We start from the raw sequence: 144179 nt of genomic DNA, 5'->3' as shown, positions 1-144179 counted from the left end.
CAGTGTGACAAAGACACCCAGCTTATATACAGCTGATGAAGCACACATGCCACATGCGTACAGCCTGATGACCTCCGACCGCGGCGCCCTCTGGTGTCTTGTGACTCCCAGGCATTAATACATAAGAGTATATCTTGCAAATTCTATTCATGCATTTCAATCTAGCGTTGCAATTCTGTAATACAACAGTTGAAGATGTTCACGTTTGTTCAGCCACATAAGGCAGTGGGACCACACGTAAATTTTAGTGTCTTAAAGGAGGCAGAGAGTTTACATAATAACATGCTTATGTCACTTGGCACCTCGAGCCTGCACTGCCATTCAATAAAATCATGGCTGGTCTGATCTTGGTATCAACACTTTCCTGCCTGTTCCCCATAACCCTTGACTGCCCTATTGTTCAAAAATCTATCTATCTCCACCTTAAATGTACTCAATGAAACAGCCTCCACACACACACACTCACACAGTACTGAGGGAGAGCCGCACTGTCGGAGTGGCAGTACTGAGGGAGCGCCGCACTGTCAGAGGGGCAGTACTGAAGGATTGCTGCACTGTCAGAGGGGCAGTACTGAGGGATTGCTGCACTGTCAGAGGGGCAGTACTGAGGGATTGCTGCACTGTCGGAGGTGCCATCTTTCAGATGAAATGCTAGACCGTCTGCTCTCTTAGTTGAACGTAAAAGATCTCAGGATGCTATTTCGAAGAAGAGGAGGGGGTGTTCTCTCCGGTGTCCTTGACAATATTTATCCCGCAACCAAAACAGATTCTCTGGTCATTAACACATTGCTGAACTTGATTGGTTGTAGAAAGCTTTGAGACATCCTGAGGCCATGAAAGGGCTATATAAATGGAATTCTTTCTTCTTTCTAAGAGGATAAACGTTCCCAAGGCTGCCACAATGAAGTCCAGGTGCAAGGAGAAATTCTTTCTTTTAGGACTGCAGTCCATTTCATTGCTTGTAAAATGTCATGGTAACATAACAAGAACTCAAAATCCCACGGTCCGTGCCACATTCTAGCTCCTGTGTGTACTTGGAAGTAATGGAGTATCTGAGCACTTGCGCTTGTCACATTCCTCACACGCACTGTCCATTCTCCTGATCCGCTGCCGGTTGCGTTGCAGACTCACTGCTCTGTCTTTGGATGTTGCATCCACAGATACCTGCAAATTACCTACCCACTGAACCGCACAGAGCTATTAAAAAGACACTGACTCGCACACAACGGAAGATTCAATTAACCTGGGCAAGAGGCCGTCAACAAGGCTGGCTAGCGGGCATTCGAGGTGGTCGTTCAGCTCGACTGCCCGCCTCTCTTCCGTGGCTACGTTCGCGCCTGGGTGTCCCTGGAGATGGAGCATAAGGTGTCCATCAGCAAGCTCGCGGCCTTCCGTGACAGGAGGGACGGGAGTGCATCATCACCTTGGGTAGAGAATTTTAATTTAATTTGTTAAGTTTCCTTAACCTGTTTTGTGATTGGTTGTGCCCCTTTAAAAAGGGGCCCATTCTTGACTTTAAATTGACAAAAAGAAGAGTCAGCCAATGATGCTCATTCTTCAAAGTTCATGACTGGCTCTGGGAGTCATGGCCCATCCTCCCATTACTTGATTGGTGCTCTGACAGAGTCTGCAACTTGTGATTGGGTATTGAGGAATGTCACTCACAGCTTGACTGTCCCGCCCTGGATTATCCAGCAGTATAAAGACAAGAGTTTGAAATTGGTTAACTCTCAGTTTCTTGCTTCAAGAAGGCTTAGATGTTTGGAAAAGCAAATTAGGATGGTTCGCAAGTCCCTCAGAACTACCACAAGGACTGTGAGGCTGCTGTCAACATGGAGCTCTGTTCCTCATATGTTTATCTCTCCATGGTGAGTTTTGTATTTCTGAGCACTTCACAATGCACCTGCTGCAATGTCAATTTATTAGATTCTGTGCTGTATCTGGCCCAGCCTACAATGATGCACAGTGAATTCATTTGTTAAAGCTATACTATAATAGAAGTCGGGAAGCAACTTTTCACGTGTGGTGGAAGTCTGGAACATATTCTCTCTCTCCTAGCTTCCCACATTCCACCCACCCAAGGCTGTGGCTGCCTGGGCAAGGTTTTTGTTGGGTAAGTGTATCAAGGGATTAGAACATAAGCAATAGAAGTAGGCCATTTGGCTGATCTTCTCCCTCAATTCCACCTTCCCGCACTATCCCCATGGGCCATAATTTCTTTACTTTCCAAAAATGTATTGACCTGTCTTGAATATACTGAAAGACTGAGCATCCACAGCCCTCAAACATCTAAGCCTTCTTGAAGCAAGAAGTAGAGAGTTCCATAAATTCATCACCCTCAGTTGAGAAATTTCAACTCCTCTCAGTCTTTTAATGGCCAACCCCTTATTCTCAGACTGTGACCCCTTGGTTCTATATTTCCCCAGTTAGGGTGAACATTATTTCTGTATTAACCCTGTCAAGCCCCTTAAGAATTTTGTTGAATTAGATTTGCACCTCATTCTACTAAACTCTAGAACATTGGCCTAGTCTTCACAATCTTTCCACATAAGATGATCTCTTTATTTCAGGAACCAGTCTAGTTCCACCTCTAATTCAAGTATGTCCTTTTGTTTGATGAGACCAGAACTGTACACAATACTTTTGAGGACACCCTGAATGTCCTATATAATTATAGCTAGACTTTTACATAAACTCCAATCCCTTTGTAACAAAAGCTCACATACCATTTGCTTTCCTGATTACTTGCTGGATAAATGGAGTTAAGCTGCAGATCTGACCAAATTGAATGGTGGAACTGGTTTGAGGGGCTGAATGGCCTACTCCTGTTCCTAATGTGCTTGAACTCCTCGCTTTAGTTACCTGTTTTTGTCCTTGTGTTTTTTTTTTTCTCGAACTCCCTTTTGCTTTATTGGTGGTAAAGCCTTCAGCCATTTCCCCCCACCCCCCCTACTCATTAGAACCCTACCTTGACCTTCATTGATGACCTCAAGCTGAGGGGTGGTATCTGGTTGTCCACTGGAATGCCTTGATGTTTAGTTTTGAAGGTGCCAAATGAATGCTGCTTAGTTTTGGTTCCATGGGATGAATGTAGCCAGTAACACTTGGGCCAGATATACGATGTGAATTGTGTGCTGTGACTAGATCTCTACTTTAAGGGCTTTGCTTCTAGTTCCAGTCGTGCCCCTTGCATAGCCTGTACAAAATGGACCTTGGTCAATAAACTGTGATTGGAGTGGTACTGTTAATAATAATCATTCACTAATTTCTAAACCTACACTTGAGCATTGGGTGCCAAGATTAAGGTTATAGTTTTGAGCATGTTCTATCAAAGTTAATTGGTAACTGTCGAGGAAATATTTAGCTTAAATTAACTCAGGCGGAGACTTTCAGAAGTTGCTTCGAGAGAAGTTTATTACTAAAGCTAGCAAGATATCTTTGAGAGCTTGCTTGGACCGTACCAAGGCAGAACTCTATCGTACAAGCAAATTGCACTTGTCTTTAAACAGAAATTGAATACAGAAATAGAAAAGGAATCTTCTTTAGTCCCGCGAGTACAAAAGTTGTCTCGGGAGGTACACACACTATCTGTCCTTGCATAGTTTTTCTCTGTTCACAGTCTAATAAGCAGAATCAAAGGAGACTCCCTTTTAATACCAGATAGTCATTTAATTGCATCTGTAAGTTTCAAGGCTAAAAAGCGTGGCTATTTTCTAGTCTTATTATTTCTTTAAGCATAGCTAATAAGAATTTAACACCTTCCCTCTTTCATAAGCCATGGATTCATAGATTCTTTCTTCCACAGTAACCATGGGATGATGCAACACTGAAGGAGGCCATTTAGCCCATCCTGCCTATGCTGACTGTTGGGTGGAGCTATCCAACTAGTCCCACTCCCTGGCTCCATCCCATAGCCCTGCAAATTTGTCTAATGTCTATTTTTTGTTTAAGCTGTTGCCATTTAATTTACTTCCACCATCCTTTCAATCAGCCCATGCATTTATTAAAAAAAAAAAGTTGTCTCTTGTTGCTTGTGGTCCTTTTGCCCATCAGTTTTGATTTTCCATTATCCAGCTTCCCTATTGCTAGGGGATTATCCACTCTCTACCACATTTGTGAAGTCAGTCGGCTGGTGCTAGCTTGTGTAACATTGTACATGGAAATTCAGGGAGACATTGAACCCTTTTGAAGGAAGCAAAATTGAGTATGTATAATACCCACAATAATGGATCTGCCATGTGATACCCAACTACTCTGATCCCTCTGCAGTCCTTCTACTTTGACCGGGATGATGTTCCCCTGTCACTTTGCTGAGTTCTTCAAGGAGCAGTCACATGAACGAGAGCATGCTGAGAAACTGATGGAATTCCAGAATCGGCGTGGGGGCTGAATCATCATGGCGGACATCAAGGTTTGGCTCCATAAACTAGGGGCCTTCTGTCTCATTCCCCTTAGAATGATTGTTCCCAATACATTTTAAAGCAGTTGGTTCCAATTTTCAGCACAGAACCAGCCATTTGGACAAACTGGTCTATGCTGGTGATCAGGCTCCAGATATCTCCTCCCACCTTGCTTTATCTAGCAACATATCCTTCTATTTCTTTTTCCCTAATGTACTTATTTAGCTTCCCCTTAAATACATCTATGCTACTCACCTGATCAATTTGACTCCAGTGGTTGATGGCTTAATGCAGTAATTCTATATTCTAACACATTGGTTCATGGCATCCTTGACTTATGATTGTGTTTTTTTTTTTTTTTTCCATCCCTAATTCCTTCAATACTTGTTTGCTTAATCCATTGTAAAGGAATTGTGACGTTCCTCTTCAGAAACCAGAGCAGGATGAGTGGAGCAATGGTCTGGAGGCGATGCAGAGAGCTCTGCAGATGGAGAAGAATGTGAACCAGAGTCTGCTCGATCTGCACAAACACTCCACTAGGAGCACTGACCCTCATGTAAGTTCCTCATGTGGGGTTCTGGGTCAGTTGGAGGTGGTGGAACCTTGAGCCTATTACAAAAATCTCTGTCCAATAGCTTCTTGTTGGTGGTTTTTTGGTGGGTGGGGGGTTAGTGGCGGTGGTAGGGACAGGAGGCTGGCCTATTGTGGTTACTGATGAGTAAATGTATTCCAGCAACTATCGTGCAGCAAGTTTAATCTAAATGATGCAGTAATTCCATTGATTTCAATTGCACCACTTGACTATCCTCCAGTTCAAGAGGATTAAAATCCGAAATCTCAATGGGTGAGCTCTGATGTTCCTTGATATCTGCTCCTGATCATAACTAGTTTCCTCTTCTCCTTCAGTTGTGTGACTTCCTGGAGATCCACTACTTGGATGAACAAGTAAAGATGATCAAGAAGCTTGGAAATCACATCACCAACCTGAAGAGACTAGGAGCCCCTGAGAATGGCCTGGGAGAGTACCTGTTTTACAAGCACACCCTGGTGGAGAGCAATTAAACTGACTGCAAGGAACAAGCTTATTGTGTTCAGTATGAGTGTTTATATAATAAGATTCTGTCCTGTTGAGAATGACAGCCTGTGACTTTATACATGATGTGAGACTTGGCCTTGTGATGTGAATTGTAAATAAATTGTTCAGAATAGGATGGGATTTTGTTCTTTGTAAAGTTGAGTGAGTAGTTGCTTATTTTCAGACTAATGTCAGCCCAGAATTACACTGGGCTATGTAATCACTTTATTGTTCCCCTTTCCTTCTGGTGTATGTCTGATTTGTTGAGCTGCATCATCAGGGTCTTGTGTTGAAGATGTCACTCTAATTCTGTGTATCCATTTGAGCAAATTATTGGTGCATTTCAGTGATTGTTGCAAAGCTATAATCCAACAACTTGCATTGATGTAGTACCTGTAAAATGTCCTGAACCACACAAATGGGACAGATAACCAGAAGCCAAGTCCAAGAGGTAAGTTCTTTGGGAGTTGATGATTATGGGGAGCATGCAGGAAAGTGAATTTGAGGCCAAGATCAGATCAGCAGTGATCTTACTGAATAGTGCAGCAGGCTCGAGGGGCTAAATGGCCAACTCTTGCTCCTATTAAGTAGGTAGAGTTTAGGGAGGGGATTCTACAGCAGGGGTCCAAGGCAGCTGAATATAAGTAACTGCTCCCACTAGTGATGAATATTCTCTCTGCTCTTTGCATCAATGGTAACAATTTAACCCATCACTATAACAAAATGTTCATTGCACTGAGAGTTTTCCAATCTATTAGCATTTGACCATTTCATTCCAAACAAATGCTCCCAATTTAGGTATTTAATTAAAGTAAGCTACCAATGTCACTCAATTACTCCTGTATGCTACACTATAGGTTGTTCACTCAACCAGACTCATCGTTGCTGTTATTGACTTTGTCAAAGTAGCACCGAATGCTGATCTCTACACTCAATATCTGAGCTTTGAGTGAGTCATGGTACTAGGGGGTAAGGGAAGTACAATTGGGTGACTGGGAAATCTACCCTTAACTTCACATTTACACGAATTAATTTTAGAAAATTAGTTCAGCACAGCAGTAAGTGCAAAAAAATTGCTGTTCATTTGCTGCATCTAGAAGTTTCCAGTCACTATATATCGAATGGCAATATCTGGTGCCTACTGCCGTGGCCATTGAATGTGACCATGTGATGTCCAGCAGTTTGCTCGAAGCCCTTTGTCACTGCAGGACATTTTACTGCATAGAAAATAGGTGCAGGAGTAGGCCATTCGAGCCTGCACCATCATTCAATAAGATCATAACTGATCATTCACCTCCGTACCCCTTTCCTACTTTCTCTCCATACCCCTTGATCCCATTATCTGTAAATGCCACAACTAAGTCCCTCTTGAATATATCCAATGAACTGGTGTCAACCACTCTCTGTGGTAGTGAATTCCACAGGTTAACAATTCTCAAGAAGTTTCTCCTCATCTCAGTCCTAAATGGCTCATCCCTTATCTTTAAACTGCCCAATCCCCTCAGAACTTTATATGTTACTATGAGATCCCCACTCATCCTAAACTCCAGGGAATACAGGCCTAGTCGATCCAGTTTCTCCTCATATGTCAGTCCTGTTATCGCGGGAATCAGTCTGGTGAACCTTCGCTGCATCCCCTCAACAGCAAGAACATCCTTCCTCAGATTAGGAGAACAAAACTGAACAGAATATTCCAGGTGAGGCCTCACTAAGGCCCTGTATAATTGCAGTACGACCTCCCTGCTCCTTCGATCAATACAACTGGAAATACACAGACACGTGTTTGATTCAGGTGGGTCAACTGTGCTCATTGGTGGCATTTAACCCGAAAGGGCAGTGCCTGTGGTGATTGTTGGCTCCGGATCTGAATCACTGCCGTCCCCTCTGCCAAATCTAAAGCAGAGTTTTAATCCAAGGGAACACCTCTTCACAGCTAATCCACGACTGAACCACTTCTGCACTGAAACCAGACGTTACGGCTTTGGATCTCCGAGAAACACCAACATGAAAGGCCAATGACCAGAGGGGAGAGATGAGGACGATTATTTTTATGCAGCCAGTTGTTGCGATCCGGAATGCACTGCCTGAAAGGGCAGTGGAATCAGATTCAACAGTAACTTTGAAGAGGGAATTGCATATATACTTGACAAAAGTTGCAGGGCTATGGGGAAGGAGTTGAGGAGTGGGACTAATTGGATCGCTCTTTCAAAGTGCCTGCACAGGCACGATGGGCCGAATGGCCTCTTTCTGTGCTGATAGAATCTATGATGAGCCAGACAGTTAGAGTATATCTGAGCCTCATCATTTCAATGAGATTTAAATATTCTTTTGCCTCACTGAAAGCCAACTGTAAAAGGACGCGTCCATCACACCAAAATGAAGGGCAGGAAAAGAGGAGCTGGTCCATCAAGCCTGCCCCAAAACACGCCGGAGCAAATCATAGAATCATAGAATGGTTACAGCACAGAGGGAGGTCATTCGGCCCGTCAAGCCCGTGCCGGCTCTCTTCAAGAGCACTTCAGCTAGTCCCACTCACCTGCCCTTTCCCCACAGCCCTGCTATTAATTTTTCCTTCAGGTACTTATCCAATTCCCTTTTGAAAGCCACGATTGAGTCTACCTCCACCACCCTCTCGGGCATTGCATTCCAGATCCCAACCACTCGCTGTGTAAACATGTCGCCTTTGGTTCTTTTGCCAGTCACTTTAAATCTGTGTCCTCTGGTTCTCGACCCTTCCGCCAATGGGAACAGTTCCTGTCTATCGACTCTGTCCAGACACCTCATGATTTTGAATCCCACTATCAAATGGAGACGTGTCTGTGGGTGACAATGTGTTCAGTAATGTTCACTCCCTCTCATTCTCGCTCACTATATTGAATTTTACCAGGCATCATTCCATGAGAATAAAAATGACAGATCATTGATGCCCCCATGTAGCCAATCCTCAGACACGTGCCCATTCTCTATATTCGAACTGGGGGCAGTTCACACCATCACAGGATGGAATTCCCATTCCACTGGCCAATGGTTGGTTTGTAAATGCACCAAGACGACTTGATTGCTTTGAATATTGTCTCAGTGCCACAGAAACTTGCAAGTAACAAACTTCGCCAGATTATGAAAAATCCCTTCGTCAAAAGTCGAAAATTATCATTTCATTCAAGTGAGAGCGTTAAACAACGGCATACTTTCAGATTTGAAGACGTTCAAGGAACGCAAAGGCAGTGACATCACCAAGACTGATCTCCCCCAGCCACCTCCCCCAAACCCCCTCTCCTCTATTGGTGCCTCAATTCAGGGAAGATTCCTGATTGGCTCTCAGGGATTGTCAATCATCATTGGTGATGTCATACCCTGTTTGAATGCAGCTGTTCCAATAGTATAAATACAGGAGCTTGTGCAAGACAGAGTGAGTTCTAGAACTGTGTAGGTGACAGTGAAATATAGATAGTGAAGATGGCTTCGCAAGTGTGTCAGAACTACCACAAGGACTGTGAGGCTGCTGTCAACAAGCAGATCAACATGGAGCTCTGTTCCTCCTATGTTTACCTCTCCATGGTGAGTTGTGTATTGCTTGTTGCTGCAATCTGAAAAGTTGTTAATTCTCCAGTTCAATGAACTGGCTTTAAGTTGTTTTTCTCTGGACTTCCTTCCCTGGGGGAGCAGAGTCTTTAGGCAGTGAGGACTTCAGGTGTGTAATACAGGGGCATCTTGTTGAGTTCATGGACTGCTCCCTATAGCAGCTGCCTTCTATTGAGGTTTAATATCTGAAACCAGCTCAGCTGCTGCCTGAGTGTGTGACAAGAGCACAAGCCTGGTCAGGGGCCTGTTGGTCAGTTTCAGTGGGGGGACTGTAGTGAGTGAAATGTGGGCAGGTCCTCACTAGTGTTCTTATTGCAGGTGAAGTACTGAGAATTCTGGTGTTGGAGCCCTGCTCACTGCTGATATCTTGCTATTACACTATTGCTGTGTAAACTACTGGAGTGGAGGGTTTTTCTCACTCCATACCCAAACTTGGACTAGAATGGAAGAATAATAATTTCTATAATGCCTTTCACTACCTTGGCAAGAAAGCACTTTGGGACATTCCAATGTCAGAGTTAAGTGTAGTTACCAGTTATGTGGGTCATGCAGCAGCCAATTAGTGCACAGTATGCTCCTACAAACTGCAATGAGATCATGATCAGATCATATGTTTTGGTGGTGTTGGTTGAGGGATAAATATTGGCCAGGACACTGCAGAGAGCTCCCTGCAATAGTACCTAGCACATAGAGCAGGCTTGAGGGGCCAATGGCCTATTCCTGTTCAATAAGATCATTGCTGATTGTGTACCTCAACTCCACTTTCTGCACTGTCCCCATATCTGTTGGTATCCAAAAATCTATCATGTGTGTTCTCTCTTGAATATACTCAATAACTGAGCCTCTGCAGCTCCTGGGGTACAGAATGCCAAAGAGTTCCACCCTGAGTGAAGAAATTCCTCATCTGTGTCCTCAATGACTGACCCCTGGTTCTAGACTCCAGCAAGGGGAACCATCCTCCCTGCATCTAATCCTTCAAGCCCTGTAAAAAATGTTGTATGTTTCTAATGAGATCACCTCTAATCCTTCTAAACACTAGAATAGAGGTCTAGTCTACTCCATCTCTCCTCCTCCTTTGATCTTTCACATCCACCTGATGACTGACACACTCTTGTGTGAATGACAAAAAGTAGAGGAGGTATTGCTTATCCATGAGTAGAATTTAGTTTAACTGGACATGAAATATTATCCTGAACTTTAGGTTTATAGGTTCAGCCAGCAAAGAAAAACTTTCATTGTGCTATAGGAAGGTGAGGCTCAACTCTGATTGATGAAGTCAATGGTATTTTTCTAATTTACAAATGGTGTCTATTTTTGAAGGATTAAGAATTCATTAATTAGAGGAAAAATAACTCTGCATTGTATATGAAGATCAAGGTCTAAAGAAGCTGTTTTATATTCTCTCTGCAGTCCTTCTACTTTGACCGGGATGATGTTGCCCTGTGTCACTTTTCTCAGTTCTTCAAGCAGCAGTCACATGAGGAACGTGAGCATGCTGAGAAACTGATGGAATTCCAGAATCACCGTGGAGGACGGATCATCTTGTCTGACATCAAGGTTTGGTTCAATAAACTTGTGGCTGCCTGTCTGGATACCCTGGGACCTAATTGTTTCAAATACCTCCTGAAGCAATTGGTTCTATGATTTTGGTGGTGGAATGCAGTAATTCTATATTCTTATGACACATTGTTTACAGTAATATGGATGTCTCGTTGCTTTTTATGACTATTTTCCTTGTACTGTCTCATGTATTTTGTTTGTTCCATTGTAAGTGTACTGCCTGTGACTTTCCTCTTCAGAAACCAGAGCAGGATGAGTGGAGCAATGGTCTGGAGGCAATGCAGAGAGCTCTGCAGATGGAGATGAATGTCAACCAGAGTCTGCTGGATCTGCACAAACTCTCCACTGGGAGCACTGACCCTCATGTAAGTTCCTCATGTGGGTTTCTGGGTAAGTTTGGAGGTGGTGGAACCTTGCTGTCCTTGAGCTGATTCAAAAGATCTCTGAACAATAGCTTTATTTTTGGGGAGGGTCTCCTGGGTTCTTCAGGGTGTGAGGAGAGGACTGGGAAGTTGGCCTACTGTGGACATTGAGAAGGAAATGTGTCACAATGTTTCCAGGATCTAAGCTCGCATTGTACAGGAGTTACTGGATCATTAGTGCAAATGTATGTCAATCTCAATTGCCTGACCTGACACTTCACCTCTCCTCGAATTAAAATTCTAACTTGAGGGGATGCTCTGATGATCCTTGATATCTGCTCCTGGTCATAACTCGTTTCCCTCTTCTTTTTTTTTCTCTTTTCAGTTGTGTGACTTCCTGGAGACCCACTACTTGGATGAACAAGTGAAGATGATCAAGAAGCTTGGTGATCACATTAGCAACCTGAAGAGACTGGGAGCCCCTGAGAATGGCATGGGAGTATACCTTTTTGACAAGCACACTCTGGGGGAGAGTGACTGATGGGATCAAGCTTCTTGTGTTTATATAATCAGGCTCCTGTCCTGTAGGGAATGAAGGCTTGTGACTTTGCACAAAGAGCTGAAACCTATAACTGTAAATAAAGTGTTCAACATTGGACTGTGTTTTGTCACCTTGTAAGTTTGAGTGGTTACTTATTTTTCATTTTGCATAACTTGATTTCCATCGAACACTGAACTGTGCAATTCTTGTAACAGTTATATGGGATTCAGTCTGATGAAATGTGTTTATCCTCTAGTGTAATGTCTATGTATTGAGTGAGATATTCTGGCACCTGTTGTAAGATCTAAAATGTTCAAGGGTGCGTTTGGACAACTGACAGCCCCAAGGGATATTGGTGCAGTGACCAAAAGCCTGGTCAGAGGTATGTATTAAGGAGGTACAGACATGTTTAGGGAGGCATTTCTAGAGCTTGGGACTTTTAAGCTGTATAAAATTACCTGTTTTAACTATCTGTCTTTGTACAAATGACACTTCAATCCAACAATATAACATCTGTTGAACACGGCCAATTTGCCAGTAATTCATTCTTGCACTATTTCAGTCCAGTGAAGGAAAAAGTCCTGGATTAGTTTCCAATTTAGTGTATCTGCCTTGTGAAAAGCTGGTTGTATTCAATAGCTGCAACAGATCCTGTTCAGTAACTGGACTCATAACAGAATGCCTATAGCAGCAAGGAAGCTTTGTAGGCAGACAAGCAATGTCTCAGCACACTGAACTCTGGGCACTTGCTGTCACAGCTTCATTGGTTAGTGTGGATATACTAGTGCCTGTGGTTCTGGGACTGCTTCTCTTCTGCTCCATCATGGTTGAATAACTTGCCAACACAACCTCCATTCACATTGTAGTGTCCTTACAACTTACTATAGAATTACACGAAGCATATACTGCAGACAAAGTCACTGTGACCTGAACCTTTATTTCCAGGGCCAAGAAGTGCTGACTCTGCGTGGGACATCCCTTTATGTACCTGGATGACCAGGTGCAGAGTGTCTCCCACAAGTTCACCCACTGTGGTCAAGGTGTGCATTTCTCAGATGGATATAGTGTGGTTACATGAAGGTTACAGTTGTGTGCAGGTTACAAACATGACATCACCCCCCCTTCTTTCCCCCCCCCCCCCCCCCCCCCCAACGTCTTTGAGTCAAAGATTGAGTCTTTCCGGCGGTCGACGCTCTCTCGTGGAGCGCTGCAGTTGAGGCTCTGGTGGTTGAGCCTTGGCATGCGTCTCTGTCGCCTGAGGTGATTCCGGGCTGGCCGCAGGGACTGTGCATGCTGGTGAATGTCCTTGTTGCTCGTTCACTGGTAGTGGTGTTGGTAACATCTCATGATTTTTCATATTCCTCAGTGTACATGTTGAACCTTTTCTTTACTTGGTCCAGATGTTTGTGACATATCTGCCCATTGTTAAGTCTGACCACTATGACCCTATTCCCCTCTTTGCCAATTACGGTACCCTCAAGCCACTTGGGTCACAAAGCATAATTGAGAATGAATACAGGGTCATCGATTTCTGTGCATTTCCCCACTGAGTTGCGATCATGGCACTCGATTTACGACTGGCGCTTGTCCTCAACAATGTCTGACAGGACTGGATGAATGAGGGACAGCTGCGTCTTAAGCGTGCGTTTCATTAGTAGTACCGCGGGCGGGACTCCCGTGAGCGAATGCAATCGGGACCTATAAGACCAGCAGGAGGCGCGATAGGCGCTACTGAAGGGAGGATCCTTGAATCGTGAGCATTCCCTGTTTTATGATTTGAACCGCAATTTCTGCCTGGCCATTGGAAGCCGGCTTGAACGGTGCTGTCCTGACGTGTTTGATACCATTACCCGACATAAACTCCTTGAATTCATAGCTAGTGAAACACGGGCCATTGTCGCTAACCAGGATGTCCGGCAAGCCGTGGGTCACAAAGACCGTACGCAGGCTGTCCACAGTGGTGGATGTCGTGCACGAATTCAATATGATGCACTCGATCCATTTCGGGTATGCATCGACAACAATCAGGAACATTTTTCCCATGAACGGGCCTGGGTAGTCTACGTGAATGCGTGACCATGGCCTGGTGGGCCAGGGCCATGGGCTGAGTGGGGCCTCCCTGGGGGCATTTCCCAGCTGAGCACACATCGTGCACCTGCGAACACAGTGTTCCAGGTCTGAGTCAATTCCCGGCCACCATACATGTGACCAGGAAATGGCCTTCATTAACACAATGCCTGCGTGCTCGCTGTGAAGTTCCCTGATGAATGCTTCCCTTCCTTTCTGGGGCATGACTACCCGGCTGCCCCATAGGAGGCAGTCGGTTTGGATGGAGAGCTCATCCATCTGTCTGTGAAACAGTCTGAATTCCTTGTGCGGACGCCCAATCCCCAGTCAGGACACATTTCTTTATCAGGGATAGGAGGGGATCTCTGTTGGTCCAGATTTTGATCTGGCGGGCTGTGATGGGGGAGCCTGCGGTGTCGAAAGCCTCAATGGCCATGACCATCTCTGCGCTTTGCTCCGACCCCCATCAGTGGTCACCAGTGGAAGCCTGATGAGCACGTCAGCGCAATTTTCGATGCCTGGCTGGTACCGTATGGTGTGGTCATATGCAGCCAGCGTGAGGGCCCACCGCTGTATGCGAGCTGACGCATTGGCATTGACAGCCTTGCTGTCGGACAACAGGGATGTTAATGGCTTGTGGTCCATTTCTAACTCGAACCTTCTGCAGAAAAGATACTGGTGCATCTTTTTCACCCCGTAGACACATGCGAGTGCTTTCTTTTCAACCATCCCATATCCCTGTTCTGCCTGGGAGAGCGACCTGGAGGCATAAGCTACAGGTTGGAGTTAGCCCTCATCATTACTCTGTTGCAACACGCACCCAACCCCGTAGGATGATGCATCACACGTTAAAACCAGTTTCTTACAGGGGTTGTACAAGGTCAACAGCTTGTTAGAACAAAGCAAGTTCTGCGCCCGATTGAAAGCCCGTTCTTGACAGTCCCCCCAAAACCATTCGCAACCCTTACGCAGGAGCACGTGTAGCGGCTCCAACAATGTGCTTATAGAAACATAGAAACATAGAAAATAGGTGCAGGAGCACGCCATTCAGCCCTTCTAGCCTGCACCGCCATTCAATGAGTTCATGGCTGAACATGAAACTTCAGTACCCCCTTCCTGCTTTCTCGCCATAACCCTTGATTCCCCCGAGTAGTAAGGACTTCATCTAACTCCCTTTTGAATATATTTAGTTAATTGGCCTCAACTACTTTCTGTGGTAGAGAATTCCACAGGTTCACCACTCTCTGAATGAAGAATTTTCTCCTCATCTCGGTCCTAAATGGCTTACCCCTTATCCTCAGACTGTGACCCCTGGTTCTGGACTTCCCCAACATTGGGAACATTCTTCCTGCATCTAACCTGTCTAAACCCGTCAGAATTTTAAACGTTTCTATGAGGTCCCCTCTCATTCTTCAGAACTCCAGTGAATACAAGCCCAGTTGATCCAGTCTTTCTTGATAGGTCAGTCCCGCCATCCCGGGAATCAGTCTGGTGAATCTTCGCTGCACTCCCTCAATAGCAAGAATGTCCTTCCTCAAGTTAGGAGACCAAAACTGTACACAATACTCCAGGTGTGGCCTCACCAAGGCCCTGTACAACTGTAGCAACACCTCCCTGCCCCTGTATTCAAATCCCCTCGCTATGAAGGCCAACATGCCATTTGCTTTCTTAACCGCCTGCTGTACCTGCATGCTAACCTTCAATGACTGATGTACCATGACACCCAGGTCTCATTGCACCTTCCCTTTTCCTAATCTGTCACCATTCAGATAATAGTCTGTCTCTCTGTTTTTACCACAAAAGTGAATAACCTCACATTTATCCACATTATACTTCATCTGCCATGCATTTGCCCACTCACCTAACCTATCCAAGTCACTCTGCAGCCTAATAGCATCCTCCTCGCAGCTCACACTGCCACCCAACTTAGTGTCATCCGCAAATTTGGAGATACTGCATTTAATCCCCTCGTCTAAATCATTAGTGTACAATGTAAACAGCTGGGCCCCCAGCACAGAACCATGCGGTACCCCACTAGTCACTGCCTGCCATTCTGAAAAGTACCCGTTTACTCCTACTCTTTGCTTCCTGTCTGACAACCAGTTCTCAATCCACGTCAGCACACTACCCCCAATCCCATGTGCTTTAACTTTGCACATTAATCTCTTGTGTGGGACCTTGTCGAAAGCCTTCTGAAAGTCCAAATATACCACATCAACTGGTTCTCCTTTGTCCACTTTACTGGAAACATCCTCAAAAAATTCCAGAAGATTTGTCAAGCATGATTTCCCTTTCACAAATCCATGCTGACTTGGACCTATCATGTCACCATTTTCCAGATGCACTGCTATGACATCCTTAATAATTGATTCCATCATTTTACCCACTACTGAGGTCAGGCTGACCGGTCTATAATTCCCTGTTTTCTCTCTCCCTCCTTTTTTAAAAAGTGGGGTTACATTGGCTACCCTCCACTCCATAGGAACTGATCCAGAGTCAATGGAATGTTGGAAAATGACTGTCAATGCATCCGCTATTTCCAAGGCCACCTCCTTAAGTACTCTGGGATGCAGTCCATCAGGCCCTGGGGATCTATCGGCCTTCAATCCCATCAATTTCCCCAACACAATTTCCCGACTAATAAAGATTTCCCTCAGTTCCCCCTCCTTACTAGACCCTCTGACCCCTTTTATATCCGGAAGGTTGTTTGTATCCTCCTTAGTGAATACCGAACCAAAGTACTTGTTCAATTGGTCTGCCATTTCTTTGTTCCCCGTTATGACTTCCCCTGATTCTGACTGCAGGGGACCTACATTTGTCTTTACTAACCTTTTTCTCTTTACATACCTATAGAAACTTTTGCAATCCGCCTTAATGTTCCCTGCAAGCTTCTTCTCGTACTCCATTTTCTCTGCCCTAATCAAACCCTTTGTCCTCCTCTGCTGAGTTCCAAATTTCTCCCAGTCCCCAGATTAGCTGCTACTTCTGGCCAATTTGTATGCCACTTCCTTGGCTTTAATACTATCCCTGATTTCCCTAGATAGCCACGGTTGAGCCACCTTCCCTTTTTTATTTTTACGCCAGACAGGAATGTACAATTGTTGTAATTTATCCATGTGGTCTCTAAATGTCTGCCATTGCCCATCCACAGTCAACCCCCTAAGTATCATTCGCCAATCTATCCTAGCCAATTCACGCCTCATACCTTCAAAGTTACCCTTCTTTAAGTTCTGGACCATGGTCTCTGAATTTACTGTTTCATTCTCCATCCTAATGCAGAATTCCACCATATTATGGTCACTCTTCCCCAAGGGGCCTCGCACAATGAGATTGCTAATTAATCCTCTCTCATTACACAACACCCAGTCTAAGATGGCCTCCCCCCTAGTTGGTTCCTCAACATATTGGTCTAGAAAACCATCCCTTATGCACTCCAGGAAATCCTCCTCCACTGTATTGCTTCCAGTTTGGTTAGCCCAATCTATATGCATATTAAAGTCACCCATGATAACTGCTGTACCTTTATTGCATGCACCCCTAATTTCCTGTTTGATGCCCTCCCCAAAATCCCTATTATTGTTTGGAGGTCTGTACACAACTCCTACTAACGTTTTTTGCCCTTTGGTGTTCTGCAGCTCTACCCATATAGATTCCACATCATCCAAGCTAATGTCTTTCCTAACTATTGCATTAATCTCCTCTTTAACCAGCAATGCTACCCCACCTCCTTTTCCTTTTATTCTATCCTTCCTGAATGTTGAATACCCCTGAATGTTGAGTTCCCAGCCCTGATCATCCTGGAGCCACGTCTCCGTAATCCCAATCACATCATATTTGTTAACATCTATTTGCACAATTAATTCATCCACCTTATTGCGGATACTCCTTGCATTAAGACACAAAGCCTGCAGGCTTGTTTTTTTAACAGCCTTTGTCCTTTTAGAATTTTGCTGTACAGTGGCCCTTTTTGTTCTTTGCCTTGGGTTTCTCTGCCCTCCACTTTTCCTCATCTCCTTTCTGTCTTTTGCTTTTCCCTCCTTTTTGTTTCCCTCTGTCTCCCTGCATTGGTTCCCATCCCCCTGCCATATTAGTTTAAATCCTCCCCAACAGCACTAGCAAACACTCCCCCTCGGACATTGGTTCCAGTCCTGCCCAGGTGCAGACCGTCCGGTTTGTACTGGTCCCACCTCCCCCAGAACCGGTCCCAATGCCCCAGGAATTTGAATCCCTCCCTGCTGCACTACTGCTCAAGCCACGTATTCATCTGCGCTATCCTGCGATTCCTACTCTGACTATCACGTGGCACTGGTAGCAATCCCGAGATTACTACTTTTGAGGTCCTACTTTTTAGTTTAGCTCCTAGCTCCTTAAATTCGTTTCGTAGGACCTCATCCCTTTTTTTACCTATGTCGTTGGTACCAATGTGCACCATGACAACTGGCTGTTCTCCCTCCCATTTCAGAATGTCCTGCACCCGCTCCGAGACATCCTTGACCCTTGCACCAGGGAGGCAACATACCATCCTGGAGTCTCGGTCGCGGCCGCAGAAACGCCTATCTATTCCCGTCACCATTGAATCCCCTATCACTATTGCTCTCCCACTCTTTTTCTTGCCCTCCTGTGCAGCAGAGCCAGCCACGGTGCCATGAACTTGGCTGCTGCTGCCCTCCCCTGATGAGTCATTCCCCTCAACAGTACTCAAAATGGTGTATCTGTTTTGCAGGGGGATGACCACAGGGGACCCCTGGCCATGTTGGGGAGTTTGTGTTGCTAACAGTTTCTCGAAGATACCTTTTTCCACTAGTCCCTTTACTATTTCTACAACTGCTGTTCTGGCTTCGGGTCTTATAGGGTATTGCCGGTGTGGTTTATGAGATGGTCTAGGGAACTTAATAGGGTCCATGTCCACCTTTGCAGTATCCAATTTTGTCTGTGCCCAAACCCCGGGCACAGAGGCACAAATGCCGCCACATCCTCCAGTCTCGGTATTCCAGTTGGTTTTTGTGGCTGTTGCTACACCTAAACTTTCCATATAGTGAGCTATCTGTCCTACATCTCCCTTACTGCCATCTGCCTTTGGCCATGTTAATTTTCCCTTGCCACAATCAATCAGGGACTAAAATTTCTTCATTACGTCATTCCCCAATATTGTTCCCTCACGATTCTTGCATACGTAAAATCTCATGGGTATACATAAATTATCAATTTCCACCACTTGGGTGGTGCTCAGGTAGGCCGGTGTTGGCCGTCCATCTATTCCGTTTATTCAAGCCTTTTTGTCGGTTACGGGAAGGGGTAGATTGGTAATGGATATTGAGGCTCCAGTGTCCACTAGCATCTCACACTGTCGGCCCCCTACTAGTGCAGACACATATATCCGTACCTCCTTTTTCCTTTGTACAGGGGCCGCCGGGCATCACAGGGTGGCTTTGTACTCCTGCCACTGCAGGTATTCCTGTTCTGACAGGGTCCTTGCCTTATTAGGATAGCCATTTTTACTATAGCAGGTCGCATCTAAATGTCCCTTTTTGCCGCAATATGTGCATTGTTTTTCCATGCGGTTCCCCTTACATTCTTTGGCAAAGTGACCCACCTTCCCGCAGTTATGGCATGTCCCCTTTTTCTGTCCTCCCCCCGTCCCTGCTGCAAAAACCCTTTCTTGTTTTATCTTTGTTTGGGATTTTTCATTGCCCCCTCCCTGGACGCCACCAGCCCACTCGACCAGTTCATCATAATCCTGGGTTACAATTACTCCCATTTTTATAATGGTCTGGTGTGTAACGGATAGTCCGTCCTTAAATGCCTGGATAAATGCTCAGTCGCCGCGGCCCAGGTTTCCCTGTCCAGAGCATTCTTGATATATCTGGAATAATCGTCCCCCATACTCTGAGGCTCCTTCCCCCTTTTGTTGTTTGATTGTAGTAATTTTACTCCAATTAGTAGGGGCATTACCTAAAATCCGTTGGATCTCGGTTTTAAAAGGGCCAAAGGCCGCCTGCTGACCATCTACTTCGGTGGTTAAAGGTACCACATGTGTCCAACATCCCCCTGAAAAGTCGGCATTGGCTGCTACCGCGGCTCCTCCTGGTACTACTCTCCACCAATCTGCCGGGCAAGCCGCTCGGACTAGTTGGTGGATATCTCTGAGGTGTAGTTGGTGGCCCACCCAAACTGTATCCAGCTCTGCCCAAAATTTGGTATTCGCACACCGGGGTTGTAATTTACCCAGGGATGCCATTATCTGCTATCTCTCGCCGGGGGTAAATGGTTTATATGTTGCAGTGGGATTCGCTGCAGTTCCTCCCCTGGCGACTGGCGCCGCCGGGAAGGTTTCTCGATTTTCCTGACCGGGCCTGTTGCCTCACCTTGGTAATCTTTGTAAGGGGGCAGTGAGGCTGTTTCTCCCCCCCATTGGGAATGGTTCTGAATCTGTTGTTCTAACGCCAGGCATTTCTTTTCCCATTCCCTACATTTTCCTTGTGCCTGACTTAATTGTTTACTTTTCTCTTCCCTTTTCTCTCTAACGTCCTTTACTTGCTCAATTAGTCCTGCTAACTGATGTACTAGTAATACTCCGGCCTTTTTGGTTTTATCTTTCTTTTGTTTTGCCATTCAATTTCGTTGTTGTTCTAATGTCTGGGATACATCCCAGCCGTCTTTCTGCATTTTTTTAAATTAAGACTTGTCGATCGGTCATGTAAGAGTTAATTAGGGATCCGGACGGTCCACATTTTACTTCCGTTTCCTTACCTACCATTGAAGATGTTTACTCTATGTTCCTATATTCCCCTCTAGTTTATGGAATTTCCGAACTTAAATACTCATGGCCACTATTCACCTCGCAGAGACCTCTTGTCTTGCTCACGGAGATTAACATGTTTCCTTACCACCAGAGTCTGGCTCTTGGTTGGAGTGATCAGCTCCCTTCCGCATCGATTTCTATATCACCTTCTATGAACATTGGACTAAAATAATCAACCCCCGCATCACTAATTACTTTACTTTCAGTCTGCGTTGTACCATAGTCTGAATTTCTTAACTCTTATCACATACTATCACATACTATCAAGTTATGTCTCTTTACTTACTTAATCTATTTTATTCATTTGATACCACTTTGCCGGCTAGCCACTTCCCCCAGTATAATTTCTGGGTGATCAGAAATTGACTACTGTCCCATTCTACTGGGTCATACGACTATCCAGCTCTGTGGTATCCTGTTCGTGATGCCAATTTGTTAGTGAAAAAAAATTCACATCGACTCTGGTAAGGTAAGAGAGACAACTTTATTGCTAACAGAGCTCTGGGAGAAGAGTTGAGATCCCGTGACCTGCAAAGCACCTTCTCCCCGAGTGCCTGGTGCCGCGGGGTTATAAGCAGTTTACAGAGGGTGGAATACAATCATTTAAATTCATTTACATACAACCAATCAATCCATATGGCAACGCAATTCATTTACATACAACCAATCAATCCATATGGCAACGCAATTCATTTACATACAACCAATCATATTGTTGCACAACTTTTTAGTCCGAGTGAAACCTGATAGCATGGCGCAAGTTTGGGGGCCCTTCCTCGTTATCTTCTTTTGTGCTTAGTTATTCTGTTGCAAAGCTTTCTATAAAACAGTGGCATGCACCTGGCCATGAGTCACTTGTTGCTGCAGAGTTCATATCAGTGGACAGCAGATAGGCTTCTTGGTACAAAGTTCATTTAGTGGCAAGGCAGATAGTTGGCTTACCCCATCATGCTTTGCTATGTCCGAAAATCCACTCCAACAACAGGAACGATGGGGCTTGCCCAGTCACTGAATTCAACAGGCGAAATTATGCCCTCTCTGAGCAGCCTGTCCAACTCACTCTCAATCCTCTCATGCATCACATACGGCACGGCTCTGGCTTTGTGGTGCATTGGCCTGGCGTCCAGGGTGATGCGTATCACTACTTTGGTGCCCTTAAAAGTCCCGACACCTGGTTGAAAAAGTGACTCAAATTTCTGTAGAACCTGTGAGCATGAACTTCGCTCCACAGATGAAATGGCGTGCACATCCTCCCATTTCCAGTTCATCTCAGCCAACCAGCTCCTCCCCAAGAGCGCGGGACCATTCCCCGGGGCAATCCAGAGTGGCAGCCGGTTCTCCGATCCATTGTGTGTGACCACCAAGTTTGCACTCCCTAGCACTGAGATGATCTCTCTGGTGTACGTCCGTAACTGCGTGTCAATTTGTTCCAGTTTGGGCCTGTTAGCTTTGAGTGGCCATAGTTTTTCAAATTGTTGGGCACTCATAAGTGACTGGCTGGCTCCTGTGTCCAGCTCCATGTGTACCGGGATGCCATTTAATAGTACTTTCATCATCACAGGTGGTGTTTTGGTATACGAGCTGTGGATGTCTGCCACATGAACCCGCTGGACTTCAGCATCCATAACTTTGCCCCAAGCATCAACCTGCCTTGCAGACCCCTCGTCTGGTTCCTCTGCCTCGTAAACTAGACTCTCTATGGGCTTTCTGCACATTCTGGCTAAATGTCCACTGAAATTACAGTTTCTACAGATAAATTGTTGAAACCTACAGGTTTTCGCAGCATGTCTGCCACCGCACCTCCAGCATGAGCTGAGATTGTTGTGAACAAAGGAACTGTTACCAGGCATTCCTCTCTAATTGTCTCTTTGATTACTCCTGAGCACTCTGTTGGTGAGTGTCAATGGTCCCATCCCAGGACACATTGTCCCTTGTGTTGGCGTGAATTGCCGATCCCCCTGCCATTGTCTCGGTTGCTGGCCCACCCTAGAGTCTGTTGCTGCCTGGGCGGTGTTGAATTGCCCTTGCCTGTCTGAGGGGTTCTGAGTCTCATTTACAATGTTAACTCCCTGGTCCAACGCCACTTTGGAACCAGGACTGCGCGCGTAAATTATCTTGGTCTCCTCTTCCCCTGCCATGAAGGTCTGAGCTATCAACACTGCCCTTTCCAATGTCAAGTCCGTGGTCTCAATAAGCTTCATGAAAAACCCCACCTTGACCAATGCCTTCAATGAAGAAATGCCTGAACATCTCCCCCCTGCAGGCGTCTGTGAACTAACAGAGGCTGGCCAATCGCCGAAGGTCCGCAATGAAGTCCAATATGCTTTGTCCCTCCCGACGCCGGTGTGTATAGAACCGGTGCTGGGCCATGTGTATACTGCTCGCCGGTTTGAGGTGCTCACCGATCAGTGTGCTGAGCTCTTCAAAGGACTTGTCCGCCGGCTTCTCAGCGCATACGTCTTGGATCCGCAGCTGGTCAGCCACTTCCTCTTCCAGCCAGTCCTTTGTGACAAAGCTCTGCTGGAGCTTCTCAATGAAATCGTCCCAGTCCTCACCAACACAGTACCGTTCCTCTGTGCTACCAGTGGCCATCCTCGTGGGTCGCTGATTCCCGTTTCACGTTGCCAAATGTAGTGTCCTTACACCTTGCTATAGAATCACAAGAGGCATGTACTACAGACAAAGTCACTACGTGACCTGAACCTTTATTCCCAGGACCAAGAAGTACTGACCCTGCATGAGACCTCCCTTTACATATCTGGATAACCAGCTGAGGAGTGTCTCCTACAAGTTCACCCCCTGTGGTCAAGGTGTGCATTTCTCAGGTGTATACAGTGTACAGTGTTGTTACATAAAGGTTACAGTTATGTGAAGGTTACAAACATGACACACATGAACAAGGGATTGGGCGAGGTATTGAAAGACTAACTATACTCTAACAAAATTTAATACTTCTGGAAGGAGTAAATGTATTTAATTCAACAAAGCAAAAGACACAAGATGTTAAACCCATTTTTACCCTGCCCTGGCCACAATGCCAAAACACTCAATTTATAAGCCTACTATCAGTTTTTTTTGTTAGTACCATTGTGAATTTCATTACTATCACCCTGGGTTAGATCTCCATTTCTCTCCTTCGTGGCGATGAATGGATTCAAATGGTATTGCTGCAATTCCAATAATCCAGTGTTTACAAGTTATTTTTAGGAATTTAGCGCAGAACTGTGTTGAGTGCAATTAAATTGCCATGTACAGACATTCCACGTTTATGTCTTAGCAACACTCAAGCACCTTTGCGATATCGATGTTACAAAATTTCATATATTGATGAGCCACAGTTCCATGATTCTGGGTTTGCGTGCTAATGGGTTTGATGGCTTCATGTATCAACAAAATCTCCAGCTCACTCGATGTGAAACTTTACAGGTGCTCGTGTTTTAAGAATTACTTACAATTTACAGCACAGAAAAAGACCATTCAGGCCAACTGGCCCATGCTGTGGTTTATGCTCCATGTGAGTCTTCTCCCACCCCACTTCATCTGGACTTATTAGCAGATCCTTCTATTCCTTTCTCCCTTGTGTTTATCTAGCTTTCCCTTAAATGCATCTATGCCCTTTGCATTCAGAGTTATTACTGCGGGTAGCTCAGTAAACGCACCGCTGCTGCTGTGGATTTTCTGTTAAGCTGTGTGGGTAAAGAAGTGAGTAACAGCTATAGAGACCCGCAATGTTTGAGCTCAAGGACAGCATTTATTGCGATCACTAATTGCCTTTGACAAGGTGCTGGTCAGCCATCTTCTGGAACCGCTGCAGTCTTGTGGTGAAGGTACTCCCACAGTGCTTTTAGGGAGGAAGTTCCTGGATTTTGCCGCAGTGACGAAAAAGGAATGGTGATATATTTCCAAGTCAGGTTGGTGTATAACGTGGAGGTGAACTTGCAGGTGATAGTGATCCCAAACTTCTGCTGCCGTTGTCCTTCTAATTGCAAGAGCTCGTGGGACGGCTTGTGCTGCTGAAAAAGCCTTGGCAAGTTGCTGCAGTGCATCTTGTCGATGGTACACACTGCAGCCATGGTGCACCGGTGGTGGAAGCAATGAATGTGGAAGGTGGTGGATGGGATGCCGATCAAGCAGCCTGCTTTGTCCTGGATGGTGTCGAGCTTCTTGATGATTGCTGAAGCCACACTCATCCAGTCAAGTGGAGAGTATTCCACCACACTCCTGACTTGTGCCTTGTCGATGCTGGAAAGACGTTAGGTGTCAGGAGGTGAGACACTCACCACAAAATACCCAGCCTCTGGCCCGCTCTTATTACCAGAGTATTTATGCGACTGGGCTAGTTCAGTTTCTGATCAGCGGTGAGTGGTTAATGCTATGGAATTCAGCGACAGTGAATGTTAAGGGAAGGTCGTTAGACTCTCGCTTTTTGCAGATAGTCATTGCCTGGCACTTGTGTGGTGCCATTGTTACTTGCCCATTATCAGCTGCACACTGAATGTCATCCAGGTCTTGCTGCATGTGAGCATGGACTGCTTCATTTTCTGATGTCTTGCAAATGAAACAGAACACTGTGTAATCATCAGCGAACATCCCCACTTCTGGCCTTTTTGATAGAGGGAAGATCATTGATGAAGCATCTTAAGATAGTTGGGCCAAGGAGACTGCCCTGAAGAATTACTGCAGCGAGGTCCTGGCGCTCAGATGATTGACCTCCAACAACCACGTCCTTTGTGCTAGATATGAGTCCAGCTCGTTGAGTTTTCTATACTCGCATTGACTTCAATTTTACTCGGGATACTTGATGCCGCACTCCGTCAGATGCTGCCTTGCTGTGAAAGGCAGTCACTCTCACCTCACCTGGAATTCAACTCCTTTGTACATATTTGGACCAAGGCTGCAATGAGATCAGGAGCTGAGTGGTCCTGGCACAACCCAAACTGGGCATCGGTGAGCAGATTATTGTCGACAAAATCTTCCCTCACTTTGCTGATGATTGAGAGTAGACTGATGGGGAGGTAATTGGCCTGAATGGATTTGTCCTGCTTTTTCTGGACAGGACGTACCTGGTCAGTTTTTCACATTGTGGGGTAGCTGCCAATGTCTGTACTGGAACAGCTTGGCTAGAGGTGTGGCCAAGAATTTGCAGATTTGGTGCAATATAATTCTGCAGTTGCTGATGACCCACAATCCCTCTTGGATGCTCAGTTTTTGAGCTGCTAGATCTATTTTGAATCTATTCCATTTAACACTGTGGTCAAGCCACTCAGGGTGGCTGGAAGGAGGGTGTTCTCAGTGTGAAGACAAGACTTTGTCTCCACAAGGAATGTGTGGTGGTCACTGCTACCTGTGATGTATGTAGCACTCAAATCACTGACTCCACACAGTCTGGCGTTGCAGTAACTGCTGTGACCTTAGTCCTTTATTGTGTAACTCCAGAGTGCCCCACAGGTGTGGTGGGCAGCCTTTTATACTCTGTCTTGCAGGTACTTTCGGGTCTCCCACCACAGTGCCCCTTGTGGCGCACCATTGTAACTATACATTTAATGTACCTGGACAATACATAACATCTCACTCCTCCCCAGCCCCCAGTTCCAAAAACACATTGAGCACTGAACTGTTATTTAATCCCAGCTCCACTGGGTGAGGTATGGTGGCGGCATACTGCCCCTTTTTGCCCAAGGTAATGGGCTGCACTGAGACAGGTTATCGCAACAAGTGCGCTGCCTCTGTTCTCAGAAAATAGTTGCCTTTGTGGCTTGTCTGCAGCCGCTGAACCATTGCATAAATCATATAAAATCAGAAATCACATTAATCCATTAGTCATGTTAGTCACAGGTCCATTAACCCTTTTAACTGTGCATTGTGATATTAACTCTTTTCACCAATCATATCAATCATTTTAATCACAGTAATCATTTTAGCATCAAAATATTAACTCTTGTCATAAATCACGTTATCATACAAATCACAGCAATCATTTTGACTCGCTCTTGCCCTTACAAAAGTCTCTTTGTGGGGACCGTCAATGGTGTAAGGCCTCTTTAAGACTCTCGGGTACATTTCCCTTTTAAGACGCCATTTTGTTTTTTCCACAAGGTTTCTGCTGGGCGCCGCCATTTTAGGTGCTCTGCTGGTGCCTGCCTGCCTCTCCCTGCAGAACTCTGCTGCCACGAGACTCGCCGCCATCTTGAACTCGCTGTGCTGCTGCCTGCTCTCCCTCTCTCTCGAGATCCGCCACACTCTGACCGCACCCAGGAAACGCCACGCACCGGCCCCCGCACCGCCACATACTCTGGAGCACCCCACACAGCTGACCTTTTGGCCCGAGAGCTGCCACACACACACACACACACACACACACACACACACACACACGTCCTCCGGAGCCGACCTCCTCACTGCCGCAGCCGGTCCTGTACGAGCCCCGCTCCTCGGAGCATCGGCCCTCACGACGTCGCCGAGCGAGTCCCACTCCCAAAACTGCCGATTCACCGCTCCTCCCGCTGCAAGCCCCGCGAACGGCTGCCTCTGCCTGTGGGCCGACGGTGCCTGCTGGAGCAGCCCGTCGAAGCCCTTCTCTCTTCTCCAGCGCGATCGGCCTGCTGCTGGTTCCAGCGCCTCTTTCTCACTCTCAGACTTTGCAGGGGAGAGTCGACGGTCGCCGCTGCTGTGCCCAACCCCACACATGCTTCCTTCGCTGCCATCCGATCCGAAGGTGGAGGCCTGCTCTGCCAGTGAACAGGGGGACAGTGGTCTGTGGAGGAATGTTACCTTCCCAGCTCCCACGGACCTTCCCCATCCATCTCCTGCTGAGTAGCATCGGTCCATCGCCTACAATGATCCACAAAGGTAAACCGTGTGTCTCACCACCGTGAGATACCTGCACATCCGCTCTGCCAAGAACAGGTATCAGTTCCTTGGTATGGGTGCACAGCTTCGCCGTGACCGGGACCAGCTTGGGTCGTGCAGCTGGGTTGATCCACAGTTTATCAAAAGTTTCCTGACTCATCAGCGACTGACCTGACCCCATGTCCACTTCCATACCCACTGGGACTCTGTTAATCTTGGCTTCCATAATCACTGGGGCCGAATCGTCGGTACAAGTATACAGTCCAAACACATCACCTTCTTCTGCCTGGGGCCGGGATGCCCGTCGAGCCAAACTCTAATGCTCCTCGCTGGACAGCAGACCATCTAGCATCTCCTCAGCCACATGGTGAGTCGTGTTTCTTTTGCATATATGCTGAAGGTGGCCTTTTGTTTGGCAGGTATTGCACGTATACTCCGCAAACTTGCACCTGTGAACCCCATGGCTTCCTCCGCAGCGCCAGCATGGTGCTACTCGATTAGCCCTCGGCGGACTCTGAGTTCCAGGACCCTGAGGTAACTGCTCTCTGCCCTGGGCAGAGCTACTGGACAGAGCAGTTTTGTCCGTGACAGGTGCTATCCTGTGAATAGTACCTGCCGGGTTCGAGACCGTGTGGATCATCTGCTTGGTGCCGCAAGTCGAGGTCATCAATGCCCGGCTGATGTTGATGGCTTGCTGCAGGCTGATTGTAGGTTCAGTGGATAGCAGCTTGTGAAGGAGACCCTCATGGCCAATCCCCATAACAAAGACGTCTCGGAATGCCTCGTTAAGGTGTGTGTTTTAAAATCGCACGGCGCCGCAAGTCTCCTGATGTCCGCAGCATATTTTGTGACATCGTGGCCCTCTGGTCTGCAGTGGTGGTAGAATTTGTACCTGGCCGTGAGGATGCTCTCCTTCGGTTTCAGTTGATTATGAATGAGTTCAATCAGCTGCTCATATGACTTGTCCTTGGCACTCGCGGGTGCCAGCAAATCCCTGACGAGACGGTAAACCTCATCGCCACAACTGGACAGCAATATCGCCTTACGCTTCTCTATCAGTGCGTTCATGTTCCCTGTCAGGTTGTTTGCTATAAAGTAGTACTCGAGCCTTTCCGTAAAGGCATCTAAGTCATTACTCTCTGTGAAATCCATTTTCGTGCCCAAAGTAGCCATGGTTGCGTGAAGAGCTTGTCCGTGTCCTCGTTGTCAATTTGTGATGTATGTAGCACTCAAATCATTGACTCCACACAGTATGGTGTTGTAGTAACTGCTGTGACCTTAGTCCTTTATTGTGTAACTCCAGAGTGCACCTCAGGTGTGATGGGCAGCCTTTTATACTCTGTCTTGCAGGTACTTTCGGGTCTCACACCACAGTGCCCCTTGTGGCGCCATTGTAATTATACATTTAACAGACCTGGACAATACATAACACTACCAATACTGTCATGGACAGATGAATCAGTGACAGGTAGATTGGTGAGGACAAGGTCAGCAGGTTTTGCCCTTGTGTTGATTCTCTCACCATCTCTTGCAAGCCCAATCTGGCAACTATGTCCTTCAGGACTCAGCCCGCTTGATCAGTGCAACCGAGCCACTCTGGGTGATGGACATTGAAGCCCATTGCTACTATCAGTGCTTCTTCCAAGTGGCCTTCAACAGCTGAGGGAGGATGGTAGATGGTAGGTGGTAATCAGCAGGAGGCTTCCATGCCCATGCTTGACCTGAACCCATGGGACTTGATCGGGACCAGAGTAAATTTTGAGGACTCCTACCACTACCCCCAACTGTATACTACTGTTTCACCACCTCTGGTGGGTCTGCCCTTCTGGTGGGACAGGACATACGCAGGGATGGAGGAATCTGGGACATTGGCTGAAAGGTATGATTCTGTGATTAAGACTATGTCGGGCTGTTGCTTGACTAACCTGTAGGACAGCTGTCCCCATTTTGGCACAAGACACCAGATGTTAGTGAGGAGGACTTTGCAGGGTCGACTGGGCAGGGCGTACCATTGTCATGTCAGAAGCTGGTGCTGAGGTCGATGCCGGGTTGTCCATCCTGTTTTATTCTTATTATTGTTTCTCGTAGCGGTTTGTTACAACTCAGTGGCTTGCTAGGTCATTTCAGAGGGCAGTTAAGACTCAACCACAGTGCTGTGGGTTTGGAGTCGCATATAGGCCAGGCCAGGTAAGGACGGCAGATTTCCATCCCTAAGGACATGAGTGAACCAGATAGGTTTTTATGACAATCCGCGAGCTCCCTGGGCAACATTACTGATACTAGATTTTTATTCCAGATTTTAATTTAATAAACTCAATTTAAATTCCCCAGCTAGTGTGGTGGGAATTTGGATCATGAGTATAGGCCTCTGGATTACTCGTCCAGTAACATAACCACTATGTCACCAAACTCTTTGTGAAGCTTTCACTATAAAGGATGAAACTGAGTACTGTGAACAATGAGCAAGTGTAACTTTAGCTGCTTTAATAAGACTCCAGAGTGCAGGTACATCAGGGTGGCCTGCTTATATACCGTGCTCCCAAGGAATGCTGGGGTCCCTTTAGAATGTTTAACTCGCTATCGAATGGAATAGTTGAGACAAAAAGCATAGATGCGTTTAAGGGGAAGCTGGATAAACACATGAGGGAGGAAGGATTGGAAGGATATGCTGATAGGGTTCAATGAAGTTGGGAGGAGGCTCAGTGTGTGAAGTCAAGTCCTCTAAGTACTTCGCTCTCCATGCTCATGATTGAAAGACTATTGAATCGATCTTGTCCAATTCAGGTTCTCACCTCATCCTTGATGTGTTTTACGTTTGAGACGTCCCGCTCACCACTGCAATTTGCCAGGCTGAATGGCCTTTTTCTGTGTTGTAAATTCGATGTAATTCTTAAAAGACGGACACCTGTAAGGTTTTTCACATGGAGTGAGGCCCTCTAGTGGTGATGTAATACAGGGTGCAAGGGGTTAAATACATAACATTTTGCATCTCTCAATGGCACTTTAGGAGTATCGATGTCACCACAATTCATACATTGATGAGTCACAATTCTACAATTCAGGTTGGTTTTGCGTGCTGATGAGTTTGACGGCTTCATGTTTCAGACAAAGCAAATTTTTCAGCTCACTCGAAGTGAAAAACTTTACAGGTGTCCGTGTTTTAAGAATTACATCGAATTTACAGCACAGAAAAAGGCCATTCAGCCTGGCAAATTGCAGTGGTGAGCGGGACGTCTCAAACGTAAAACGCATCTAGGATGAGGTGAGGAACCGAATGGGACAAGATCGATTCAATTGTCTTTCAATCATGAGCATGGAGAGCGAAGTACTGAGAGGACTTGACTTCACACACTGAGCCTCCTCCCAACTTCATTTAACCCTATCAGCATATCCTTCCAATCCTTCCTCCCTCATGTGTTCATCCAGCTTCCCCTTAACCGCGTCTATGCTTTTTGTCTCAACTATTCCATTCGATAGCGAGTTAAACATTCTAAACACTCTCTGAGTGAAGAAGTTTCTTTTGAAGTCTCTCTTAGATTATTAATTCTAACATTCTATATAATTCTATGGAGATCAGAACTGTGCACAATACTGCAAGTGTTGTCTAGCCAAGGTTTTATATAAACTTAACATGCTGCACAGGGATGTGGTTCAGTTCACCTCAACCATCTTGTCCCTGTGGCCGAGGAGCTCCTCCCGGAGTCACAGTGCGGATTTCGTCCCCTACGGGGAACAACGGACATGATCTTTGCAGCACGACAACTGCAGGATAAATGCAGGGAGCAACGTCAGCCCTTACACATGGCATTTTTCGATTTTACAAAGGCCTTTGACACTGTCGGCCGTGAGGGCTTAAGGAGCGTCCTCCTCCGTTTTGGATGCCCCCAAATGTTTGTCGACATTCTTCGCCTGCTCCACGATGACATGCGGATTTATTACAGACCCATTCCACGTCTGAAGTGGGATCAAACAGGGCTGCGTCATCGCTCCAACGCTTTTCCCAATCTTCCTCGCTGCCACGCTCTACCTCACTGTCAACAAGCTCTCTGCTGGTGTGGAACTAAACTACAGAACCAGTGGGAAGCAGTTTAACCTACGCCGTCTCCAGACCAGGTCCAAGATCAAAGAAACCTCTGTCGGTGACCTGCAGTATGCGGACGACGCCTGCGTCTACACACATTCTGAGGCTAAACTCCAGGATATAGTCGATGCATTCACCGAGGCATATGAAATCATAGGTCTTACGCTTTACATCCGTAAGACAAAGGTCCTCCACCAGCCTGTCCTCGCCGCACCGCCCTGTCCCCGAGAAATCAAGATTCACGGCGCGGCCCTCGACAACGTGGACCACTTCCCATATCGCTGGAGCCTCCTGTCAACAAAGGCAGACATTGAAGCGGAGATTCAACATCGCTCCAGTGCACCAGTGTAGCTTTCGCCTGCCTGAGGGAAAGAGTGTTCGAAGACCAGGCCCTCAAACCTACCACCAAACGCACGGTCTACAGGGCTGTAGTAATACCCACCTTCCTGTATGGATCAGAGGCATGGGCGACTTACAGAAGCCACATCAAGTCGCTAGAGCTATAACACTAAAGATGTCTCTGCAAGATCCTTCAAATCCCCTGGGAGGACAGATGCACCGACATCAGTGTCCTCGCCCAGGCGAACATCCCCAGCATTGAAATACTAACCAAAATCGATCAGCTTCGCTGGGCAGGCCACTTCGCCCACATGCCAGACATGAGACTCCCTAAGCAACTGCTCCATGCGGAACTCCTTCATGGCAAATGAGCCAAAGGTGGGCAGCGGAAGGGCACCTTCAAAGTCTCCCTGATGAAGTGCGACAGCACCACTGATGCCTGGGAGACCCTGGCCAAAGACAGCCTTAGGTGGAGAAAGTGCATCCGGGAGGGCGTTGAGCTCTTCGAGTCTCAATGCTGCGAGCGTGAAGAGTTCAGGCAGCGGAAGGAAGGTGTGGTAAATCAGTGCCACCCACCCGCTTCCCCCGACGAATATCTGTCCCATCTGTGACAGGTTCTGTGGCTTTCATTTTAGACTGTTCAGCCACCAAAGAACTCACTATAAGAGTGAAAGTAAGTCTTCCTCGATGCCGAGCGATTGCCTATGATGATGGGTTCAGCTGCAGGTATTCCTCATTCTGAGCTCAGAACTGCGCTAATGGATAACCCACATCTGTGCCTTTTTATCTCTAGAATTGACTATTTCAATGCTCTCCTGCTAGCCTTACATGCTCCATAAACTTAAGCTTATCCAAAACTCTGCTGCCCGTATCCTAACACACACCGAGTCCCACTCACCCATAACCCGTGTGCTTGTGGACCATCATTGGCTCCCGGTCTGACAGCGCCTCAAATTCAAGATTCTTATCCTCGTATTAAAATCCCACCATGGCCCTTCCCTCACCTCTTTTTCCAGCACATTGATAACATCGGTGCCATTTCCTGCTCTCGCAATAAACTGGAAAATTTAATTCACTATGTTTCCAATTTCCACCCTTCACTCACATTCACATGGTCCATCTCTGTCACTTCACTTCCCTTCCTCGACTTCTCTGTCTCTATTTCTAGACACAGTCTATCAACAAATATCCAATGAGTTGTTTGGATGTTGCTTCAAACCCTCAGATACCTGCAAATGACCAACCCACTGAACAATCCAGAACTATTAAAAAGACACTGACTCGCAAACAACAGAGGATTCAATGAATCTTTCAAGGTGGCCATTAACTGGTCCAGGCAGAGCACGGTCGATGGGGTGTTCTCTCCGTCTGCCTGCCTCTCTTCGCGCCTATATCCGTGCCTGGGTATCCCTGGAGAGGGAGCACGCGGTGTCTGCCGGTATGCTTGAGGCTTTCTATGACCGCTGGGCACCAGAGGGACTGGAGTGCAGCATGAATACAGGGAAATAATGTAACATTTTTAAAGTTTTTATGTTATTTTTTCATAATGTGGATCTTACAGTTTATTCCCCCTTATAAAGGGGACACTTGTGGTTTAAGTGTTTCCGATAGATGATTTAATCATTCCAATTAATTATCCCAAAGAATAGAGGATCCAATGATACAATTAATATGATACAATTTATTTTCCTGTGTATTCAGTAACAAACTCTCTGTTCCTTGCAGCAGCTGTATCATATTCTGATTATGTTGATTTTTTTCCTGGGATCTTGAGCTTGATGAAGTTCATTTGGAATAAATTCTAAACTCAATGCAAGGAATTCAGAATTTATATCCTCGTTCTAAATCACTCCATGGACTTTCCTTACATTGCTGGTTCAATGGGTGATGTCATAAAAATACAGCTGGGCCATTTAGGAGGGAAGTCAGGAAGTATTCTTTCCCACCAGTGTGGTGGAAATCTGAAACACTTTCTTTCCCAGCCATCCCTCACCTCCACAGGGGGAGGATGGGAAGAAAGTGTTACAAATATTTCTGCTTCCCTCCTGTTTCTAGTGTTTCTAACCTTTTAATTTTAAGTATCAGATTGTATGCTTCTGTCTTTCCTCTAACTTACCACCAATAAAGCAAAAAAAGTCAATCATCAATTGTCTGTACTCAGTGGACTCTCCCTTAATCCATGTGACCTTCACCAAGCACCTCAAATTCTGAGGGGTTCTCATAACTTTTATTCTGTGGTCTCTGGTTCTCCTCTACAATGCTTTGATTTGTGTAGACTGTGCCAAATTAATACTGCTTGTGGTAGTTTTATTTCCTTGGCATGAATGTAGCCAGTAAAACTCAGCTAGTTTTTCTCTTTTTTTGTACATTATGAATTCTGCACTGTGACTTGCTCTGTACTATACTTTAAGGGTGTTGCTTTGATTTCCAATTCTGCCCGTCAACTAGCCTGTACAAAATATATTTTGGGTCAATAAACAATGATTATTGGAGTGTGCTACTGGTGACCACGGTATAAATCTTGTGGCAATTCCTTCACTAATTTCCAGAGCTACAATGAATATTGGGTGCCAAGATTCATTGGGTGCCAGTTTTGAGCATGTTCAATCAAAGCTGAATTGGTGATTGTGGAATGATGCAGCACAGGAGGCCATTCAGTCCATTGTGCCTCGCTGACTATTGGGTGGAGCGATACAACTCCGTGTTCCCATAACCTGCAAATTTTTGCAAATCACCAAAGAGGATGAGACTGGTGAGTTTGTAATGGGGACCATGGAGATGGCAAAAAATCTGAACAAATATTTTGTATCAGTCTTTACGGGAGAGGACAGTAACAATATTCCAATGGTGGATAGTCAAGGGGCTATAGGGGGGAGGAACTTAATGCAATCACAATCACCGAAGGAGGTAGTACTCAGTAAGATAATGGGGCTAAAGGCAGATAAATGGACCTGATGGCTTGCATCCTAGGGTCTTAAGATGTAGCGGCAGGAACCGGTACGCTCGCGGCCTTCCGCGAGAGGTGGGCACCAGAGGGACTGGAGTGCATCATCACCCCTGACAACCAAATTTTAATTTGATTTTATGTTTTAAAGTTTAATTTGTTCTAAATGCCGGTTTTAGTGCCCCCCTCCCCTTTTATAGGGGGGCACTTGTAAATTATGGTTTTAGAGCCGCAAAAAAACACAAAAAATGACAAAAATACAAAAAAAAACAACAACAAAAAAGAGAAAAAAACAAAAAAAAAGGGCCTTGCAAAATATTTGGAGTGTCCCCCAGATCGGGGGGCACTTGACCTCATGTTTATTTGGTTACTCTAAAAGAGTTGTAGCGGCAGGGATTGTGGATGCATTGGTTGTAATTAACTGAAATTCCCTGGATTCTGGGGAGTTCCCAGCAGATTGGAAAGCTACAAATATAATGCCTCTATTTTTAAAAAAAGGAGGCAAACAAAAAGCTGACAACTAAACATTAGACTAGTTGGCCTAATGTGTGATTGGGAAAATGTTCGAGTCCATTATTAAACAAGCAGGACATTTGGAAAAGCAAAATTTGATCAGGCAGAGTCGGCATGGATTTATGAAGGGGAAGTCGTGTTTGACAAATTTGCTGGAATTCTTTCAGGATGTAACAAACAGGGTGGATAAAGGTGAACCAGTGGCTGTTGTGTATTTAGACTTCCAGAAGGCAGTGGACAAGGTGCCACATAAGATTACTGCACAAGATAAAAGTTCATATATTAGCATGGAGAGAGGATTGGCTAAAGAACCGAGTCGGGATAAATGATTCATTCTCTGGTTGGTATCTAGTAGAGTGCCGCAGGGATCAGTGCTGGTACCCCAACTCTTTACAATCTATATTACATTCAGACCCTTCTTCCAAGTCGGCAATGTAGCCTAGTTTGCTGTTCCTCACATCTTTTGTATTGTCAGTAATGTGTGAGGAGGGGACACAATTCTGCAAAAGGACATTGGCAGGCTAAGTGAGTGGGCAAAAATTTGTGTGGTGGAAAGTGAGGTCATGCACTTTGGCAGAAAAAAAAATGAGCAAAGTTTTATTTAAATGGAGCAAGAGTGCAAAGTACCACAGTACAGTGGGTGGTGGTGGGGGGGGGGGGGGGGGGGCGTGTGCTCTACTAATCGGCATTCAGAAGAATGAGAGGTGATCTTATTGAAATGTGGAAGATTGAGGGGGCTTGACGGGGTGGATGCAGAGAGGATGTTTCCACTGATGGGGGAGACTAGAACTAGAGGGCATTATCTTAGAATAAGGGACTGCCCATTGAAACCTGAGATGAGAAATTTCTTCTAAGGGTTGTCAATCTGTGGAATTTGCTGTCTCAGCTTTTCACAGCTGAGATATTGCATAAATTTAAGACTGTAATGCAGTTTCTTAAACACTAAGGGGTTATGGGGGAGTGGGTGGGGAAGTGGAGATGAGTCCATGATCAGATCAGCCATGATCTTGAATGGCAGAGCAGGTTCGAGGGGCCGTATGGCCTACTCCTGTTCCTATTTCTCATGTTCTTGTGAAGTTTCCATTTGCCAGTTTCCCTATTGCTGCAGCTGAGATTATCCAATGTCTTTGCCAGGTTAGTTGAGTAGGTGCTAGTTTCCATAACTATGTACATACAAGTTCAGTGAGACTGAGCCTTTGAAAGCAAGAAAAATAAGTTTGGCTTCATGTACAGTGCCCATGATAATGGGTTTGCCATGCAATAATTATTAATTCCTGACCCTGCAGTACAGACTTACACGAGGCACATGCTGAAGTCAAGGTCGCTCTGGACCTGCACCTTTATTTCACAGCTCTCGAGTGCCACACTTGCCTGAGACCTGCCTTTATGTACCTGTGTGGAACAGGTATGCAGTGTCTCCTGCAGGTGCACCCCTTAAGGTAAAGTATGCTTGTGGTTACAAGTCATATCTAGTTACAGTCATGTATAGCATGGTAAGATACAGCAGTGTGAGATACATGACAATAATCAACTACTCTTCCGATCCCTCCACAGTCCTCCTACTTTGACCGGGATGATGTTGCCCTGCGTCACTTTGCTGAGTTCTTCAAGGAGCAGTCACATGAGGAACATGAGCATGCTGAGAAACTGATGGAATTCCAGAATTGGCGTGGAGGCCGAATCATCTTGGCGGACATCAAGGTTTGGCTCAATAAACAAGTGTCTTTCTGTCTGGCTCCCCTTAAACTGATTGTTCCCAATACATTTTAAAGCAGTTGGTTCCAATTTACAGCACAGGAACCAGACATTCAGACAAACTGGTCTATGCTGGTGATCAGGCTCCAGATGTCTCCGCCCACCTTGCTTTATCCAGCAACATATCCTTCTATTTCTTTTTCCCTCATGTACTTATTTAGCTTCCCCTTAAATACATATGTGCTATTCACCTCCAATTTGACACCAGTGGTTGAAGGCTTAATGCAGTAATTCAATATTCTAACATTGGTACATGGTAACCTGAACTTCTGATTGCATTTTTTTTCATCCTAATTTCATTCAATGCTGTCCTATTTTCTGGTTGTACTATTACATATGTGCCACCAGAGGGCACTGCAGTCAGAAACTTGGAGCTTACCTGTACAGCTGTGCCAGGCCAAGTAGAAAAGGCAGGCCTCGAGGTGTGATCCTCACTCTGAAGTTACCTTAAATGGACTAAGGTCAATACAGTTGAAGTATAATACATTGCCTTGTGGAGTCATTATCAGAGCATCTAAAGACATTAAAAAATACTTGCTTGTTTAATCCATTGTAAGTGAACAAGACTTTCCTGTCCAGAAACCAGTGCAGGATGAGTGGAGCAATGGTCTGGAGGTGATGCAGAGAGCTCTGCAGATGGAGATGAATGTGAACCAGAGTCTGCTGGATCTGCACAAACTCTCCACTGGGAGCACTGACCCTCATGTAAATTCCTAATGCTTCAATGTCGGCTTTTGGATAAGTTGCTGTCCTTGACCATTTAAAAAGATCTCCATGCCCAATAGCTTTGTGTTGGGTCTATTTTTTGGGGTAGATATTGTACATGTGTCTGATCCCAGCACCTTTTTGTACAGCAAGCTTTCATCTAAATTATGCAGCAATTCCATCAATTTCAATTGCACCACTTTACTATCCTCCCAGTCCAAGAGGATTAAAATCCAAACTCTCGAGCAGTAAGCTCCAATGTTTCTTGATATCTGCTACTGGCCATAACTTGTTTCCATTTTCTCCATCAGTTGTGTGACTTCCTGGAGACCCACTACTTGGATGAACAAGTGAAGATGATCAAGAAGCTTGGCGATCACATCATCAACCTGAAGAGACTGGGAGCCCCTGAGAATGGCCTGGGAGAGTACCTGTTTGACAAGCATATGCTGGGAGAGAGTGACTGAAGCTTCTGATCAGTACTCATGTTTATACAATGTGTGTGAGACTCTGTCCTACATAGAATGGTGGCTTTGTACAGGCTGAGACCTGGGCTCTTGATGTGAAATGTAATTAACTGTAAATAAACGGTTCAATTTTGGACTGGGTGTTATCTCCTTGCAAGTTTGACTGGTTGCTTATTTTCTGTTTACCATAACTTGTTTGCAGCACAAGTATTGCACTAGGCTATGCAACAGTCATACATTGTTTACAGCACAGGAGGCCATTCAGCCCATTGACCCCGTGCCAGCTCTCCACGAGCACTTCAGCTAGTCCCACTCCCTTGCATTTTCCCTGTAGCCCTGCAATTTGTTTTTCCTTCACGTACTTGTCCAATTCCATGATTGAATCTGTCTCCACCACCCTCTCAGGCAGTGCAGTCCAGATACTAACCACTCACTGCATAAAAGTTTTTCCTCATGACAGCTGTGGTTCATCTGCCAATTGATTTAAATTTGTGTCTGCTGGTTCTTGACCCTTCTGCCAGTGCGAACAGTCCTATAATTTTTCTCTTTTTGCTGGGGTAATTTCAATATATTGACATGTATATTCATAAAAACATAAATCGGAGCAGTAGCAGCCCATTTGGCCCTTTGAAGACTGCACCGCCATTCAATATGATCATAACTGATCCTTTAACACCACCATGTTCATGCTTTTACCCCATAGCCCTTGATGCGTCTTGATACAAGATATCTATCTCCTTCTTAAATATATTCAGTGATTGGGCTCCACTGCCTTCTGTGGTCCACAGTTCCCCAGCTTCCCCATCCTGAGTGAAAACATTTCTCATCTCAGTGCTAAATTTGCTGTCCCATATCCTGAGCCTGTGACCCTTTATCCTCAACTTCCCAGCCAGGGGGAACTTCCTCCCGACATCTAATCTATCCAACCTAGTCAGAATGTGATGTTTCAAAAAGATCCCCTTTCACTCTTCTAGTGAATACAGGCCTGGCCAACTCAATCTCTATTCATATGACAATCTTTCCATCCAAGGAGTCACTCTGGTGGGACTTCACTGTGCACTTTTTGGTTAAGGAGACCCAAAACTGTACACAATACACCAGGTGTGGTTTCACCTCGGCCCTAAATAATTGTATTAAAACATACTTGCTCCTGTACTGAGGAAAAATTGGAAATATTACATTTGGTTTCCTCCTCCAAATCTATTTACATATGTAACTAGCTGGGGCCCAAGCACTGATCCCTGTGGTATATCACTAGTCATTGTCCACCACCCAGGAAAAGACCCTTTTATTCCTGCTCTCTGTTGCCTTAAAATTAACCAATTTTCAATCCTTGGCAGTATATTACCCCCAATCCTATGGACTTTAATTTTGCACACTAACCTCTGGTGGGACTTTATTAAAGGCCTTCTGAAAATCCAAATACACTACATCCACTGATTCTCCCTCATCTAATCTCATTTAGATCCTCAAAAAAAACTCCAATAGGTTTGTCAAACAATTTTCTTTTCATAAATCCATATTGACTTTGTCTAATCCTGTTGATATTTGTGAAGTGTCCTTTTATCACACTCTACTAATGTTAGGCTAACCAGGCTGTAGTTACCTGTTTTCTTTCTCCTTTCATTTTTAAATAGTGTGGTTACATATGCCACCCTCCAATCTGCAGCAACTGTTCCATAATCTAAACAATTTTGGAAGAAGATAACCAATGCATCCACTATTTCCATGGCTACCACTTTTAATACTCTGGGATGCAGATTATCAGGCCTTGGGGATTTCTCAGCTTTCAGTCCCATTAATTTCTCCAGCACTATTTTATTACTAATCATTCCCTTTAATTTCTCTTGCTCATTAGACCCTTAGTTCGCTACCATTTCTGGGATGTTATTTGTGTCCTCTTCTGTGAAGACAGAACCAAAGTATTAATTTAATTGTTCTGCTATTTCCTTGTTCCCCATTATAAATTATCCTGTTTGTGACTGTAAAGGACCTACATTTGTCTTCACTAATCTTTTTCTTTTTACATACTTGGAAAAACATTTACAGTCGGTTTTTATGAGCCTTGCAAGTTTAGTCTCATACACTATTTTCCCCTTCTTAATCAATCTCTTGGTCCTTTTTTGCTGAATTCTAAACTGCTCCCAATCCTCAGGCTTGCTACTTTTTCTGGCAACTTTGTATGACTCCTCTTTGGATCCAATACTATCCTTAATTTCTTTTGTAAACCATGGTTGGGCCACTTTTCCTTTTGTGTTTTTGCATCAAAGGAAAGTATAACTGTTGCAATTCATGCATTCGTTTCTTAAATGTTAGTCGTTGACTATCCATCGTCATGCCTTTTTATCACTCTTCCCAATCTATCATAGCCATTCCTCATATCTTTGTAGTTTCCTTTGTTTAGATTTAGGACCTAGTTTTGGATTGGACAACTTCACTTTCAATCTTCATGAAGAATTCAATCATGTTATGATCATTCTTCCTTGAAGAACCCCGCACAACAAGACGATAAATTAATCCCTTCTCATTGCACAATATCCAATCTATGATAGCCATTCAGACATGTTGAAGACCTAATTTCAATTGTACATATACATAATGACTCAAAAGTCTGGTTACTGTAAACTCACTCAGGTGCAACCTGATCCATCTTTATTCCAGCCCAAGAGTGCCAGTGTGACAAAGACACCCAGCTTATATACAGGTGACCAAGTACACATGCCACATGTGTACAGCCCGATGACCTCTGAACGCGGCGCCCTCTGGTATCTTGCAAATTCTATTCATGCATTTCAATCTAGCGTTGCAATGTTGCAATACAACAGTTGAAAATGTTCACATTTGTTCAGCCACATAAGGCAGTGGGACCACAGGTACATTTTAGTCTCTTAAAGGAGGCAGAGAGGTTTACATAATAACATGCATATGCCATTTGGCACCTCAAACGTGCTCCACCATTCAATAAGATCATGGCTGGTCTGATCTTGGTCTCAACACTTTCCTGCCTGTTCCCCATAACCCTTGATTCACCTATTGTTCAAAAATCTATCCACCTCCACCTTAAATATATTCTATGACCCTGCCACCACACACACACACTCACACAGTACTGAGGGAGCGCGGCATTGTCGGAGGGGCAGTACTGAGGGAGTGCTGCAGTGTTGGTGGGGAAGTACTGAGGGAGCATTGAACTGTCAGAGGGGCAGTAGTGACAGGGTTCTGCACTGTCGGAGGGGCAGTACTGAGAGATTGCTGCACTGTCTGAGGGGCAGTACTGAGGGAGTGCTGCCCTGTCTGAGGGGCAGTACTGAGGGAGTGTTGCACTGTCAGTGGGGCAGGGCTGAGGGATTGCTGCACTGTCGGAGGTGCCGTCTTTCAGATGATATGCTAGACCGTCTGCTCTCTTAGGTGGACGTAAAAGATCTCGGGATGCTATTTCGAAGAAGCGCAGGGAGAGTCTCTCCGCTGCCCTTGACAATATTTATCGCTCAACCAAAACAGATTATCTGGTCATTAACACACTGCTGAACTTGATTGGTTGTAAAAAGCTTTTACATCCTGAGGCCATGAAAGGCGCCATATAAATGTAATTCTTACTTCTTTCTGAGAGGATAAACGTTCCCAAGGCTGCCACAATGAAGTCCAGGAGCAAGGAGATATTCAGATGCAAATCTTTCTTTCTCTTTGGACTGCAGTACATTTCATTGCTTGTAAAATGTCATGGTAACATAACAAGAACTCAAAATCCCATGGTCCGTGCCACATTCGAGCTCCTGTGTGTACAGGTGCTCACTTAACTTGGAAGTGATGGAGTATCTGAGCACTTGCGCTTGTCAAATTCCTCACACACACTGACCATTCACCTGACCTGCTGTCGGTTGCTTTGCAGACTCACTGCTGTCTTTGGATCTTGCATCCACAGATACCTGAAAATGACCAACCCACTGAACCGCGCAGAACAATGAAAAAGACACTGACTCGCACACAACGGGAGATTCAATTAACCCAGGCAAGAGGCCGTCAACAGGGCTGGCCAGTGATCATTCGATGTGGTAATTCGGCCCGACTGCCCGCCTCTCTTCCATGGCTACATTCGCGCCCAGGTGGCCCTTGGAGATGGAGCATGCAGTGTCCATCGACACGCTCACGGCCTTCAATAAGAGGAGGGACTGGAGTGCATCATCACCCTGGGTATAGAATTTTAATTTAATTTGTTAAGTTTCCTTTAACATCTTTTGTGAAGTTGCAGTCTTTATTGGTTGTGCCTCTTTAAAAAGGGGTCCATGCTTGACTTTAAATTGACAATTGCCGCTGGCAAAAGAAGAGTCAGCCAATGATGCTCATTCTTCAAAGTTCATGACTGGCTCTGGGAGTCGTGGCCCCTCCTCCCTTTACTTGATTGGTGCTCTGTCAGTGGCTGCAACTTGTGATTGGGTCTTGAGGAATGTCACTCACAGCTAGACTCTCCCGCCCTGGATTATCCAGCAGTACAAAGACAGGAGTTTGAAATTGGGTAAGGGTATCAAGGGATTAGAACATAAGCAATAGGAGTAGGCCATTTGGCTGATCTCTTCCCTCACTATCCACAAGGGCCATAATTTGTTTAGTTTCCAAAAATTTATTGGCCTCTGTGTTGAATATACTGAATGACTGGGCATCCACAGCCCTCTGGGGTAGAGGGGGTAGAGAGTTCCATAAATTAATTACCCTCTGAGTGAAGACATTTCAACTTCTCTCAGTCTTTAATGGCCGACTCCTTTATTCTTAGACTGTGACCCCCTGGTTCTAGATTTTCCCAGTTAGTTTAATGCAGAAATAATGTTTACCCTATCAAGCCCCTTAAGAATTTTGTTTAATTAGACTAGCACCTCATTCTACTAAACTCTAGAACATTGGCCTAGTCTACTCAATTTTTCCACGTAAGGCAATTTCCTCATTCCAGGAACCAGTCTAGTGAACCTTTGTTTTTCCAACTCTAATTCAAGTGTGTCCTTTGTTTGGTAAGGAGACCAGAACTGTACACAATACTTCAAGTGCGTCCTCACCAATGTCCTGTATAATTATAGCAAGACTTCTTTTACTCTCTAACTCTAATCCCTTTGTAACAAAAGCTTACATACCGTTTGCTTTCCGAATGACTTGCTGGATAAATGGAGTTAAGCTGCAGATCTGACCAAATTGAATGGTGGAACAGGTTTGAGGGGCTGAATGGCCTACTCCTGTTCCTAATGATCTTGAACTCCTCGCTTTAGTTACCAGTTTTTGCCCTTCTGTCTTTTTTCTCTAACTCCCCTTGCTTTATTGGTGGTAAAGTCGTCAGCCATTTCCCACCCTCCCCCCACACTCGGTGGAACTCTCCCTTAACCCCTCTGCTTCCCTACCTTGACCTTTATCGATGACCTCAAACTGAGGGGTGGTATCTGGTTGTCCACTGGAATGCCTTGTTGTTTAGTTTTGAAGGTGCCAAATGAATGCTGCTTAGTTTTGGTTCCATGGGATGAATGTTGCCAGTAACACTTGGGCCAGATGTACTATGTGAATTGTGTGCTGTGACTAGATCTCTACTTTAAGGGGTTTGCTTCTAATTCCAGTAGTGCCCCTTGCATAGCCTGTACAAAACGGATCTTGGCCAATAAACCATGGTTGGAGTGGTACTGTTAATAATAATCACTCACTAATTTCTAAACCTATACTTGAGCATTGGGTGCCAAGATTAAGGTTATAGTTTTGAGCATGTTCTATCAAAGCTGAATTGGTAACCATGGGAAGATGCAGCACTGAAGGAGGCCATTCGGCGCATGCTGACAGTTGGTTGTAGCTATCCAACTAGTCCCACTCCCCTGCTCCATCCCATAGCCCTGCAAATTTTTCCGTATTATGCCTTTGTTTTTAAGCTGTTGCCATTTAATTTACTTCCACCATCCTTTCAAGCACCCCATGCATTTATAAAAAATAAAGTTGTCTCTTGTTGCCTCCAGTCCTTTCGCCAATCACTTTTGCTTTTCCATTATCCAGCTTCCCTATTGCTTGGGGATTATCCACTCTCTACCACATTCGTGAAGTCAGTCGGCTGGTGCGAGCTTGTGTAACATTGTCCATGGAAATTCAGGGAGACATTGAACCCTTTGCAAGAAACAAAATTGAGTTTTTGTACAATACCCACAATAATGGATCTGCCATGTGATACCCAACTCCTCTTCTGATCTCTTTGCAGTCCTTCTACTTTGACTGGGATGATGTTGCCCTATGTCACTTTGCTGAGTTCTTCAAGGAGCAGTCACATGAGGAAACTTGAACATGCTGAGAAATTGATGGAATTCCAGAATCGGCGTGGGGGCCGCATCATCTTGGCAGACATCAAGGTTTGGCTCAATAAACTAGGGGCCCTCTGTCTGGCTTCCCTTAGACTGATTGCTCCCAATACATTTTCAAGCAGTTGGTTCCAATTTTCAGCACAGAAACCAGCCATTTGGACAAACTGGTCTATGCTGGTGATCAGGCTCCAGATGTCTCCTCCCACCTTGCTTTATCTAGCAACATATCCTTCTATTTCTTTTTCTCTCATGTACTTATTTAGCTCCCCCTTAAATACATCTATGCTATTAACCTGATCAATTTGACTCCAGTGGTTGATGGCTTAATGCAGTAATTCTATATTCTAACACATTGGTTCATGGTATCCTTGACTTCTGATTGTTTGTTTGTTTGTTTGTTTGTTTTTTTTCATCCCTAATTCCTTCAATACTTGTTTGCTTAATCCATTGGAAAGGAAATGTGACTTTCCTCTTCAGAAACCAGAACAGGATGAGTGGAGCAATGGTCTGGTCGCGATGCAGAGAGCTCTGCAGATGGAGAAGAATGTGAACCAGAGTCTGCTGGATCTGCACAAACTCTCCACTGGGAGCACTGACCCTCATGTAAGTGTCTCATGTGGGGTTCTGGGTAAATTGGAGGCGGTGGAACATTGCTGTCCTTGAACCTATTACAAAAATCTCTGCCCAATAGCTTTATTTGGGTGTGTTTTTTTTTGGTGGTGGGTGGGGTGGGGTAGGGTTGGTGGTGGTGGCGAGGTAGGAAGAGACAGGAGGCTGGCCTACTGTGGACATTGACCAGTAAATGTATCCCAGCAACTCTCATGCAGCAAGTTTAATCTAAATGATGCAGTAATTCCATTGATTTCATTTGCACCACTTAACTATTCTCCAGTTCAAGAAAATTAAAATCCAAACTCTCAATGGGTAAGCTCCGATGTTCCTTGATATCTGCTCCTGTTCACAACTAGTTTCCCTCTTCTCCTTCAGTTGTGTGACTTCCTGGGGACCCACTACTTGGATGAACAAGTGAAGATGATCAAGAAGCTTCGAGATCACATCAACCTAAAGAGACTAGGAGCCCCTGAAAATGGCCTGGGAGAGTACCTGTTTGACAAGCACACCCTGGGGGAGAGTGACCAAACTGATTGCCAGGAACAAGCTTATTGTGTTCAGTACGAGTGTTTATATAATTGTGTGTGAGACTCTGTCCTGTAGAGAATGACAACCTGTGACTTTATGCAGGCTGTGAGACTTGGCCTCATGATATGAAATGTAAATAAATTGTTCAGAAAAGGATGGGATTTTGTCTCATTGTAATTTGAGTGAGTGGTTGCTTATTTTCAGATTAACGTCAGCCCAGAATTAAACTGGGCTGTGTAACCACTTTATTGTTCCTCTTTCCGTCTGGTGTACATCTCATTTGTTGAGCTGTAGCGTCAGGGTCTCTTGTTGAAGTCATTCCAATTCTGTGTATCCATTGAGAGTAAATTGTTTGGTGCATTTCAGTGATTGTTGCAATGCTGTAATCCAACAACTTGCATTGATGTAGTATCTGTAAATGTCCTGGGACAGATACCCAGAAGCATAGTCCAAGAGATAAGCTCTTTGGGAGTCGATGATTATGGGGAGCATGCAGGAAAGTGAAGTTGAGGCCAAGATCAGATCAGCTGTGATCTTACTGAATAGTGCAGCAGGCTCGAGGGGCCAAATGGCCAACTCCTGCTCCTATTTCTTACGTAGTGAGGGGACCAAGGCAGCTGAATACAAGTAACCGTTCTCACTAGTGATCAATATTCTCTCTGCCCTTTGCATCAATGGCAACAATTTAACCCCTCAATACAACAAAATGTCAACGGCTGTAATGTTCAATGCAGGAACAGTTTTCCAGTCCATTAGTGTTTAACCATTTCATTCCAAATGAACACTTCCAGTTTAGGTATTTATTTAAAGTAAGCTACCAATGCCGCTCTGAGTTACTCCTGTAGAATACACTGCAGGTCGCTCACTTAACCAAACTCGTCGTTGCTGCTATCGACTTTCTGGTCAGCTTTGTCAGCAAGGTAGCACAGAATGCTGATCTCCCCACTAAATGTCTGATCTCATTGAGTGAGCCATGCTACTAGGGGGCAAGGGAAGTAAAATTCGGTGACTGGGAAATCCACACTCAACTTCACTTTCACTGAAACTAATTTTAGAAAATTAGTTCAGAACTGCAGTGAGTGCAATGAAATTTCTGTTGTCATTCCATGTATTTGCATCACAAAGAAGTTTCCAGTCACCATAGATCGAATGGCAGTATCTGCTGGTGCCTACCTGCGTGGTCACTGAATGTGACCATGTGATGTCCATCAGTTTCTTCGAAGCCCTTTGTGACTGCAGGACATTCACTGCATAGAAACATAGAAAATAGGTGCAGGAGTAGGCCATTCGGTCCTTCGAGCCTGCACCATCATTCAATAAGATCATGGCTGATCATTCACCTCAGTTACCCCTTTCCAGCTTTCTCTCCATACCCCTTGATCCCTTTAGCCAGAAAGGCCATATCCAAGTCCCTCTTGAATATATCCAATGAACTGGCATCAACAACTCTCTGCGGTAGGGAATTCCACAGATTAACAACTCTCTGTGAAGAAGTTTCTCCTCATCTCAGTCCTAAATGGCTTACTTCTTATCCTTTGAATATGTGCCCTGATTCTGGACTTCTCCCAACATTGTGAACATTCTACCTGCATCTAATCTGTCCAGTCCCGTCAGAATTTTATATGTTTCTGAGATCCCCTCTCATCTTTCTTAACTCCAGTGAATACAGGCCTAGCCGAACCAGTCTCTCCTCAGATGTCAGTCCTGCTATTGCGGGAATCAATCTGGTGAACCTTCGCTGCACTCCATAAACAGCAAGAACATACTTCCTCAGACTAGAAGACCAAAACTGAACACAATATTCAAGGTGAGGCCTCACTGAGGCCCTGTACAACTGCAGAAAGACCTCCCTGCTCCTTCGATCAATACAGGTGTAAACACACAGACACATGTTTGATTCAAGTGGGTCAACTGTGCTCATTGATGGCATCTCCCCGCAAAGTGCAGTGCCTGTGGTGTGATTGATGGCTCCAGATCTGAATCACTGCCACCCCCCTCTGCCCCATCTAAAGCAGAGTTTTAATCCAAGGGAACACCTCTCATCAGCAAATCCAGGACTGAACCACTTCTGCACTGAAACCAGACGTCACGGCTTTGGATCTCCAAGAAACACCATCATGAAAGGCCAATGACCAGAGCGGAGAGATGAGGACAATTATTTTTATGCAGCGAGTTGTTGTGATTTGGAACGCGCTGCCTGAAAGGGCGGTGGAATCAGATTCAACAGTAACTTTGAAGAGGGAATTGCATATATACTTGACAAAAGTTGCAGGGCTATGGGGAAGGGGCTGAATAGTGGGACTAATTGGATCGCTCTTTCAAAGTGCCTGCACAGGCACGATGGGCCGAATGGCCTCTTTCTATGCTGATAGAATCTATGATGAGCCAGACAGTTAGAGCATAGCTAAGCCTCATCATTTCAATCAGATTTAAATATTCTTTTGCCTCACTGAAAGCCAACTGTAAAAGGACGCATCCAACATACCAAATTGAGGGGCATGAAAAGATCAGCTGGTCCATCAAGCCTGCCCCAAAACACGCCGGAGCAAATCATAGAATCATAGAATGGTTACAGCACAGAGGGAGGCCATTTAGCCTGTCGAGCCCGTGCCGGCTCTCTGCAAGAACACTTCAGCTAGTCCCACTCCCCTGTCCTTTCCCCGCTGCCCTGCTATTAATTTTTCCTTCAGGTACTTATCCAATTCCCTTTTGAAAGCCACGATTGAGTCTACCTCCACCACTCTCTCGGGCATTGCATTCCAGATCCCAACCACTCGCTGCGTAAACATATCGCCTTTGGTTCTTTTGCCAGTCACTTTAAATCTGTGTCGTCTGGTTCTTGACCCTTCCACCAATGGGAACAGTTCCTGTCTATCGACTCTGTCCAGACACCTCATGATTTTGAATCCCACTATCAAATGGAGACGTGTCTGTGGGTGACAATGTGTTCAGTAATGTTCACTCCCTCTCATTCTCACTCACTATATTGAATTTTACCAGGCATCATTCCATGAGAATAAAAATGACACATTGTTGATGCCCCCAAGTAGCCGATCCTCAGACACATGCCCATTCTCGATATTCGAACTGGGGGCAGTTCACACCATCCACAGGATGGAATTCTCATTCCACTGGCCAATTGTTGGTTTGTAAATGCACCAAGATGACTTGATCGCTTTGAATATTGTCTCAGTGCCACAGAAACTTGCAAACTTTGCTAGATTATGGAAATCCCCTTTGGCGAAAGTAAAAAATTATCATTTCATTCAAGTGAGAGTGTTAAACAACGGCATACTTTCAATTTGAAGACGTTCAAGGAACCCAAAGGCAGTGACATCACCGAGACTGATCTCCCCCAGCCCCCTCCCCCAAACCCTCCTTCCTTTGTTAATTGGTGCCTCAATTCAGGGAAGATTCCTAATTGGCTCTCAGGGATTGTCAATCATCATTGGTGATGTCATACCCTGCTTGAATGCAGCTGTTCCAATAGTATAAATGCAGGAGCTTGTGCAGGACAGAGTGAGTTCTGGAACTGTGTAGGTGATAGTGAAGATGGCCTCCCAAGTGCGTCAGAACTACCACAAGGACTGTGAGGCTGCTGTCAACAAGCAAATCAACATGGAGCTCTGTTCCTCCTATGTTTACCTCTCCATGGTGAGTTGTGTATTCCTTGTTGCTGCAATGTGAAAAGTTATATTTCTCTGGACTTCCTTCCCTGGGGGAGCAGAGTCTTTGAGCAGTGAGGACTTCAGGTGTGTAATACAAGGGGATATTGTTGAGTTCATGGACTGCTCCTTGTAGCAGCTGCCCTCTGTTGAAGTTTCACACCTGAAACCTGCTCAGCTGCTGCCTGAGTGTGACAGAAGAGCCCAAATGTGGTCAGGGACCTGTTCAGTTTCAGTGGGGGGACTGTAGTGAGTGAAATGTGGGCAGGTCCTCACTCGTGTTCTTTATTGGAGGTGAAGTACTGAGAATCCTGGTGTTGGAGCCTTGCTCACTACTGAGATCTCTATTACACTATTGCTGTGTAAACTACTAGAGTGGAGGATTTTTCTCACTCCATGACCAAACTTGGAGTAGAATGGAAAAATAATTTCTATAATGCCTTTTGCTACCTTGGCTACAAAGCACTTTGGGACATTCCAATGAAGGAGTTAAGTGTAGTTACTTGTTATGTGAGAAATGCAGCAGCCAATTAGTGTACAGTAAGCTCTCAAACTGCAATGAGATAATGATCTGATCATCTGTTTTGGTGGTGTTGGTTGAGTGATAAATATTGGCCAGAACACTGCAGAGAGCTCCCTGCAATACTACCTAGCAGAGAACAGGTGAGAGGCCAATGGCCTATTGCTGTTATTCAATAAGATCATTGCTGATCTTGTACCTTAACTCCACCTCCAGCACTGTCCCCATGTCCCTTGGCATCCAAAAGTCTATCAATTGCTCTCTCTCTCGAATATACTCAATAACTGAGCCTCTGCAGCTCCTGGGGTAGAGAATGCCAAAGAGTCCCACCCTGAGTGAAGAAATTCCTCCTCATCTGTGTCCTCAATGACTGACCCCTGATTCTAGTCTCTCCAGCAAGGGGAACCATCCTCCCTGCATCTAATCTTTCAAGCCCTGTAAGAATGTTGTACATTTCTAATGAGATCACCTCTCATCCTTCTAACCTCTAGAATAGAGGCTCAGTCTGCTCAATCTCCTCCTTGATCTTTCACATCCACCTGATGACTGACACACTCTCGTGTCAATGACAAAAAGTAGAGGAGGTATTGCTTATCCATGAGGAGAATTGAGTTTGACTGGACATGAAATATAATCCTGAACTTTAGGTTTATAGGTTAAACCTGCAAAGAAAAACTGTCATTGTGCTTTTGGGAGGTGAGGCTCAACTCTGATTGAAGTCAATGGCATTTTGCTAGTTTACAAATGGTGTTTATTTTTGAAGGATTAAGAATTCACTAACTAGGGGAAAAATAACTGCATTGTATATGAAATGGCCTACTCCTGCACCTATTTTCTATGTTTCTATATGAAGATCAAGGTCAAAAGAAGCTGTTTTAAATTTTCTCTGCAGTCCTTCTACTTTGACCGGGATGATGTTGCCCTGTGTCACTTTGCTGAGTTCTTCAAGGAGCAGTCACATGAGGAACGTGAGCATGCTGAGAAACTGATGCAATTCCAGAATCACCGTGGAGGACGGATCATCTTGTCTGACATCAAGGTTTGGTTCAATAAACTAGTGGCCTTCTGTCTGGGAACCCTAAAACCTGATTGTTTCAAATACTTCATGAAGCAATTGGTTCCATGGTTGTGGTAATTGAATGCAGTAATTCTATTTTCCTATGACACTTTATTTGTTTATGGTAATCTGGTTGCTTTTTCACCCCTATTTTCCTTGTACTGTCTCATGTATTTAGTTTGTTCCATTGTAAGTGAACTGCCTGTGATTTTCCTCTTCAGAAACCAGAGCAGGATGAGTGGAGCAATGGTCTGGAGGTGATGCAGAGAGCTCTGCAGATGGAGAAGAATGTGAACCAGAGTCTGCTGGATCTGCACAAACTCTCCACTGGGAGCACTGACCCTCAAGTAAGTTCCTCATGTGGGTTTCTGGGTAAGTTGGAGGTGGTGGAACATTGCTGTCCTTGAGCTGTTTCAAAAGATCTCTGAACAATAGCTTTATTTTTTTTGGGGGGGTGGTCTTTCCTGGGTTCTTCAGGAGGTGGGGAGAGGACCAGAAAGTTGGCCGACTGTGGACATTGAGAAGTAAATGTGTCCCAATGTTTCCAGGATTTAAACTCTCATTCTACAGGAGTTACTGGATCATTAGAGCAAATGTACATCCATTTCAATTGTCCTACCTGACATTTCTCCATCTTGGAGAATTAAAATTGTAACTTTAGGGGATGCTCTGATATTGATATCTGCTTTCCCTCCTCCTTCAGTTGTGTGACTTCCTGGAGACCCACTACTTGGATGAACAAGTGAAGATGATCAAGAAGCTTGGCAATCACATCACCAACCTGAAGAGACTGGGAGCCCCTGACAATGGCATGGGAGTGTACCTTTTCGACAAGCACACGCTGGGGGAGAGTGACTAAACTGACTGATGGGATCAAGCTTATTGTGTTTAGTACTTGTATTTTTATAATCAGACTCTTGTCTTGTAGGGAATGATGGCTTGTGACTTTGTACGAAGAGCTGAAACCCATAACTAATTAAATGGTTCAACATTGGGCTGTGTTTTGTCACCTGGTAAGTTTGAGTGGTTACTTATTTTTCATTTAACATAATTTGGTTTCCCTCCAAGAATTATGCTGTGCTGTGCAACAGTTATATGGGATTCAGACCTATAAAATGTGTTTTCCTCTTGTGTAATGTCTCTGTATTGACTGGAGCTTTCAGGCACCTGTTATAAGATCTATTATGTTTGGACAACTGACAGCTCCATGGGATATTGGTCAGTGACCAAAAGCCTGGTCAGAGGTATGTATTAAGAAGGTAGAGATGTTTCGTGAGACATCTCTAGAGCTTGGGACTTAGAAGCTGTAAACAATTAACTCTTCCAACTATCTGTCTTTGTACAAATGACAATTCAATCCAACAAGATGTGACATCTGATAAACACCAGGCCAATTTGCTAGTAATTCATTGTTGCACCATTTCAGTCCAGTGAAGAAAAAGTCCTGGATTAGCTTCCTATTTAGTGTATCTGCCTCGTGTACAGCAGTTTGTATTTAGTAGCTGTAACAGATCCTGTTCAATTATCTAGGTAGTTGAGAAACTGGAAGCATCACTGCTGTTAAAGGCTTTCTGTTAAGCTTTGTAGGTAGGCAAGCAATGTCTCCATATGAAACTCTGGGCACTACAATTGGGTGAGGAGGGAAAGCATCAGCTTGCTGTCATAGCTTTAGGGGTTAGTGTGGTGGTTCTGGGACAACTTCTCTTTCGCCTGCTTCCATCATGGTTGAATAACTTGCCAACACAACCTTAGTTCACATGAATAAGCTATTGAAAGATGGCTATACTTGAACAAAATGTAATACTTCTGGAAAGAGTACATGTATTTAATTCCACAAAGCAAAAGGCACAAGATGTTAAACCCATTTCTATCCTGTCCACAATGCTGAAAGACTCAATTTTATAAGCCAATTATCAATTTTTTTTTTTAAAAAAAGTACCCTTGTAAAGAAATTCACAATCCCCCTGGATTCGATCTCTATTTCTCTCCTGTGTGGTGATGAATGCCGTCAAATGGTATTGCTGCAGTACCAATAATCCAGTGTTTAAAAGTTATTTTTAGAAATTTAACTGAACAGTATTGAGTGCAATTAAATTGCCATGTACAGATATTCCATGTTAATGTCTTAGCAACACTCAAGTGCCTTTGGGATATCGATGTTACAAAAGTTCATATATTGATGAGTCACAGTTCCACGAGTCGGCCTGGATTTGCGTGTTGATGGATTTGATGGCTTCGTGTATTCAACAAAGTCTCCAGCTCACTCGATGTGAAACTTTACAGGTGCTTGTGTTTTAAGAATTACTTACAATTTACAGCACAGAAAAAGACCATTCAGACCAACTGGGCCATGCTGTGGTTTATGCTCCATGTAAACTTTCTCCCACCCCACTTCATCTAGACTTATTAGCATATCCTTCTATTCCTTTCTCCCTTGTGTTTATCCAGTTTCCCCTTTAAATGCATCTATACTCTTTGCATTCAGAGTTATTACTGCAGGTAGCTCAGTAAATGTACCGCTGCTGCTGTGGATTTTCTGTTAAGCTGTAAAGAAGTGAGTAACAGCTACAGAGCCCAGCAATAGTTGAGCTCAAGGCCAGCATTTATTGCCTGTCACGAATTGCCTTTGAGAAGGTGCTGGTCAGCCATCTTCTTGAACCGCTGCAGTCTTGTGGTGAAGATACTCCCACAGTGCTGTTAGGGAGGGAGTTCCTGGATTTTGCAGCAGTGACGAAAAATGAACCGTGAAGTCAAGTTGGTGTGTAACGTGGAGGTGAACTTGCAGGTGATAGTGTTCCCAAACTTCTGCTGCCCTTGTCCTTCTAATTGCTAGAGCTCGTGGGATGGCTTGTGCTACTGAAAAAGCCTTGGCGAGTTGCTGCAGTGCATCTTGTCGATGGTACACACTGCAGCCATGGTGTACCGGTGGTGGAAGCAGTGAATGTGGAAGGTGGTGGATGGGGTGCCAATCAAGCGGCCTGCTTTGTCCTGGATGGTGTCGAACTTCTTGATGATTGCTGAAGCTGCACTCAGCCAGTCAAGTGGAGAGTATTCCACCACACTCCTGACTTGTGCCTTGTCGATGCTGGAAAGACCTTTTTAGGGTGTCAGGAGGTGAGACACTCACCGCAAAATAACCAGCCTCTGGCCCGCTCTTATTACCAGAGTATTGATGCGGCCAGGCTAGTTCAGTTTCTGATCAGCGATGACCCCCCAGGGGTTAATGCTGGGGAATTCAGCGGCAGTGAATGTTAAGGGCAGGTGGTTAGACTCTCGCTTTTTGCAGATAGTCATTGCCTGGCACTTGTGTGGTGCCATTGTTACTTGCCCATTATCAGCCCCACACTGAATGTCATCCAGGTCTTGCTGCATTTTCTGATGTGTTGCAAATGGAATAGAACACTGTGTAATCATCAGCAAACATGGGGCTGAGATGATTGACCTCCAACAACCACTTCCTTTGTGCTAGATATGAGTCCAGCTCATCGAGAGTTTTTTATATTCGCATCGACTTCAATTTTACAAGGGCGACTTGATGCCGCACTCCGTCAGATGCTGCCTTGCTGTGAAAGGCAGTCACTCTCACCTCACCTGGAATTCTGCTCCTTTGTACATGTTTGGACCAATCCTGCAATGAGATTAGGAAGCCGAGTGGTCCTGGCACAACCCAAACTGGGCATCGGTGAGCAGATTATTGTCAACAAATCTTCCATCACTTTGCTGATGATTGAGAGTAGACTGATAGGGCGGTAATTGGCCTGAATGGACTTGTCCTGCTTTTTCTGGATAGGAAGTACCTGGGCAGCTTTTCACATTGTAGGGTAGATGCCAGTGTCTCTGTACTGGAACAGCTTGGCTAGAGGTGTGGCCATGAATTTACAGATTGTGGTGCAATACAATTCTGCAGTTGCTGATGACCCACAATGCCTCTAGGATGCCCAGTTTTGAGCTGCTAGATCTGTTTTGAAACTATTCCATTTAACACTGTGGCCACGCCACTCACCACGAAGAAGTGTGTCCTCAGTGTGAAGACAAGACTTTGTCTCCACAAGGAATGTGTGGTGGTCACTGCTACCTGTGATGTATGTAGCACTCAGATCACTGACTCCACACAGTATGGTGTTGTAGTAACTGCTGTGACCTTATTCCTTTATTGTGTAACTCCAGAGTACCCCACAGATGTGGTGGGCAGCCTTTTATACTCTGTCTTGCAGTTACTTTCAGGTCTCCCACCACAGTGCCCCTTGTGGCACACCATGGTAACTGTACATTTAATGTACCTGGACAATACATAACATCTCACTCCCCCTCGCAGTTCCAAAAGCACATTGCCGGTAACCTCGGCCTTGTTCGTCCTGGTTGATTTGTGAGTGTGAAGCCATGACCATCCACTTCCCTCTTCCCCCCCCTCCAGCTCCCCCCCCGCCCCCCCCCCTGCCATGTAGAGATTATGCTTACAATCGGGTGGAAGCATGTGGTATTAGCAATCCTTACATGGGTGATGCAAGCGCACAAACATAATCTCCAATAGAAAGCAGGAACACATGAACAGTACATTTGTATGATACATATAGATGCATTGAAGAGTTATAGCAAAATGTTGCAGGTACACTGAACAGTTATTTAATCCCAGCTCCACTGGGTGAGGTATCATGGCGGCATACTGTCCCTTTTTGCCCAAGGTAATGGGCTGCGCTGAGACAGGGTATTGAAATTTGTGCGCTGCCTCTGTTCTCAGAAAATAGTTTCCTTTGCAACTTGTCTGCAGCCGCTGAACCATTGCATAAATCACACAGAATCAGAAATTGCATTAATCCATTAGTCATGTTAGTTACAGATCCATTAACACTTTTAACTGTGCATTGTTAAATTAACTCTTTTCACCAATCATATCAATCATTTTAATCACAGTAATCATTTTAGCATCAAAATATTAACTCTTGTCATAAATCACGTCATCATACAAATCACAGCAATCATTTTGACTCGCTCTTGCCCTTACAAAAGTCTCTTTGTGGGGACCGCCAACGGTGTAAGGCACCTTTAAGACTCCCGGGTACATTTTGCTTTTAAGACGCCATTTGGCTTTTCCCATGAGGTTTCTCCTGGGCGCCGCCATTTTAGGTGCTCTGCTGGTGCCTGCCTGCCTCTCCCTGCAGAACTCTGCTGCCACGAGACTCGCCGCCATCTTGAACTCGCTGTGCTGCTGCCTGCTCTCCCTCTCTCTCGAGATCCGCCACACTCTGACCGCACCCAGGAGACGCTACGCACCGGCCCCCGCACCGCCACATATTCCGGAGCACCCCACACAGCTGACCTTTTGGCCCGAGAGCCGCCACACACACACACACACACACACACACACACACACACACACACGTCCTCCGGAGCCGACCTCCTCACTGCCGCAGCCGGTCCTGTACGAGCCCCGCTCCTCAGAGCACTGGCCCTCACGACGTCGCCGAGCGAGTCCCGCTCCTGCAACTGCCGATTCACCGCTCCTCCCGCTGCAAGCCCCGCGAACGGCTGCCTCTGCCTGCGGGCCGACGGTGCCTGCTGGAGCAGCCCGTCGAAGCCCTTCTCTCTTCTCCAGCGCGATCGGCCTGTTGCTGGTTCCAGCGCCTCTTTCTCACTCTCAGACTTTGCAGGGGAGAGTCGACGGTCGCCGCTGCTGTGCCCAACCCCACACACGCTTCCTTCGCTGCCATTCGATCCGAAGGTGGAGGCCTGCTCTGCCAGTGAACAAGGGGGACAGTGGTCTGTGGAGGAATGAAGTCTTCCCAGCTCCCACGGACCTTCCCCATCCATCTCCTGCTGAGTAGTGTCGGCCCATCGCCTGCAATGATCCACAAAGGTAAACCGTGCGTCTCACCACCATGAGATACCTGCACATCCGCTCTGCCAAGAACAGGTATCAGTTCCTTGGTGAAAGTGCGCAGCTTTCCCGTGACCGCGACCAGCTTGGGTCGTGCAACTGGTTTGATCCACATTTTATCAAACGTTTCCTGACTCATCAGCAACTGACCTGACCCCATGTCCACTTCCATACCCACTGGGACTCCGTTAATCTTGACTTCCATAATCACTGGGGCCGAATCGTCGGTACAAGTATACAGTCCAAACGCATCATCTTCTTCTGCCTCGGGCCGGGATGCCCGTCGAGCCAAACCGCAATGCTCCTCGCTGGACAGCAGACCATCTACCATCTCCTCAGCCACATGGTGAGTTGTGTTTCTTTTGCACATACGCTGAAGGTGGCCTTTTGTGTGGCAGGTATTGCACGTATACTCCGCAAACTTGCACCAGTGAGCCCCATGGCTTCCTCAACAGCGCCAGCATGGTGCTACTCGATTAGCCCCCCTTGGCGGACTCTGAGTTCCAGGACCCTGAGGTCCATGCTCTCTGCCCTGGGCAGAGCCACTGGACAGAGCAGTTTTGTCCATGACAGGCGCTGTCCTGTGAATAGTACCTGCCGGGTTCGAGACCGTGTGGATCATCTGCTTGGTGCTGCAATTTGAGGCCATCAATGCTCGGCTGATGTTGATTGCTTGCTGTAGGTTCAGTGGATAGCAGCTTGTAAAGGAGACCCTGATGGCTAATCCCCATAAAAAAGACGTCTCGGAATGCCTCGTTAAGGTGTGTGCCAAAATCGCACGGCGCCGCAAGTCTCCTGATGTCCGCAGCATATTTTGTGACATATGCTGGCCCTCAGATCTGCAGTGGTGGTAGAATTTGTACCTGGCCATGACGATGCTCTCCTTCGTTTTCAGTTGGTTATGAATGAGTTCAATCAGCTGCTCATATGACTTGTCCTTGGCACTCGCGGGTGCCAGCAAATCCCTGACGAGACGGTAAACCTCATCGCCACAACTGGACAGCAATATCGTCTTAGGCTTCTCTATCAGTGCGTTCATGTTCCCTGTCAGGTTGTTTGCTATAAAGTAGTACTCGAGCCTTTCCGTAAAGGCATCCCAGTCATTACCCTCTGTGAAATCCTTTAGCGTGCCCAAAGTAGCCATGGTTGCGTGAAGAGCTCGTCCGTGTCCTCGTCGCCAATTTGTGAGGTATGTAGCACTCAATCACTGACTCTTCACAGTATGGTGTTGTAGTATCTGCTGTGACCTTAGTCCTTTATTGTGTAACTCCAGAGTGCCCCTCAGGTGTGGTGGGCAGCCTTTCATACACTGTTTTGCAGGTACTTACGGGTCTCCCACCACATTGCCTCTTGTGGCGCACCAATGTAATTATACATTTAATGTGCCTGGACAATACATAAGACTAACAATACTGTCATGGACAGATGAATCTGTGACAGGTAGATTGGTGAGGACAAGGTCAGTAGATTTTTCCCTTGTGTTGATTCACCATCTGTCGGAAGCCCAAATCTGGCTTGGTCACTGCTATTGGGCCACTCTGCGTGATGGACATTGAAGCCTATTGCTAATATCAGTGCTTCTTCCAAGTGGCCTTAAACATGGAGGTGTACTGATTCATCAGCTGAAGGAGGGCGGTAGGTGGTAATCAGCAGGAGTTTTCCATGCCCATGCTTGACATGAACCCATGGGACTTGATAGGGTCCAGAGTAAATGTTGAGGACTCCTACCGCTACTCCCTCCCAACTGTAAACCTCTGTGTCGCCACCTCTGGCGTGTCTGCCCTTTCGGAGGGACAGGACATATGCATAAATGGTGATGGAGGAATCTGGGACATTGGCTGTAATGTATGATTCTGTGGTTATGACTATGTCGGGCTGTTGCTTGACTAACCTGTGGGACAGATCTCCCAATTTTGGCACAAGATTCCAGATGTTAGTGAGGAGGACTTTGCAGGGTCGACTGGGCAGGGTGTACCATTGTCATGTCCGAAGCCGGTGCCGAGGTCGATACCAGGTGGTCCGTCCTGTTTTATTTTTATTATTGTTTCTCGTAGCGGTTTGTTATAACTGAGTGGCTTGCTAGGTCATTTCAGAGGGCAGTTAAGACTCAACCACATTGCTGTGGGTATGGAGTCGCATATAGGCCAGGCCAGGTAAGGACGGCAGATTTCCTTCCCGAAGGACATTAGTGAACCAGATGGGTTTTTACGACAATCTGCGAGCTCCCTGGTAAACATTACTGATACTAGCTTTTTATTCAGATTTTAATTTAATTAACTGAATTTAAATTCCCCAGCTGCTGTGGAGGGACTTTGGATCAGTCGTCCAGGCCTCTGGATTACTCGTCCAGTAACATAACCACTATGTTACCGGACTCTTTGTTCACAGTACTCAGTTTCATCCTTTATAGTGAAAGCATCACAATGAGCAAGTGTGACCTTAGCTCCTTTACTAAGTCTCCAGAGTGCAGGTACCTCGTGGGTGACCTGCTTATATACCGTGCACCAAGGGATGCTGGGATCCCTTTGGACTCCCACAGTTAGGCCCTCTGGTGGTGATGTAATGCAGGGTGCAAGGGGTTAAATACATAACACTTTGCATCTCTCAATGGCGCTTTAGGAGTATCGATGTCACCATAATTCATACGTTGATGGGTCACAATTCTACAATTCAGGTTGGGTTTGTGTGCTGATGAGTTTGACCGCTTCATGTTTCAGACAAAACAAACTCTTCAGCTCACTCGATGTGAAAAACTTTACAGGTGCCCGTGTTTTAAGAATTACATAGAATTTACAGCACAGAAAAAGACCATTCAGCCTGGCAAATTGCAGTGGTGAGCGATTCTTCTTGAACGTAAAACGCAACAAGGATGAAGTGAGGAACCGAATGGGACAAGATCGATTTAATAGTCTTTCAATCATGAGCATGGAGAGCGAAGTACTGAGAGGACTTGACTTCACACACTGAGCCTCCTCCCAACTTCATTTAACCCTATCAGCATATCCTTCCAATCCTTCCTCCCTCATGTGTTTATCAAGCTTCCCCTTAAACACATTTATGCTTTTTGTCTCAACTATACCTTTCGTTCGCGAGCTAAACATTCCAAACACTCTCTGAGTAAAGAAGTTTCTTTTGAAGTCTCTCTTAGATAATTAATTCTAACTTTCTATATAATTCTATGGAGATCAGAACTGTCACAATACTCCAAGTGTTGTCTAGCCAAGGTTCTATATAAACTTAACATGCTGCACAGGGATGTGGTTCAGTTCACCTCAACCGTCTTCTCCCTGTGGCCTAGGAGCTCCTCCCGGAGTCACAGTGCAGATTTCGTCCCCTAAGGAGAACAACGGACATGATCTTTGCAGCAAACTAACTGCAGTTAACATGGCATTTTTCGACCTTACAGAGGCCTTTGACACTGTCGACCGTGCGAGCTTATGGAGTGTCCTCCTCCGTTTTGGATGCTCCCAAAAGTATCTCAACATCTTTCACCTGCTCCATGATGACATGCAGGCCGTGATCCTTACCAGTGGATTTGTTACAGACCCATTCCTCATCCGAAGCGGGGTCAAACAGGGCTGTGGCATCGCTCCAACGCTTTTCTCAATCTTCCTTGCTGCCACGCTCCACCTCACTGTCAACAAGCTCCCCGCTGGTGTGGAACTAAACTACAGAACCAGTGGGAATCACTTTAAGCTACACCCTCTCCAGACCAGGTCCTAGACCAGCAAAGCCTCTGTCGTTGAACTGCAATATGCGGATGACGCCTGCGTCTGCGCACATTCTGAGGCTGAACTCCAGGATATAGTCGATGTATTCACCGAGGCATATGAAATCATGGGCCTTACGCTTAACATCCGTAAAACAAAGGTCCTCCACCAGCCTGTCCTCGCCACATAGCACGACCCCCCAGTCATCAAGATTCGCAGCGTGGCCCTCGACAACGTGGACCACTTCCAATACCGCGGGAGCCTCCTGTCAACAAAGGCAGACATTGATGCGGAGATTCAACATTGCTTCCAGTGCACCAGTGCAGCCTTTGGTTGCCTGAGGAAAAGAGTGTTCGAAGACCATGCCCTCAAACCTACCACCAAGCTCACAGTCTACAGGGCTGTAGTAATACCTGATACGTCCTTACTACACAGTATAAATGCACACGAGGCCCATGCTTGAGAGAAGGTCAGTCTGTGACCTGTCCTTTATTCCTTAGCACTCAAGTGATGAAGGTGGGTGGAGCTTCCCCTTTTATACCTGAAGGTCCAGGTTAGGAGTGTCTCCCACCTAGTGGTCAGTGTTCTCATGGTGTACAACTTCGGTCAGTTTATATATGGGTTACAATGCTGGTTGAATACATGACATCACCTCCCCCCCAAAAGTCTTATTGGGATCACAGGTTGAGTCTCTCTGGTGGTTTACGCTCCCTTGTGGAGCGCCTGAGTTGGGGCTCCGGTTGTTGGGCACTGGCCTGAGTGTCTGCTGTTTGCAGTGTCTCAGGCCTGTCCGGACTGCCCACAGTGACTGGGCTCTCCTCCCTTTGGTTCCGGTGTTCGGTCACCTGTGGTGGAGTGAACTCTATATCGTGTTCTTCCTCTGCTTCTTCTATGGGGTTGCTGAACCTCCTTTTTGTTTGATCCACATTTTTGCGGCAGATTTGTCCATTGGTAAGTTTAACTACCAGAATCCTATTTCCTTCTTTGGCAACCACAGTGCCTCTGAGCCATTTGGGCCCTGCAGCGTAGTTGAGGACAAAAACAGGATAATTTACATCAATACATCGCTCCCTCGCATTCCTGTCATGGTAGTCATATTGTGACTGGCGCCTGCTCTCGACAATTTCTTTCATGGTGGGGTGTATAAGGGATAATCGGGTTTTGAGCGTCCTTTTCATTAGTAGCTCTGCGGGTGGAACCCCTGTGAGCGAGTATGATCGGGATCTATAGGCCAACAGGAGGCGTGATAAGCGGGTTTGTAGGGAACCCCCTTGGAATCTGAGCATCCCCTGTTTGATTATCTGCACTGCTCGTTCTGCCTGGCCGTTTGAGGCCGGCTTGAACAGTGCCGTTCTAACATGGTTAATTCCATTGCCTGCCATGAAGTCCTGGAATTCAGTGCTTGTCGCTGACCAAGATGTCCGGTAGACCCTGGGCGGCGAACATTGCCCGTAGACTTTCTACCGTGGCAGAGGATGTGCTTGAATTTAAAATGTCACACTCGATCCATTTGGAGTCGGCATCTACTACAACCAAAAACATTTTCCCCATGAAAGGACCTGCGTAGTCCACATGGATGCGTGACCAAGGCTTGGCGGGCCATGGCCAGGGGCTAAGGGGGGCTTCCCTGGGCGCATGACCCAGCTGGGCACACGTGTTGCACCTGCGAACACAAACTTCCAGATCTGCATCTATCGCTGGCCACCAAACGTGTAACCTGCCAATTGCCTTCATCATGACAATGCCCGGGTGCCCATTGTGGAGTTCTCTGATGAACATCTCTCTGCCCATCTGGGGCATGACTACGCGGTTTCCCCACAGTAGGCAATCGGCCTGAATCGAGAGTTCATCCTTGCGCCTGTGAAATGGTTTAAATTTGTCAGGGCATGCCCTGTACGTGGCTGCCCAGTCCCCATTCAGGACACATTTCTTGACTAAAGACAATAGCGGGTCTCTATTTGTCCAGACTGTAATCTGACGGGCTGTCACGGGTGAGCCTTCACTTCCGAAAGCTTCAACAGCCATGACCATCTCAGCACCATGCTCGGTAGCCCCCTCAGTGGTGGCTAGTGGGAGCCTGCTGAGTGCATCGGCGCAGTTTTCGGTGCCCGGTCTGTGCCGAATTGTGTAGTCATAGGCAGCTAACGTGAGTCCCCACCTCTGTATGCGGGCCAATGCGTTTGCATTTATGGCCTTGTTGTCGGCCAAAAAGGACATTAGGGGTTTGTGAACTGTCTCCAGCTCAAATTTCCTGCCAAACAAATACTGGTGCATTTTCTTTACCGCATATACACATGCGAGCGCCTCCTTTTCTACCATCCCGTAGCCCCTTTCTGCCTGGGACAGACTCCTGGAGGCATAAGCTACTGGCTGTAACTGACCCTTGGCATTGACATGCTGCAACACACACCCGACATCATAGGACGACGCATCGCACGTTAACACAAGTTTCTTACATGGGTCATATAGCGTTAACAGATTGTTGGAACATAACAAATTGCGTGCTCTATTAAAAGCCCTTTCCTGGCTGTCCCCCCAGACCCATTCGCGACCTTTGCGTAGGAGCACGTGTAGCGGCTCTAGCAGCGTGCTCAATTTGGGAAGAAAGTTACCAAAATAGTTCAGGAGCCCCAGGAACGAATGCAGCTCCGTCGTGTTACGGGGTCTGGGTGCTCTCTGGATCGCTTCCGACTTGGATGCAGTAGGGCTGATCCCGTCTGCTGCTACCCTCATCCCCAGGAATTCTACCTCTGGAGCTAGGAAGACGCACTTCGCCTTTTTCAGTCGCAGACCTACCCAGTCCATTGTGGAGGTGTTCTTCAGTATCGTAACCAGTAATGAGGATGTCGTCCTGAAAAACCACCGTCCCTGGAATCGACTTGAGGAGGCTTTCCATATTTCGTTGGAAGATCGCGGCGGCCGAGCGAATCCCGAACGGACATCTGTTGTACTCAAACAACCCCTTGTGTGTCGTGATGGTGGTCAGCTTCTTCGACTCACTCGCCAGCTCCTGGGTCATGTAAGCTGAGGTCAGGTCCAATTTTGAAAAAAGTTTGCCACCGGATAGCGTCGCAAAGAGGTCCTCCGCTCTCGGTAGCGGGTACTGGTCTTGGAGTGACACCCGATTGATGGTGGCCTTGTAATCGCCACATATCCTGACCGACCCATCCGCCTTGAGCACCGGCACAATCGGGCTCGCCCAGTCACTGAATTCGACTGGCGAGATGATGCCTTCCCTCAACAGGTGGTCCAATTCGCCTTCTATCTTTTCCCGCATCACGTACGGCACCGCTCTGGCCTTGTGGTGTACTGGTCTGGCGTCCGGGTTTCTGTGAATCCCGACCTTGGCCCCCATGAAAGTGCCAATGCCGGGTTGAAATAATGAGTCAAATTTGTCCAGGATCTGTGAGCATGATACTCGCTCCACAGAGGAAATTGCATTAACATCGCCCCATTTCCAGTTCATGAAAGCAAGCCAACTCCTCCCCAGTAGTGCGGGACCGTCCCCTGGGACAATCCAGAGTGGCAACCTGTTCTCCGAATCTTTGTGGGTCACGACTACCTAGCTACCTAGCACCGGAATGATCTGCTTTGTGTAAGTCCGTAGCTGTGCGTCAATCGCCGATAATTTTGGCCTCCTGGCCTTGGATGCCCACAACTTTTCGAACTGTTTGATACCCATCAGGGACTGGCTGGCACCCGTGTCTAACTCCATTGATACTGGGATGCCATTGAGGAGCACTTTCATCATTATCGGTGGCGTCCTGGTGTATGAACTGTATACGTGCTCCACATGAACTCGCTGAACTTTAGCATCCAGCGATTTCCCCCAGTGTCCATTTCTGCAATTTCTGCAGGTATTTTGCTCATCTCTGCAAACTCCGGCTGAATGTATGCCTCCACGCCTCCAGCATGAGTTGCGGTTTGAAACAAAAGGTCCCTTGCCAGTCGATCGTCCCTGACTGCCCCTGTTATTGTCCTTGAGTGCACCATTAACAGGTGTTGATGGCCCCATTACTGGCCGCATTGTCCCTTGTAATGGCGTGAATCGCTGTTCAGCTTGCCATTGTCTCTGTCGAACTCCCCCTCTGGGTTCGACTACATGTTGGGGCATGCCTGACTGCCCTTGTCTGCCTGGAGAACTGTGTGCTGCTTTAACAATGTTGAATCTCTGTCCCAACCATTCCTTAACACAGTACCTCTCGTCTGTTCTGCTAGTGGCCATGCTCGCGTAGTTTAAATCCCAGTTTCTTGTCGCCATTGATACGTCCTTACTACACAGTATAAATGCACACGAGGCCCATGCTTGAGAGAAGGTCAGTCTGTGACCTGTCCTTTATTCCTTAGCACTCAAGTGATGAAGGTGGGTGGAGCTTCCCCTTTTATACCTGAAGGTCCAGGTTAGGAGTATCTCCCACCTAGTGGTCAGTGTTCTCACGGTGTACAACTTAGGTCAGTTTATACATGGGTTACAATGCTGGTTGAATACATGACAATACCCACCCTACTGTATGGATCAGAGGCATGGACGACTTACAGAAGGCACATCAAGTCGCTGGAGATACATCACCAAAGATGTCACCGCAAGATCCTGCAAATCCCCTGGGAAGACAGATGCACCGATATCAGTGTCCTCGCCCAGGCTAACATCCTCAGCATTGAAGCAGTAACCACACTCGATCGCCACGAAGTCCACATTCCAGACATGAGACTCCCTAAGCAACTGCTCCATGTGGAACTCCTTTATGGCAAACAAGCCAAAGGTGGGCAGCGGAAATGTTACAAGGTTTTTGGGAGTAATGTACTGACGTGGATAGGCAACTGGTTGGTAGACAGGAAGCAGAGTGTCGGGATAAATGGGTCCTTTTCTGAATGGCAGGCAGTGACTCGTGGAGTGCCGCAGGGCTCAGTGTTGGGACCCCAGCTCCTTACAATATACATTAACGATTTGGATGAAGGAATTGAGTGTAATATCTCCAAGTTTGCAGATGACACTAAACTGAGTGGCTGTGTGAGCTGTGAGGAGGACGCTCAGAGGCTGCAGGGTGACTTGGACAGGTTAAGTGAGTGGGCAAATGCATGGCAGATGCAGTATAATGTGGATAAATGTGAGGTTATCCATTTTGGGGGCAAAAACACGAAGGCAGAATATTATCTGAATGGCGGCAGATTAGGAAAAGGGGAGGTGCAACAAGACCTGGGTGTCATGGTTCATCAGTCATTGAAGGTTGGTGTTGTAGAGAGTAGAAATATATATAGACTTAGGCATTAGGCACCTGCTGGATATTTAAAACTCACATAAGCTTAAATGGACACACACATAAAATGGCTGCCCAGGCATTATGGGAAATCAGGTAGTCAAACTGTGAACTGTTGAACATTCACTGACCGAGCAATAACCCTGTGAGGCCCACTGTAGGAATGCCTGGGAAGACAGAGATAAGAAGGAAACCATCTCCTGTGAACAAGGCCATGAAACCAATTATTTCAGGAAGAAAGATAAGAGGGAAACCATTTGCTGTAAACAAGGCTATATACCAATTATTTCTCCCAGATGAAAGAACTAGGGAGAGAACCTATAACCGAACATATGGTTCCCTGGATAGTAGGAGAATTCTATTGGGTTAAAGAACCTATATGTAATCTATAATCGTTCTGATTGGCTTGTGTCCAGCCGTGATGGGCTGTGTAACTGTAGTAAACTGTTTTGTAACTGTTGTGAAACATATAAAGGTACATGTAACTCTTTGTTCTGTGAAGAGAAACCTGGATACGGTCCTGAGTTTTTCCTTCCCGCTGAGCGTAATAAAAGCTGCTTCAGCATTGGAACCGACCCTGAGTGTTGAGTGATTCTTCTAAGAAAACACTAACGCTAACAATGGCGTAGTCGGCAGGATTTCCCGGAGTCGCTGGACGCCCTTGGAAAAAAAACCCGGGTGAGTATAAAAAACAATTTTTAAGTATAAAGGGTGCGGAAGGTGGAAGCTGGTTGATCGACATGAGGAGACAGTCTAATATCTCAAACGCCTAGCCTGAGCCTGAATTAAGAGGACTTTTGTCCCACGTGACGGCCAGGAACCAAGTAGGCGTAGGGAACACACTTAGACCGTGGGATCGTGATACCGAGAGACATCTTCCGGACTCAGTAGTGTAATTTGAAATACCCCGGGATAGAACCAAGCGGTGTACAGCGGCTAACGGAATCCAAACCTGTGAACAGGGTCGGACCAACAGGCTGAGCGGTGGTAGGTAGTCGTTAAGGATACGTAGAGCACTGCGGGAATTGCTTAAACGCGTTTTTAAGAATTGTATAAGTTTGTGCAACAGCAGAACTTGTGACCTGACAGTAGCCAAGAGACAGTTTACTACAAGTCGCGCTAGAAAGAAAGCGGACCTCTGAGAGTAGATTCCTAACGGTAGTAGTCCTACCCAGGAATGGCCATGAAAACAAGAAAACTCGAGTGGGGACCAGAAGGGTCGCTTACCCGCCACCTGGCGGAAAAACAAAAGAAGCTAATTGAAAAAATGATTAAAGCAGGGTGGAATCCTCAGGAATTAGTTATGTGAGGAATTATTTAGATAAAACTACGAATTCCCTGAAAGGTCATGGATCCAAAAATAGAGCCGGCCAAAACAAGAAGAGAGACTGTTGTAAATGTCTGATCGTTGAGTGAGAAGTGTGTGTGTGATTTTTGACTGCAGAATGAATTTTTTATGTTTTCATGTTCCGAAAGCCTGGTTGGAAGAGGAATGCAAGTGTCTGTTTATTTTAGAAACAGAGTGAAAGTCTTTTTTTAAACCCTTTGTAATGTTGTCCTGTATGTGGGAAGTTTTAAGACATTTAAGTTAGAAACGCAGGTGTGGATTTATTCGGATGATAAGTTACGGAGCTAGGAAAATAAACAAATAAAGAATAGGTTTGTTGAGCAAAATATTTATTTGACATGCTCACTTACTTGCCGAAAGAAAACATGCAATGATTGATTGGGTTGAAAGACATAAATTTAGTCTCGGAATGAGATAAAGAATGCTTTAAAAAAAAAAGAGCTTCTAAAAAAAAAGTTTTAAATAAAGATTGAAATTACAACGTTTGAATTGGGATTTTGAGATATTCAGAGAAGGCACAGGAAATACTGAGGTGGATTTAAAAAAAAAAAGAGAAAGATTAAATTAAATCTGATCAGGTCAAACTCCTGGGCAAGTGGCGAGCTATCTGCGAAGGTGTAAAAGGAACTTTTGGAAAATGTTAAAAAACAGCAAGCTTTAGTAACGACTTTGAAACTGGAGCATTTTGAGATAACGAAAGGCAGCACTCAAACTCTCAAAGCTGGTCTCCATTCCAGTTATGGAGAAAAAAGAAAAAGATAAAGACGCCACTTTGAAAGTAAACAAATGATTTTAAATTAACAACTTTATGGAGTTACGAACCCTCCGTGTAAAATACAAAACCTAATTTGAAGAAAGGAAAAAAAAAGATGTAACGGACTAAATGGAAAAAGACATAACTTACTAAATACTAGTTGATGTTTGCTGTGAAAAAGATATTGGTTTAATTAGAAGAGAAAAAAAAATTGGAATAAGTAAAAAAACACTCTACATGGATTCGAATTTTCAATTATGAAAAAGTTTCAATGCAGTTTGAAAAGATTTCCAAAATGGACAGTGTTTATCAAAAATGTCCCGAACAGTCTAAACAAGCAGGAGGGTTTTGAAGATAACGAGGAGAAAGAGAGAAATTTAAAAAAAACAGAATTGAATTTCAGTAAACAAAATTGCTATTGTATGTGTGGTCTTGTTTTAAAACAATTTAAAAAAAAAAAATTCTTTGGCAAGTACTTGAATTAGAAGTTAAGAAAACATTGGAGTTTACTCTAATGATTTATGCTGTTTAACGGATTCCTAATTTCGAAGCCAGTTTTGAAGGCACAAAGACTTTTTTTTTCAGATGATTACGTGAAGTCACGTAATGACATCAGGTCTTCTTACAAACCTGGAAAGGAGTTAACCCTTTCCATTGACAGCCGTTTTATACTGAACATTATTAATTTGGATTTCTTAATAGGGAAAAAAAAAAGACTCACCTAACAGAGGAAACAAAAATAAAAACAGAACTAGCTTATGTAATAATGCTTGCCTGATACAATAAAGAAATAGATATTCAATAAAACAAATTGAAGAGTTAAAAGCTAAGATAAACAGGCTGGAAGAGATAACAGGACTAGATGGATAGTGCAGTGCGCAGCCATAGCACCATCACCTCTGGCAATAGAGCCAATGTACCCCACGGTGGGTAGGTGTAGTCCACAAACTCAACCTAACGGTAAAGCAGACAGCGATGTTTGGAGGAATAGCTTTGGCCTTGGTCATAATAGGAGTTTGGGTAATATTTAAGTGAGTAAAGACACGGGCGCACGCCCTACAGATTCAGCTCGAAATGGTTCGATTATAACCTTGTGCTTCTGATTTTGCAGGGTGACAGGGACTCTCGTAGAGCAAAAAACTTAACCCCTGGTGACGACCAGGCCGTCTGTTTAAAATTACAGATAATACTTACCGGAATGGGAATACGAACGGCGCTACTCGTAATCTGGATAGCCCTGCGACATGCACGTACCCTGGGCAACAACGACGGACAGCAGAGCACGCTGGAAATAAACAACTATATGAACTATGGAGTCTTGTTTAATTTAACGGACGGAATGTGCTTCCCAGCAGCCAAGGACTGGAGAAAGGACAGGACTTATTTTAATAAGAATCCTAATAAGAATAAGAGTATGTGTACAGTGCTCCACGGGTATAAGGAGCAGATGCATTAAACGGAGGGATGTCAAAGGGCCTGATGAATGTACTTTCGGCATAATTTGCGCGCCTCCGGGACAATCCCAGCAATCAGTCATCCGCAAGAAGGGAATGGGGCTGTGTGGGTATTACGAGGAGGCGGGGGCGGCTGCAATATAATTGTATGTATGTTTCTCACCCCCTCCGACACCGCGCCCCATAAGAATCACTACATTGCCCGAAGAACTGCCTTGTCCCATAACTACTAAGGGACCAGAAAATGGGATTGCAATGTACAACGAAGGGGAATTATTGTATGATAATGTTAAACATGAAATTGTGCCTGTTCTGATCAATATTTCAGGCATCCAGATGCTGGAATACTGCACCGAACAGTCAAGGAAGATGTACAATGTATTAAGTAAAGTTGTAATGCAGCAGGCTGCCGATGCAATGGGTGCCAGTAAGTTCCGGGGACAGGGGTTAGCACCCAGGGTGAAGAGGGAAATAGTAAATGATGTTGCTACCGTTTTCAATACAGGAACCTCCGTAGTGAACTCGATAGACATACAAGGGTTAAATGAGAGGGTAGAACAGCTTAAAGGGGTGATGAAGGGGTTATTGGAGAGGGTGGAGCAAAACCAGGAAGACCAGGCCAACCTAGGAAAGGAGGGGGCCGAAATCCAGTTGGATGGCATCTCAGTCCTGGAAGCTCACGCTAAAACCATCAATCACCTCATTGATAGAGAACAGGAAGATACAATAAAGCAAAGACAGGGGCAACTCTGTCATGCTTATGGTCTGTGGATGGTGGGACAGATCCGCCACAACCTCAACCAGATCCAACGCGGGGAGGTACCCGATTGGATAGACAGTTCACATTTAGCTCAGTTGGCGAACCAAAGGGGGACACTGGATAATTGTACTCTGAAGGGACTGACCCGAGTATACCCCGCAATTCCAGATTGCCAGATGGGTAGGACTACCGGGATAGGGATAGTCCTGTTGATCCCTATAGCAACGCCGGACTCAGGGCCGTTCCCCTTATACCAACTAGAGAATATCGGAGTAATACGGGAAAATGTCTCCATACGCTACTACCTAACCACCACCTCTGCCGTTCGTCGAAACAACATACTTACTGGGATTTCCCTAGCAGATTGCAAGCAAAGGGGGGAAATCACAGTATGCCCTCACCCGGTGGGCCGAGGGGAACTAGACGAGTGCGGGTTTAACCGAACCAACGGGTGTGTACTAGAAATAGTGCCCGCACACATGCACTTCGCGAGGGCAGGCTACGGAGGGAGGGGAAGATACTGCGTCTCTACTACTGAGCGTTCATACCAGTATAATGACCTGCAGTGCCCTATACCGCAGCCAAACTTTTGCTTTACACCACTACGACCTGTCGCGATCGGGCAAGCGCATATCACCCAGGTTAGGCGCCGGAAGTCCGAAGTTATTGAAGTAACTGATCAGCTCCATGATCATTTGCAGGATTATGACGAGCCAGAGCAGGTCCCTATCCCACATCTAACCGAGGTATTACGGGAGTTGAGGCTCAGAGTGGGTCAATCTTTAAAACTCTATCACCAGCTACAAACTAAAATCAAAGAAGATACCGAGGTAGACTTACAAAGTCAGAGTTGGTGGAGAAAGGTCTGGGACTGGGGAATAAATGTGAACATCCACCCATGGATCCGAATTATTTCACACACACTGGTCGGAATACAATTAATCTTAGCAATAACATGGGGCGTGATGGCCTGCCAGGTATGCAGGCGCCACAAACGGCGGAAACGGACTAATCACCGTTCCCTGGATATTAAACAGGCCTGTTTGATAAGGGGACGGGAGGAGCTAGCCTTTGTTAATTTGATTTAAGCAACCGGAACTCCTGAAACCGCGTGACTGGCCAGCACGTTGAGGCAAGGAGTACCGGGCAGTGCACAAATATCAGATAAAGGCAGTACGGTCGGTTAAAAGGGGACTAGGACTAGTCCCTTTACCGAAAGGGGGGAATTGTTGTAGAGAGTAGAAATATATATAGACTTAGGCATTAGGCACCTGCTGGATATTTAAAACTCACATAAGCTTAAATGGACACACACATAAAATGGCTGCCCAGGCATTATGGGAAATCAGGTAGTCAAACTGTGAACTGTTGAACGTTCACTGACCGAGCAATAACCCTGTGAGGCCCACTGTAGGAATGCCTGGGAAGACAGAGATAAGAAGGAAACCATCTCCTGTGAACAAGGCCATGAAACCAATTATTTCAGGAAGAAAGATAAGAGGGAAACCATTTGCTGTAAACAAGGCTATATACCAATTATTTCTCCCAGATGAAAGAACTAGGGAGAGAACCTATAACCGAACATATGGTTCCCTGGATAGTAGGAGAATTCTATTGGGTTAAAGAACCTATATGTAATCTATAATCGTTCTGATTGGCTGTGTAACTGTAGTAAACTGTTTTGTAACTGTTGTGAAACATATAAAGGTACATGTAACTCTTTGTTCTGTGAAGAGAAACCTGGATACGGTCCTGAGTTTTTCCTTCCCGCTGAGCGTAATAAAAGCTGCTTCAGCATTGGAACCGACCCTGAGTGTTGAGTGATTCTTCTAAGAAAACACTAACGCTAACAGTTGGCATGCAGGTACAGCAGGCGTTGAAGAAGGCAAATGGTATGTTGACCTTCATAGCAAGGGGATTTGATTATAGGAGCAGGGAGGTCTTACTGCAGGTGTACAGGGCCTTAGTGAGGCCTCACTTGGAATATTGTGTTCAGTTTTGGTCTCTTAATCTGAGGAAGGACGTTCTGCTATTGAGGGAGTGCAGCGAAGGATCACCAGACTAATTCCAGGGATGTCTGGACTGACATATGAGGAGAGACTGGATCAACTGGGCCTTTATTCACTGGAGATTAGAAGGATGAGAGGGGATCTCGTAGAAACGTATAAGATTCTGACGGGACTGGACAGGTTAAACATAGAAACATAGAAAATAGGTGCAGGAGTAGGCCATTCGGCCCTTCTAGCCTGCACCGCCATTCCATGAGTTCATGGCTGAACATTCAACTTCAGTACCCCATTCCTGCTTTCTCACCATACCCCTTGATCCCCCTAGTAGTAAGGACCTCATCTAACTCCTTTTTGAATATATTTAGTGAATTGGCCTCAACAACTTTCTGTGGTAGAGAATTCCACAGGTTCACCACTCTCTGGGTGAAGAAGTTCCTCCGCATCTCGGTCCTAAATGGCTTACCCCTTATCCTTAGACTGTGACCTCTGGTTCTGGACTTCCCCAACATTGGGAACATTCTTCCTGCATCTAACCTGTCTAACCCCGTCAGAATTTTAAATGTTTCTATGAGGTCCCCTCTCATTCTTCTGAACTCCAGTGAATACAAGCCCAGTTGATCCAGTCTTTCTTGATAGGTCAGTCCCGCCATCCCGGGAATCAGTCTGGTGAACCTTCGCTGCACTCTCTCAATAGCAAGAATGTCCTTCCTCAGGTTAGGAGACCAAAACTGTACACAATACTCCAGGTGTGGCCTCACCAATGCCCTGTACAACTGTAGCAACACCTCCCTGCCCCTGTTAGATGCGGAAAGAATGTTCCCGATGTTGGGGAAATCCAGAACCAGGTGGCATAGTCTTAGGATAAGAGGTAGGCCATTTAGGACTGAGATGAGGAGAAACTTCTTCACTCAGAGAGTTGTTAACCTGTGGAATTGCCTGCCGCAGAGAGTTGTTGATGCCAGTTCATTGGATATATTCAAGAGGGAGTTAGATATGGCCCTTGCGGCTAAGGCGATCAAGGGGTATGGAGAGAAAGCAGGAAAGGGGTATTGAGGGAATGATCAGCCATGATCTTACTGAATGACGCTGCAGACTCGAAGGGCCGAATGGCCTACTCCTGCACCTATTTTCGATGTTTCTCTGTCTCTATGCAAGGACACCCTCAAAGTCTCCCTGATGAAGTGCAACAGCACCACTGACACCTGGGAGACCCTGGCCTAAGACCACATTAGGTGGAGAAAGTGCATCCGGGAGGGCGTTGTGCCTTTCGAATCTCAACGCTGTGAGCGTGAAGAGGTCAGGCGCAGGCAGCGGAAAGAGCATGTGGTAAATCAGTGCCACCCACCCGCTTACCCCGACGAATATCTGTTCCATCTGTGACAGGGTCTGAGGCTTTCGTGTTGGACTGTTCAGCCACCAAAGATCTCATTTTAGGAGTGAAAGCAAGTCTTCCTCGATGATGAGGGAGTGCCTATGATGATGGGTTCAGCTGCAGGTATTCCTCGCTCTGAGCTCAGAACTGTGCTAATGGATAACCCTCATCTGTGTCTTTTTATCTCCAGAATTGACTATTTCAATGCTCTCCTGCTAGCATTACATACTCTATAAACTTAAGCTTATCCAAAACTCTGCTGCCTGTATCCTAACACACACCTAGTCCCACTCACCCATAACCCCTGTGCTTGTGGACCATCATTGGCTCCCGGTCTGACAGCGCCTCAAATTCAAGATTCTTATCCTTGTATTAAAATCCCACCATGGCCCCTCCCTCACCTCTTTTTCCAGCACATTGATAATATCGGTGCTGTTTCCTGCTCTCACAATAAACTAGAACATTTAATTCACTATGTTTCCAATTTCCACCCTTCACTCACCTTCACATGGTCCATTTCTGTCACTTCACTTCCCTTTCTTGACTTCTCTGTCTCTATTTCTAGACATAAGTCTATCGACAAATATCCAATGAGTTATTGGGATGTTGCTTCAAACCTGCAGATATCTGCAAATGACCAACCCACTGAACAATCCAGAACTATTAAAAAGACACTGACTCGCAAACAACAGAGGATTCAATGAATCTTTCAAGGTTGCCATTAACTGGTCCAGGCAGAGCACGGTCAATAGGATGTTCTCTCCGTCTGCCTGCCTCTCTCCCGTAGCTATATCCGTGTCCGGGTATCCCTGGAGAGGGAGCACGCGGTGTCCACTGGTATGCTTGAGGCTTTCCGTGACCGGTGAGCACCAGAGGGACTGGAGTGCAGCATGGATACAAGGAAATAATGGTAAATTTTTTAAGTTTTTATGTTAGTTTTGTCATAATATGGATCTTACAGTTTATTCCCTCTTATAAAGGGAGCACTTATGGTTTAAGTGTTTGCAATAGCTGATTTAATCATTCCAATAATTAGCCTAAAGAATAGAGTATCCAATTAACCTGTGACTCTGGATATTTGAACTGTGTTTGTGGAAAGTTAGGACAATTGAGATCCTCATTGAGATGTCAGCCAATGATACTCATTCTTCAAAGATCTGACTGGCTCTGGGAGTCCAACTCCCCTCCTCCCTTTACTTGATTGGTGCTCTGAGAGGCAACAATGTCTGATTGGGTATTGATGACTGTCACTCACTATCAAGAGTGCCACACCCTGGATGATCCCTCAGTATTAATACAGGAGTTTGAATTTGGCTAAATGTTACTTTTGTACTTCTACAAAGTTTTTACTTTGGAAAAATAGAACATTAAGATGGTGTCTCAAGTGTGTCAGAACTACCACCAGGACTGTGAGGATGTTGTCAACAAGCAGATCAACATGGAGCTCTATTCCTCCTATGTTTATCTCTCTATGGTGAGTTTTGTGTGTTTTGCCACTTCACCATAGAGACTATGTAATGTGAATGTATAAAATCCTGTGCTGTACCTAGCCCACCTAGTTCTCTCTTTTGGCCCTGCCCCCACCCCCCCCCCTCCCCCCCTCCCCCTTCAATCTATGCAGTGAATTAACTTTTAAAGCGAAAATATAATACAATTTATCTTCCTGTGAATTCATTAACAAACTGTTTTTTGCAGCAGCTGTATCATCATATGATTATCTTGATTCTTTTTTCCTGGGCTCTTTAGCTTGAAGTTTATTTGGAATATATGCTGCACTCAATGCAAGGAATTTAGAATTTGTATCCTCATTCTAAATCACTCCATGGACTTTCCTTACATTGCTGGTTCAATGGGTGATGTCATAAAAATACAGCTGGGCCATTTTGGAGGGAAGTCAGGAAGTATTCTTTCCCACAAGTGTGGTGGAAATCTGAAGCACTCTCCCAGTCATCCCTCACCTCCACAGGGGGAGGATGGGAAGAAAGTGTTACAAATGTTTCTGCTTCCCTTTTGTTCATAGTGTTTCTAACCTCTTAATTTTAAGTACCAGTTTGTATGCTTCTGTCTTTCCTCTAACTTAACTTTCTTTGCTTTATTGGTGCTAATTTTCAATTGTCTGCACTCAGTCGACTCTCCCTTAACCCCTGAACCTTCAAGCACCTCAAATTCTGAGGAGTTCTCAACTTTTATTCTGTGGTCTCTGGTTCTCCTCTACAATGCTTTGATTTGTGTAGACTGTGCCAAATTAATGCTGCTTGTGGTAGTTTTAGTTCCTTGGCATGAATGTCGTCAGTAAAACTCCGCTAGTTTTTCTCTCTTTTTTTGTATGTTATGAATTCTGCAATGTGTTTGGGTCTCTAGTTTAGCAAGTTGCTTTGACTTCCAATACTACTTCACAACTAGTATGTACAAAATATATTTTAGTCACTAAACAATGATTATTGGAGTGTGCTAATGGTGACCAGGGTATAAATCTTGTGGCAATTCCTTGACTCCTTTCCAGAACTGCAATGAATATTGTGTGCCAAGAGTTAAGGTTCCAGTTTTGAGCATGTTCAATCAAAGCTGAGTTGGTGATCATGGAATGATGCAGCACAGGAGGCCATTCAGTCCATTGTGTGTCAATTTTGGGTGGAGCGATACAACTGTGTTCCCATAGCCTGCAAATTTTTGCAAATCACGAAGAGGATGAGACTGTGGAGTTGGTCATGGGGAACAGATGGCAGAAAATCTGAAATATTTTGCATTTGTCTTTAAGGTTGAGGACAGAATCAATATTCCAACGGTGGATATTCAAGGGACTATGCGGGGTGGGTGAAGAACTTGATGCAATCACAATCAGCTAAGGAGGTAGTACTCAGTAAGATAATGGAGCTAAAGGCAGATAAATGGACCTGATGGCTTGCATCCTCGGGTCTTGAAGTATCGGCAGGGATTGTGGATGCATTGGTTGTAATTTACCAAAATTCCCTGGATTCTGGGGAGGCCCCAGCAGCTTGTAAAGCTGCAAATGTAAATCCCCTATTTATAAAAGGCAGGCAACTATAGACAAGTTGGCCTCATATCTGTGATTTATAAAAATGTTGGAGTCCATTTATTAAACTAGCAGGACATTTGGAAAAGCAAAATTTGATCAGGTAAAGTCTGCATGGATTTATGAAGGAGAAGTAGTATTTAACACATTTGCTGGAATTCTTTTTGAGGATGTAATGAACAGGGTGGATAAAGGGGAACCAGAGGCTGTGGTGTATTTGGACTTCCAGAATGCATTTGACAAGGTGTGACATAAAAGGTTACTGCACAAGATAAAAGTTCACAGGCTTTGGGGATAATATATTAGCATGGATAGAGGATTGGCTAAAGAACTGAGTTGGGATAAATGGTTTATTTTCTGGTTGGCAACTAGTAGAGTGCTGTAGGGATCAGTGCTGGAACTCCAACTCTTTACAATCTATCTTCCACTCAGTCCCTTCTTCCAAGTTGGTAACGTAGCCTAATTTGTTGGTCCTCCTATCTTTGTATCATCAATAATGTGAGGAGGACAAACAATTCTGGAAAAGAACATAGGCAGGCTAAGTGAGTGGGCAAAAATGTGATTGTTTGAAAGTGAGGTCATGCACCTTGGCTGAAAGAAATCTGAGCAAATTTTTATTTGCAATCTTGCTCCATTTAAAGTGCCACAGTACAGTGGGGTGGGGTGCCTCTACTCATGGGAGTTCAAAAAAATGAGGTGATCTTATTGCAATGTATAAGATTGAGGAGGTTTGACTGGGTGGATGCAGAGAGGATGTTTCCACTGATGGGGGAGACTAGAACTAGAGGGCATGATCTTTAAATAAGGGGCTGCCCATTTAAAACAGGAGAAATCTCTTCTGAGGGTTGTCAATCTATGGCATTTGCTGCCTCAGATGTGGAAAGCTGAGACATTGAATAAATTTAAGCCTGTAATACACTTAAATGCTAATGGGTTATGGTGGGGAAGTGGAGATGAGTCCATGATCAGATCAGCCATAATCTTGAATGGCCATATGGTCTACTCCTGTTCTTGTAAAGTTTCCATTTGCCAGTTTCCCTATTGCTGCAGCTGAGATTATCCAATGTCTTTGCCAGGTTAGTTGAGTAGGTGCTAGTTTCCATAACTATGTACATACAAGTTCAGTGAGACTGAGCCCTTGAAAGCAAGAGAAGAGTTTGCTTTATGTACAGTGCCCATGATAATGGGTTTGCCATGCAATAATCAACTACTCTTCTGATCTCTCTGCAGTCCTTCTACTTTGACCGGGATGATGTTGCCCTGCGTCACTTTGCCAAGTTCTTCAAGGAGCAGTCACATGAGGAACGTGAGCATGCTGAGAAACTGATGAAATTCCAGAATCGGCGTGGAGGCCGAATCATCCTGGCGGACATCAAGGTTTGGCTCCATAAACGAGGGGCCTTCTGTCTGGCTTCCCTTAAACTGATTGTTCCCAATACATTCTAAAGCAGTTGGTTCCAATTTATAACACAGGAACCCGCCATTCGAACAAACTGGTCCATGCTGGTGATCAGGCTCCAGATGTCGTCGTCCCACCTTGCTTTATCCAGCAACATATCCTTCTTCTTTTCCTTTTCCCCCTCATGTACTTATTTAGCTTCCCCTTAAATACATCCAATTTGACACCAGTGGTTGATGGCTTAATGCAGTAATTCAATATTCTAACACTAGTTCATGGTAACCTAGACATCTGATTGCATTTTTTTTATTCCTAATTTCCTTTAAATACTGTCTTGTTTCCAAACCTGTATACTGCTTCAACTATTACATATTTTCCACCAGAGGGCACTGCAGTTGGAGACTTGTAGGTTACCTGTACAGGTGTGCCATGCCCAGTATAAAAGGCAGGCCACCAGGTGTAATTCTCACTCGAGTTACATTAAATGGACTAAGGTCATGTCAGTTAAAGTACAATACATTACCTTGTAGAGTTATCAGAGCATCTAAAGACAAATAATATTTGTTCACTTGCAATGGATTAAACAAACAAGACTTCCTGTTCAGAAACCAGAGCAGGATGAGTGGAGCAATGGTCTGGAGGTGATGCAGAGAGCTCTGCAGATGGAGAAGAATGTGAACCAGAGTCTGCTGGATCTGCACAAACTCTCCACTGGGAGGACAGACCCTCATGTAAGTTCCTAATGCTTCAATGTGGGCTTTTGGGTAAGTTGCTGTTCTTGAACTTAATTTAAAAAGATCTGTGCCCAATAGCTTTCTGTTTATTTTTTGGGGTAGATATTGTAAATGTTTGATTTCAGCACTTTTTTTGTACAGCATCTAAATGATGCCATAAGTCCATCCATTTCAATTGCACCACTTAATTATCCTCCAGTCTGACGATTAAAATCCAAACTCTCGAGCAGTAGGCTCCAATGTTCCTTGATATTTCCTACTATTATAACTTGTTTTCTCCTTTCAGTTGTGTGACTTCCTGGAGACCCACTACTTGGATGAACAAGTGAAGATGATCAAGAAGCTTGGTGATCACATCACCAACCTGAAGAGACTGGGAGCACCTGAGAATGGCCTGGGAGAGTACCTGTTTGACAAGCACACTCTGGGGGACAGTGACTGAAGCTTGTGTTTATACAATCTCTGAGATTCTGTCCTACATATAATGGTGGCTTTGTACAAGCTGAGACTTGGCTCCTGATGTGAAATGTAATTAACTGTAAATAAACTGTTCAATATTGGACTGGATTTTGTCTCCTTGCAAGTTTGTGGTTGCTTATTTTCCATTTACTGTAACTTGTTTGCAGCACAAGTATTGCACTAGGCAATGTGACAGTCATACATTGGCTTCCTGTGCTGTACCCATTCAGCCTGTCGATCCTGTGCTGACTCTCCAAGAGCATTTCAGCTAGTCCCATTCCCCTGCACTTTCCCTTTAGCCCTGCAAATTTTTTTTCTTCAGGTACTGATTGAAGCTGCCTCCACCACCCTCGGGCAGTACAATCCAGATACTAAGCACTCACTGCTTAAAAGTTTTTCCTCATAGGCTGTGGTTTTTCTGCCAATTGCCTTAAATTTGTGTCTGCTGGTTCTCAACCATTCTGCCAGTGGGAACAGTCTTACAATTTATCTCTTTGCTGGGGTAATTTCAATATATTGAGATGTATATTCATAAACATAAATAGGAGCAGTAGCAGCTCATTTGGCCTTTGAAGCCTGCACCACCATTCAATAGGATCATAACTGATCCTTTAACACCACCATATTCATGCTTTTACCCCATAGCCCTTGATGCCTTTTTATATCAAGATATCTATCTCCTTCTTAAATATATTCAGTGATTGGGTTCCACTGCCTTCTGTAGTCAACAGTTCCCCAGCTTCCCCATCCTGAGTGAAAACATTTCTCATCTCAGTACTAAATTTCATGAGCCTGTGACCTTTTATTATCTTCCCAGCCAGGCGGCACTTCCTCCCCACATCCAGTCTATCCAACCCAGTCAGAATTTTATGTTTCAATAAGATCCCCTTTCACTCTTCTAGTGAAATACAGGCCTAGTCAGCCAAATCTTTCTTAATACAACAATCTTTCCATCCAAGGAATCTGTCTGGTGGGACTTTGCTGTGCTCTTTCATGGTTAGGGAGACCCAAAACAGTGCACAATACACCAGGTGTAGTTTCACCAAGGCCCTGAATAATTGTAAGACAACCTTGCTCCTGTACTGTGGGGAAAAATTGGAAATATTACATTTGGGTTTCCTCCTCTATCTATATATTCCAAGCACAAATCCCTGTTGTATCCCACTAGTCACTGCCCATCACCCAGGAAAAGACCTGTTTATTCCTACTCTGTTTCCTGTTAATTAATCAATTTTCAATCCATGGCAGTATATAATCCCCAATCCTATGTGCTTTAATTTTGTGCACTAACCTCTTGTGGGACTTTATGAAAAGCCTTCTGAAAATCAAATACACTACATCTTCTGGTCCTCACTTGCCTAATCTATTGCACTCTCAAAAAAAAATTCCAGTAGGTTTGTCAAAAACAACTTTCTTTTCATAAATCCATATTGACTTTGTCTTATCCTGTTATTTTCTAAGTGTCCCTTTATCACATTCTATTATTGATGGGCTAACCAGGCTATCGTTACCTGTTTTCTTCTTTTTAAAATAGTGTGGTTACATTTGCCACCCTCCAATCTGCAGCAACTGTTCCATAATCTGTAGAATTTTGGAAGATGATAACCAATGCATCCACTATTTCCATGGTTACCACTTTTAGTACTCGGATGCAGATTATCAGGCCCTGGGGATTTATCAGCTTTCAGTCCCATTAGTTTCTCCAGCACTCTTACTAATAATCAATCCCTTTAATTCTCTTGCTCACTAGACCCTTGGTTCCCTAGCATTTCTGGGATGTTATTTGTGTCCTCTTTAAAGACAGAACCGAAGTATTTAATTGTTCTGCCATTTCCTTGTTCCCCATTATAAATTCTCCTGTTTGTGACTGTAAAGGACCTACATTTGTCTTCACTAATCTTTTTCTTTTTACATACTGGGAGAAACTTTTACAGTTGGACCGCTCTTTGAAAGAGCCTGCACAGGCCCGATGGGCCGAATGGCCTCTTTCTGTGCTGATAGAATCTATGATGAGCCAGACAGTTAGAGCATATCTGAGCCTCATTTCAATCAGATTTAAATATTATTTCACCTCATTGTAAACTGACTGTAAAAGGAAATGTCTAAGACACCAAATTGAGGGGCAGGAAAAGACCAGCTGGTCCAACAAACCTGCCCCAAAACACGCCAGAGCAAATCATGGAATCATAGAATGGTTACAGCACAGAGGGAGGCCATTCGGCCCGTCGAACCCGTGCCGGCTCTCTGCAAGAGCACTTCAGCTAGTTCCACTCCCCTGCCCTTTCCCCGCAACCCTGCTATTAATTTTTCCTTCAGGTACTTATCTAATTCCCTTTGGAAAGCCACGATTGAGTCTACCTCCACCATCCCCTCAGGCATTGCATTCCAGATCCCAACCACTCGCTGCATAAACATGTCGGTTTTGGTTCTTTTGCTAGCCACTTTAAATCTGTGTCCTCTGGTTCTCGACCCTTCCGCCAATGGGAACAGTTCCTGTCTATCGACTCTGTCCAGACATCTCATGATTTTGAATCCCACTATCAAATGAAGACGTGTCTGTTGGTGACAATGTGTTCACTAATGTTCACTCCCTCATTCTCACTCACTATATTGAGGCATCATTCCATGAGAATAAAAATGACAGATCGTTGATGTCCCCATGTAGCCAATCCTCAGACACATGCCCATTCTCTATATTCGAACTGGGGGCAGTTCACACCATCCACACGATGGAATTCCCATTCCACTGGCCAATGGTTGGTTTGTAAATGCACCAAGACAACTCGATCGCTTTGAAAATTGTCTCAGTGCCACAGAAACTTGCAAGTAACAAACTTCGCCTGATTATGAAAAACCCCTTCGGCGAAAGTAGAAGATTATCATTTCATTCAAGTGAGAGCATTAAACAATGGCACACTTTCAGATTTGAAGACATTCAAGGAACCCAAAGGCAGTGACATCACCGAGACTGATCTCCCCTAAATCCCCTCTCCTTTGTTAATTGGTGCCTGAATTCAGGAAAGATTCCTGATTGACAATCTCTGAGAACCAATCATCATTGGTGATGTCATACCCTGTTTGAATGCAGCTGTTCCAATAGTATAAATATAGGAGCTTGTGCAAACCAGACTGAGTTCAAGAACTGTGCAGGTGATAGTGAAATATAGATTGTGAAAATGGTTTCCCCAGTGTGTCAGAACTACCACAAGGACTGTCAACAAGCAGATCAACATGGAGCTCTGTTCTTCCTATGTTTACCTCTCCATGGTGAGTCGTGTATTCCTTGTTGCTGCAATCTGAAAAGTTGTTAATTCTCCAGTTCAGTGCAGTGGCTTTAAGTTCTATTTACTGGACTTCCTTCCCTGGGGGAGAAGAGTCTTTGGGCAGTGAGGACTTCAGGTGTGTAATACAGAGGGGTCTTGTTGAGTTCATGGACTGCTCCCTGTAGCAGCTGCCTTCTATTGAAGTTTAATATCTGAAACCAGCTCAGCTGCTGCCTGAGTGTGTGACAGAAGAGCACAAAGCTGGTCAGCGGCCTGTTGTTCAGTTTCAGTGGGGGGACTGTGGTGAGTGAAATGTGGGCAGGTCCTCCATTAGTATTATTGGTGGTGAAGTACTGAGAATCCTGGTGTTGGAGCCTTGCTCACTGCTCAGATCTCTCTATTACACGGTTGGTGTGTAAACTACTGCAGTGGAGGATTTTTCTCACTGCATGACCATTCTTGGACTAGAATGGAAGAATAATAATTTCTATAATGCCTTTCACTACCTTGGCTACAAAGCACTGTGGGAGATTCCAATGAAGGAGTTAAGTGTAGTTACCTGTTATGTGGGAAATGTAGCAGCCAATTAGTGCACAGTAAGCTCCCACAAACTGTAATGAGATAATGATCAGATCATCTGTTTTGGTGGTGTTGGTTGAGGGATAAATATTGGCCAGGACACTGCAGAGAGCTCCCTGCAGTAGTACCTAGCACATAGAGCAGGCTTGAGGGGCCAATGGCCTATTCCTGTCATTCACTAAGATCATTGCTGATCTTGTACCTCAACTCCACCTCCAGCATTCCCCATATCCCTAGGTATCCGAAAGTCTATCATGCGCTCTCTCTCTTGAATATACTCAATGACTGAGCCTCCGCAGCTCCTGGGGTAGAGAATGCCAAAGAGTCGCACCCTGAGTGAAGAAATTCCTCCTCATAAGAACATAAGAATTAGGAACAGGAGTAGGCCATCTAGCCCCTTGAGCCTACTCCGCCATTCAACAAGATCATGGCTGATCTGGCCGTGGACTCCGCTCCACTTACCCGCCCGCTCCCTAATGTCTTCAATGACTGACCCCTGGTTCTTGACTCTCCAGCAAGGGGAACCATCCTCCCTGCATCTAATCCTTCAAGCCCTGTAAGAATTTTGTACGTTTCTAATGAAATCACCTCTCATCTTCTAAACTCTAGAATAGAGGTCTAGTCTGCTCAATTTCTCCTTCTTGATCTTTCACATCCACCTGATGACTGACACACTCTTGTGTGAATGACAGAAAGTAGAGGAGGTATTGCTTATCCAGGAGTAGAATTTAGTTTGACTGGACATGAAATATAATCCTGAACTTTAGGTTTATAGGTTCAGCCAGCAGAGAAAAACTTTCATCGTACTATAGGGAGGTGAGGCTCAACTCCGATTGATGAATTCAATGGCATTTTGCTAGTTTACAAATGGTGAATATTTTTGAAGGATTAAGAATTCACTAACTAGGGTAAAAATAACTCTTGTAATGCAAGAGTTATTTTTCCCCTAGTTAGTGAATTCTTAATCCTTCAAAAATAGACACCATTTGTAAACTAGCAAAATTCTTCTGGAATTTTTTGAGGATGTTTCCAGTAGAGTGGACAAGGGAGAACCAGTTGATGTGGTATATTTGGACTTTCAGAAGGCTTTTGACAAGGTCCCACACAAGAGATTAATGTGCTAAGTTAAAGCACATGGGATTGGGGGTAGTGTGCTGACGTGGATTGAGAACTGGTTGTCAGACAGGAAGCAAAGAGTAGGAGTAAATGGGTACTTTTCAGAATGGCAGACAGTTACTAGTGGGGTACCGCAAGGTTCTGTGCTGGGGCCCCAGCTGTTTACACTGTACATTAATGATTTAGATGAGGGGATTAAATGTAGTAACTCCAAATTTGCGGATGACACTAAGTTGGGTGGCAGTGTGAGCTGCGAGGAGGATGCTATGAGGCTGCAGAGTGACTTGGATTGGTTAGGTGAGTGGGCAAATGCATGGCAGATGAAGTATAATGAGGTTATCCACTTTGGTGGTAAAAACAGAGAGACAGACTATTATCTGAATGGTGACAGATTAGGAAAAGGGGAGGTGCAATGAGACCTGGGTGTCATGGTGCATCAGTCATTGAAGGTTGGCATGCAGGTGCAGCAGGCAGTTAAGAAAGCAAATGGCATGTTGGCCTTCATAGCGATGGGATTTGAGTACAGGGGCAGGGAGGTGTTGTTACAGTTGTACAGGGCCTTGGTGAGGCCACACCTGGAGTATTGTGTACAGTTTTGGTCTCCTAACTTGAGGAAGGACATTCTTGCTATTGAGGGAGTGCAGCGAAGGTGCACCAGACTGATTCCCGGGATGGTGGGACTGACCTATCAAGAAAGACTGGATCAATTGGGTTTGTATTCACTGGAGCTCAGAAGAATGAGAGGGGACCTCATTATAAAGTTTAAAATTCTGACGGGTTTAGACAGGTTAGATGCAGGAAGAATGTTCCCAATGTTGGGGAAGTCCAGAACCAGAGGTCACAGTCTAAGGACTGATGAGGAGAAACTTCCTCACCCAGAGAGTGGTGAACCTGTGGAATTCTCTACCACAGAAAGTTGTTGAGGCCAATTCACTAAATATATTCAAAAGGGATTAGATGAAGTCCTTGCTACTCGGGCGATCAAGGGGTATGGCGAGAAAGCAGGAAGGGGGTACTGAAGTTGCATGTTCAGCCATGAACTCATTGAATGGTGGTGCAGGCTAGAAGGGCCGAATGGCCTACTCCTGCACCTATTTTCTATGTTTCTATGTTTCTATATGAAGATCAAGGTCAAAAGAAGCTGTTTTAAATTCTCTCCGCAGTCCTTCTACTTTGACTGGGATGATGTTTCCCTGCGTCACTTTGCTGAGTTCTTCAAGGAGCAGTCACATGAGGAACGTGAGCATGCTGAGAAACTGATGGAATTCCAGAATCACTGTGGAGGACGGATCATCTTGTCTGACATCAAGGTTTGGTTCAATAAACTAAACTCGAGGCCTTCTGTCTGGATACCCTTAGACTGATTGTTTCAAATACCTCCTAAAGCAATTGGTTCCATGGCTGTGGTCGTGGAATGCAGTAATTTTATATTCCTATGCCACATTGTTTATGGTAACATGGATGTCTGGTTACTTTTTCACCCCTATTTTCCTTGTACTGTCTCATGTATTTAGTTTGTTCCATTGTAAGTGAACTGCCTGTGAATTTCCTCTTCAGAAACCAGAGCAGGATGAGTGGAGCAATGGTCTGGAGGTGATGCAGAGAGCTCTGCAGATGGAGAAGAATGTGAACCAGAGTCTGCTGGTTCTGCACAAACTCTCCACTGGGAGCAGCGACCCTCATGTAAGTTCCTCATGTGGGTTTCTGGGTAAGTTGGAGGTGGTGGAACATTGCTGTCCTTGAGCTGTTTCAAAAGATCTCTGAACAATAGCTTTGTTTTTGGGGGTGTCTCTCCTTGGTTCTTCAGGGGGTGGGGAGAGGACTGTGAAGTTGGCCTGCTGTGGACATTGAGAAGTAAATGTGTCCCAATGTTTCCAGGATACCAACTCACATTGTACAGGAGTTACTGGATCACTAGAGTAAATGTACATCAATTTCAATTGTCCTACCTGACATTTCTCCACTCCGAGAGAATTAAAATCCTAACTCCAGGGTATGCTCTGATGTTCCTTGATATCTGCTGCAGTCATAACTAATTTCCCTCCTCCTTCAGTTGTGTGACTTCCTGGAGACCCACTACTTGGATGAACAAGTGAAGATGATCAAGAAGCTTGGAGATCACATCACCAACCTGAAGAGACTGGGAGCCCCTGAGAATGGCCTGGGAGAGTACCTGTTTGACAAGCACACTCTCTGGGGGAGAGTGACTAAACTGACTGATGGGATCAAGCTTATTGTATTTAGTACTTGTATTTATATAATCAGACCCCTGTCCTGTAGGGAATGATGTCTTGAGACTTTGTACAAAGAGCTGAAACCCATAACTGTAAATAAACTGTTCAACATTGGGCTGTGTTTTGTGGCCATGTAAGTTTGAGTGATTACTTATTTTTCATTTCACATTACTTGGTTTCCCTCAAACAAGAATTACACTGAGCTGTGCAACAGTTATATGGGATTCAGTCCTATGAAATGTGTTTATCCTCTAGTGTAATGTCTATGTATTGACTGGGACATTCAGGCACCTGTTGTAAGATCTAAAATATTCAAGAGTGTGTTTGGACAACTGACAGCTCCATGGGATATTAGCCCAGTGATCAAAGGCCTGGTCAGAGTTATGTATTAAGGAGGTACAGAGATGTTTAGGGAGGCATCTCCAGAGCTTGGGACTTAGAAGCTGTATTAAATTTATTGTACCAAATATCTGTCTTTGTACAAATGACAATTCAATCCAACAAGATGTAACATCTGTCAAACACATGGCCAATTTGCCAGTAATTCATTGTTGCACTATTTCAGTCCAGTGAAGGAAAAAGTCCTGGATTAGCTTCCTATTTAGTGTGTCTGCCTTGTGAACAGTAGTTTGTATTCAATAGCTGCAACAGATCCTGTTCAGTTCACCAGGTAGTTCAGTAACTGGACTCACCACTGCTACTGTAGCCTTTCTGTTCTGCTGTGTAGGCAGACAAGCAATGTCTTAGCACATGGAAATCTGGGCACTACAATTGGGTGAGGAGGGAAAGCAACAGGTGCCATCACAGCTTCATTGGTTAATGTGGATACCCGAGTGTGGTGGTTCTGGGATAGCTTCTCTTCCACCTGCTCCCACCATGGTTGAATAACTTGCCAACACCATCTCCATTCACATGAATAAGGAAATGGGTAAGGTATTGAAAGACTAAATATACTGAAACTAAATTTAATACTTCTGGAAAGAGTAAATGTATTTCAATCCACAAAGCAAAAGGCACAAGATGTTAAACACATTTCTCCCCTGCCCTGGCCTAATGCCTAAACACTCAATTTATAAGCCTACTATCAATTTTTTTTTTTAGTACCATTGTGAATTTTGTTACTATCACCCTGGATTATATCTCCATTTCTCTCCTTCGTGGTGATGAATGGATTCAAATGGTCTCGCTGCAACTCCAATAATCCAGTGTTTACAAGTTATTTTTAGGAATTTAGCGCAGAACTGTAATGAGTGCAATTAAATTGCCATGTACAGATATTCCACGTTAATGTATTAGCAACACTCGAGCGCCTTTGGGATATCTATGTTGCAAAATTTCATATATTGATGAGCCACAGTTCCACGAGTCGGCCTAGGTTTGCGTGCTGATGGGTTTGATGGCTTCATGTATCAACAAATCTCCAGCTCACTCGATGTGAAACTTTACAGGTGCTCGTGTTTTAAGAATTACTTACAATTTACAGCACAGGAAAAGACCATTCGCGCCAAATGGGCCATGTTGTGGTTTATGCTCTATGTGAACCTTCTCCCACCCAACTTCATCTAGATTTATTAGCACATCCTTCTATTCGTTTCTCCCTTGTTGTGAAGTCTGTAAGTGCTGTAAGCTTGTAATGCTTGTAGCTCCATGATGTGGACGTATTGTGTACTGCAGCTGCAGAGTTATAATAAACAGACAGGTAGCTTCCGGACCAAGCAGCCTCCCATGTTAGGAGTTGTGTGTGTGTGCTATGTTAAGATATCACACTTGTGTTTATCTAGTTTCCCCTTAACTGCATCTATACTCTTTGCATTCAGAGTTATTACTGCAGGTAGCTCAGTAAACACACCGCTGCTGTGGATTTTCTGTTAAGCTGTGTGGGTAAAGAAGTGAGTAACAGCCTATAGAGCCCAGCAATGTTTGAGCTCAAGGACAGCATTTATTGCCCATTACTAATTGCCTTTGAGAAGGTGCTGGTCAGCCATATTCTTGAACCGCTGCAGTCTTGTGGTGAAGGAACTCCCTCAGTGCTGTTAGGGAGGCAGTTCCTGGATTTTGCTGCAGTGACGAAAAAGGAATGGTGATATATTTCCAAGTCAGGTTGGTGTGTAACGTGGAGGTGAACTTGCAGGTGATAGTGTTCACAAACTTCTGCTGCCCTTGTCCTGCTAATTGCTAGAGCTCGTGGGATGGCTTGTGCTGCTGAAAAAGCCTTGGCGAGTTGCTGCAGTGCATCTTGTCGATGGTACACACTGCAGCCATGGTGCACCGGTGGTGGAAGCAGTGAATGTGGAAGGTGGTGGATGGGGTGCCAATCAAGCGGCCTGCTTTGTCCTGGATGGTGTCGAGCTTCTTGATGATTGCTGAAGCTGCACTCAGCCAGTCAAGTGGAGAGTATTCCACCATACTCCTGACTTGTGCCTTGTCAATGCTGGAAAGACTTTAGGGTGTCAGAAGGTGAGACACTCACCGCAAAATACCCAGCCTCTGGCCCGTTCTTATTACCAGAGTATTTATGCAGCTGGGCTAGTTCAGTTCCTGATCAGAGGTGACCCCCAGGGGTTAATGCTGGGGAATTCAGCGACAGTGAATGTTAAGGGCAGGTGGTTAGACTCTCGCTTTTTGCAGATAGTCATTGCCTGGCACTTGTGTGCTGCCATTGTTACTTGCCCATTATCAGCCCCACACTGAATGTCATCCAGGTCTTGCTGCATGTGGGCATGGACTGCTTCATTTTCTGATGTCTTGCAAATGGAACAGAACACTGTGTAATCATCAGCGAACATTCCCACTTCTGGTTTTTATGATGGAGGGAAGTTCATTGATGAAGCAGCTTAAGATAGTTGGGCCAAGGGCACTGCCCTGAGGTATCCCTGCAGCAATGCCCTGGGGCTGAGATGATTGACCTCCAACAACCACTTCCTTAGTGCTAGATATGAGTCCAGCTCATCGAGAGTTTTCTATATTCGCATTGACTTCACTTTTACAAGGGCTACTTGATGCCGCACTCCATCAGATGCTGCCTTGCTGTCAAAGGCAGTCACTCTCAATTCACCTGGAATTCAGCTCCTTTGCACATATTTGGACCAAGGCTGCAATCAGATCAGGAGCTGAGTGTTCCTGGCACAACCCAAACTGGGCATCCGTGAGCAGATTACTGTCAACAAATCTTCCATCACTTTGCTGATGATTGAGTGTAGACTGATGGGGCAGTAATTGGCCAGAATGGACTTGTCCTGCTTTTTCTGGACAGGATGTACCTGGGCAGTTTTTCACATTGTGGGGTAGATGCCAGTGTCTCTGTACTGGAACAGCTTGGCTAGAGGTGTGGCCATGAATTTACAGATTGTGGTGCAATACAATTCTGCAGTTGCTGATGACCCACAATGCCTCTAGGATGCCCAGTTTTGAGCTGCTAGATCTGTTTTGAATATATTCCATTTAACACTGTAGTCAAGCCACTCACCACTAAGGAGGGTGTTCTCAGTGTGAAGACAAGACTTTGTCTCCACAAGGAATGTGTGGTGGTCACTGCTACCTGTGATGTGTGCAACACTCAGATCACTGACTCCCCACAGTATGGTGTTGCAGTAACTGCTGTGACCTTATTCCTTTATTGTGTAACTCCAGAGTGCCCCACAGGTGTGGTGGGCAGCCTTTTATACTCTGTCTTGCAGGTACTTTTGGGTCTCCCACCACAGTGCCCCTTGTGGCGCACCATTGTAACTGTACATTTAATGTACCTGGACAATACATAACATCTCACTCCCCCTCGCAGTTCCAAAAGCACATTGCCGGTAACCTCGGCCTTGTTCGTCCTGGTTGATTTGTGAGTGTGAAGCCATGACCGTCCACTTCCCTCTTCCCACCCCGCCCCCCCCCCCCCATGTAGAGATTATGCTTACAATCCGGTGGAAGCATGTGGTATTAGCAATCCTTGCATGGGTGATGCAAGCACACAAACATAATCTCCAATAGAAAGCAGGTACACATGGACAGTACATTTGTATGATACATATAGATGCATTGAAGAGTTATATCAAAATATTGCAGGTACACTGAACAGTTATTTAATCCCAGCTCCACTGGGTGAGGTATGGTGGCAGCATACTGCCCCTTTTTGCCCAAGGTAATGGGCTGCGCTGAGACAGGGTATCGCAATTTGTGCGCTGCCTCTGTTCTCAGAAAATAGTTGCCTTTGCGGCTTGTCTGCAGACGCTGAACCATTGCATAAATCACACACAATCAGAAATCGCATTGATCCTCTCGTCATGTTAGTCACAGGGCCATTAACCCTTTTAACGTTCCATTGTGATATTAACTCTTTTCACCAATCATATCAATCATTTTAATCACGGTAATCATTTTAGCATCAAAATTATTAACTCTTGTCATAAATCACGTCATCATACAAATCACAGTAATCTTTTTGACTCGCTCTTGACCTTACAAAAGTCTCTGTGGGGACCGCCAACGGTGTAAGGCCTCTTTAAGACTCCCGGGTACATTTCCCTTTGAAGACGGCATTTTGTTTTTCCCACGAGGTTTCTCCTGGGCGCTGCCATTTTAAGTGCCCTGCTGGTGCCTGCCTGCCCCTCCCTGCAGAACTCTGCTGCCACGAGGCTCGCTGCCATCTTGAACTCGCTGTGCTGCTGCCTGCTCTCCCTCTCTCTCGAGATCCGCCACACTCTGACCGCACCCAGGAGACGCCACGCACCGGCCCCCGCACTGCCGCATACTCCGGAGCACCCCACACAGCTTTCCCTTTTGCCCGGGAGCCGCCACACACACACACACACACACACACACACACGTCCTCCGGAGCCGAGCTCCTCACTGCCGCAGCCGATCCTGTACGAGCCCCGCTCCTCGGAGCACCAGCATTCACGACGTCGCTGAGCGAGTCCCGCTCCCTAAACTGCCAATTCACCGCTCCTCCCGCTGCAAGCCCCGCGAACAGCCGCCTCTGCCTGCGGGCCGACGGTGCCTGCTGGAGCAGCCCGTCGAAGCCCTTCTCTCTTCTCCAGCGCGATCGGCCTGTTGCTGGTTTCAGCGCCTCTTTCTCACTCTCAGACTTTGCAGGGGGAGTCGACGGTCGCCGCTGCTCTGCCAAACCACACACACGCTTCCTTCGCTGCCATTCGATCTGAAGATGGAGGCCTGCTCTGCCTGTGAACAAGGGGGACAGCGGTCTGTGGAGAAATGAAATCTTCCCAGCTCCCACGGACCTTCCCCATCCATCTCCTGCTGAGTCGTGTCAGCCCATCGCCTGCAATGATCCACAAAGGTAAACCGTGTGTCTCATCACTGTGAGATACCTGCACATCCGCTCTGCAAAGAACAGGTATCAGTTCCTTGGTGAAGGTGCACAGCTTCGCCGTGACCGGGACCAGCTTGGGTCGTGCAGCTGGGTTGATCCACAGTTTATCAAAAGTTTCCTGACTCATCAGCAACTGACCTGATCCCATGTCCACTTCCATACTGGGACTCCGTTAATCTTGACTTCCATAATCACTGGGACCGAATCTTCGGTACAAGTATACAGTCCAAACGCATCACCTTCTTCTGCCTGGGGCCGGGATGCCCGTCGAGCCAAACTGCAATGCTCCTCGCTGGACAGCAGACCATCTACCATCTCCTCAGCCACACGGTGAGTCGTGTTTCTTTTGCACATACGCTGAAGGTGGCCTTTTGTTTGGCAGGTATTGCACGTATACTCCGCAAACTTGCACCAGTGAGCCCCATGGCTTCCTCCGCAGCGCCAGCATGGTGCTACTCGATTAGCCCTCGGTGGACTCTGAGTTCCAGGACCCTGAGGTAACTGCTCTCTGCCCTGGGCAGAGCCACTGTACAGAGCAGTTTTGTCCGTGACAGGTGCTATCCTGTGAATAGTACCAGCCGGGTTCGAGACCGTGTGGATCATCTGCTTGGTGCCGCAAGTCGAGGTCATCAATGCCCGGCTGATGTTGATGGCTTGCTGCAGGCTGATTGTAGATTCAGTGGATAGCAGCTTGTGAAGGAGATCCTCATGGCCAATCCCCATAACAAAGATGTCTCGGAATGCCTCGTTAAGGTGTGTGCCAAAATCGCACGGCGCCGCAAGTCTCCTGATGTCCGCAGCATATTTTGTGACATCGTGGCCCTCTGGTCTGCAGTGGTGGTAGAATTTGTACCTGGCCATGAGGATGCTCTCCTTCGGTTTCAGTTGATTACGAATGAGTTCAATCAGCTGCTCATATGACTTGTCCTTGGCATTCGCGGGTGCCAGCAAATCCCTGACGAGACGGTAAACCTCATCACCACAACTGGACAGCAATATCACCTTACGCTTCTCTATCAGTGCGTTCATGTTCCCTGTCAGGTTGTTTGCTATAAAGTAGTACTCGAGCCTTTCCGTAAAGGCATCCAAGTCATTACCCTTTGTGAAATCTATTTTCGTGCCCAAAGTAGCCATGGTTGCGTGAAGAGCTTGTCCGTGTCCTCGCTGCCAATTTGTGATGTATGTGGCACTCAAATCATTGACTCCACACAGTATGGTGTTGTAGTAACTGCTGTGACCTTAGTCTTTTATTGTGTAACTCCAGAGTGCACCTCAGGTGTGGTGGGCAGCCTTTTATACTCTGTCTTGCAGGTACTTTCGGGTCTCACACCACAGTGCCCCTTGTGGCGCCATTGTAATTATACATTTAACGTACCTGGACAATACATAACACTACCAATACTATCATGGACAGATGAATCAGTGACAGGTAGATTGGTGAGGACAAGGTCAGCAGGTTTTGCTCTTGTGTTGATTCTCTCACCATCTCTCGCAAGCCCAATCTGGCAGCTATGTCCTTCAGGACTCACCCCACTTGGTCAGTGCAACCAAGCCACTCTGGGTGATGGACATTGAAGCCCATTGCTACTACCAGTGATTCTTCCAAGTGGCCTTCAACATGGAGGAGTACTGATTCATCAGCTGAGGGAGGATGGTAGGTGGTAATCTGCAGGTGGTTTCCATGCCCATGCTTGACCTCAACCCATGGGACTTGATCGGGTCCAGAGTAAATGTTGAGGACTACTACCGCTACCCCCAACTGTATACTACTGTGTCACCACCTCTGGTGGGTCTGCCCTTCTGGTGGGACAGGACATACGCAGTGATGGAGGAATCTGGGACATTGGCTGAAAGGTATGATTCTGTGATTATGACTATGTCGGGCTGTTGCTTGACTAACCTGTAGGACAGCTCTCCCCATTTAGGCACAAGACACCAGATGTTAGTGAGGAGGACTTTGCAGGGTCGACTGGGCAGGGTGTACCATTGTCATGTCAGAAGCTGGTGCCGAGGCCGATGCCAGGTTGTCCATCCTGTTTTATTCTTATTATTGTTTCTTGTAGCGGTTTGTTACAACTCAGTGGCTTGCTAGGCCATTTCAGAGGGCAGTTAAGACTCAACTACATTACTGTGGTTTGGAGTCGCATATAGGCCAGGCCAGGTAAGGACGGCAGATTTCCATCCCTAAGGACATGAGTGAACCAGATGGGTTTTTATGACAATCCGCGAGCTCCCTGGGCAACATTACTGATACTAGATTTTCATTCCAGATTTTAATTTAATAAACTGAATTTAAATTCCCCAGCTGGTGTGGTGGGACTTTGGATCATTAGTATAGGCCTCTGGATTACTCGTCCAGTAGCATAACCACTATGTCACCAAACTCTTTGTGAAGCTTTCACTATAAAGGATGAAACTGAGTACTGTGAACAATGAGCAAGTGTAACTTTAGCTGCTTTAATAAGACTCCAGAGTGCAGGTACATCAGGGTGGCCTGCTTATATACCGTGCTCCCAAGGAATGCTGGGGTCCCATTAGAATGTTTAACTCGCTATCGAATGGAATAGTTGAGACAAAAAGCATAGTTGGATAAACACATGAGGGAGGAAGGATTGGAAGGATATGCTGATAGGGTTCAATGAAGTTGGGAGGAGGCTCAGTGTGTGAAGTCAAGTCCTCTAAGTACTTCGCTCTCCATGCTCATGATTGAAAGACTATTGAATCGATCTTGTCCCATTCAGGTTCTCACCTCATCCTTGATGTGTTTTACGTTTGAGACGTCCCGCTCACCACTGCAATTTGCCAGGCTGAATGGCCTTTTTCTGTGCTGTAAATTCTATGTAATTCTTAAAAGACGGACACCTGTAAGGTTTTTCACATCGAGTGAGGCCCTCTAGTGGTGATGTAATACAGGGTGCAAGGGGTTAAATACATAACATTTTGCATCTCTCAATGGCACTTTTGGAGAATCAATGTCACCACAATTCATACGTTGATGAGTCACAATTCTACAATTCAGGTTGGTTTTGCGTGCTGATGAGTTTGACGGCTTCATGTTTCAGACAAAACAAATTCTTCAGCTCACTCCATGTGAAAAAAGTCCAAGATCAAAGAAACCTCTGTCGGTGACCTGCAGTATGCGGACGACGCCTGCGTCTACACACATTCTGAGGCTGAACTCCAGGATATAGTCGATGCATTCACCGAGGCATATGAAATCATAGGTGTTACGCTTTACATCCGTAAGACAAAGGTCCTCCACCAGCCTGTCCTCGCCGCACCGCCCTGTCCCCGAGAAATCAAGATTCACGGCGCAGCCCTCGACAACGAGGACCACTTCCCATACCGCTGGAGCTTCCTGTCAACAAAGGCAGACATTGCTGCGGAGATTCAACATCGCTCCAGTGCACCAATGCAGCTTTCGCCTGCCTGAGGAAAAGAGTGTTCGAAGACCAGGCCCTCAAACCTACCACCAAACTCACGGTCTACAGGGCTGTAGTAATACACACCTTCCTGTGACAGGTTCTGTGGCTTTCATGTTGGACTGTTCAGCCACCAAAGAACTCACTATAAGAGTGAATGCAAGTCTTTCTCGATGATGAGTGACTGCCTATGATGATGGGTTCAGCTGCAGGTATTTCTCGCTCTGAGCTCAGAACTGTGCTAATAGTTAATCCTCATCTGTGCCTTTTTATCTCTAAAATTGACTATTTCAATGCTCTCCTGCTAGCCTTACATGCTCCATAAACTTAAGCTTATCCAAAACATTTGGCTGCCTGTATCCTAACACACACCTAGTCCCACTCACCCATAACCCCTGTGCTTGTGGACCATCATTGGCTCCCGGTCTGACAGCCCTCAAATTCAAGATTCTTATCCTTGTATTAAAATCCCACCATGGCCCTTCCCTCACCTCTTTTTCCAGCACATTGATAACATCGGTGCCATTTCTTGCTCTCACAATAAACTGGAAAATTTAATTCACTATGTTCCCAATTTCCACCCTTCACTCACATTCACATGGTCCATCTCTGTCACTTCACTTCCCTTCCTCGACTTCTCTGTCTCTATTTCTAGACATAAGTCTATCAACAAATATCCAATGAGTTATTTGGATGTTGCTTCAAACCTGCAAATACCTGAAAATGACCAAAGCACTGAACAATCCAGAACTATTAAAAAGACACTGACTCGCAAACAACAGAGGATTCAATGAATCTTTCAAGGTGGCCATTAACTGGTCCAGGCAGAGCACGATTGATGGGGTGTTCTCTCCGTCTGCCTGCTTCTCTTCCGTGCCTGGGTATCCCTGGAGAGGGAGCACGCGGTGTCTGCCGGTATGCTTGAGGCTTTCTGTGACCGCTGGGGACCAGAGGGACTGGAGTGCAGCGTGAATACAGGGAAATAATGTAACATTTTAAAAGTTTTTATGTTAGTTTTGTCATAATGTGAATCTTACAGTTTATTCCCCCTTACAAAGGGGACACTTGTGGTTTAAGTGTTTCCGATAGCTGATTTAATCATTCCAATTAATTAGCCCAAAGAATAGAGGATCCAATTAAACCTGTGACTCTGGATATTTGAACTGTGTTTGAGGAAGTTAGGACAATTGAGATCCTTATTGAGATGTCAGCCAATGATGCTCATTCTTCAAAGATCTGACTGGCTCTGGGAGTCCATCTTCCCTCCTCCCTTTACTTGATTGGTGCTCGGAGAATATGCAACTTTTGATTGGTTATTGATGACTGTCACTCATCATCAAGAGTGCCACACCCTGGATTATCCCTCAGTATAAATATAGGAGTTTGACTCAATGTTACTTTTGTATGTTTATGAAGTTTTTGCTTTGGCAAAATAAAACATTAAGATGGTTTCTCAAGTGTGTCAGAACTATCACCAGGACTGTGAGAATGCTGTCAACAAGCAGATCAACATGGAGCTCTATTCCTCCTATGTTTATCTCTCTGATGAGTTTTGTGTTTTATGCCACTTCCCAATGGAGACTATGTAATGTGAATTTATGAAATCCTGTACTATACCCAGCCCACCTATTGCTCTCTTTCTGTCTGCCCCCCGCCCCCACCACCAATCTATGCAGTGAATGATTTAGAATGAGGATACTAATTCTGAATTCCTTGCATTGAGTGTAGAATTTATTCCAAATGAACTTCTTCAAGCTCAAGATCCCAGGAAAAAAATCAACATAATCAGAATATGATACAATTTATTTTCCTGTGTATTCAGTAACAAACTCTCTGTTCCTTGCAGCAGCTGTATCATATTCTGATTATGTTGATTTTTTTCCTGGGATCTTGAGCTTGATGAAGTTCATTTGGAATAAATTCTACACTCAATGCAAGGAATTCAGAATTAGTATCCTCATTCTAAATCACTCCATGGACTTTCCTTACATTGCTGGTTCAATGGGTGATGTCATAAAAATACAGCTGGGCCATTTAGGAGGGAAGTCAGGAAGTATTCTTTCCCACCAGTGTGGTGGAAATCTGAAACACACTTTCCCAGCCATCCCTCACCTCCACAGGGGGAGGATGGGAAGAAAGTGTTACAAATATTTCTGCTTCCCTCCTGTTTCTAGTGTTTCTAACCTCTTAATTTTAAATACCAGTTTGTATGCTTCTGTCTTTTCTCTAACTTACCACCAATAAAGCAAAGAAAGTTAATCATCAATTGTCTGTACTCAGTGGACTCTCCCTTAACCCATGTGACCTTCACCAAGCACCTCAAATTCTGAGGGGTTCTCATAACTTTTATTCTGTGGTCTCTGGTTCTCCTCTACAATGCTTTGATTTGTGTAGACTGTGCCAAATTAATACTGCTTGTGGTAGTTTTATTTCCTTGGCATGAATGTAGCCAGTAAAACTCAGCTAGTTTTTCTCTTTTTTTTGTATATTATGAATTCTGCACTGTGACTTGATCTGTACTATACTTTAAGGGTGTTGCTTTGATTTCCAATTCTGCCCGTCAACTCGCCTGTACAAAATATATTTTGGGTCAATAAACAATGATTATTGGAGTGTGCTACTGGTGACCAGGGTATAAATCTTGTGGCAGTTCCTTCACTAATTTCCAGAGCTACAACGAATATCGGGTGCCAAGATTCATTGGGTGCCAGTTTTGAGCATGTTCAATCAAAGCTGAATTGGTGATTGTGGAATGATGCAGCACAGGAGGCCATTCAGTCCATTGTGCCTCGCTGACTATTGGGTGGAGTGATACAACTCCGTGTTCCCATAACCTGCAAATTTTTGCAAATCACCAAAGAGGATGAGACTGGTGAGTTTGTAATGGGGAACATGGAGATGGCAAAAAATCTGAACAAATATTTTGTATCAGTATTTACGGGAGAGGACAGTAACAATATTCCAATGGTGGATAGTCAAGGGGCTATAGGGGGGTGGAACTTAATGCAATCACAATCACCGAAGAAGGTAGTACTCAGTAAGATAATGGGGCTAAAGGCAGATAAATGGACCTGATGGCTTGCATCCTAGGGTCTTAAGATGTAGCGGCAGGAACCGGTACGCTCACGGCCTTCCGCGAGAGGTGGGCACCGGAGGGACTGGAGTGCATCATTACCCCCGGCAACCAAATTTTAATTTGATTTTATGTTTTAAAGTTTAATTTGTTCTAAATGCCGGCTTTAGTGTCCCCCCTCCCCTTTTATAGGGGGCACTTGTAAATTATGGTTTTAGAGCCCCGAAAAGCACAAAAAACTACAAAAATACAAAAAAATACAAAAAAAAGAAAAAAAAAGAAAAAAAAGGGCCTTGCGAAATATTTGGAGTGTCCCCCAGATCGGGGGGCACTTGACCTCATGTTTATTTGGTTACTCTAAAAGAGTTGTAGCGGCAGGGATTGTGGATGCATTGGTTGTAATTAACTGAAATTCCCTGGATTCTGGGGAGGTCCCAGCAGATTGGAAAGCTACAAATATAATGCCTCTATTTTTAAAAAAAGGAGGCAAACAAAAAGCTGACAACTAAAGATTAGACTAGTTGGCCTAATGTGTGATTGGGAAAATGTTCGAGTCCATTATTAAACAAGCAGGACATTTGGAAAAGCAAAATTTGATCAGGCAGAGTCGGCATGGATTTATGAAGGGGAAGTCGTGTTTGACAAATTTGCTGGAATTCTTTCAGGATGTAACAAACAGGGTGGATAAAGGTGAACCAGTGGCTGTTGTGTATTTAGACTTCCAGAAGGCAGTGGACAAGGTGTCACATAAGATTACTGCACAAGATAAAAGTTCATATATTAGCATGGAGAGAGGATTGGCTAAAGAACCGAGTCGGGATAAATGATTCATTCTCTGGTTGGCAACCAGTATCTAGTAGAGTGCTGCAGGGATCAGTGCTGGTACCCCAACTCTTTACAATCTATATTACATTCAGTCCCTTCTTTCAAGTTGGCAATGTAGCCTAGTTTATGTTCCTCACATCTTTTGTATTGTCAGTAATGTGTGAGGAGGGGACACAATTCTGCAAAAGGACATTGGCAGGCTAAGTGAGTGGACAAAAATTTGTGTGGTGGAAAGTGAGGTCATGCATTTTGGCAGAAAAAAAAATGAGCAAAGTTTTATTTAAATGGAGCAAGAGTGCAAAGTACCACAGTACAGTGGGTGGTGGTGGGGGGGGGGGGGCGTGTGCTCTACTCATCGGCATTCAGAAGAATGAGAGGTGATCTTATTGAAATGTGGAAGATTGAGGGAGCTTCACGGGGTGGATGCAGAGAGGATGTTTCCACTGATGGGGGAGACTCTAACTAGAGGGCATTATCTTAGAATAAGGGACTGCCCATTTAAACCTGAGATGAGAAATTTTTTCTAAGGGTTGTCAATCTGTGGAATTTGCTGTCTCAGCTTTCCACAGCTGAGATATTGCATAAATTTAAGACTGTAATGCAGTTTCTTAAACACTAAGGGGTTAAGGGGGAGTGGGTGGGGAAGTGGAGATGAGTCCATGATCAGATCAGCCATGATCTTGAATGGCGGAGCAGGTTCGAGGGGCCGTATGGCCTACTCCTGTTCCTATTTCTCATGTTCTTGTGAAGTTTCCATTTGCCAGTTTCCCTATTGCTGCAGCTGAGATTATCCAATGTCTTTGCCAGGTTAGTTGAGTAGGTGCTAGTTTCCATAACTATGTACATACAAGTTCAGTGAGACTGAGCCCTTGAAAGCAAGAAAAATAAGTTTGGCTTCATGTACAGCGCCCATGATAATGGGTTTGCCATGCAATAATTATCAATTCCTGACCCTGCAGTACAGACTTATACGAGGCACATGCTGAAGTCAAGGTCGCTCTGGACCTGCACCTTTATTTCACAGCTCTCGAGTGCCACACTTGCCTGAGACCTGCCTTTATGTACCTGTGTGGAACAGGTATGCAGTGTCTCCTGCAAGTGCACCCCTTATGGTAAAGTATGCTTGTGGTTACAAATCTAGTTACAGTCATGTATAGCATGGTAAGATACAGTAGTGTGAGATACATGACAATAATCAACTACTCTTCAGATCCCTCCGCAGTCCTCCTACTTTGACCGGGATGATGTTGCCCTGCGTCACTTTGCTGAGTTCTTCAAGGAGCAGTCACATGAGGAACATGAGCATGCTGAGAAACTGATGGAATTCCAGAATTGGCGTGGAGGCCGAATCATCTTGGCGGACATCAAGGTTTGGCTCAATAAACAAGTGTCTTTCTGTCTGGCTCCCCTTAAACTTATTGTTCCCAATACATTTTAAAGCAGTTGGTTCCAATTTACAGCACAGGAACCAGTCATTCGGACAAACTGGTCTATGCTGGTGATCAGGCTCCAGATGTCTCCTCCCACCTTGCTTTATCCAGCAACATATCCTTCTATTTCTTTTTTCCGCATGTACTTATTTAGCTTCCCCTTAAATACATCTGTGCTATTCACCTCCAATTTGACACCAGTGGTTGATGGCTTAATGCAGTAATTCAATATTCTAACATTGGTTCATGGTAACTTAGAATTCTGATTGCATTTTTTTTCATCCCTAATTTCATTCAATACTGTCCTACTTTCTGGTTGTACTATTACATATGTGCCACCAGAGGGCACTGCAGTCAGAAACTTGTAGCTTACCTGTACAGCTGTGCCAGGCCAAGTACAAAAGGCAGGCCACGAGGTGTGATCCTCACTCTGAAGTTACCTTAAATGGACTAAGGTCAATACAGTTGAAGTACAATACATTGCCTTGTGGAGTCATTATCAGAGCATCTAAAGACATTAAAAAATACTTGTTTGTTTAATCCATTGTAAGTGAACAAGACTTTCCTGTCCAGAAACCAGAGCAGGATGAGTGGAGCAATGGTCTGGAGGTAATGCAGAGAGCTCTGCAGATGGAGATGAATGTGAACCAGAGTCTGCTGGATCTGCACAAACTCTCCACTGGGAGCACTGACCCTCATGTAAATTCCTAATGCTTCAATGTCGGCTTTTGGGTAAGTTGCTGTCCTTGACAATTTAAAAAGATCTCCATGCCCAATAGCTTTGTGTTGGGTCTATTTTTTGGGGTAGATATTGTACATGTGTCTGATCCCAGCACCTTTTTGTACAGCAAGCTTTCATCTAAATTATGCAGTAATTCCATCAATTTCAATTGCACCACTTTACTATCCTCCCAGTCCAAGAGGATTAAAATCCAAACTCTCGAGCAGTAAGCTCCAATGTTCCTTGATATCTGCTACTGGCCATAACTTGTTTCCATTTTCTCCATCAGTTGTGTGATGAACTACTTGGATGAACAAGTGAAGATGATCATGAAGCTTAGCGATCACATCACCAACCTGAAGAGACTGGGAGCCCCTGAGAATGGCCTGGGAGAGTACCTGTTTGACAAGCACATGCTGGGAGAGAGCGACTGAAGCTTCTGATCAGTACTCGTGTTTATTCAATGTGTGTGAGACTCTGTCCTACATAGAATGGTGGCTTTGTACAGGCTGAGACCTGGGCTCTTGATGTGAAATGTAATTAACTGTAAATAAATGGTTCAATTTAGGACTGGGTGTTATCTCCTTGCAAGTTTGACTGGTTGCTTATTTTCTGTTTACCACAACTTGTTTGCAGCACAAATATTGCACTAGGCTATGCAACAGTCATACATTGTTTACAGCACAGGAGGCCATTCAGCCCATTGACCCCGTGCCAGCTCTCCACAAGCACTTCAGCTAGTCCCACTCCCTTGCATTTTCCCTGTAGCCCTGCAATTTTTTTTTCCTTCACGTACTTGTCCAATTCCATGATTGAATCTGTCTCCACCATCCTCTCAGGCAGTGCAGTCCAGATACTAACCACTCACTGCATAAAAGTTTTTCCTCATGACAGCTGTGGTTCATCTGCCAATTGATTTAAATTTGTGTCTGCTGGTTCTTGACCCTTCTGCCAGTGCGAACAGTCCTATTTTTCTCTTTTTGCTGGGGTAATTTCAATATATTGACATGTATATTCATAAAAACATAAATCGGAGCAGTAGCAGCCCAGTTGGCCCTTTGAAGCCTGCACCACCATTCAATATGATCATAACGGATCCTTTAACACCACCATGTTCATGCTTTTACCCCATAGCCCTTGATGCGACTTGATACAAGATATCTATCTCCTTCTTAAATATATTCAGTGATTGGGCTCCACTGCCTTCTGTGGTCCACAGTTCCCCAGCTTCCCCATCCTCTGAGTGAAAACATTTCTCATCTCAGTGCTAAATTTGCTGTCCCATATCCTGAGCCTGTGACCCTTTATCCTCAACTTCCCAGCCAGGGGGAACTTCCTCCCGACATCTAATCTATCCAACCTAGTCAGAATGTGATGTTTCAAAAAGATCCCCTTTCACTCTTCTGGTGAATACAGGCCTGGCCAACTCAATCTCTATTCATATGACAGCAAGGGAATGGAAGACCAGCAGGAAGAGTAGTGCAAGGAAGGTAGTGCAGGGGTCCCCTGTGGTCATCCCCCTGCAAAACAGATACACTGTTTTGAGTACTGTTGAAGGGGATGACTCATCAGGGGAGGGCAGCAGCAGCCAAGTTCATGGCACCATGGCTGGCTCTGCTGCACAGCAAGAAAAAGAGTGGGACAGCAATAGTGATAGGGGATTCAATGGTAAGGGGAATAGATAGGCGTTTCTGCGGCACCGACCAAGACTCCAGGATGGTATGCTGCCTCCCTGGTGCAAGGGTCAAGGATGTCTCGGAGCGGGTGCAGGACATTCTGAAATGGGAGGGAGAACAGCCAGTTGTCATGGTGCACATTGGTACCAACGACATAGGTAAAAAAAGGGATGAGGTCCTACGAAACGAAGTTAAGGAGCGAGGAGTTAAATTAAAAAGTAGGACCTCAAAAGTAGTAATCTCGAGATTGCTACCAGTGCCACGTGATAGTTAGAGTAGGAATCGCAGGATAGCGCAGATGAATACGTGGCTTGAGCAGTGGTGCAGCAGGGAGGGATTCAAATTCCTGGGGCATTGGGACCGGTTCTGGGGGAGGTGGGACCAGTACAAACCGGACGGTCTGCACCTGGGCAGGACCAGAACCAATGTCCGAGGGGGAGTGTTTGCTAGTGCTGTTGGGGAGGATTTAAACTAATATGGCAGGGGGATGGGAACCAATGCAGGGAGACAGAGGGAAACAAAAAGGAGGCAAAAGCAAAAGACAGAAAGGAGATGAGGAAAAGTGGAGGGCGGAGAAACCCAAGGCAAAGAACAAAAAGGGCCACTGTACAGCAAAATTCTAAAAGGACAAAGGGTGTTAAAAAAACAAGCCTGAAGGCTTTGTGTCTTAATGTAAGGAGTATCCGCAATAAGGTGGATGAATTAATTGTGCAAATAGATGTTAATAAATATGATGTGATTGGGATTACAGAGACGTGGCTCCAGGATGATCAGGTCTGGGAACTCAACATTCAGGGGTATTCAACATTCAGGAAGGATAGAATAAAAGGAAAAGGAGGTGGGGTAGCATTGTTGGTTAAAGAGGAGATTAATGCAATAGTTAGAAAAGACATTAGCTTGGATGATGTGGAATCTATATGGGTAGAGCTGCAGAACACCAAAGGGCAAAAAACGTTAGTAGGAGTTGTGTACAGACCTCCAAACAGTAATAGAGATGTTGGGGAGGGCATCAAACAGGAAATTAGGGGTGCATGCAATAAAGGTGCAGCAGTTATAATGGGTGACTTTAATATGCACATAGATTGGGCTAGCCAAACTGGAAGCAATACGGTGGAGGAGGATTTCCTGGAATGCATAAGGGATGGTTTTCTCGACCAATATGTTGAGGAACCAACTTGGGGGGAGGCCATCTTAGACTGGGTGTTGTGTAATGAGAGAGGATTAATTAGCAATCTCATTGTGCGAGGCCCCTTGGGGAAGAGTGACCATAATATGGTGGATTTCTGCATTAGGATGGAGAATGAAACAGTAAATTCAGAGACCATGGTCCAGAACTTAAAGAAGGGTAACTTTGAAGGTATGTGAATTGGCTAGGATAGATTGGCGAATGATACTTAGGGGGTTGACTGTGGATGGGCAATGGCAGACATTTAGAGACCGCATGGATGAATTACAACAATTGTACATTTCTGTCTGGCGTAAAAATAAAAAAGGGAAGGTGGCTCAACCGTGGCTATCTAGGGAAATCAGGGATAGTATTAAAGCCAAGGAAGTGGCATACAAATTGGCCAGAAATAGCAGTGAACCTGGGGACTGGGAGAAATTTAGAACTCAGCAGAGGAGGACAAAGGGTTTGATTAGGGCAGGGAAAATGGAGTACGACAAGAAGCTTGCAGGGAACATTAAGGTGGATTGCAAAACTTTCTATAGATATGTAAAGAGAAAAAGGTTAGTAAAGACAAACGTAGGTCCTCTGCAGTCAGAATCAGGGGAAGTCATAACGGGGAACAAAGAAATGGCAGACCAATTGAACAAGTACTTTGGTTCGGTATTCACTAAGGAGGATACAAACAACCTTCCGGATATAAAAGGGGTCAGAGGGTCTAGTAAGGAGGGGGAACTGAGGGAAATCTTTATTCGTCGGGAAATTGTGTTGGGAAATTGATGGGATTGAAGGCCGATAAATCCCCAGGGCCTGATGGACTGCATCCCAGAGTACTTAAGGAGGTGGCCTTGGAAATAGCGGATGCATTGACAGTAATTTTCCAACATTCCATTGACTCTGGATCAGTTCCTATGGAGTGGAGGGTAGCCAATGTAACCCCACTTTTTAAAAAAGGAGGGAGAGAGAAAACAGGGAATTATAGACCGGTCAGTCTGACCTCAGTAGTGGGTAAAATGATGGAATCAATTATTAAGGATGTCATAGCAGTGCATCTGGAAAATGGTGACATGATAGGTCCAAGTCAGCATGGATTTGTGAAAGGGAAATCATGCTTGACAAATCTTCTGGAATTTTTTGAGGATGTTTCCAGTAAAGTGGACAAAGGAGAACCAGTTGATGTGGTACATTTGGACTTTCAGAAGGCTTTCGACAAGGTCCCACACAAGAGATTAATGTGCAAAGTTAAAGCACATGGGATTGGGGGTAGTGTGCTGACGTGGATTGAGAACTGGTTGTCAGACAGGAAGCAAAGAGTAGGAGTAAACGGGTACTTTTCAGAATGGCAGGCAGTGACTAGTGGGGTGCCGCAAGGTTCTGTGCTGGGGCCCCAGCTGTTTACATTGTACATTAATGATTTAGACGAGGGGATTAAATGCAGTATCTCCAAATTTGCGGATGACACTAAGTTGGGTGGCAGTGTGAGCTGCGAGGAGGATGCTATTAGGCTGCAGAGTGACTTGGATAGGTTAGGTGAGTGGGCAAATGCATGGCAGATGAAGTATAATGTGGATAAATGTGAGGTTATCCACTTTGGTGGTAAAAACAGAGAGACAGACTATTATCTGAATGGTGACAGATTAGGAAAAGGGAAGGTGCAACGAGACCTGGGTGTCATGGTACATCAATCATTGAAGGTTAGCATGCAGGTACAGTAGGCGGTTAAGAAAGCAAATGGCATGTTGGCCTTCATAGCGAGGGGATTTGAATACAGGGGCAGGGAGGTGTTGCTACAGTTGTACAGGGCCTTGGTGAGGCCACACCTGGAGTATTGTGTACAGTTTTGGTCTCCTAACTTGAGGAAGGACATTCTTGCTATTGAGGGAGTGCAGCGAAGATTCACCAGACTGATTCCCGGGATGGCGGGACTGACCTATCAAGAAAGACTGGATCAACTGGGCTTGTATTCACTGGAGTTCAGAAGAATGAGAGGGGACCTCATAGAAACGTTTAAAATTCTGACGGGTTTAGACAGGTTAGATGCAGGAAGAATGTTCCCAATGTTGGGGAAGTCCAGACCCAGGGGTCACAGTCTGAGGATAAGGGGTAAGCCATTTAGGACCGAGATGAGGAGAAACTTCTTCACCCAGAGAGTGGTGAACCTGTGGAATTCTCTACCACAGAAAGTAGTTGAGGCCAATTCATTAAATATATTCGAAAGGGAGTTAGATGAAGTCCTTACTACTCGGGGGATCAAGGGTTATGGCAAGAAAGCAGGAATGGGGTACTGAAGTTTCATGTTCAGCCATGAACTCATTGAATGGCGGTGCAGGCTAGAAGGGCTGAATGGCCTGCTCCTGCACCTATTTTCTATGTTTCTATGTTTCTATGTTTCTATGTTTCTAATCTTTCCATCCAAGGAGTCACTCTGGTGGGACTTCACTGTGCACTTTTTGGTTAAGGAGACCCAAAACTGTACACAATACACCAGGTGTGGTTTCACCTAGGCCCTAAATAATTGTATTAAAACATACTTGCTCCTGTACTGAGGAAAAATTGGAAATATTACATTTGGTTTCCTCCTCCAAATCTATTTACATATGTAACTAGCTGGGGCCCAAGCACTGATCCCTGTGGTATATCACTAGTCATTGTCCACCACCCAGGAAAAGACCCTTTTATTCCTGCTCTCTGTTGCCTTAAAATTAACCAATTTTCAATCCTTGGCAGTATATTACCCCCAATCCTATGGACTTTAATTTTGCACACTAACCTCTGGTGGGACTTTATTAAAGGCCTTCTGAAAATCCAAATACACTACATCCACTGATTCTCCCTCATCTAATCTCAGTTAGATCCTCAAAAAAAACTCCAATAGGTTTGTCAAACAATTTTCTTTTCATAAATCCATATTGACTTTGTCTAATCCTGTTGATATTTGTGAAGTGTCCTTTTATCACACTCTACTAATGTTAGGCTAACCAGGCTGTCGTTACCTGTTTTCTTTCTCCTTTCATTTTTAAATAGTGTGGTTACATATGCCACCCTCCAATCTGCAGCAACTGTTCCATAATCTAAACAATTTTATAAGAAGATAACCAATGCATCCACTATTTCCATGGCTACCACTTTTAATACTCTGGGATGCAGATTATCAGGCCTTGGGGATTTCTCAGCTTTCAGTCCCATTAATTTCTCCAGCACTATTTTATTACTAATCATTTCCTTTAATTTCTCTTGCTCATTAGACCCTTAGTTCGCTATCATTTCTGGGATGTTATTTGTGTCCTCTTCTGTGAAGACAGAACCAAAGTATTAATTTAATTGTTCTGCTATTTCCTTGTTCCCCATTATAAATTATCCTGTTTGTGACTGTAAAGGACCTACATTTGTCTTCACTAATCTTTTTCTTTTTACATACTTGGAGAAACATTTACAGTTGGTTTTTATGAGCCTTGCAAGTTTAGTCACATGCACTATTTTCCCCTTCTTAATCAATCTCTTGGTCCTTTTTTGCTGAATTCTAAACTGCTCCCAATCCTCAGGCTTGTTACTTTTTCTGGCAACTTTGTATGACTCCTCTTTGGATCCAATACTATCCTTAATTTCTTTTGTAAACTATGGTTGGGCCACTTTTCCTTTTGTGTTTTTGCGTCAAAGGAAAGTATAACCTTTGCAATTCATGCATTCGTTCCTTAAATGTTAGCCGTTGACTATCGATCATCATGCCTTTTAATCTTCCAAATCTATCATAGCCATTCCTCATATCTTTGTAGTTTCCTTTGTTTAGATTTAGGACCTAGTTTGGATTGGACAACTTCACTTTCAATCTTCATGAAGAATTCAATCATGTTATGATCATTCTTCCATGAAGAACCCCGCACAACAAGGCAATAAATTAATCCCTTCTCATTGCACAATATCCAATTTATGATAGCCATTCAGACATGTTGAAGACCTAATTTCAATTGTACATATACATAATGACTCAAAAAACTGGTTACTGTAAACTCACTCAGGTGCAACCTGATCCATCTTTATTCCAGCCCAAGAGTGCCAGTGTGACAAAGACACCCAGCTTATATACAGGTGACCAAGTACACATGCCACATGCGTACAGCCCGATGACCTCCGAACACGGTGCCCTCTGGTGTCTTGTGACCCCCACGCATTAATACGTAAGAGTATATTTTGCAAATTCTATTCATGCATTTCAATCTAGCGTTGCAATGTTGCAATACAACAGTTGAAAATGTTCACGTTTGTTCAGCCACATAAGGCAGTGGGACCACAGGTACATTTTAGTGTCTTAAAGGAGGCAGAGAGGTTTTCATAATAACATGCATATGCCATTTGGCACCTCAAACCTGCTCCGCCATTCAATAAAATCATGGCTGGTCTGATCTTGGTCTCAACACTTTCCTGCCTGTTTCCCATAACCCTTGATTCACCTATTGCTCAAAAATCTATCTATCTCCACCTTAAATATATTCTATGACCCTGCCACCACACACACACACTCACACAGTACTGAGGGAGTGCCGCACTGTCAGAGGGGCAGTACTGAGGGAGCGCGGCATTGTCGGAGGGGCAGTACTGAGGGAGTGCTGCAGTGTTGGTGGGAAAGTACTGAGAGAGCATTGAACTGTCAGAGGGGCAGCAGTGACAGTGTTCTGCACTGTCGGAGGGGCAGTACTGAGGGATTGCTGCACTGTCTGAGGGGCAGTACTGATGGAGTGCTGCCCTGTCTGAGGGGCAGTACTGAGGGAGTGTTGCACTGTCAGAGGGGCAGGGCTGAGGGATTGCTGCACTGTCGGAGGTGCCGTCTTTCAGATATTATGCTAGACCGTCTGCTCTCTTAGGTGGACGTAAAAGATCTCGGGATGCTATTTCGAAGAAGCGCAGGGAGAGTTCACTCCGCTGCACTTGACAATATTTATCCTTCAACCAAAACAGATTATCTGGTCATTAACACACTGCTGAACTTGATTGGTTGTAAAAAGCTTTTACATCCTGAGGCCATGAAAGGCGCTATATAAATGTAATTCTTACTTCTTTCTGAGAGGATAAACGTTCCCAAGGTTGCCACAATGAAGTCCAGGAGCAAGGAGATATTCAGATGCAAATCTTTCTTTCTCTTTGGACTGCAGTACATTTCATTGCTTGTAAAATGTCATGGTAACATAACAAGAACTCAAAATCCCATGGTCCGCGCCACATTCGAGCTCCTGTGTGTACAGGTGCTCACTTAACTTGGAAGTGATGGAGTATCTGAGCACTTGCGCTTGTCAAATTCCTCACACACACTGACCATTCACTTGACCTGCTGTCGGTTGCTATGCAGACTCACTGCTGTCTTTGGATGTTGCATCTACAGATACCTGAAAATGACCAACCCACTGAACCGCGCAGAACAATGAAAAAGACACTGACTCGCACACAACGGGAGATTCAATTAACCCAGGCAAGAGGCCGTCAACAGGGCTGGCCAGCGATCATTCGATGTGGTAATTCGGCCCGACTGCTCGCCTCACTTCCGCCGCTACATTCGCGCCCAGGTGTCCCTGGAGATGGAGCATGCAGTGTCCATCGACACGTTCATGGCCTTCCATGAGAAGAGGGACTGGAGTGCATCATCACCCTGGGTATAGAATTTTAATTTAATTTGTTAAGTTTCCTTTAACATCTTTTGTGAAGTTGCAGTCTTTATTGGTTGGGCCTCTTTAAAAAGGGACCCATGCTTGACTTTAAATTGACAATTGCCGCTGGCAAAAGAAGAGTCAGCCAACGATGCTCATTCTTCAAAGTTCATGACTGGCTCTGGGAGTCGTGGCCCCTCCTCCCTTTACTTGATTGGTGCTCTGTCAGAGGCTGTAACTTGTGATTGGGTCTTGAGGAATGTCACTCACAGCTAGACTCTCCCACCCTGGATTATCCAGCAGTACAAAGACAGGAGTTTGAAATTGGGTAAGGGTATCAAGGGATTAGAACATAAGCAATAGGAGTAGGCCATTTGGCTGATCTCTTCCCTCACTATCCACATGGGCCATAATTTGTTTAGTTTCCAAAAATTTATTGACCTCTGTGTTGAATATACTGAATGACTGGGCATCCACAGCCCTCTGGGATAGAGAGTTCCATAAATTCATTACCCTCTGAGTGAAGACATTTCAACTTCTCTCAGTCTTTAATGGCCGACCCCTTTATTCTTAGACTGTGACCCCCTGGTTCTAGATTTCCCCAGTTAGTTTAATGCAGAAATAATGTTTACCCTATCAAGCCCCTTAAGAATTTTGTTTAATTAGACTAGCACCTCATTCTACTAAACTCTAGAACATTGGCCTAGTCTACTCAATTTTTCCACATAGGGCAATCTCCTCATTCCAGGAACCAGTCTAGTGAACCTTTGTTGTTCCGCCTCTAATTCAAGTGTGTCCTTTGTTTGGTAAGGAGACCAGAACTGTACACAATACTTCAAGTGCGTCCTCACCAATGTCCTGTATAATTATAGCAAGACTTCTTTTACTCTCTAACTCTAATCCCTTTGTAACAAAAGCTTACATACCGTTTGCTTTCCGAATGACTTGCTGGATAAATGGAGTTAAGCTGCAGATCTGACCAAATTGAATGGTGGAACAGGTTTGAGGGGCTGAATGGCCTACTCCTGTTCCTAATGATCTTGAACTCCTCGCTTTAGTTACCAGTTTTTGCCCTTCTGTCTTTTTTCTCTAACTCCCCTTGCTTTATTGGTGGTAAAGTCGTCAGCCATTTCCCACCCTCCCCCCACACTCGGTGGAACTCTCCCTTAACCCCTCTGCTTCCCTACCTTGACCTTCATCGATGACCTCAAACTGAGGGGTGGTATCTGGTTGTCCACTGGAATGCCTTGATGTTTAGTTTTGAAGGTGCCAAATGAATGCTGCTTAGTTTTGGTTCCATGGGATAAATGTAGCCAGTAACACTTGGGCCAGATATACTATGTGAATTGTGTGCTGTGACTAGATCTCGACTTTAAGAGGTTTGCTTCTAGTTCCAGTAGTGCCCCTTGCATAGCCTGTACAAAATGGATCTTGACCAATAAACCATGGTTGGAGTGGTACTGTTAATAATAATCACTCACTAATTTCTAAACCTATACTTGAGCATTGGATGCCAAGATTAAGGTTATAGTTTTGAGCATGTTCTATCAAAGCTTAATTAGTAACCATGGGAAGATGCAGCACTGAAGGAGGCCATTCCGCCCATCCTGCCTGTGCTGACAGTTGGTTGTAGCTATCCAACTAGTCCCACTCCCAGCTCCATCCCATAGCCCTGCAAATGTTTCCGTATTATGTCTTTGTTTTTAAACTGTTGCCATTTAATTTACTTCCACCATCCTTTCAAGCACCCCATGCATTTATAAAAAATAAAGTTGTCTCTTGTTGCCTCCAGTCCCTTCTCAATCACTTTTGCATTTCCATTATCCAGCTTCCCTATTGCTAGGGGATTATCCACTCTCTACCACATTCGTGAAGTCAGTCGGCTGGTGCGAGCTTGTGTAACATTGTCCATGGAAATTCAGGGAGACATTGAACCCTTTGCAAGAAACAAAATTGAGTTTATGTACAATACCCACAATAATGGATCTGCCATGAGATACCCAACTCCTCTTCTGATCTCTCTGCAGTCCTTCTACTTTGACTGGGATGATGTTACCCTGTGTACTTTGCTGAGTTCTTCAAGTAGCAGTCACATGAGGAACGTGAGCATGCTGAGAAACTGATGGAATTCCAGAATCGGCGTGGGGGCCGCATCATCTTGGCAGACATCAAGGTTTGGCTCAATAAACTAGGGGCCCTCTGTCTGGCTTCCCTTAGACTGATTGTTCCCAATATATTTTCAAGCAGTTGGTTCCAATTTTCAGCACAGAAACCAGCCATTTGGACAAACTGGTCTATGCTGGTGATCAGGCTCCAGATGTCTCCTCCCACCTTGCTTTATCCAGCAACATATCCTTCTATTCCTTTTTCTCTCATGTACTTATTTAGCTCCCCCTTAAATACATCTATGCTATTCACCTGATCAATTTGACTCCAGTAGTTGATGGCTTAATGCAGTAATTCTATATTCTAACACATTGGTTCATGGTATCCTTGACTTCTGATTGTTTGTTTGTTTGTTTGTTTGTTTTTTTTCATCCCTAATTCCTTCAATACTTTTTTGTTTAATCCATTGGATAGGAAATGTGACTTTCCTCTTCAGAAACCAGAGCAGGATGAGTGGAGCAATGGTCTGGAGGCGATGCAGAGAGCTCTGCAGATGGGGAAGAATGTGAACCAGAGTCTGCTGGATCTGCACAAACTCTCCACTGGGAGCACGGACCCTCATGTAAGTGTCTCATGTGGGGTTCTGGGTAAATTGGAGGCGGTGGCACATTGCTGTCCTTGAACCTATTACAAAAATCTCTGCCCAATAGCTTTATTTGGGTGTGTTTTTTTTTGGTGGTGGGTGGGGTGGGGTAGGGTTGGTGGTGGTGGCGAGGTAGGAAGGGACAGGAGGCTGGCCTACTGTGGACATTGACCAGTAAATGTATCCCAGCAACTCTCATGCAGCAAGTTTAATCTAAATGATGCAGTAATTCCATTGATTTCATTTGCACCACTTAACTATTCTCCAGTTCAAGAAAATTAAAATCAAAACTCTCAATGGGTAAGCTCCGATGTTCCTTGATATCTGCTCCTGTTCACAACTAGTTTCCCTCTTCTCCTTCAGTTGTGTGACTTCCTGGGGACCCACTATTTGGATGAACAAGTGAAGATGATCAAGAAGCTTGGAGTTCACATCAACCTAAAGAGACTAGGAGCCCCTGAGAATGGCCTGGGAGAGTACCTGTTTGACAAGCACACCCTGGGGGAGAGTGACTAAACTGATTGCCAGGAACAAGCTTATTGTGTTCAGTACGAGTGTTTATATAATTGTGTGTGAGACTCTGTCCTGTAGAGAATGACAACCTGTGACTTTATGCAGGCTGTGAGACTTGGCCTCATGATATGAAATGTAAATAAATTGTTCAGAAAAGGATGGGATTTTGTCTCATTGTAATTTGAGTGAGTGGTTGCTTATTTTCAGATTAACGTCAGCCCAGAATTAAACTGGGCTGTGTAACCACATTATTGTTCCTCTTTCCGTCTGGTGTACATCTCATTTGTTGAGCTGCAGCATCAGGGTCTCTTGTTGAAGTCATTCCAATTCTGTGTATCCATTGAGAGTAAATTGTTTGGTGCATTTCAGTGATTGTTGCAATGCTGTAATCCAACAACTTGCATTGATGTAGTATCTGTAAATGTCCTGGGACAGATACCCAGAAGCATAGTCCAAGAGGTAAGCTCTTTGGGAGTTGATGATTATGGGGAGCATGCAGGAAAGTGAAGTTGAGGCCAAGATCAGATCAGCTGTGATCTTACTGAATAGTGCAGCAGGCTCGAGGGGCCAAATGGCCAAATCCTGCTCCTATTTCTTACGTAGTGAGGGGACCAAGGCAGCTGAATACAAGTAACCGTTCTCACTAGTGATCAATATTTGCCCTTTGCATCAATGGCAACAATTTAACACCTCAATACAACAATTTAACCCCTCAATACAACAAAATGTCAACGGCTGTAATGTTCAATGCAGGAACGGTTTTCCAGTCCATTAGTGTTTAACCATTTCATTCCAAATGAACACTTCCAGTTTAGGTATTTATTTAAAGTAAGCTACCAATGCCGCTCTGAGTTACTCCTGTAGAATACACTGCAGGTCGCTCACTTAACCAAACTCGTCGTTGCTGCTATCGACTTTCTGGTCAGCTTTGTCAGCAAGGTAGCACAGAATGCTGATCTCCCCACTAAATGTCTGATCTCATTGAGTGAGCCAAGCTACTCGGGTGCAAGGGAAGTAAAATTCGGTGACTGGGAAATCCACCCTCAACTTCACTTTTACTGAAACTAATTTTAGAAAATTAGTTCAGAACTGCAGTGAGTGCAATGAAATTTCTGTTGTCATTCCATGTATTTGCATCACAAAGAAGTTTCCAGTCACCATATTTCGAATGGCAGTATCTGCTGGTGCCTACCTGCGTGGTCATTGAATGTGACCATGTGATGTCCATCAGTTTGTTCCAAGCCCTTTGTGACTGCAGGACATTCACTGCATAGAAACATAGAAAATAGGTGCAGGAGTAGGCCATTCGGTCCTTCGAGCCTGCACCATCATTCAATAAGATCATGGCTGATCATTCACCTCAGTTACCCCTTTCCAGCTTTCTCTCCATACCCCTTGATCCCTTTAGCCAGAAAGGCCATATCCAAGTCCCTCTTGAATATATCCAATGAACTGGCATCAACAACTCTCTGCAGTAGGGAATTCCACAGGTTAACAACTCTCTGTGAAGATGTTTCTCCTCATCTCAGTCCTAAATGGCTTACTTCTTATCCTTTGACTATGTGCCCTGATTCTGGACTTCTCCCAACATTGGGAACATTCTTCCTGCATCTAATCTGTCCAGTCCCGTCAGAATTTTATATGTTTCTGAGATCCCCTCTCATCTTTCTTAACTCCAGTGAATACAGGCCTAGCCGAACCAGTCTCTCCTCAGATGTCAATCCTGCTATTGCGGGAATCAGTCTGGTGAACCTTCGCTGCACTCCCTAAACAGCAAGAACATACTTCCTCAGACTAGAAGACCAAAACTGATCACAATATTCCAGGTGAGGCCTCACTAAGGCCCTGTACAACTGCAGTAAGACCTCCCTGCTCCTTCGATCACTACAGGTGTAAACATACAGACACATGTTTGATTCAGGTGGGTCAACTGTGCTCATTGATGGCATCTCCCCGGAAAGTGCAGTGCCTGTGGTGTGATTGATGGCTCCGGATCTGAATCACTGCCACCCGCTCTGCCCCATCTAAAGCAGAGTTTTAATCCAAGGGAACACCTCTCATCAGCAAATGCAGGACTGAACCACTTCTGCACTGAAACCAGACGTCATGGCTTTGGATCTCCACGAAACACCAACATGAAAGGCCAATGACCAGAGGGGAGAGATGAGGACAATTATTTTTACGCAGCGAGTTGTTGTGATTTGGAACGCGCTGCCTGAAAGGGCGGTGGAATCAGATTCAACAGTAACTTTGAAGAGGGAATTGCGTATATACTTGACAAAAGTTGCAGGGCTATGGGGAAGGGGCTGAAGAGTTGGACTAATTGGATCGCTCTTTCAAAGTGCCTGCACAGGCACGATGGGCCGAATGGCCTCTTTCTATGCTGATAGAATCTATGATGAGCCAGACAGTTAGAGCATAGCTAAGCCTCATCATTTCAATCAGATTTAAATATTCTTTTGCCTCACTGAAAGCCAACTGTAAAAGGACGCATCCAACACACCAAATTGAGGGGCATGAAAAGATCAGCTGGTCCATCAAGCCTGCCCTAAAACACGCCGGAGCAAATCATAGAATCATAGAATGGTTACAGCACAGAGGGAGGCAATTTGGCCTGTCGAGCCCGTGCCGGCTCTCTGCAAGAACACTTCAGCTAGTCCCACTCCCCTGCCCTTTCCCCGCTGCCCTGCTATTAATTTTTCCTTCAGGTACTTGTCCAATTCCCTTTTGAAAGCCACGATTGAGTCTACCTCCACCACTCTCTCGGGCATTGCATTCCAGATCCCAACCACTCGCTGCGTAAACATATTGCCTTTGGTTCTTTTGCCAGTCACTTTAAATCTGTGTCGTCTGGTTCTTGACCCTTCCACTAATGGGAACAGTTCCTGTCTATCGTCTCTGTCCAGACACCTCATGATTTTGAATCCCTCTATCAAATGGAGACGTGTCTGTGGGTGACAATGTGTTCAGTAATGTTCACTCCCTCTCATTCTCGCTCACTCTATTGAATTTTACCAGGCATCATTCCATGAGAATAAAAATGACAGATCGTTGATGCCCCCATGTAGCCAATCCTCAGACACATGCCCATTCTCTATATTCGAACTGGGGGAAGTTCACACCATCCACAGGATGGAATTCCCATTCCACTGGCCAATGGTTGGCTTGTAAATGCACCAAGACGACTTGATTGCTTTGAATATTGTCTCAGTGCCACAGAAACTTGCAAGTAACAAACTTCGCCAGATTATTAAAAACCGCTTTGGCGAAAGTAGAAAATTATCATTTCATTCAAATGAGAGCGTTAAACAACGGCATACTTTCAATTTGAAGACCTTCAAGGAACCCAAAGGCAGTGACATCACCGAGACTGATCTCCCCCAGCCCCCTCCCCCAAACCCCCCTTCCTTTGTTAATTGGTGCCTCAATTCAGGGAAGATTCCTGATTGGCTCTCAGGGATTGTCAATCATCATTGGTGATGTCATACCCTGCTTGAATGCAGCTGTTCCAATAGTATAAATACAGGAGCTTGTGCAAGATAGAGGGAGTTTGAGAACTGTGCAGGTAATAGTGAAATTATAGATAGGGAAGATGGCTTCCCAAGTGTGTCAGAACTACCACAAGGACTGTGAGGCTGCTATCAACAAGCAAATCAACATGGAGCTCTGTTCCTCCTATGTTTATCTCTCCATGGTGAGTTGTGTATTCCTTGTTGTTGCAATCTGAAAAGTTGTATTTCTCTGGACTTCCTTCCCTGGGGGAGCAGAGTCTTTGAGCAGTGAAGACTTCAGGTGTGTAATACAGGGGGATATTGTTGAGTTCATGGACTGCTCCCTGTAGCAGCTGCCCTCTGTTGAAGTTTAAAATCTGAAACCAGCTCAGCTGCTGCCTGAGTGTGTGACAGAAGAGCCCAAATGTGGTCAGGGACCTGTTCAGTTTCAGTGGGGGGACTGTAGTGAGTGAAATGTGGGCAGGTCCTCACTCGTATTCTTTATTGGAGGTGAAGTACTGAGAATCCTGGTGTTGGAGCCTTGCTCACTACTGAGATCTCTATTACACTATTGCTGTGTAAACTACTGGAGTGGAGGATTTTTCTCACTCCATACTCAAACTTGGAGTAGAATGGAAAAATAATTTCTATAATGCCTTTTGCTACCTTGGCTACAAAGCACTTTGGGACATTCCAATGAAGGAGTTAAGTGTAGTTACTTGTTATGTGGGAAATGCAGCAGCCAATTAGTGTACAGTAAGCTCCCACAAACTGCAATGAGATAATGATCCGATCATTTGTTTTGGTGGTGTTGGTTGAGTGATAAATATTGGCCAGAACACTGCAGAGAGCTCCCTGCAATACTACCTAGCATAGAGAGCAGGCTTGAGGGGCCAATGGCCTATTGCTGTTATTCAATAAGATCATTGCTGATCTTGTACCTTAACTCCACCTCCAGCACTGTCCCCATGTCCCTTGGCATCCAAAAGTCTATCATGTGCTCTCTCTCTTTCGAATATACTCAATAACTGAGCCTCTGCAGCTCCTGGGGTAGAGAATGCCAAAGAGTCCCACCCTGAGTGAAGAAATTCCTCTTCATCTGTGTCCTCAATGACTGACCCCTGATTCTAGTCTCTCCAGCAAGGGGAACCATCCTCCCTACATCTAATCTTTCAAGCCCTGTAAAAATTTTGTACATTTCTAATGAGATCACCTCTCATCCTTCTAACTTCTGGAATAGAGGTTCAGTCTGCTCAATCTCTCCTCCTTGATCTTTCACATCCACCTGATGACTGACACACTCTCGTGTGAATGACAAAAAGTAGAGGAGGTATTGCTTATCCATGAGTAGAATTGAGTTTGACTGGACATGAAATATAATCCTGAACTTTAGGTTTATAGGTTAAGCCTGCAAAGAAAAACTTTCATTGTGCTATAGGGAGGTGAGGCTCAACTCCAATTGAAGTCAATGGCATTTTGCTAGTTTACAAATGGTGGTTATTTTTGAAGGATTAAGAATTCACTAACTAACAAGGGGAAAAATAACTCTGCATTGTATATGAAGATCAAGGTCAAAAGAAGCTGTTTTAAATTTTCTCTGCAGTCCTTCTACTTTGACCGGGATGATGTTGCCCTGTGTCACTTTGCTGAGTTCTTCAAGGAACAGTCACATGAGGAATGTGAGCATGCTGAGAAACTGATGCAATTCCAGAATCGCCGTGGAGGATGGATCATCTTGTCTGACATCAAGGTTTTGTTCAATAAACTAGTGGCCTTCTGTCTGGGAACCCTTAAACCTGATTGTTTCAAATACTTCATGGTTCCATGGTTGTGGTAGTTGAATGCAGTAATTCTATTTTCCTATGACACTTTATTTGTTTATGGTAATCTGAATATCTGGTTGCTTTTTCACCCCTATTTTCCTTGTACTGTCTCATGTATTTAGTTTGTTCCATTGTCAGTGAACTACCTGTGATTTTCCTCTTCAGAAACCAGAGCAGGATGAGTGGAGCAATGGTTTGGAGGCGATGCAGAGAGCTCTGCAGATGGAGAAGAATGTCAACCAGAATCTGCTGGATCTGCACAAACTCTCCACTGGGAGCACTGACCCTCATGTAAGTTCCTCATGTGGGTTTCTGGGTAAGTTGGAGTAGGTGGAACATTGCTGTCCTTGAGCTGTTTCAAAAGATCTCTGAACAATAGCATTTTTTTTTTGGGGGGGGGGTGGTCTTTCCTTGGTTCTTCAGGGGGTGGGGAAAGGACCAGGAAGTTTGCCTACTGTGGACATTGAGAAGTAAATGTGTGTCCATGTTTCCAGGATTTAAACTTGCATTGTACAGGAGTTACTGGATCATTAGAGCAAATGTACATCAATTTCAATTGTCCAACCTGACATTTCTCTATCCTAGAGATTAAAATACTAACTTGAGGGGATGGTCTGATGTTCCTTGGTATCTGCTACTGTCATAACTAATTTCCCTCCTCCTTCAGTTGTGTGACTTCCTGGAGACCCACTACTTGGATGAACAAGTGAAGATGATCAAGAAGCTTGGAGATCACATCACCAACCTGAAGAGACTAGGAGCCCCTGACAATGGCATGGCAGTGTACCTTTTTGACAAGCACACGCTGGGGGAGAGTGACTAAACTGACTGATGGGATCAAGCTTATTGTGTTTAGTACTTGTATTTATATAATCAGACCCCTGTCTTGTAGGGAATGATGGCTTGTGACTTTGTACGAAGAGCTGAAACCCATAACTAAATAAATGGTTCAACATTGGGCTGTTTTGTCGCCTTGTAAGTTTGAGTAGTTACTTATTTTTCATTTAACATGATTTGGTTTCCCTCCAAGAATTACACTGTGCTGTGCAACAGTTATATGGGATTCAGTCCTATGAAATGTGTTTTCCTCTTGTGTAATGTCTCTGCATTGACTGGAGCATTCAGGCACCTGTTATAAGATCTAAAATGTTCAAGAGTATGTTTGGACAACTGACAGCCCTATGGGATATTGGTCAGTGATCAAAAGCCTGGTCAGAGGTATGTATTAAGATGGTAGAGATGTCTAGAGCTTGGGACTTACCAGCTGTAAACAATTAACTCTTCCAACTATCTGTCTTTGTACAAATGACATCTGTTAAACACCAGGCCAATTTGCTAGTAATTCATTGTTGCACCATTTCAGCCCAGTGAACAAGTCCTGGATTAGCTTCCTATTTAGTGTATCTGCCTTGTGAACAGCAGTTTGTATTTAGTAACTGCAACAGATCCTGTTCAATTATCCAGGTAGTTGAGAAACTGGAAGCATCACTCCTGTTAGAGGCTTTCTGTTAAGCTTTGCAGGTAGACAAGCAATGTCTCCATACTAAACTCTGGGCACTACAATTGGGTGAGGAGGGAAAGCAACAGCTGGCATCAGCTTGCTGTCACAGCGTCAGGGGTTAGTGTGGTGGTTCTGGGACAACTTCTATTTTGCCTGCTTCCATCATGGTTGAATAACTTGCCAACACAAACTTAGTTCACATGAATAAGGTATTGAAAGACGAGCTATACTTGAACAAAATGTAATACTTCTGGAAAGAGTACATGTATTTAATTCCACAAAGCAAAAGGCACAAGATGTTAAACCCTGTCCACAATGCTGAAAGACTCAATTTTATAAGCCGATTATCAATTTTTTAAAAACTTTTTTTAGTACCCTTGTCAAGAAATTCAAAATCCCCCTGGATTAGATCTCCATTTCTCTCCTGCGTGGCGATGAATGCATTCAAATGATATTGCTGCAGTTCCAATAATCCAGTGTTTACAAGTTAATTTTAGAAATTTAACAGTATTGAGTGCAATTAAATTGCTATGTACAGATATTCCATGTTAATGTCTGAGCAACACTCGCACATTTGGGATATCGCTGTTACAAAATTTCATATATTGACGAGTCACAGTTCCACGAGTCGGCCTGGATTTGCGTGCTGATGGGTTTGATGGCTTCGTGTATTCAACAAGGTCTCTAGCTCACTCGATGTGAAACTTTACAGGTGCTCTTGCTTTAAGAATTACTTACAATTTACAGCACAGAAAAAGACCATTCAGACCAACTGGGCCATGCTGTGGTTTATGCTCCATGTAAACTTTCTCCCACCCCACTTCATCTAGACTTATTAGCATATCCTTCTATTCCTTTCTCCCTTGTGTTTATCTAGTTTCCCCTTAAATGCATCTATACTCTTTGCATTCAGAGTTATTACTGCAGGTAGCTCAGTAAACTTACCGCTGCTGCTGTGGATTTTCTGTTAAGCTGTAAAGAAGTGAGTAACAGTTATAGAGCCCAGCAGTGTCTGAGCTCAAGGACAGCATTTATTGTCCAAAATTAATTGCCTTTGAGAAGGTGCTGGTCAGCCATCTTCTTGAACTGCTGCAGTCTTGTGGTGAAGATACTCCCACAGTGCTGTTAGGGAGGGAGTTCCTGGATTTTGCCGCAGTGACGATAAATGAACCGTGAAGTCAGGTTGGTGTGTAACGTGGAGGTGAACTTGCAGGTGATAGTGTTCCCAAACTTCTGCTGCCCTTGTCCTTCTAATTGCTAGAGCTTGTGCTACTGAAAAAGCCTTGATGAGTTGCTGCAGTGCATCTTGTCGATGGTACACACTGCAGCCATGGTGCACCGGTGGTGGAAGCAGTGAATGTGGAAGGTGGTGGATGGGATGCCAATCAAGCGGCCTGCTTTGTCCTGGATGGTGTCGAGCTTCTTGATGATTGCTGAAACTGCACTCAGCCAGTCAAGTGGAGAGTATTCCACCACACTCCTGACTTGTGCCTTGTCGATGCTGGAAAGACTTTAGGGTGTCAGGAGGTGAGACACTCACCGCAAAATACCCAGCCTCTGGCCCGTTCTTATTACCAGAGTATTGATGCGGCCGGGCTAGTTCAGTTCCCGATCAGCGGTGACCCCCACGGGTTAATGCTGGGGAATTCAGCGACAGTGAATGTTAAGGGCAGGTGGTTAGACTCTCGCTTTTTGCAGATAGTCATTGCCTGGCACTTGTGTGGTGCCATTGTTACTTGCCCATTATCAGCCTCACACTGAATGTCATCCAGGTCTTGCTGCATGTGGGCATGGACTGCTTCATTTTCTGACGTGTTGCAAGTGGAACAGAACACTTTATAATCATCAGCAAACATTCCCACTTCTGGCCTTTATGATGGTGGGAAAATCATTGATGAAGCAGCTTAAGATAGTTGGGCCAAGGACACCACCCTGAGGTATTCCTGCAGATATCCTGGGGCTGAGATGATTGACCTCCAACAACCACTTCTTTTGTGCTAGATATGAGTCCAGCTCATCGAGAGTTTTCGATATTCGCATCGACTTCAATATTGCAAGGGCTACTTGATGCCGCACTCCATCAGATGCTGCCTTGCTGTGAAAGGTAGTCACTCTCACCTCACCTGTAATTCAGCTCCTTTGTACATGTTTGGACCAAGGCTGCAATGAGATCAGGAGCTGAGTGGTCCTGGCACAACCCAAACTAGGCATCGGTGAGCAGATTATTGTCGACAAATCTTCCATCACTTTGCTGATGATTGAGAGTAGACTGATGGGGCAGTAATTGGCCTGAATGGATTTGTTGCTTTTTCTGGATAGGAAGTACCTGGGCAGTTTTTCACATTGTAGGGTAGATGCCAGTGTCTCTGTACTGGAACAGCTTGGCTAGAGGTGTGGCCGTGAAGTTACAGATTGTGGTGCAATACAATTCTGCAGTTGCTGATGACCCACAATGCCTCTAGGATGCCCAGTTTTGAGCTGCTAGATCTGTTTTGAAACTATTCCATTTAACACTGTGGCCACGCCACTCACCACTAAGGAGGGTGTTCTCAGTGTGAAGACAAGACTTTGTCTCCACAAGGAATGTGTGGTGGTCACTGCTACCTGTGATGTGTGCAACACTCAGATCACTGACTCCACACAGTATGGTGTTGTAGTAACTGCTGTGACCTTATTCCTTTATTGTGTAACTCCAGAGTGCACCTCAGGTGTGGTGGGCAGCCTTTTATACTCTGTCTTGAAGGTACTTTCAGGTCTCCCACCACAGTGCCCCTTGTGGCGCACCATGGTAACTGTACATTTAATGTACCTGGACAATACATAACATCTCACTCCCCCTCGCAGTTCCAAAAGCACATTGCCGGTAACCTCAGCCTTGTTCGTCCTGGTTGATTTGTGAGTGTGAAGCCATGACCATCCACTTCCCTCTTCCCACCCCGCCCCCCCCCCCCCCATGTAGAGATTATGCTTACAATCCGGTGGAAGCATGTGGTATTAGCAATCCTTGCATGGGTGATGCAAGCACACAAACATAATCTCCAATAGAAAGCAGGAACACATGGACAGTACATTTGTATGATAGATATAGATGCATTGAAGAGTTATATCAAAATGTTGCAGGTACACTGAACAGTTATTTAATCCCAGCTCCACTGGGTGAGGTATCGTGGCAGCATACTGCCCCTTTTTGCCCAAGGTAATGGGCTGCGCTGAAACAGGGTATCGCAATTTGTGCGCTGCCTCTGTTCTCAGAAAATAGTTGCCTTTGCGGCTTGTCTGCAGACGCTGAACCATTGCATAAATCACACACAATCAGAAATCGCATTGATCCTCTCGTCATGTTAGTCACAGGGCCATTAACCCTTTTAATGTTCCATTGTGATATTAACTCTTTTCACCAATCATATCAATCATTTTAATCACAGTAATCATTTTAGCATCAAAATTATTAACTCTTGTCATAAATCACGTCATCATACAAATCACAGCAATCATTTTGATGCGCTCTTGACCTTACAAAAGTCTCTTTGTGGAGACCGCCAATGGTGTAAGGCCTCTTTAAGACTCCCGGGTATATTTCCCTTTGAAGACGCCATTTTGTTTTTCCCACGAGGTTTCTCCTGGGCGCCGACATTTTAGGTGCTCTGCTGGTGCCTGCCTGCCTCTCCCTGCAGAACTCTGCTGCCACGAGGCTCGCTGCCATCTTGAACTCGCTGTGCTGCTGCCTGCTCTCCCTCTCTCTCGAGATCCGCCACACTCTGACCGCACCCAGGAGACGCCACGCACCGGCCCCCGCACCGCCGCATACTCCGGAGCACCCCACACAGCTGACCTTTTGCCCGGGAGCCGCCACACACACACACACACACACACACACACACACACACACGTCCTCCGGAGCCGACCTCCTCACTGCCGCAGCCGGTCCTGTACGAGCCCCGCTCCTCGGAGCATCGGCCCTCACGACGTCGCCGAGCGAGTCCCGCTCCTGCAACTGCCGATTCACCGCTCCTCCCGCTGCAAGCCCCGCTAACGGCTGCCTCTGCCTGCGGGCCGACGGTGCCTGCTGGAGCAGCTCGTCGAAGCCCTTCTCTCTTCTCCAGCTCGGTTGGCGCTGCTGCTGGTTCCAGCGCCTCTTTCTCACTCTCAGACTTCGCAGGGGAGAGTCGACGGCCGCCGCTGCTGTGCCCAACCCCACACACGCTTCCTTCGCTGCCATCCGATTCGAAGGTGGAGGCCTGCTCTGCCTGTGAACAAGGGGGACAGTGGTCTGTGGAGGAATGAAGTCTTCCCAGCTCCCACGGACCTTCCCCATCCATCTCCTGCCGAGTAGCGTCGGCCCATCTCCTGCAATGATCCACAAAGGTAAACCGTGCGTCTCACCACCGTGAGATACCTGCACATCCGCTCTGCAAAGAACAGGTATCAGTTCCTTGGTGAAGGTGCACAGCTTCGCCGTGACCGGGACCAGCTTGGGTCGTGCAGCTGGGTTGATCCACATTTTATCAAAAGTTTCCTGACTCATCAGCGACTGACCTGACCCCGTGTCCACTTCCATACTGGGACTCTGTTAATCTTGACTTCCATAATCACTGGGGCCGAAACTTCGGTACAAGTATACAGTCCAAACGCATCACCTTCTTCTGCCTGGGGCCGGGATGCCCGTCGAGCAAAACCGCAATGCTCCTCGCTGGACAGCAGACCATCTACCATCTCCTCAGCCATACGGTGAGTCGTGTTTCTTTTGCACATACACTGAAGGTGGCCTTTTGTGTGGCAGGATTTGCACGTATACTCCGCAAACTTGCACCGGTGAGCCCCATGGCTTCCTCCGCAGAGCTAGCATGGTGCTACTCGATTAGCACCCCCTCGGCATACTCTGAGTTCGAGGACCCTGAGGTCCGTGCTCTCTGCCCTGGGCAGAGCCACTGGACAGAGCAGTTTTGTCCGTGACAGGTGCTATCCTGTGAATAGTATCTGCCTGGTTCGAGACCGTGTGGATCATCTGCTTGATGCTGCAAGTTGAGGCCATCAATGCCCGGCTGATTTTGATGGCTTGCTGCAGGCTGATTGTAGGTTCAGTGGATAGCAGCTTGTGAAGGAGACCCTGATGGCCAATCCCCACAACAAAAACGTCTCGGAATGCCTCGTTAAGGTGTGTGCCAAAATCGCATGGCGCCGCAAGTCTCCTAATGTCCGCAACATATTTTGTGATATCCTGGCCCTCAGGTCTGCAGTGGTGGTAGAATTTGTGCCTGGCGATGAGGATGCTCTTCTTCGGTTTCAATTGGTTACGAATGAGTTCAATCAGCTGCTCATATGACTTGTTCTTGGCGCTTGCGGGTGCCAGCAAATCCCTGATGAGACGGTAAACCTCATCGCCACAACTGGACAGCAATATCGCCTTACGCTTCTCTATCAGTGCGTTCGTGTTCCCTGTCAGGTCGTTTGCTATAAAGTAGTACTCGAGCCTTTCCGTAAAGGCATCCCAGTCATTACCCTTCAGCGTGCCCAAAGTAGCCATGGTTGCGTGAAGAGCTCGTCTGTGTCCTCGTCGCCAATTTCTGATGTATATAGCACTCAATCACTGACTCCTCACAGTATGGTGTTGTAGTAACTGCTGTGACCTTCGTCCTTTTATTGTGTAACTCCAGAGCGCCCCTCAGTGTGGTGGGCAGCCTTTTATACTCTGTTTTGCAGGTACTTTCGGGTCTCCCACCACATTGCCCCTTGTGGCGCACCAATGTAATTATACATTTAATGTACCTGGACAATATATAACACTACCAATACTGTCATGGACAGATGAATCTGTGACAGGTAGATTGGTGAGGACAAAGTCAGTTGATTTTTCCCTTGTGTTGATTCTCTCACCATCTGTCGGAAGCCCAAATCTGGCAGCTATGTCCTTCAGGACACAGCCCACTTGGTCAGTGCTACCGAGCCACTCTGGGTGATCGACATTGCAGCCCATTGCTACTACCAGTGCTTCTTCAAAGTGGAGGAGTACTGATTCATCAGCTGAGGGAGGATGGTAGGTGGTAATCAGCAGGAGGTTTCCATGCCCATGCTTGACCTGAACCCATGGGACTTGAATGGGTCCAGAGTAAATGTTGAGGACTCCTACCGCTACCCCCAACTGTATACTACTGTGTCACCACCTCTGGTGGGTCTGCCCTTTCGGTGGGACAGGACATCTGCAGGGATGGTGATGGAGGAACCTGGGACATTGGCTGAAAGGTATGATTCTTTGATTATGACTATGTCGGGTTGTTGCTTGACTAACCTGCTCTCCCCATTTTGGCACAAGATACCAGATGTTAGTGAGGAGGGCTTTTCAGGGTCGACTGGGCAGGGTGTACCATTGTCATGTCAGAAGCCGGTGCCGATGTCGATGCCAGGTTGTCCATCCTGTTTTATTTTTATTAATGTTTCTCATCTCTATTTGTTACAACTGAGTGGCTTGCTAGGCCATTTCAGAGGGCAGTTAAGACTCAACCACATTGCTGTGGGTTTGGAGTCGCAGATAGGCCAGGCCAGGTAAGGACGGCAGATTTCTATCCCTAAGGACATTAGTGAACTAGATGGGTTTTTACGACAATCCGCGAGCTCCCTGGGCAACATTACTGATACTAGCTTTTTATTCCAGATTTTAATTTAATTAACTGAATTTAAATTCTCCAGCTGATGTGGTGGAACTTTGGATCTTTAGTCCAGGCCCCTGGATTACTCGTCCAGTAATATAACCACTATGTTATCGTACTCCTTGTGATGCTTTCATTATAAAGGATGAAACTGAGTACTATGAACAATGAGCAAGTGTGACCTTAGCTCCTTTAATAAGACTCCAGAGTGCAGGTACCTCGGGGTGACCTGCTTATATACCCTGCTCCCAAGTGATGCTGGGATCCCTTTGGACTCCCACAGTTAGGACCTCTGGTGGTGATGTAATGCAGGGTACAAGGGGTTAAATACATAACACTTTGCATCTCTCAATGGCACTTTTGGAGTATCGATGTCACCACAATTCATACGTCGATGAGTCACAATTCTACAAGTCAGGTTGGGTTCCTGTGCTGATGAGTTTGACGACTTCATGTTTCAGACAATTCAAATTCTTCAGCTCACTCGATGTGAAAAACTTTACAGGTGCCCGTGTTTTAAGAATTACATGGAATTTACAGCACAGAAAAAGGCCATTCAGCCTGGCAAATTGCAGTGGTGAGCGGTATTTCTCGAACGCAAAACACATCAAGGATGAGGTGAGGAACCGAATGGGACAAGATCGATTTGATAGTCTTTCAATCATGAGCATGGAGAGCGAAGTACTGAGAGGACTTGACTTCACACACTGAGCCTCCTCCCAACTTCATTTAACCCGATCAGCATATCCTTCCAATCCTTCCTCCCTCATGTGTTTATCGAGCTTCCCGTTAAACGCGTCTATAACGCGTTTTGTCTCAACTATTCCTTTCGATAATGAGTTAAACATTCTAAACACTCTCTGAGTAAAGAAGCTTCTTTTGAAGTCTCTCTTAGATAATTAATTCTAACTTTCAATATAATTCTATGGCGATTAGGACTGTAAAGTCCTGTCCCCTCAGTACAGATTGACACAAGGCATGTAGTGAAATCAAGGTCACTCTGGACCTGTACCTTTATTTCACAGCTCTGGAATGCCGTACTTGCCTGAGACCTGTGCTTATATACCTGTCACTTGCAAGTGCACCCCCGGTGGTAAGGTATGCTGGTGATTACAGGTCATATCTTATCTTATTACAGTCATGTATAGCATGTTGAGACACAGTTATATATAATAATGTAAGATAAATGACATCACCCTCCCCCAAGGTCTTATTTTCTTTATAAGTTCAGTCTCTCAGGTGGTCTACGCTCTCGCGTGGAGCGTCTGAGTTGTGGTTCAGTTGTTTGCCTTGGTATCTGTTTTTCTTTGGGTGTCGTTGCTGGTATCGCGCCTGGACTGTCTGTTTCGATTGGTGTGATTGTTGTTGACTCGCCTGGGCTGTCTGTTTGGATTGTCCTTTCCTCAGGTTGTTCCCTCTGTCTGTCCACCAGGTGTGGTGCGAGTTCCACATTGTAGTCTGCCTCTGGATCCACAGTGCTGTTGGTAAATCTACTTTTGACTTGGTCTACATGCCTCCGGCAGGTTTTGCCATTGTCCTTTTGTACTACCAGTAGCCTGTTTCCTTCCTTGCCCGTTACTGTCCCTGCAAGCCATTTGGGACCCCTGCTGTAGTTTAGTACAAACACTTTGTCCCCTATCTCATTCCATCTCCCCCTCGAATTTCTGTCATGGTACTCAGTCAGCTTACGACGCTTTGCCTCAACGATTTCGTGCATGTCTGGGAGGATTAATGAGAGCCTTGTTTTTAAAGTCCTTTTCATCAATAGTTGCGCGGGGGGGATCCCAGTCAATGAGTGCGGACAAGATCTGTGTGCCAACAGCAGTCGCGACAGGCGACCCTGCAGCGTGGGACCTTGGATTTTAAGCATGCCTTGTTTAATGATTTGCACTGCTCTCTCTGCCTGGCCATTGGAGGTCGGCTTGAACGGTGCCATCTTGACGTGATTTATGCCATGGTCAATTTTAAAGTCTTGGAATTCTGCGCTGGTGAAGCACGGACCATTGTCACTGACCAATATGTCAGGGATTCCGTGCGTTGCAAACACGGTTGCGAGGCTCTCCACAGTGGTGGAGGTTGTGCTCGAGTTTAAAATGGCGCATTCGATCCATTTTGAAAATGCATCTACAACTACGAGAAACATTTTGCCCATGAATGGGCCCACATAATCTACGTGCACCCGCGACCACGGTTTGGTAGGCCAGGGCCAGGGGCTCAGTCGAGCATCCCTGGGGGCATTGCTGAGTTGGACACAAATGGTGCACCTTCGGACGTAGAGCTCCAAGTCCGCGTCAATACCAGCCCACCAGACGTGGGATCTGGCTATGGCCTTCATGAGAATGATCCTCGGGTACTCGCGGTGGAGCTCCTGGACAAATGCCTCTCTGCCTCGCAGAGGCATGACTGCTCGGCTGCCCCACATCAGGCAGTCTACTTGTAGTGATAACTCATGCATGCGCCTGTGAAAGGGTTTTAATTCCTCGGGGCAGGCATCGCGAGCCTCTGCCCAGTCACCGGTTAGGATACATCTTTTTACTAAGGATAACGTGGGGTCGCTGGCCGTCCAGGATCTGATTTGGCGAGCCGTCATGGGCGAACCTGTGGACTCAAAGGCATTGATTGCCATGACTATCTCACAGTCCTGTTCGTCAGACCCTTCCGTGGTTGCCAGGGGTGCGTGCAATAAAGGTGCAGCAGTTATAATGGGTGACTTTAATATGCACATAGATTGGGTTAACCAAACTGGAAGCAATACGGTAGAGGAGGATTTCCTGGAGTGCATAAGGGATGGTTTTTTAGACCAATATGTCGAGGAACCAACTAGGGGGGAGGCCATCTTAGACTGGGTGTTGTGTAATGAGAGAGGATTAATTAGCAATCTCATTGTGCGAGGCCCCTTGGGGAAGAGTGACCATAATATGGTGGAATTCTGCATTAGGATGGAGAATGAAACAGTTAATTCAGAGACCATGGTCCAGAACTTAAAGAAGGGTAACTTTGAAGGTATGAGGCGTGAATTGGCTAGGATAGATTGGCGAATGATACTGAAGAGGTTGACTGTGGATGGGCAATGGCAGACATTTAGAGACCGCATGGATGAACTACAACAATTGTACATTCCTGTCTGTCGTAAAAATAAAAAAGGGAAGGTGGCTCAACTGTGGCTATCAAGGGAAATCAGGGATAGCATTAAAGCCAAGGAAGTGGCATACAAATTGGCCAGAAATAGCAGAGAACCCAGGGACTGGGAGAAATTTAGAACTCAGCAGAGGAGGACAAAGGGTTTGATTAGGGCAGGGAAAATGGAATACGAGAAGAAGCTTGCAGGGAACATTAAGACGGATTGCAAAAGTTTCTATAGATATGTAAAGAGAAAAAGGTTAGTAAAGACAAACGTAGGTCCCCTGCAGTCAGAATCAGGGGAAGTCATAATGGGGAACAAAGAAATGGCGGACCAATTGAACAAGTACTTTGGTTCGGTCTTCACTGAGGAGGACACAAACAACCTTCCGGATATAAAAGGGGTCGGAGGGTCTAGTAAGGAGGAGGAACTGAGGGAAATCCTTATTAGTCGGGAAATTGTGTTGGGGAAATTGATGGGATTGAAGGCCAATAAATCCCCAGGGCCTGATGGACTGCATTCCAGAGTACTTAAGGAGGTGGCCTTGGAAATAGTGGATGCATTGACAGTCATTTTCCAACATTCCATTGACTCTGGATCAGTTCCTATGGAGTGGAGGGTAGCCAATGTAACCCCACTTTTTAAAAAAGGAGGGAGAGAGAAAACAGGGAATTACAGACCGGTCAGCCTGACATCGGTAGTGGGTAAAATGATGGAATCAATTATTACGGATGTCATCGCAGTGCATTTGGAAAGAGGTAATATGATAGGTCCAAGTCAGCATGGATTTGTGAAAGGGAAATCATGCTTGACAAATATTCTGGAATTTTTTGAGGATGTTTCCAGTAGAGTGGACAAGGGAGAACCAGTTGATGTGGTATATTTGGACTTTCAGAAGGCTTTCGTCAAGGTCCCACACAAGAGATTAATGTGCAAAGTTAAAGCACATGGGATTGGGGGTAGTGTGCTGACATGGATTGAGAACTGGTTGTCAGACAGGAAGCAAAGAGTAGGAGTAAATGGGGACTTTTCAGAATGGCAGGCAGTGACTAGTGGGGTACCGCAAGGTTCTGTGCTGGGGCCCCAGCTGTTTACACTGTACATTAATGATTTAGACGAGGGGATTAAATGTAGTATCTCCAAATTTGCGGATGACACTAAGTTGGGTGGCAGTGTGAGCTGCAAGGAGGATTCTATGAGGCTGCAGAGCGACTTGGATAGGTTAGGTGAGTGGGCAAATGCATGGCAGATGAAGTATAATGTGGATAAATGTGAGGTTATCCACTTTGGTGGTAAAAACAGAGAGACAGACTATTATCTGAATGGTGACAGATTAGGAAAAGGGCAGGTGCAAAGAGACCTGGGTGTCATGGTACATCAGTCATTGAAGGTTGGCATGCAGGTACAGCAGGCGGTTAAGAAAGCAAATGGCATGTTGGCCTTCATAGCGAGGGGATTTGAGTACAAGGGCAGGGAGGTGTTGCTACAATTGTACATGGCCTTGGTGAGGCCACACCTGGAGTATTGTGTACAGTTTTGGTCTCCTAACCTGAGGAAGGACATTCTTGCTATTGAGGGAGTGCAGCGAAGGTTCACCAGACTGATTCCCGGGATGGCGGGACTGACCTATCAAGAAAGACTGGATCAACTGGGCTTGTATTCACTGGAGTTCAGAAGAATGAGAGGGGACCTCATAGAAACGTTTAAAATTCTGACGGGGTTAGACTGGTTAGATGCAGGAAGAATGTTCCCAATGTTGGGGAAGTCCAGAACCAGGGGACACAGTCTAAGGATAAGGGGGAAGCCATTTAGGACCGAGATGAGGAGGAATTTCTTCACCCAGAGAGTGGTGAACCTGTGGAATTCTCTACCACAGAAAGTTGTTGAGGCCAATTCACTAAATATATTCAAAAAGGAGTTAGATGAAGTCCTTACTACTAGGGGAATCAAGGGGTATGGTGAGAAAGCAGGAATGGGGTACTGAAGTTGCATGTTCAGCCATGAACTCATTGAATGGCGGTGCAGGCTAGAAGGGCCGAATGGCCTACTCCTGCACCTATTTTCTATGTTTCTATGTTTCTATGTTTCTATGGTTGTCTGTGCCTGGTCTGTGCTTTATGGTATAGTCATAGGATGCCAGCATGAGTGCCCACCGTTGAATTTGCGCCGATGCGTTGGCGTTTATTGCCTTGCTCTCAGATAGGAGGGACGTGAGGGGCTTGTGGTCGGATTCTAACACGAACTTGGCCCCGAAAAGTTATTGGTGCATCTTTTTGACACCATACACGCACGCGAGCGCCTCCTTCTCTACCATTCCGTACCCGCGCTCCGCCCGCGAAAGTGACCTGGACGCATAAGCTATGGTTTTTAATTTGCCCGCTCTATTGACATGTTGCAAAACGCACCCGACCCCATATGCTGACGCATCGCATGTGAGAACTAGCTTTTTACCTGGGTCAAAGAAAGTCAAAACACTGTTGGAACACAGAGGGTTGCGTGCCTTATTGAAGGCGCGTTCCTGGGCGTCCCCCCAAAACCAATCGCACCTCTTCCTGAGTAGCACGTGGACAGGCTCCAGCCAGCATGCTTAAGTTCTGCATAAAGTTCCCAAAGTAATTGAGTAGTCCGAGAAAGGTGCGCAGTTCTGAGACATTCCGGGGCCTGGGTGCCAGGCGAATTGCTTCTGTTTTGGACTCTGTTGGGCGGATTCCATCAGCGGCAATCCTGCTGCCCAAAAATTCAACCTCGGGTGCGAGAAACCGGCACTTGGATTTCTTGACTCGTAGGCCTACCCGATCCAACCGCTTTAGTACTTCCTCCAAATTACGGAGATGGGAGTCGGTGTCCCTGCCCGTGATAAGTATGTCGTCTTGAAATACAACCGTCCCCGGGATGGACTTGAGCATGTTGCGCTGGAATATGGCAGCTGCCGACCTGATGCCGAATGGGCATCGATTGTACATGAAAAACCCTCGATGTGTGTTGATGGTGGTGAGTAGCTTGGATTCCTCGGTCAATTCTTGCATCATATACGCAGATGTGAGGTCTAATTTTGAGAAAAGTTTACCTCCAGCCAATGTGGCAAATAAGTCCTCCGCTCTGGGCAGCGGGTACTGGTCCTGTAGGGAAACTCTGTTTATGGTGGATTTGTAGTCCCCACAGATTCGTACGGATCTATCAGGCTTCATGACTGGGACGATGGGACTTGCCCAGTCGTTAAATTCCACAGGTGATATAATGCCTTCCCACAGAAGCCTGTCTAGTTCATGTTCCATCTTTTCCCTCATCACATAGGGTACAGCTCTGGCCTTGTGATGGACCGGTCTAGCATCCTGTGTGATGTAGATTTTGACTTTGGACCCTTTGAAAGTGCCCACACCTGTCTGAAAGAGATGTTCAAATTGCTTTATAACTGTTGAGCAGGAGGTCCGTTCCTCGAATGACATGGCATGGACATCATCCCATTTCCAGTTTAGTTTTGCCAGCCAGCTTCCCCCCAGCAGTGCTGGGGGGTCTCCGGGGACAATCCACAGGGGAAGTTGGTTCACTGTCCCTTTGTGTGTGACAGAGAGCATGGCGCTGCCGAGGACTGGTACGATTTCTTTGGTATAGGTCCTTAGTTTGGTGTCGGCCCTTGAGTTTTGGTCTGTCTCTTTTATGCGGCCACAGTTGTTCAAATTGTTGAGCGCCCATGAGAGATTGACTCGCTCCTGTATCCAGCTCCATGTTGACAGATATCCCGTTAAGTTGGACCCTCATCATTATAGGAGGCATCCTGTTGTAGGAGCAGCAGCCATTGATTGTGTTGACCCGCTGTACATCGGTGTCCCGGGTACTGTCTCCACCGTCTTCTGGTCCGCTTTCCGACCCATCCGATTTGTATACCAGCCGAGCTGCCTTTTTGTTGCACATGCGGGCCAAATGCCCTGTATATTCACAGTTCCTGCAAACAGCCTGCTGAAATCGACATTTCCTTGTGGAGTGCCCACCCCTACACCTCCAGCACAGACTGCTTGCAAAGAATGAGCTGTGTCTGGCTGATCTCTCTTGAGCTTCTCTCAGTTTGTAGTTGATTGCTCACATTGTGGGTTGATGAGGTGTGAACGGCCGTTCCTGTGGCCCTTGATGGCTTCTGCTGCCACTGCTTGCTGTCGAAAGCCTGTTCTGCCAGTTTTGTCTGTGTGTGGGGATAGCAGCTTGTTTAGAGCTGTGAACTCCTTGTTCCATTATTTCGTTAGTTGTCGTACCTGCATTGTAAATCAACCTCGTTTCTTCTTCCCCTACCAAGAATGTCTGTACAACCAGTGCTGCTGCCTCTAAGATCAGGTTCTTGGTCTCTATGAGCTTTCGGAATATGCCTGCGTGGCCTATTCCGAAAATGAAAAAGTCTCTCAGCATTTCTCTCCTCAGTTCATCGGAGAACTCACATAAACTAGCCAACCTCCGAAGTTCCGCCACGAAGTCGCTTTGCTCTGGCCCACACAGCATCTGTAGTTGTAGAACCTGTGTCTGGCCATGTGTAGGCTGCTCGCTGGCTTCAGGTGGTCTCTTACCAGTGTGCTCAATTCTTCAAACAAACTGCTTGCTGGTTTCTCGGGTGCCAACAGATCCTTCATTAAAGCGTATGTTTTCGAGCCACAGCTGGTCAAGAGATGGGCTCTTCTCTTGTCTGCCGTATCGTCGCCTAATCAGTCTTTGGTTACAAAGCTTTGCTGGAGCCTTTCTATAAAGTCCTCCCAATTGTCTCCCGCATTGTACTTTTCATCTGATCCGTTGTTTGCCATTCTGTGGATTCTGTAATCCCGTAACCCGTCGCCACTGTAAAGTCCTGTCCCCTCAGTACAGTTTCACACGAGGCATGTAGTGAAGTCAAGGTCACTCTGGACTTGCACCTTTATTTCACAGCTCTGGAATTCCGCACTTGCCTGAGACCTGTGCTTATATACCTGTCTCTTGCAAGTGCACCCCTGGTGGTAAGGTATGCTGGTGGTTACAGGTCATATCTTATTGCAGTCATGCAAAGCATGTTGGGATACAGTTATGTATAATAATGTAAGATACATGACAAGAACTGTGCACAATACTCCAAGTGTTGTCTAGCCAAGGTTCTATATGAATTTAACATGCTCCACAGGAATCTGGTTCAGTTCACCTCAATCGTCTTCTCCCTGTGGCCGAGGAGCTCCTCCTGGAGTCACAGTATGGATTTCGTCCCCTAAGGGGAACAACGGACATGATCTTTGCGGCAAGCCAGCTGCAGGAAACATGCCATTTTTCGATCTTACAAAGGCCTTTGACACTGTCGACTGTGAGGGCTTATGGAGCATCCTCCTCCGTTTTGGATGCCCCCAAAAGTTTGTCAACATCCTTCGCCTGCTCCACGTCGACATGCAGGCCGTGATCCTTATCAGCGGATTTGTTACAGACCCATTCCACGTCCGAAGCGGGGTCAACCAGGGCTGCGTCATCGCTCCAATGCTTCTATCAATCTTCCTCGCTGCCACACTCCACCTCACTGTCAACATCGTCCCCGCTGGAATGGAACTAAACTACACAACTAGTGGGAATCAGTTTGAACTACACCCTCTCCAGACCAGGTCCAAGACCACCCAAACCTCTGTCGTTGAATTACAATATGCGGACGACGCCTGTGTCTGTGAACATTCTGAGGCTGAACTCCAGGATATAGTCGATGTATTCACCGAGGCATATGAAATCATGGGCCTTACGCTTAACATCCGTAAGACAAAGGTCCTCCGCCAGCCTGTCCTCGCCGCACAGCACGGCCCCCCAGACATCAAGATTCATGGCATGGCCCTCGACAGTGTGGACCACTTCCCATACCTCGGGAGCCTCCTGTCAACAAAGGCAGGCATTAATGAGGAGATTCAACATCGCTTCCAGTGTGCCAGTGCAGCCTTCGGCTGCCTGAGGAAAAGAGTGTTGGAAGACCAGGCCCTCAAACCTACCACCAAGCTCACGGTCTACAGGGCTGTAATAATACCCACCCTACTGTATGGATCAGAGGCATGGACGACTTACAGAAGGCACATCAAGTCACTGGAGATATATCACCAAAGATGTCTCCGCAAGATCCTGCAAGTTCCCTGGGAGGACAGACGCACCGACATCAGTGTCCTCACCCAGGCTAACATCCCCAGCATTGAAGCAGCAACCACACTCGATCAGCTTCGCTGGGCAGGCCACTTAGTTCACATGCCAGACATGAGACTCCCGAAGCAATTGCTCTATGCGGAACTCCTTCATGGCAAATGAGCCAAAGGTGGGCAGCGGAAACGTTACAAGGTTTTTGGGGGTAATGTACTGACATGGATAGAGAACTGGTTGGCAGACAGGAAGCAGGGAGTCAGGATAAACAGGTCCTTTTCTAAATGGCAGGCAGTGACTACTGGAGTGCCGCAGGGCTCAGTACTGGGATCCCAGCTCTTTACAATATACATTAACAATTTGGTGAAGGAATTGAGTGTAATATCTCCAAGTTTGCAGATGACACTAAACTGGTTGGCGGTGTGAGCTGTGAGGAGGACGCAAAGAGGCTGCAGGGTGACTTGGACAGGTTAGGTGAGTGGGTAAATGCATGGCAAATGCAATATAATGTGGATAAATGTGAGGTTATCCATTTTGCGGGCAAAAACACAAAGGCAGAATATTATCTAAATGGCGGCAGATTAGGAAAGGGGAGGTGCAACGAGACCTGGGTGTCGTGGTTCATCAGTCATTGAAGGTTGGCATGCAGGTACAGCAGGCGTTGAAGAAGGCAAATGGTATGTTGACCTTCATAGCTAGGGGATTTGAGTATCGGAGCAGGGAGGTCTTACTGCAGTTGTACAGGGCCTTAATGAGGCCTCACCTGGAATATTGTGTTCAGTTTTGGTCTCCTATTCTGAGGAAGGACGTTCTTGCTATTGAGGGAGTGCACCAGACTAATTCCAGATATGGCTGGACTGTCATATGAGGAGAGACTGATCAACTGGAACTTTCTTTACTCGAGTTTAGAAGGATGAGAGGGGATCTCGTAGAAATGTATAAGATTCTGATGGGACTAGACAGGTTAGATGCGGGAAAACTGTTCCCGATGTTGGGGAAGTCCAGAACCAGGGGCCATAGTCCTTGGATAAGGGGTAGGCCATTTAGGACTGAGATGAGGAGAAACTTCTTCACTCAGAGTTGTTAACCTGTGGAATTCCCTGCCACAGAGAGTTGTTGATGCCAGTTCATTAGATATATTCAAGAGGGAGTAAGATATGCCCTTTATGGCTCAGGGAATCATGGGGTATGGAGAGAAAGCAGGAAAGGGGTATTGAGGGAATGATCTGCCATGAACTTATTGAATGGCGGTGCAGGCTCGAAGGACCTATTTTCTATGTTTCTATGTCTCTATGTAAGGACACCCTCAAAGCCTAACTGATGAATTGCAACAGCACCACTTACGTCTGGGAGACCCTGGCCGAAGACAACCCGAGGTGGAGAAAGTGCATCCGGGAGGGCGTTGAGCCCTTCGAATCTCAACGCTGTGAGCGTGAAGAGGTCAGGCACAGGGAGCGGAAGGAGCGTGTGGTAAATCAGTGCCACCCACCTGCTTACCCTGACGAATATCTCTCCCATCTGTGACATGGTCTGTGGCTTTCGTGGTGGACTGTTCAGCCACCAAAGAACTCACTTTAAGAGTGAAAGCAAGTCTTCCTCGATGCCGAGGGACTGCCTATGATGATGGGTTCAGCTGCAGGCATTTCTCATTCTGAGCTCAGAATTGTGCTAATAGTTAACCCTCATCTGCGTCTTTGTATCTCTGGAATTTACTATTTCAATGCTCTCCTGCTAGCATTACATACTCCATAAACTTAAGCTTATCCAAAACTCTGCTGCCCATATCCTAACACACACCTAGTCCCAATCTCCCATAACCCCTGTGCTTGTGGACCATCATTGGCTCCCGGTCTGACAGCGCCTCAAATTCAAGATTCTTATCCATGTATTAAAATCTCACCATGGCTCCTCTCTCACCTCTTTTCCCAGCACATTGATAACATCGGTGCCGTTTCCTGCCCTCACAATAAACTGGAAAATTTGGTTTCCTCCTCCAAATCTATTTATATATGTGACTAGCTGGGGCCCAAGCACTGATCCCTGTGGTATCCCACTCGTCACTGGCCATCACCCAGGAAAAGACCAGTTTATTCCTACTCTCTGTTTCCTATTAATTAACCAATTTTCAATCCATAGCAGTATATTACCCCCAATCCTATGTTCTTTAATTTTGCATACTAATCTCGTGTGGGACTTTATCAAAGGCCTTCTGAAAACCAAATACACTACATCCACTGTTTCTCACTTATCTAATCTCAGTTACATTCTCAAAACAAATTCCAGTAGGTTTGTCAAACACAATTTTCTTTTCATAAATCCATCTTGACTTTGTCTAATCCCGTTGATATTTTTTAAGTGTGCCTTTAATCACATTCTACTACTGCTGTTCGGCTAACCGGGCTGCAGTTACCTGTTTTCTTTCTCCTTCCTTTTTTAAATAGTGGGGTTACATTTACCACCCTCCATTCTGCAGCAACTGTTCCATAATCTGTAGAATTTTGGAAGATGATAACCAAAGATCCACTATTTCCATGGCTACTACTTTTAGTACTCTGGGATGCAGATTATCAGGTCTTGGGGATTTATCAGCTTTCAGTCCCATTAATTCCTCCAGCACTCTCTTCTTATTAATAATAATTTCCTTTAATTCTCTTGCTCACTAGATCCTTGGTTCCCTAGCATTTGTGGATGTTACTTGTGTCCTCTTCTGTGAAGACAGAACCGAAGTATTTAATTGTTCTGCCATTTCCTTGTTCCCCATTAAAATTATCCCGTTTCTGACTGTAAAGGACCTACCTTTAATTTCACTTATCTCTTTCATTTTACATACTGGGAGAAACTTTTACAATCGTTTTTTATGTTCCTTGCAAGTTTAGTCTCATATTCTATTTTCCCCTCTTAAACAATCTGTTGGTCCTTTTTTGCTGAAATCTAAACTGCTCCCAATCCTCAGGCTTGTTACTTTTTCGGGCAACTTTGTATGACTCCTCTTTGGATCTAATACTATCCTTAATTACTTTTGTAAACCAAGGTTGGGCCACTTTTCCTTTTGTGTTTTTGTGGCAGAAAGGAATGTATAACTGTTGCAATTCATGCATTCCTTTCTTAAATGTTAGCTATTGACTGTCCACTGTCATGGCTTTTAATGACTCTTCCCAATCTATCATAGCCATTCCTCATACCTTCATAGTTTCCTTTGTTTAGATTTAGGACCCTAGTTTTGGATTGGACAACATCACTTTCCATCTTCATGAAGAATTCAATCATGTTATGGTCATTCTTCCCTAAAGGACCCTGCACAAAAAGACTATTAATTACCCCTTTCTCATTGCACAATATGCTTTCGACAATAGCCATTCAGTCATGTTGAAGCCTAATTTCAATTCTACGTATATGTAATTACTCAAAAGTCTGGTTACTGTAAACTCACTCAAGTGCAACATCATCCATCTTTATTCCAGCCCAAGAGTACCAGCGTGACAAAGACACCCAGCTTATATACAGGTGATCAAGCACACATGCCACATGCGTACAGCCCGATGACCTCCGACGGCAGCGCCCTCTGGTATGTTGTGACCCCCAAACATTAATAAGAGTATATCTTGCAAATTCTATTGATGCATTTCAATCTAGTGTTGCAATGCTGTAATACAACAGTTGAAAATGTTCACGTATGTTCAGCCACATAAGACAGTGGGACCACAGGTAAATTTTAGTGTCTTAAAGGAGGCCGAGAGGTTTACATAATAACATGCATATGCCATTTGGCACATCGAGCCTGCTCCGCCATTCAATAAAATCATGACTGGTCTGATCTTGGTCTCAATACTTTCCTGCATGTTTCCCATAACCCTTGATTCCACTATTGTTCAAAAATCTATCTATCGCCACCATAAATGTATTCAACGACCCTGCCACCACACACACATACACACATTACTGAAGGAGTGCCGCACTGTTGGAGTGGCAGTACTGAGGGAGTGCCGCACTGTCGGAGGGGCCATACTGAGGGAGTGCCGCACTGTCGGAGGGGCAGTACTGAGGGATTGCTGCACTGTCAAAGGGGAAGTACGAAGGGATTGCTGCACTGTTGGAGGTGCCGTCTTTCAGATGAGATGCTAGACCATCTGCTCTCATAGGTGGACGTAAAAGATCTCAGGATGCTATTTCGAAGAAGCGCAGGGGTGTTCTCTCGGGTGTCCTTGACCATATTTATCCTGCAACCAAAACAGATTATCTGGTGATTAACACACTGCTGAACTTGTTTGGTTGTAAAAAGCTTTGAGATATCCTGAGGCCGTGAAAGTGCTATATAAATGGAATTCTTCCTTCTTTCTTAGAGGATAAGCGTTCCCAAGGCTGCCACAGTGAAGTCCAGGTGCAAGGAGATATTCTTTCTTTTTGGACTGCAGTCCATTTCATTGCTTATAAAATGTCATGGTAACATAACAAGAACTCAAAATCCCACAGTCTGCGCCACATTCTAGCTCCTGTGTGTACAGGTGCTCACTAAACTTGGAAGTGATGGAGTATCTGAGCACTTGAGCTTGTCACATTCCTCACACGCACTGTCCATTCACCTGACCCGCTGCCGATTGCGTTGCAGACTCACGGCTCTGTCTTTGGATGTTGCATTCACGGATACCTGAAAATTACCAACCCACTGAATCGCACTGAACTATTAAAAAGACACTGACTCGCACACAACGGAAGATTCAATTAACCCAGGCAAGAGGCCGTCAACATGGCTGGCCAGCGGGCATTCGAGGTGGTCATTCGGCCCGACTTCGTCCTCTCTTCCACGGCTACATTCGCGCCCGGGTGTCCCAAGAGATGGAGCATGCGGTGTTCATCGGCACGCTCGCAGCCTTCCATGAGAGGAGGGACTGGAGTGCATCATCACCTCGGGTATAGAATTTTAATTTAATTTGTTAATTTTCCTTTAACATTTTTTGTGAAGTTGCAGTCTTTATTGGTTTTGCCTCTTTAAAAAGGGCCCCATGCTTGACTTTAAATTTACAATTGCCACCAGCAAAAAGAGTCAGCCAATGATGCTCATTCTTCAAAGTTCATGACTGGCTCTGGAGTCATGGCCCCTGCTCCCTTTACTTGATTGGTGTTCTGACAGAGGCTGCAACTTGTGATTGGGTATTGAGGAATGTCACTCATAGCTAGCTCTGGATTATCCACCAGTATAAAGACAGGAGTTCGAAATTAGCTAATTCTCAGCTTCTTGGTTCAACAAGGCTTAGATTTTTGGAAAAGCAAATTAGGATGGCTTCTCAAGTTCGTCAGAACTACCACAAGGACTGTGAGGCTGCTGTCAACACAGCAGGTCAACATGGAGCTCTGTTCCTCCTATGTTTATCTCTCAATGGTGAGTGTTGTATTTCTGAGCACTTCACAATGGACCTGCTGCAATGTGAATTTCCTAGATTCTGTGCTGTATCCGGCCCACCCCTCACTTGATGCACAGTGAATTCATTTGTTAAAGCTATACTATAATAGAAGTTGGGAAGCAATTTTTCACATGTGTGGTAGAAGTCTGGAACATATTCTCCTTGCTTCCTGCATTCCACCCACCCAAGGCTGTGACTCCCTGGACAGGTTTTTGTTGGGTAAGGGTATCGAGGGATTAGAACATCAGCATTAGGACTAGGACATTTGGCTGATCTCTTCCCTCAATTCCACCTTCCCGCACTATCTCCTTGGGTCATAATTTATTTAGTTTCCAAAAATTTATTGACCTCCTTTCTTGAATATACTCAATAACTGAGCATCCACAGCCCTGTGGGGTAGAGAATTGCATAAATTCATCACCCTCTGAGTGAAGAAATTTCAACTGCTCTCAGTCTTTAATGGCCAACCCCTTATTCTCAGACTGTGACCCCCTGGTTCTAGATTTCCCCAGTTAGGGTAAACCTTATTTTTGCATTAACCCTGTCAAGCCCCTTCAGCATTTTGTTTAATCAGATTTGCACCTCATTCTTCTAAACTCTAGAACATTGGCCTAGTCTACTAAATCTTTCCACATCGGGCCATCTCCTCATTCCAGGAAATAGTCTAGTGAACATTTGTTGTTGCACCTCTCAGTCAAAAATGTCCTTTGTTTGGTAAGGAGACCAGAACTGTACACAATACTTCAGGTGTGTCCTCACCAATGTCGTGTATAATTATAGCAAGACTTCTTTGACACTTGAACTCTAATCCCTTCGTAACAAAAGCTAACATATCATTTGCTTTCCTAATTACTTGCTGGATAAATGGAGTTAAGCTGCAGATCTGACCAAATTGAATGGTGGAACAGGTTTGAGGGGCTGAATGGCCTACTCCAGTTCCTAATTTTCTTGAACTCCTCGCAAAATTGAGTTTGGCTTTATGTACAATACCCACAATAATGGATCTGTCATGTGATACACAACTACTCTTCTGATCCCTCTGCAGTCCTTCTACTTTGACCGGGATGATGTTGCCCTGAGTCACTTTGCTGAGTTCTTCAAGGACCAGTCACATGAGGAACGAGAGCATGCTGAGAAACTGATGGAATTCCAGAATCGGTGTAGGGGCCGAATCATTTTGGTGGACATCAATGTTTGGTTCTATAAATGAGGGGCCTTCTATCTGGCTTCCCTTAGACTGATTGCTCCCAATACATTTTAAAGCAGTTGGTTCCAATTTACAGCACAGAAACCAGACATTTGGACAAACTGGTCTATGCTGGTGATCAGGCTCCAAATGTCTCCTCCCACCTTGCTCTATCCAGCAACATATCCTTCTATTTCTTTTTCCCTCATGTACTTATTTAGCTTCCCCTTAAATACATCTATGCTATTCACCTGATCAATCTGACTCCAGCAGTTGATGGCTTAATGCAGTAATTCTATATTCTAATGTCATTGGTTCATGGTATCCTTGACTTCTCATTACATTTTTTCATCACTAATTAATTTCTTCAATACTTGTTTGTTGAATCCATTGTAAAGGAGCTATGACTTTCTTCTTCAGAAACTGGAGCAATGGTCTGGAGGCGATGCAGAGAGCTCTGCAGATGGAGAAGAATGTGAACCAGAGTCTGCTGGATCTGCACAAACACTCCACTGGGAGCACCGACCCTCATGTAAGTTTCTCATGTGAGGTTCTGGGTAAGTTGGAGGCGGTGGAACATTGCTGTCCTTGAACCTATTACAAAAATCTCTGCCCAATAGCTTCATGTTGTGGTGGTTTGTTTTGGTGCAGGGCGGGGGTGGTATGAAGGGACAGGAGGCTGGCCTACTGTGGACATTGACTAGTAAATGTGTCCCAGCAACTATCGTGCAGCAAATTTAATCTAAATGATGCAATAATTCCATTGATTTCAATTGCAACACTTGACTATCCTCTCGTTCAAGAGGATTAAAATCCAAACTCTCGATGGGTAAGCTCCGATGTTCCTTGATATCTGCTCCTGATCTTAACTAGTTTTCTTCTTCTCCTTTACTTGTGTGACATCCTGGAGACCCACTACTTGGATGAACAAGTGAAGATGAACAAGAAGCTTGGAGATCACATCATCAACCTGAAGAGACTGGGAGCCCCTGAGAATTGCATGGGGGAAGTACCTGTTTGATAACCACACCCTGGGGGAGAGTGATTGAACTGACTGCCAGGAATAAGCTTCTTGTCTTCAGTACGAGTGTTTATATAATTGTGTGAGACTCTGTCCTGTCGAGAATGACAGCCTGTGGCTTTGTACAGACTTTGAGACCTGGCCGTGTGATGTGAAATGTAAATAAATTGTTCAGTATTTGACTGGATTTCGTCTCATTGTAAATTTGAGTGAGTGGTTGCTTATTTTTGGATTAATGTCTGTCCAGAATTACACTTGGCTGTGTAAGTGGTTTATTGTTCCTCTGTCCTTCTGGTGTATGTCTGATTTGATGAGCTGCATCATGAAGGTCTCATGTTGAAGATGTCATTCCAATTCTGTGTATCCATTGAGAGTAAATTATTTGGTGCATTTCAGTGATTGTTGCAATGCTGTAATCCAACAACTTGCATTGATGTCGTACCTATGAAATGTCCTGAACCACATATGTGAACGGCACAGATACCCAGAAGCATTGTCCAAGAGGTAAACATTTTGGGAGTCGATGATTATGGGGAGCATGCAGGAAAGTGAAGGTGAGGCCAAGATCAGATCAGCTGTGATCTTACTGAATAATACAGCAGGCTCGAGGGGCCAAATGGCCAACTCCTGTTCCTATTTCTTAGGTAGGGAGGGCACTCTACAGCAGGGGCCCAAGGCAGCTGAATACAAGTAACCGCTCCCACTAGTGATGAATATTCTCTCTGCTCTTTGCATCAATGGCAACAATTTAACCCCTCAATACAACAAAATGTCAGTGGCTGTAATGTTCCATGCATGGAGAGTTTTCCAGTCCATTAGTGTTTAACCATTTCATTGCAAATGAACACTCCCAGTTTAGGTATTTTATTTAAAGTAAGCTACCAATGCAGCTCTGCTACTCCTGTAGGATACATGGCAGGTCTCTCATTCAACCAAACTCATCGTTACTGCAATCGATTTTCTGGTCAGCACAGAATGCTGATCTCCACACCCAATGTCTCAGCTCATTGAGTGAGCCATGGTACTAGGAATCAAGGCAAGTACAATTTGGTGACTGGGAAATCCACCCTCAATTTCATATTTACACAAGTTAACTTTAGAAAATTAGTTCAGAACTGCAGTGAGTGCAATTAAATGGCTGTTGTGTCATTCCATGTATTTGCATCACAAAGACGTTTCCAGTCACCATATATCGAATGGCAGGATCTGGTGCCCATGGGCCTGGCCATTGAGTGTGACCATGTGATGTCCATCAGTTT

General features: G+C 45.3%; 3 protein-coding genes and 1 pseudogene across 3 annotated transcripts; all 4 read left to right on the top strand.

The window, feature by feature from the left end:
- Window positions 1–49048: 49048 nt before the first annotated feature.
- On the top strand, window positions 49049–51597 carry LOC139262625 (ferritin heavy chain B-like). Its single transcript, XM_070877776.1, has 4 exons — window positions 49049–49150; window positions 50574–50720; window positions 50960–51085; window positions 51442–51597. Exons 1-4 carry the CDS (start codon window positions 49049–49051, stop codon window positions 51595–51597), a joined length of 531 nt encoding a protein of 176 aa, XP_070733877.1.
- Window positions 51598–74650: 23053 nt separating this feature from the next.
- LOC139262221 (ferritin heavy chain, oocyte isoform-like) lies at window positions 74651–78887 on the top strand. The gene is made up of 4 exons (XM_070877365.1): window positions 74651–74752; window positions 77543–77689; window positions 78317–78442; window positions 78732–78887. Exons 1-4 carry the CDS (start codon window positions 74651–74653, stop codon window positions 78885–78887), a joined length of 531 nt encoding a protein of 176 aa, XP_070733466.1.
- Window positions 78888–82080: 3193 nt separating this feature from the next.
- Window positions 82081–100877, top strand: LOC139262624 (ferritin heavy chain, oocyte isoform-like; annotated as a pseudogene).
- A 15341-nt stretch (window positions 100878–116218) lies between these two features.
- Window positions 116219–118763, top strand: LOC139262623 (ferritin heavy chain, oocyte isoform-like). Its single transcript, XM_070877774.1, has 4 exons — window positions 116219–116320; window positions 117721–117867; window positions 118106–118231; window positions 118608–118763. Exons 1-4 carry the CDS (start codon window positions 116219–116221, stop codon window positions 118761–118763), a joined length of 531 nt encoding a protein of 176 aa, XP_070733875.1.
- Window positions 118764–144179: the final 25416 nt, after the last annotated feature.

The sequence above is a fragment of the Pristiophorus japonicus genome, chromosome 4, assembly GCF_044704955.1.
Source record: "Pristiophorus japonicus isolate sPriJap1 chromosome 4, sPriJap1.hap1, whole genome shotgun sequence".
In the NCBI taxonomy this organism is placed as follows: Eukaryota; Metazoa; Chordata; class Chondrichthyes; family Pristiophoridae; genus Pristiophorus; species Pristiophorus japonicus.
Note: the sequence above shows the minus strand (reverse complement) of the source record. Positions and strands in the feature narration are given on the sequence as shown.

Coding starts and splice junctions, on each gene's coding strand:
- LOC139262623 (XM_070877774.1), top strand. CDS start 116,219: ATGGCTTCCCAAGTGTGTCAGAACTACCACAAGGACTGTGAGGCTGCT. Junction 117,868..118,105: donor TCATCTTGTCTGACATCAAG/GTTTTGTTCAAT, acceptor TTTCCTCTTCAG/AAACCAGAGCAGGATGAGTG. Junction 118,232..118,607: donor CTGGGAGCACTGACCCTCAT/GTAAGTTCCTCA, acceptor CTCCTCCTTCAG/TTGTGTGACTTCCTGGAGAC.
- LOC139262625 (XM_070877776.1), top strand. CDS start 49,049: ATGGCCTCCCAAGTGCGTCAGAACTACCACAAGGACTGTGAGGCTGCT. Junction 49,151..50,573: donor CCTATGTTTACCTCTCCATG/GTGAGTTGTGTA, acceptor TTTTCTCTGCAG/TCCTTCTACTTTGACCGGGA. Junction 51,086..51,441: donor CTGGGAGCACTGACCCTCAA/GTAAGTTCCTCA, acceptor CTCCTCCTTCAG/TTGTGTGACTTCCTGGAGAC.
- LOC139262221 (XM_070877365.1), top strand. CDS start 74,651: ATGGTGTCTCAAGTGTGTCAGAACTACCACCAGGACTGTGAGGATGTT. Junction 74,753..77,542: donor CCTATGTTTATCTCTCTATG/GTGAGTTTTGTG, acceptor ATCTCTCTGCAG/TCCTTCTACTTTGACCGGGA. Junction 78,443..78,731: donor CTGGGAGGACAGACCCTCAT/GTAAGTTCCTAA, acceptor TTCTCCTTTCAG/TTGTGTGACTTCCTGGAGAC.